General features: G+C 45.4%; 1 protein-coding gene across 2 annotated transcripts; it reads left to right on the forward strand.

Moving 5' to 3' along the window:
- Positions 1–10,544: 10,544 nt before the first annotated feature.
- FGF12 (fibroblast growth factor 12) lies at positions 10,545–113,726 on the forward strand. Of its 2 annotated transcripts, none has more exons than XM_086618170.1 (5): positions 10,545–10,743; positions 32,038–32,148; positions 40,194–40,297; positions 103,730–103,928; positions 113,608–113,726. In XM_086618170.1, the coding sequence occupies exons 1-5, from the start codon at positions 10,545–10,547 to the stop codon at positions 113,724–113,726; spliced, it is 732 nt and encodes a 243-aa protein (XP_086474296.1). The 2 variants fall into 2 exon arrangements, with proteins under 2 accessions (XP_086474296.1, XP_009978384.1); XM_009980082.2 differs by lacking the exon at positions 10,545–10,743 and adding an exon at positions 26,008–26,023.
- Positions 113,727–144,179: the final 30,453 nt, after the last annotated feature.

Here is a 144,179-nt window from a genome sequence, read left to right on the forward strand (position 1 = left end):
TGCTGGGTACCACAGGAGGAGCAGCTGATAACTGTCCCTGGGGTGGCGGGGAGGGAACTTTCCCAACTTTGCAGCCTTCTTTGTGAGAGTAGAGAGGGAAACTCGGGGGATCTTGTCCTCTCATCCTGAAGGACCTGGCTTTGTTCAAAAGGGAAGGCTTTATGACATGACTTTGATGGATGAGCAGGGTCCATTGCTTGTTTCTCCATGTCTGATAGAAAGCATTGCTCTCTCTGTTTATTTCTGCTGTTTTACCAGGGTAGTCTTTGGGCACTGAATTCAATCAATGACTTGTCTGTAGCAGGCTCCAACAGCCCTTTAACTGAATAATGTTTTTTTGTGTTACATGATGGAATAAGACCAAAGAGACACTAACTCTTTCCCTGAAGTGGGAAAAGAAACATGCATAGAAAGGGGGAGGACAGGTACGCATGGCCAGAGAGAAGGAAAGAAACCACGCTGTTCAGGAATTCCTTGTCCAAGATAGGAGCTGTAGAGAGGTTGTGAATAAAGGATTCAAGGAAACAGGGTTGCCCATGTCCAAAAAGCTATTATTGGAAAGCCCCAGAAGAGCCCTACAAAGTGGTTAGAGCAGCTATGGCAGCTTCTGCCTTAAGTACTTCTGGAATTCAGCAGTTTGAGGGCAGAAAAGGCCAAAACTGTAATTCGTGTCAGAGAGACATGTATGAGTGATACAGGCTGGGAGGCTGTGATGGATGCCTGTAGAAGGAGCAGCCAAACAATCTGCAGTGGTGCTTTTCTCCTTTGAAAAATGCCGCTTTGTCAAAACTGGGGAATAGTCATTTCAGAAGAGCCCATTGCACAGGGATTGAAGGACCCAGTTTCATGCCCCTGTTCTGCCTAATGCAAAAGCAGAGACTTGAGTCTTGGTCTTGAGAGTGGTGAGACCACCAGTTCTACCAAAGCAGTGTGCTTTCTTGCTCTCCTGGCATTTCGCAGCGAGATCTAAAAAGTCTCATTTTCATTCATTGTGGGGAAGAAACATAACTTTGAACCCAAGATTTTCTGCAAAGTGGATTTCTGTTTGTATTAGCTCTAATACTGTCTGACACCGAGTGAGTCTCAGAAGTCAGGCAGAAGGGACTATTTGTGATTGCGCAGTCTGGTTTCCTGCTTTGCTCAAGTCAGGACTGTACAGAACAAGCCCAGTAAGTCCTCTGTGACAGGCATATCGATGTGGCAAGAAGCTTCTAGATAAGTGGGATTTGGATTAGATGTTAGGAAGAGCCTTTCTCAGCTGAGGGTGGTGCAGAGCCGCATTCCCAAGGGAGCTGTGGGATTTCCACTGTTGCAGGTCCCTAAGCAGGGATCGGACCAACCTTGTCAGCAATGATGAAGATACTGCTGGCACGGTACAGGGGTGACCTCTCCAGGGTCCTTTGTACCTTGTGCGCTATGATATCAGCTCATCTATTTTCAAAAGAGGTTGGCTCTTAGGGTGAAATGATAGAGAATCCATCACAACTCTTGCTGTATCGTTCTCTTGATGAATTACCTTTGCTGTTAACAATAAACGTGAGCCTTGCCTTGACTCACAGCCTCCAGATCTCATTCTGACTTTGCTGGATTGAAAGAGCCCCTCCTTTCAAAAATGTTCTTACTTTTTTGAGAGGTGAGAGATTTATCAGCCAGGGCCAAGTCTTCTCTGTCATTCTCTTGGATACAGGGGATCTCAATCATTTTTCTTCTGTGGCCAGATTTTCAGCAACAGCAAACTATCAGTGGCCACAGTATTAACAAGCTAAATACAGCTGAGTACCAAGAGTATTTCACAGGGTGGCGTGTCATGTGAATCCCCTGTAGATGTGCTTATTACTGCAACAGAGAGACGGAACTGCTCGTGTCTCACTATACCTGTTTTCTTTATAGACCTCAGACACCCTTGGAGCTATGTTCTGATCCCTGCCACTTCTGAACTGTGGCAACCAGACTTTGTGACTTTTGTGATACTGGTGTTTGCTGCACTGGGTACAAATGTGACGGAGCATTTCTGCTTCTGCTCCCGATTGCTCCACACATGTACCTGTGGGCTTGGAATCTCTTAGCTGCTGTTCTGTGGAGAAAGCTCCTGTTCAGCTGTCTCTCTCTTATGGTTCCCAATTCCCAGAGTCACTGCTTTCTGGGGGGAAAAAAAGTGCCTAGTCTTGAAGTTATACAGACAGCACAATTTCTCCCCAGAGGTTTGATCTGGCTGCGTTAAAATGAAACTTGTTTCTATGAACTCAGTTTCCATGTCAGTTCAGTTCAGACTCTTCCCCAGACCTGCTGCGATCATTAATTACTACTGCATTAGTCTTTGGATCCTTGGCAAACTTAGATTTCCTTCCATGCAGGTATCTTCATCGGTGTCTGGATCGCAGCAGCTGTGACAGTCTGGGGAGAGAGGACATGGGATTTCATTTTACTGGGGAGACAGAAAAGTTGATTTATTGCCGGGGAGGGAAATAAATTACAATCCAAATAGCAAGAGGTGTGTTCAGAGGCTAGGGGTATGTGGAGCAAGTGATGTATTCAGCCAGATCCTTTTTACTTTAGGTCAGCAGGGGATAGGTAGTCTTCAAACCTTGTCCTAGCTGTGTGACAGCTGTAATCTCTTGTTTATGTTTAGTATTGGCTATGCCCTTGCAGTATGTGGGAGAAATAAGCAGGTTTGGTTAAATAAGATGCAGTCTGGATGCATGTAGCTTCTAGAGGTGTCCTGAGGGCAGGATTACTGTCCCAGCACTCCTCTTCTGCAGGGCTTGATGGCAGCGGGAGTGCCGGGTTTTGTTAGAGTCGCTGCATTTCCTGCGAGCGCTCTGAACCACAAGGAGCCTTTGCTGAGTGACAGAGCAACAGGCTGCTCCTCTGAAGCATTGCTCTTCTGACCCAGCAGGATCTGAGATATGACCTGGCTCAGGATGCGAGTGCCGGGCTTCTTATGGATTTGGAGGCTGCAGGAACGGACAAGTGGAGTTCAGGGTCAGGGAACTTTCCAAGGCCTCTTTAGGTCTGGCAGAATCCGTTACGTGCCATGCAGGTAGAGAGATGTATGGATCTGGAGGCAGTTTGTTATTTCTCCTTGACAGCTTCTCCTCCTGGCCTATGCCAGTGCAACACACATGGTGTCTCAAGGCTGATGTCTCCAATCTCTGAGCCTTGACTTGCTGTGGAGCAGACGGTCCCATGGCTCTGCTTGGAGGAATGCGATAGGGGAGTCGTTCTCCCTCCCTTCTCTTTATCGTTCTCAATCACATAATCGGGCTGGTTTGCCTCAACCAAGATCTAATCAGGAAGGATCTGTTTGACTTTCAGCAAAGTCAGATTGATGGAAACTTTAAATTGAAAGGCTTTTCCTGACACGCTTGAAAATGGTTCTGGTTGGAATCGGTGTCTGGCTGCACGGTTACAATGTGAGGAGGTTTCACAGCTTGAGCAGCTTTCCTTCCTCCCAGGGAGAGGAGAAAAGCGTGGGTGGTCCCTTAGACCTCCTGAGCTCAGGGGTTCGGAAGCCCTAGGCCTGAAACTGCACTGTGGGGTCACACTCCCCTCTCCACCCAGACCACATCACCTTCAAGCACGTGAGATGTAAAGCCAGACACAACCAGATTCCATGTCCATGGGAATTGGGCACCTCTTGCATTTTTGAAACTGTAGTCCAAAATGAGCTACAGGCCATCATCAAATAGGATTCAAAGAGAACGATGGGGATTGCTGACCTCTCCTAGGGAGGGGAATGTGGTAGGAGTTCATGAAAGTGCTGCTACCTGAGGTCTGAGGACTAGGTCTCTGCTTCAGACATAGAAGGGCATGATGTGTGGGTGTTCAGTCTCAGGCTCGCAACTGGGGTTGTTCTGTGGTGATTGTTTCACCTATTTCAGCCTCAAGCTCCTGCTCTGCATTAAAAGCACGAGGGATGTGGTCTTTTCCTCCTTCTTGCATGCTGTGAATGAAGATGTAAGAGCTGGGATGAAATCTCAAGTCCACGCTCTCCCTCCCTTTCCAGTTCCTTGCAGATCCTGTGGCTTAGGGCTATCGGATGAATGGCCATGGGTGGAAAAACTCCCTAAGGGGGGTGGATGGAGGAAATTTCTGGATGTTGGGAGAGGCCCAGTGAGAAGAGGAGGTGGAGTGAGGAAGGAACAGTGGCACCTGTCTGTCCTGTCTTTTCAATTCATCAGCTATAGCACAGGCAAGAAGATACTCGAGTTTTCTTTCAATATGCTTAGGTGGGTGCTTCTAAGCCTGGAGCAGCTGGTTGGCTGTGTGTCCCTTGCTCAGGAAGAGAGGGCTCTTAGCTCTGCCTTGCACAAGGTTATCTGCAAGTAGAGTACCGATCCTTTCATTGCTCCTTAATTGGAGACCCTTCAGCAAGGTCTCCTCCATGCGTTGCCCTAATGACTGAAGTGTCCTGTGGGAGCTGTCACTAGGCAGGTGTTTGCAGGCCCTTTCCCTTGGACTCCTACCACTAATGAAGACACAGCTGAAGTACGTAACTGCAAGGACAGCCATTTTTCGTGCCCTGATCCCATTGAGGAAGGATATGGCAGAATGGGTGATGACCAGGACTTTTGGGGTGGGGTGGTGACAGCAGCTTTGAGATGAGCCATCTTGAACAAGCCCCGGGTCTTGCTCTGGGATATGGAACAGGCACTGACCTGTCTGCAGGGAGGTCTCTCTTTGTATGTGGGAACAGGTTCAGATGGCCCCTGTTACTGCTCCATTTCAGGTTTCGTTGCAAGAAGATAACTTCTGCAGCAAGGCATAGGCAGCAGAATCAACCCTAGACAGTGTCCCTTCCTGCTATTCCCAGCAGGGACAGAACTGTGCCCAGAACCCAGGAGTCAAAGTCTATTCAGCCATACAGGAAACTTCTTGAAGAGAAACACATCGTGGCACTTTCATTCCTACACAGTCACAGTTGCCTTCAGTGAAGTGAAGCTTTCTTGGGTTCCCCTGCCTCCACCTGGTGTAGGCAACAAGTCACTGAGGAGAAATAAACCTACTGTTAAGTAGAAGTCCTCTCTTAAAAAGGAAAAAGCATATATAAACATGTAAAATCTGAGTAGGATTATTTCTTTTTCTGGACTCCAGTTGGTTTTGTTGTGTTGGTGCTGCTTGTGGCATGGTTTCGTTCTACAATCTGCATAACTGCTTACGTGCCACTGGCTTTAAGTCACAGACAAGCCCACCTTCCCCACAGGCTAGAGCTGGTTTTGAAGACATCGGGTAGGCTAATGAGTACTCCTCATGATGAGCTCCAAATTTTGTTTTAATTGAATCTCTGAAGCCAAAAAAAGGGGGTGAGGGGCCCATTAAATAAATTATTTTAATATAGCAATCAAGTGATGCAGGCTCTTCTGTGTTTATTAAAAGGCCTAGTCAGCTCAGAGCTCAGCTGTGTGAAAAAAGCCCAGAAATCCCATCAGTTTTCATACTCTGCTGCTGTTTTAGGGCCAGATCTCTCTCCCTGAACAGCATATTTTTAAGTGGCCGTGTGAATTCTTATGAGGCATCCAAACATAGATATAAAACCATGCATTGTAAACAGAATTACCCAGCACATAAAATGAGCAAAATGCTTTGAGGTCTTTTCTTTATCAAGTTACCCAGGCATGTTTTTTTTTTTAAAAAGTCCACCCACGCAGAGAGACTGGGGAATGCCAAAGCTGCATGAATTTTAATTATGCTAGGCATGCAACAAGGGGCTACCTTGTAAAGAATAAAGTTAATAAAACATGGATATGGGCTTAATTCTGCTTAATAGGCAGCCCTGGCAATGCACATTTTGGATGTAATTTACACAGTGTGGAAATCGGGTACAATTCTTAAGAGGTGTCTGCATGCAGACCTTCAGACTCAACGGTGCCTTCCTATTGGAAGAGATTTGTTGCTATGCTGCTGTAAAATGGTGAATTAGGCCATTCATAATTATTGGCCAGAGATGGATGTCTTTCTTTTCCCCATTCAACCACAGCAATACGCATATACCTTTTAAAGCGGTATTAAATTTAAATCTCTTCCTTAACTTTCATGCGTGCGTTTTCAGTAGCTATGCAGATAAAGCAGCAAACAAACCTGCGTACACTTCTATTTGTTGTTAGCTCTGTGTGTACAGAATTAGCAAAGCAGAGATATGCCTAATGACTGAATCTACAGAACATAGCCCATGGCTTTTGAAGACTCTATGAAAAATAAACAGGATATTCTGTTAGCAACCCTGCGGGAATTGTTGCACTTCGCTAAGGAAAGATGCCAATAACCTCCGTTTTGACCTAGATAGATCGTTCTGTTTAGGAAGGTAAGGGAATGCAATTCTAGATCTCTTCTCTGTTCAAACCACCAAAGCCCTGAAATTCAGCCAGGCCTTCTTTTTAAACCTCAGCACCGAGGACAGAAGAGTTTATTTATCAAGGGAACAAAACCTCGGAAATGACAGTGTCTTGACATGTTTATATTGGCCGCCTTCCATAGAGAATGCCTAATGCATAGGCTCCTGTACGCTTAGGGTGGGGATATATAGTAAGTGTTGTGAGTCTGATTCTCCAACAGCCATGGGGAGTCCGACCCTCTGCCTGCTCCTGCATGCAGGATGGGGCCCTTCTCCACAAACTGCAGGAGGAGCATTGACGTATCTCTCCAGCATGATCAGAACACTGTCTTGCTTGTTCATGTTATGAATCAGTGCTATTCTCTTCTTCCGTCTTCATAGTGCGCACTGTGCAGCTTTGCAGACTGGGACTGGAGGTGAGGAGGGAGCCCAGGAGAAAAGAGGGAGGGGAGAAAATTTGCCTGAATAATTACATAATATAGACATTACATTATCTTATATTAAATATAGATAGATAAATATGTAAAAAAAAAAGTGCCTTAAGGAAAAATGCCATATTGGCCCAGTTTGATCAAACAATTCACCTCTGTTGGTGGCAATGAGTAATGCAGCCCCTGGATTCATCAGGGGGTAGCTGGTATGGAACAGTGTAGGCTACACTACCCTCAAAGAGGAATAACTGATCCAGGTGAAAATGAGAGATGTTTTGAGCCTCGTTTACCCAAGTGGAAGTTGAAGGAGAAAACTTCCACTGGCAGAGACCAAAGCACACAAAGGCTTTTCTGTTTCACTTGGCAGCCCACCAAAGGTAACGTTTCACCTGCAAGAATGACAGTGCAGGAGCATGATGAGGCTGGCCTTCAATTCTCCAGCTCAAGACCACTCTGGGCTTGCTTGGTGTTGGTAAAAGCATGGGCTTTTCAGAAAATTTTGTGAAGTTGGAGCATGATCCAGAGTGGTGCAGAGCAGATGCACATGCTGATAATGTCACCAGGAGTTCATGGCACTGTGCCGGTGTTCAGAACCACATCCCACGGACTCCTTGGCCATCTATAAATACAGACAGACCTGCGTGTTAGCAAATGCATTATATTCAGTTTCGCAAGCTCTGCTTTAATTGAATTCCATCACTGCAGAAGCAGAGAGACCTGAGAGAAGCATTTCTTCTTAGAGTCGCAGCAGCTCTCTTTTCAGATCCACAAATCACCAGGACAAAAAATACTGTGACCAACTTTATCACTGACGAGGATCATTTTTAAGTACTGAGCTGCTGCTCCTAGTTTACAGCTACACAAGAAAACAAATTAGTCACATGGCAAAATAAATGAAACTTACCTAATATGGGGTGGGAGGGATAAAACAGCGTTCTTTCACCAGAGATTTGAAGACTACAGGCAAAAAGTATCTTTATATGTAGATGGAAAACCTCTTTCCTAAGATATCAGATTTGCTCACATCCTTTGAAGATGAAGCTTTGGATAATTCACTGCCAGTTCAGACAGTGATTCTCTGATTGCAAACAGCTTTCTTTAGGCCATGCCTGTACCTTGTACTGCAACGTTCTTTGATGTCAAGTGAAGTAATCCGGCAGAGAAAATTAAAATATGAAGCATTTTAGTTACAGGAAGGGGAAGAAAAATCTTTATTGATTGGGATAGTGAAACCTGCTCAAAAAAGTTGGCAGCAGTTAAAAAGAGATCAACAGCCAAACATTTCTATCTCCCTCCCCTGTTCTCTCCTGGAGAACCTGATTCCACCTCGTTTTGGCATACATAGGGATGAGGAGTGAAAATCAGGAAGCAATGCCAGAGTTTAGTTAATCTTTACGGACATGGTGAGTGGTTGTTTCAGTCGCCTTTTTTCCCCCCAATACCTTAAAATAGTTTAGAGCTCAAGTTCTCGCAACAAAGTAGCTACAAAGATTATTTTGCCGAAGTTGATAATTCCCACGGGATGTCACCAACTGGTTTAAAGTTCTCTCTTCAGCTGGGTACGTGCTTCACCCCTACACCTTCAGGACTGGATTAGTCTCATCCTGCCACTGGTACTTGCCAAAGCGTAGCTGGGGTGGGTCTCCTCTTGCCAGCCGACATCCCCTCTCCTTCCACCCTGACTGCTGTACGTTCCCACGTATCTTGCTCATCACCTCCTGCGCATACACTCGTTGGCTGTTCCTTTAACCTGAGGTCTGGAGAGCACGATTCTTACAGGAGCAGCAACAGCATTTACTTATCTGGATAACCAGAGATGTATATCTGCACATTAAAATTTGTTCGGTGCAGTTTCGTGGCTGGAGATACGAGAGAGCCCACCCAGCTCCTGCGGGTCGGCCGGAGCAGAGCACCCGCTGATAAACGGGTGGGCTGCCTTGGGACCGCTAGTACGGAGACAGCCTGGTAGTGCCCACCGCTGCAGTCGGCGGTCACGCTCCCCAGACCAGACGAGGTACCGACCCCGCCTCCCCCGGCAGCACAGCCCCTGGGGTGCCGGGGGCTGCCGCCTTGTCTGCTCGCACGGAGAAGCAGGGAAAGCCATGGAGATGCTCGGCTGCTGAGCCTGGGTGCTCGGGCACCTACGGCAACGGCCGAGGAGGTGGCCGGGGTGGCTGCGCAAGTCGCAGGCAGCTCCCTCGGAGAGGACGGACGGGGCTGCCGCTCCGGGGAAGCCCGGCTCCCCGCGGGGGTGCCGGGCCGGCCCGGGGGCTGCCCGGGCGAAGGGGCAGAGCCGCCGCGGAGCTGCAGTTGCCTCGCTCTGCCTGCGCGATTTTTCTCATCCAAACCTCGATCACGTAGGATTGCGTAGAGGAGGGCAAGCGGGAGCAGCTGCAATTCTCCCCGAGCCCGGAGCCCAGCTCCCGGCCGGCACCGACCCGCCCGGCCGCCGCGGGGCTGCGGGGCTCCCGCCGCCTTGGCAGCAGTCCCGCGCGGCGTGGGCGTCCGGGGGGGCTTCTCCGGCCCCTCCTTCCCCTCTCCTCCTCCCGCGTCGCTTCCCCCTCCCCGACCCCCGGGTTGCCGGGCCGGGCTGGAGAGGATGCGGGCGGGCGGCGGGCGCGGCTCAGCTCCTCCTCGCCCCGTCGCCGTCGGGCGGCACCGCGGAGCATCCTGAGCCCCGCACGGAGCAGCAGCAGCGGCGGCGGCAGCCGCACCCTCCCGCCCTCCTCCTCCACCTCCTCCCCGCCTCGCATCGCTCCTCCCGCCGCCGTCCCCGCCGCGGCAGCCGGGCCCGGGGCCGCCCCGGTGCCGAGCGCTCCGCGGCCTCCCGCCGGGTCGGACGATGTGGGTTGCTGTCGTCGGGAAGAGCCGCTGCCGGGGCAGAGTCGGCGAGCAGGGCTGGGGGAGCTGCGCCAGCCATGGCGCTGTGAGCCCGGAGCGCCGAGCTACGGCGATGTGAGCCCGCACCCGTGCCGGGGCGCCTCTTTTTTTTTTTTTTTTTTTTTTAAATTTAATTTTATCGTATCGCCTCTTTTTTGTTGGTTTGCTGGCCTGGTGCTTTTTCCTGTGGCTGCTTTTTCCTTCCCCTCTCGCCCTCTCTGCGAGCAGAGTGGGGAGGGGGGGGAAAGAGGAAGAGGAGGAGTGCAAACAGAAATGCAGCGCGGCTCGCCCTGAGCCCGGCCGCGGGAGCGGAGCGGAGCCGCGGGACGCGTCCATGTGCGCGCACTGCCGCGCCGCGCCTCGGAGCCACCGCGCTGGGGCCGGGGCTGCCCGCGGGCCGGGGGGGCTCTGACTCATCCCACGGCCCCTCGCTGGAGGGCGGCCGGCGGGAGGAAGCGCCACTGCCTGCGCCCGGGCGGAGCGGAGCGGCACCACGCCGTAGGGACCCGCGGATCCTCCGCGCCGCCCCCCCTCTCCTTGGACACAGCTGCCGCCGGCGGACCTTTGCAAGCGGGACAGCCGCCTCCCGGATTTACAAGGCGCGGGGACGCTGCCAGCCCGTCCGGGCGTCTCACCGACGGCCGCCCGCGCCGAGCTTTGCGCTCCCCGGGGACAGACCCATGGGCGGCGGGGTCCAGCGGCCAGCAATGGTTGTTAGCCCGGGCGCCCTGCTCCGCCTGGCCGGCTGAGCCCTCCCCGGCGCCTGGACTCGGGGCGTCAGCGCGTTAAGCGGGGCGTCCCTGTCCCCCGTCCCCGCGGGGCGCGGCGGCGGCTCGGCCCCAGCGCGCCCGGGCGGCGCCCCCCGAGCGGCGCGGAGCGGCGCGGGGGGCCCATGAGCGGCGATGGCAGCGGCTATCGCCAGCTCGTTGATCCGGCAGAAGCGGCAGGCGAGGGAGTCCAACAGCGACCGGGTGTCCGCCTCCAAGCGCCGCTCCAGCCCCAGCAAGGACGGGCGCTCCCTCTGCGAGAGGCACGTCCTGGGGGTCTTCAGCAAAGTGCGCTTCTGCAGCGGCAGGAAAAGGCCAGTGAGGAGGAGACCGGGTGAGTACGGCGGGCCGGGGCCGTGGGGACCCGCTCCGCTGGGTGGGGCAGACGCGGACCCGCCGGGATGGCCGCTCCGCCGGCCGGGGCTCTCCCGGCATCGCCGGGTGCCGTCTGGGGACAGGCTGGCTCCGCGCTCAACTTTTGCTTGGGTCCTGGCGGGTCTCCTTCCCCGGGCTGGTGGGGTGGGTGGGCACAGAGCCGCCGCCAGCATCCCTGCGCTGCTGTCCGAAGCGTGAGCAAAGCGAGTCCTTTGGCAGGGGAGACCCTGCGGCTTAATCCGTGCTAGTTTAACCCGGAATTGTATTTTTCCACCTCCTTTTAGATACGCTTTTTAAACAGTTTCCTCTTCTTTTCTGCATAGTGACAAGGAGATCGATAAACTGAGGATCAATTACAATTGTGGTCATTTGATAACTAGATCCATCAAGTGCTACTTCTTAGGCAGAGTTGCATAGGGAATTTCATTAGCTCAGAAAGCTTTCCAGATGGCAGCTGCACGGTTGTTGCACCTAACAGTGAGCTTGCAAGGACCTAGAAATGCATTTTGGGGTAGTCTTTCTTCCCTTTCTTTCCTTTTATCTCTGTGGGTCTGTGTGTGCGCGCTCAGTCTTGGTTCCTTGCGGAAAACTTCAGCCCTAGTGTACATGTTGCTCACGTTTCCAGGATGAAGTCCTACCAGCCGCAGTTCCAGTCCTGAGTCGTGTTTTGTGCTCTCAGCTGTCCTTGGCAGGCAGAGAGCTCAGTACCTGGCAAGAGCAGACCTTTCGTGATTTCTCAGTGAAATTATTATTTACTCTTCCCTTTATTTTTTCACTGGTATAAATCACCACTAAGGTAAGAAAACAGTGATTGGTTTGAGAAGCTGCTGTGAACATTTACTTTTCTCAGGTGTCTATTAGTATCATGGTTAACAAAGAGCAATACTTGTTTACTCATCTCTTTAGGATATACCATCAACCCATGTAATCGTCCCATTTTCCATGTATATTAATATTTTGTTTGTTGATTAGTCTCTTCATGAAGCCCCTTCTCTACATCTGAACTCTCTCAGTAATGACTCTACAGCAAGGTGTCAGAGCTGAGGGCTGTTCTTCTGGTCTGTAGATTGAGGTATGTGACCTGTACTCTAGAGAGGAACAAAAAGAAATAGGGGGAAAGGCTGTCACCATAGAAGGCCACTTACTGTTGTCAAAGAAGGGGAAAGAAGAATTACTCTGGATTGGTGTCAGTACATTCACAGGCTGTTGGGCTCAACTGTATTTATCTAGCAAAATGCTTGAAGACTTGCAGTGCATGGGTTAGGCTGTGAAAACCAGACTCTTTAGTGGTCTGTTTTAAAGCAGTTACCAAAAGAGGTAACCGAAATATAGCATGACTTGAAATATTTGAAGGGAAAACGTTGCCTTTTTTTTTTTTTTTTTTTGATTTGCACAAGTTAGGAGGAGTGGTAGCTTGCTGGGCCATCCTATGTATTAGTTAACCTGTGAGCTCAGACCAAAAGATGACTCTTGCCCAAAAAGTGTGGTCATTTTGTCTGAGGAATCAGTCTTTATAGGATCAAGAGTGGGAAATGGGAGTCTCATTAATGAAATCTTTTCCCATTCTTCTTCTCATCTCTATCTGCTATTGAATGAGGTCCCCCAAGGACTACGAGGGTGGGAAGTCTAGACCTTTACCCAGATTTCAAAATGCTTTGTCACATTAAAATTTGAGTGACTTATACAGCAGAGTGTGATTGGTGAGTCTATTGGTCCAGCTCCTAGCTGCCCAGGTCCAATTCTGCTTACTTTGGACTCGCTAAATGCCTGTGAAGAATGGATGAATTCTGAGAATTCCCTCAACTTGCATGGACGTTCATGCTGAGAAAGGTGTTCAATAACTTACAAACGAGAGTGATTTAAGAAAGACTTTTTATTGACTTAGAAGAAGGATCAGTGTTACTCAGCGCTGTAAAAATAGAGCCTCTTAGTCTTTAGAGCTGTCAGTCAATCACTTGTAACCAGTACTGCAGTCATTTTATAAAATTAAAGTAGAGGAATTAAGTTGCTTTAAAAAAAATCAAGTGTCCTTTGCTAGGCTATGGATTGTGTCTGCTTTAATTCCCGATGTCCATCTTTTAAATCAAGAGTTGTTTCAGTGGTACATCCTATTCCTGGACTCAGGTGTGCTGCTCAGAAAGCAGTGTGCCACTTGCTTTGCTGCTACTTGGATTGTTTATTCAGGGAGTGTATTGTGCCCAGATAACTTATTCATTGCAGAGTCCTTCTTCTGCATAGAAAATGACTTGCAAATGAATTGAAACTGGTTTAAAGAAATGTGCATACATTGTGCAGTGACCCTCAACCCCAGTGATTATGTGTACTTAATGATATGCTGGCTCAGTAGTTTGCAAGTCAGTGAAAGGAACGTGAGAAACATCCATGTTCCAAATCCCATTTGGAAACAATACAGTGCTAGGGAAACTATCTTTACCTTTTTAAACGTGACCTCATTTTATGGCCACGGGGAGTAACTGTCAAAATACTTCACATTTACAAAACGATTTTTATCTGTGTACTCAAGAAGCTTTACCAAGCAATGGGATTCTTTCGATTTACAGAAGGGAAGACTAAGGCACGGAGCAGTTGCCTGACACATAGACCTAATTCCTTATGCTCCTTCCAGCCAGTGGTGGAGCTGTAGTAACTTGCACCATTACAGAAATATAACTCTGATGGCGATTCATGTTCCCTTTGCTTTTGTAGAAGCAACCATGTGAGTTTACGTCAATTAAGTGTTTTTAATGTGTGACACAAACACTGCTGTAACTTAAACATTCAGTAAAGACGTGCATGAGCCAAGTTACTTTGCACTGGTTGGCACCTTGTGCTCCACTTCGCAGCCTGTGCGAAGTGAGAGTGAAATACTCCTGCTTTCGTATGGGAAGGGAGAATTCGCACCCAGTAGCAGCTCGCTCAGCAGTGGGCATGAGTAGTTGCAGATTTTGGCAAGCTATGGGGAACCAGGTCCATGCAGGAACATCTTGTATAATCCAGACTATCAGCTCCTGAGGGAAACAGGCTGCAGAAACATCTCATTTGTTGGGTTGTGATAGTGCCATGTTGTAAAGCGAGCACTTGTTTCGTCTGCCTTTTCGGCAGGCAAAGACAGCTCACTCACATGCACACTCTGTGTTCTTTCATATCTCTTGCATGTGTTTGGCTCCAGTCAGTTTAAGATAGGCCAAATAAGGACGCTGAGTGCTGTGGACTAAGATGAAAATTTGGACACATGGGCTTAATCCCTTTATTGTGAATTAATACAGGTTATTGGCCGCAATTGCGCAGGTGCCAAGCAAAACGTGTGTATGTTGGACAGCACTTGTACAATTACATGTATAAAATACAGCTAGAAAAGATTAAATTACATATTTTGCTCTGACCATAATAACTTGATAAAGGATTCAAAAGAAATCACAGTATGGTATGGCTTTTTAGTGCAGGCTCAAGAAATGGATCCTTAATCAGAGAACGATAGATCCAAGAGGTGAATGCAGAAGAATAGACAAACCAGCTCTGTCTGCAGGACTTCTCTGCCAACAAATGGTTGAACCAAGTAGTTGAATCCGCTTTACAGCTGATTTAAAGCATCCTTTCTTCGGCTGTTTTGTAACAGGCTGGAAGCCCTGTGCTGATGGGTCCAGCTTGTATGTGACAGCTGCGGCTGTTGCTTCACTGACTGTCTTTTCAGGTGGAGTTCAGCTTGGAGAACTGGGGTGGAGTTGGCCTTCCATCATGCCATGGCCACTGAATAGCAAAGCTGAGGAGTTTGGGGGCCTTGCATGAAGGGAAACAGGCTGGAGCATCAGGCCATGGTATCTATTGGAGTTGCTGATTGAAGTGAAGCCTACTGAAAGGGTGTCATTATTTGAGGAAATCTTATCTGAATTCAAGCAGCTTTGGGTCAGGTGATGCCAGGCACTGCGTAGAATTGTCTTCATCCCTTCAGGCATTGCTTCTGTGGATGAGTTCGCAGCTCAGAATGCAAAGCTCATTCTCAAACAGGTTTTCCACCCCAGGAAAAAGAAAAAAATTCTGCATTGTGTTCCCCCCCCCCCCCCCCATATATTTTCTGCTTCTCCGGGAAAGGATGCTTTTCCTTAAGGAGGTCTAAAGGCTTCTTCCAAAGTGAGGGAAATGGCTCACGCATAGAAAAAAAGCGATAACTTAGAACGCATTTTCCCTTTGCTGTATTTCTTGTTTTGAATAATAAATGGAGATTTGGAATTTAAAATATACGTATGTAGATGTTTTTGCAGCAGTATGAGTAAAATATAGGAGCAACTTTAGTTGAAGGACACAGAAGGACTTTGTTCGTTCGGAGATTCATTTAAAACATTTGAGAAGTCTGTCATCTCTTCAAGCTGTTAAATTCCCCAAGTCAAATGGTTATTTAACTCTCTGATTTCATGCAGGGTGAAAATGATGATTGAAACTCATGGTAAAAAGCACCTTTTTAGCTCCTTGTTAAATTTGTCATAGTCCTTGCCCGCTTTTACAGAGTGGCTTGTCTCAGAACAGCTGTAATATCTGCCTAACCTGTGGAATTCGGCCTGTCCATTGCTACAGCGTCCTGATGCCGGCTGTGTTATCTCAGCGCAGAGCTGCTGCCTACAGCAGGATTCAGGCTGGATCCCAGCACTTTTCCATAGCGTCTGTATGCATGAGTGGGTGTGCACACAGCCAAGGGGGGTCCATCACGTTCTTCTGCCTGCCCCTCTGCAGAATTTGGTGCTGTGCCCCATCTCTGAGGAGTGGCTAGGGGAAATGGACATCACTGGAAATCCTGACATGGCTTGGCCAACAAGAGCTGTTAGAAGTGATAGCTGAGATGAGGGCACATATGCCAAGCGTGAGCCTGGATAACATCAAGGGGAAGGGGCATAGCCTCAAGGGCGGGCGTCCTCCTTGTTTGGGGCAGTCTGCCATCGGTGCAGTAAGCTCCTTCTGCACCCGCCGCTGCTAATGAATGCCAAAATAATCATGAGAGGGGGGAAAAGGCTCCCTCCTGCTCATGAGAGCTCGGCAGATGGGTTTCATTTTATCAAATTGATCCCCGGGGGTGGTATCGCACATGCTCGTGACTTGCAGATGTGGTGACTGTCACGGTGTGTGTCTGTGCTCGGTTACTGGGGGGTGTGTGTGGGGGGTCAGATAGCAACCACAAGCTCTCAGTCTCAAGAATCTGGGGAAGAACTGCAGACTCCCAGTTTGTTCCAGAGCACGAAAAACTGAGCTGCCAGCCTGCTTCGCAACACGGCTTGCGGGTGAGCACGTCAGTCAGTAAGCCACTTCGTACTAGTTCTGGTCTGGATATAGTTGATGCCAAGAAAATCCGTGGAAGTCATCCAAGCTCCTAGAGGGATGGATATCTTCTCTCTCCATGGCCTCAGGGGTAGCTGTGCTTGTGGGAGCAGTGAAAATCATTAGCTAGCAGAGGAGGTTCACCATTAGAGCAATACAAATGATTGATTTCTCCGTCACTAGCCAAATGGAAAAGTCAGGGCGAAAAGAGGTTCATGAGTGATTATTTTCCCTTCCCATAAAATAAAAGATCCATATAAATCAGTTTATCATTGACTGATATAACTGGGTTTTTTTTTTTGGAAAAAAGGTACAATTTCATTTGAAGGAGTTTTATATGTGTATTTTTCTTTAACTTTTAGATATACTTCTAAATGAAATGTTGCTTTAAAATAAAAACCCAAAAGCTTGAGTTCCAAAAATACCAAAATGAAGACAAGATTTTCTTCCTTCCTTCCTTCCCTACATTGCTGAATTCAGCATGAATTTAGAATAATTTCAGTAGACCAGATACTGCATATTTTAACAGATATCTATTAAAAAAAAATTTTCAACAGCTTGACTTGGGCAGTGTGGAGAGCAGAGCTGCCACGGGAGCGGAAGAGACTGTTAAGAATCTCACTTTTATGAGAGACAAACATGGTCATGGGTCTCACTATGTTGAGGAGCAAGTACAAACTCACTTGGACTTGTCTTCCTTCTTTCCCTTCCTCAAATGGGCACACCATAAACTGCAAGATAGCATGGTGGCCAGGTAGATAGGCATTTATTCCATCCCTCTGGCATTCATTCTGTTTGATCCATCCCTCTGAACAGTCACGCGCACATTATTTCTGGGAGTTTCCTACTCCTGCACAGTTTGAAGCCAAGCTGTGATTTATTATTATTAAAATGAAGGCAAGAATTTTAACCAGCAAAATAGGTAGGAGATTGACATTGCTTTCGTATTTGCAAGCTCCACAGCTTGGCAGAAGGTGACCAAGAGTACAGAAGAGAGCAGGTCAGGGAAAGCAGCTCCAAAGGACTAACCTTTAAATACACATACATCTCCATATGCTCCGTGTGCTATGGCAGCATCATTGCCATGGCTGCATTATTGTTGTGCCTTAATCTTGGAAGTCCCTTGTGAAGTGACCTGTACCAAAATCACCTACTCTCTATCTGGGCTGCAGACACTGCAGTCTGTCAGGGAACAGTACCTTTATACTCTCTTCTCCTGTTTAATACTTGGTTCGTCTTTATTCCCTAGCTAACACAATATTCATCATATTAATACATTATCCTGTCTGAGTATAAAGCATACTACTGCATCTATTGTTTTACCTTTGCCCTGTTCTGGTATGTAGCAGAATCCTGAAATAACTCAGCCTTTCCAGAGGCTGGTTTTACTTTGCATCTCTATTAAAAGCCATGGACACACTTGGTGCCCTTCCCCCAGCAAACGCCACTAGCAGGGGCTCCTGGAATAAACAGTTGTCTAAGAGGGGTTTGTGCTTTGAGGGGAGTCAATGTGGACACTGAATTTTTGCAGCACGGTAGCAGGGCTGTAGGACTACAGCTTCTTGACAGTGCTGTCTCTGAAAATAGCAGCTACGACACATTTTTAAAATGGTGAGCCAGAAGGCAGCTTTCTAGAGAGCTGTGGAACACGACTGTGGTATTCACTGTTCAGGCTGGCCACTCCGGCTTTTCCAGCCCCCGTGCTGCAGCATAGACAAATAACTGTGTGCTTGTTCCAAGCACTGAACTGGGGCTCTCTGCAAACCTGATGGAGCTCATGTGGCTGCTGAGAAAATTGCTGGATGCACCCTGACACCTGTCATACACCTCTGCTGTCCTGTGCTTGTTCCAGGATGTCCTGGCTAAAGGTGACAGAGGCACAAAGCCACCAGCTTGGAGGCAGAGTGGTGGCCTGAGCCCTTTGTGTCCTCAGGGATGAGCTGCTGGCTGGTTCCTGGTGTGATGGGCAAGGCTGGCTCCATGCCACGGCTCTGGGCATTTCTGCTCTCTGCCCTTTCCCCATGATGCAGGCTGGACTGCGAGATGAGGGTTAATGCTGGAACCAGCATCATCATTGAATGGGGCTTCACAGCTCTGTTCCTGTGTCTGCTGTATGGCTTTGGGTTTGTCCTTTCCCCCAGCGTCACAGGGAGATGACTGTGCCGCTGTGCCTGGGGTCCCTCTAAGGAGATGCCGTACAGGGTTGTGCTGCTCCTGGCAGAGCTCTAAGTTTGGAGGAGTGTCAAGCTCTTATGCAGACCCTGGCATGGGTCAGGGCAAGGGGGGAGGTAGCAATAGGACCTCCTTTCTCTTCTCGGCAGCATGTGTATCTGTTGTACCTGAAGTCGTATGTGGGAGGAAGGGAGGATTTTATCCAAGGAACACCTTCAGAGCCTGACTTGCATCAGCGTCCCCTTCTCCTTCAGTGTTACCGAGCACAAGGATGAACTCTATGTTGCATGGTCCTTGGTACCATCATGTTCCCAAGGAGAAACGCTCAGCTGGGGACCCATGGCATTTCTCTGGCTGGAAGGTGGGCAGCTGTGGTGAACAGAGGGGAACGGTTATGCTGCCGCCGTCTTTCTTTATGGGGCCTTTTCAGTGCAATAGCTTGTGTTTGGAGTGCTTGGCTCCATTGATGGATGTCAGAAAAGGGGAGATGTGAAATGGCTGGTTGCCTCCAGTGACGAGGGCTGGATTTGAGGATGAAAATCCAGGGCTAGATACAGCTGCTACGGTGATAGAGAGCACAGAGCTTCTTCCCCATCCCACAGCAGCATCCATGGATTGTGCTGGGCAGAGCTCTCTCCCCATGGCACTCCTGTCTCAGCTTCCCTCCAGCCGCGTGCTCTGTTAAGGGGATGTTTACATCCAGTGGACAGCTACGTGCTGTGAGCTGGCAAAATATCCACAGAGAGGCAATATAATTCTGTTGCTCGTTCCTGTTTCCCAGCTAAAAGCTGATTGTTATCATGATAAAGATTAAAAAAAACCCCAAAACGGTCCTTTCTTGGAATATTTAAGCATTTTGGATTGAAATGAAGAAAGAAAAGAGCAAGGTCTCAGGGTTAATAGAACATGCTCACTTAATTGATATTTATCTAGAACAGCATAGTTTGGAGTCCCCTCCCCTGCTGGCTGCACAGATAGTTTCTTTGCTTAGCAGTTGCCACCCATATTGCCCGAACTGCCAAATAAATACATTTCCTTCATTTCTCAAAGCAAAACTGTTTGCAAAAGTTCAAGCAGTTTGGGACTGCTGCAAGTGAAGCCAGGCTGCATAGTCCACATCTTCCAGAAAATTGAAAAGCAGTAGAAATTAGCAAGAAGACCCAGTGGATTTAGCTTCCAGGGACCGGCTCAGGGTTGGGAAGCACACGGTGGTTACTGAAGGATGCTCCCCGGGGACCTGGGAGCCACTGGGCTGCAGGAGATGCAGGGATCACACATGAACTGGTGAGGGGCTTGGACCGTCCACCCACTCTCCAGCCTGTCCTTTCCCTGGCACAGCTCCTGCAATGGGATCCAGGTCTGAATTTCTGGCTGCACCTTCTGCTTCAGTTATTGATCTGTAGCTGTCCGTGTGGGCATCCTCTGGTGACCGACGCCATGCTCTGGGCATTTTCTGGGCGGAGGCTAAAGGGACTGGCAGAGCGTGCAGTGTGATCACCAGTTCTCTGCTGCTTTTTTGTACTTTGGTTTTATGCTCTTCTGTACAGGGTCTGCCTGCTGGATAATACACAGCATCGTTATTTAAAAATTTATAAGCATTCGTTTTGACTTTTATTTCATTTCCTTCTGTGCTACTCCTACCTTCTCTACTTCCCTCAACATTTCTTCCACTGTTTTTCTTTCTGTTTCTTCAAAAACACAGCTCTGCTTTCCGTTAAGTCAATCTTAGGTTTTAGAGCTAGAGCCTGATAGTGGCTCCTGAATGATTATAAACCACCAGGTGAAGTTTAAGAGCTCCTGAGCCCTCGGGTGGTGAGTGGCTCCTGGGCAGCTGGAGGAGCAGGAGCCGTGTTCAGAGACCGGTTGGAGAGGCAGATTTTCTGTTTTCGCTCTATCTGCAGTGTGTCATCCTGAGCGCAGGCATCCCTGGGGAGGGAGCTCACTGTTTACAGCTCTCTCCCGAGACGGCAACGGGGCAGCCGGTGAATCTGCCTGTCTCGCTGGAGTCCTTGGGGCTGCCCGACGTCAGAAATGAGGTGTTTGTAGTGAGATACAAACCATGAAACACCATCCTTATTTAAAACAGAGCTTTAGATGGAATGAGGTGGATGATGGCTTTCTTACACCGCAAGTGTCTTCATTAGGTTGAAGGAAATCTCTGGCTCAAGTGGAAAATTAAAGTCATCCTGCAGGTATAAAAAGGTGTATTTTCACAAAGCAAAAGGAAAGAAGAAAGAACTTTGAGTCACAAGGTGGGTTTTGGCCATTTTTAGCATGATCTTGCTCTTTGAAGTGTAATGTTGTTTCAAACCAGAGTGACACAAGCAGCACATTTTCTTTATGCGTTTGGGTGTTGTGTAAGATTTGTCAAAATTTAGTAACATCATAATTTTGGGTCAAAAAATGCTACAGGAAGGCTTAAGCTCCATTAGTGCCGTGAGCAGAGAAATTCTTATAATACAACCAACTGATTCAAGCTTTATTTTTCCACATCACAGGCTCATTACTGGTTAAATAAAGAAATAAAGAAATTTGGAAAAATGCTGAGGGAGTGCATGAGGAAGACTAGCAAAAGGGGATGTTATTGCCTGATGTTATTGAATGCTTGCAGAGCGGCACTGGGACCCAAATTTTACCCTGAGTTGCCATCCAGTGATTACCCAGGGCTCTTCTGCAGGCTGGTGTTGGTAGGACCCAGGTACCCTCCCCAGGACCGATAGCATCTTAAGTGATTAAGCGCCCAGCGCTTGTTGATATCATGTTCCATCCATTTTCTGTTTTAATGAATTTACTTTTCTAGGCGTGAGGAGTAGGGTGGAAGAATGATGTAGTCGTTTCCACAGTGCGTTTTGTTTATGTGAGGGACTTCTCGGTGTTTCTGCAGTATTTCAGGCCTGTTGGATTGATGGGGGAAGTGGAGACAGAATGTCATAAATCACAGCGCCAGGGCAGGCGTGAACAGCAGGGATGGCATCTGCTCTGCGCGTGTGAGGACTATTAGTGATCTGGTGCCTTGCGTGGGGCACTTCAAGGTGCAGGGAGCTGGGTCTCTGTCGTGGAGCCCTTCAATAAACTTGGGGTGCAGAGGTGTGGTAATGTCGCCAAGTTGCAGTCTCCTAGAAGCAAGGCTGAAGGGACCCCCAAGGTTGACTAGTCCAACTGCAGCCTTGCACTGATACCCGATGTACATTCCCTGGACAGATGCTTTTTAAAATATTTTTTACATCCTCCTGTGGAGCAAATTCTAGGTAGAAAGAATTTCCTAGTATTCAAACCAAATCTTTGTAGGAAACCAGGAATAATCTGCTTAATTGACAGTGAACAAGTTTTATATTGCATATTAGAGTCAACAAAACAAAACAAAATGGAGCCTTTCTAACCATACAAGCAGCAAAGTGCTGCCACAAGACTGCCCAGGATTTCTGACCCATCAAACAGCTCCTTAGGATGTGTCTGGGTGATGCATGGCCCTGTAGAAAACCCTCTCCCCCTCCATCCCTGTTTGTAGGGTGAGAGGTGCTGCAAGCGTGGGGCGAGGGCAGAGCTAGTTTTCCATTTCTCCCTCCTGCCAGCTCCAGGCAGCGAATCCCAGCAAGTGGCATCTCCAAGCACCATCCTCCGAGCCTGCCGTCCCACCATAGCATAGCTGTGGCCTCTTCTTCGCTGGTATGAGCTTTAAGCTCAATCATCCCTCCACCCAAAAAGCTCTGCAGGGTGGGAGGACCTGTTCGCTAAATCTTCGTGCAGCACCAGAGATCCCAGTGCTGACATGGGGAAGATGTGGGTTTTACTCCCTATGTTTGGCCTTTGCAGGTGCCCGCTCAGGAGCTGGCACAGCCCGTGGGGGCCGGGGAGAAGCCCCCATGAAGGGACACGCACTCAGTTGGTTCATGGAGTCATGTCTGCACCCAAATGAAATGCGCTCTGTGATTGTGGGCTCACACATAATATTTATGCTATCCTCTGTTTCACTCTGGGTGAATATGCTGTAATTTTGGCTAATTACACAATATGTCAGGAGTAATTGCAGGATCTTCCTCAAAATAAATAATATATCTTGTGTGCTCAGCTATCCATACTTATGAGCCTGCTTTAACCTTCAGTAGCCAAGGCATTGACTGTGCTGGAAAATGACGGCTTAGGAGCTTTAGCTACAACTTCTTTCCCATTAGACTTCTCACTTTTTTAACTCCCTTACCTGAAAAAGCTCACCCTGCATAAATTCTAGAACAGCCCTACATCTCTCCTTTGTGCTTTGCTTTCCTGTCAGGCTTTGGTTTTCTCCTCATCAGAGCTCAAGTCAGTAGAGGTGTAGAAGATTGCTCTTTAAAGGGAAATGTTTTGAAATTTTGACTGCTGGTAAAACACACTGGATCAGCAGAGCAACACAAACCATGTCCTGGGGGAGGCAAAGACAAACCCAGGAGTGTAGCTATATGAAGAATTGATTTTTTTAGTTCCCCGGTCTAATAAAAGAAGTTCATGGGGAGGAGGGGATTCAGATCCAATGCAATATTTCAGTCTACTTAAAATGGAACTTTGACTTTCATCTCCAACTCTTTTAACATCTTTTTTTTTTTTTCCATTAAATTTCCAAACAAAACATTGTCTTAAAAGAGAAAATCAAAACCTTTTACCCTTTTCAGATCTCCTTTTTTTTCCCCTACTAATGAGATGGAGTTTGTGTACAGCTTCAGCTGCTCCTGCTCTGGATTTTTTAACAAAATATACTGCTAGACAGAGGTAGTCATCGATTCACCCAGAGGCAGTCAGCAATTCTGTGACAAAATACCCAGTGGCAGTTAGGCCATCAGTCCTCTTCCACTTGCCGGCCCATTGCTTTCACCTGCAGTGGTCTTTGGGCACCTCTTTGGGCTCTGCAGCATTGGAGATGGCTGCTCATCCTTAGCTTGTGTGCAGGGACTGCTTGGAGTGGGTAGCTCATGTATCATGTACATTAGTTTGGCATTTACCTTCTAAGAAAACCCATTCAAGACTTTGGACCTCTTAGTCCTTGAGCCTTGGACCTTCAGTGGCTGACACGCAGGGTCAGGAGCTTGGAGAACCAGTGAGCTGCAGGGTGACTTCTCTAAGTCCTAACATCCATAAGCTCCTAGGAAAAGTGGGAGAGACACGTAGCAGTGGTCTTATATATCTCCTTTGCTCCTTACCTCGGACTGGTATTAATATCTGAGTAAAGCTGATTCCCTGGGTATGGGAGGACCTGCATAAACACCAGTGCTGTGCAACCACATCTTTTCCACCCACTCTACGAGTGAGAAATAAGTCTTCCCTGGAGGGTCTCATCTTTGTAAGAGCAAAGCAGGCGTAGTGCAGAGCTTTGCACGTCTGCTCCGTGGTGGAGGGTGCAGGCAGGCAGCTGTGCTCAGTGCTGGAGCACTAATTACTATTCCTCCTTGCAGGCATTGGCGCAGGAAAGGAAATCACTTCTCTGGATGCTCTTTTTGCCTACAAGGTGCCATTCTGCTCTAGTGACTCACTGACGGTGACAGCAGGTGATTGCTTTGATGGGTGCTGTCATCGGCTTGAGCCCATCATCCCTCTGAGTTAGGGAAATGTCATACTCGGAAGCTTGTCCTTCAAACGCAGAGGCCATCCCTGTCTGCACAGCCTGTTATTTCATGTAATGCATCCTGGAAACACCAGTTGTCTCTCTGTAGTTATTAGCCTGGGGTGGAGATTCTCGCTAGAGATCAGTAAACACACGAGTGTGCTGTGTGCTGTGCAGCCCTACTGTCCCAGAGTCATTTGCTTCTCAAAATAAATTCTCTGTAATTGGAGGGTGACACTAACCCTGTAATCACGTTGAACTGGAGCTGGGCAAGGCCTTTATTCTGCATCATCAGGAAAGGAGTTGGGATCAACTGTTTGGTGCCCCTAGAGTCACAGACCTCGGGAATAAATCTCTTATCATCAGTCAGTCAGTCTGTTTACATCTTTCCATCCCACTCACAGGCTGGGTGATGCGCCCATGTGTTAAGCTGAATGGCTGTATCCAAACTGAAGAGGTTCGTGGCAGCTTTGCAAGGTGGGGCTGGATGCCTGGCTTTGCTACAGAGCTTGAGCAGCTGCCACTGCCCACGGTGATGTGACCTCTGTGCTGGCAGCCTGAGGAGGTGCCCCAGTGCAAGTGCCCACCAGTGCCCTTTGCCTCCTTTGGCCCTGCAACACACGCATTCATTTGCCCTCTCCCTTCCTGTTCCTCGGGATGCTACAGGCTGCATAGCCCAGTGCCTCCAGCCACCCGCTTGTGGGCTTCCTCCAGGCAGAGCGCGTCCTTCTGCTCTGAACAATTTTGCTGAGTTTATCCACTGAAGCCATAGAAAACATTTTGTGGGACTGGGAAACGTCCTCCTTGCCTCTGCCTGTGTGCTTTTCTGTACTCAGTGGCTCTCGTGGGAGCTGAAAACGCTCAGCACTTTGCAGCAGGGTTTCCTACCTCTGCACCTGAGTGACACCGTTGAAGTGTCCTCCAGGATCCCTGCATATGGCTCAGGAGGCTTTGACCTGCTTCGTACATGACTCACTGCAGGCACAGACACCCGTGCACAGCAGCTGCTAAAGGCTCGTGCTCCACCGTAGTCACAGTTTGGAAGAGTTGGGCAAGGTGTTCGGCTGCGGGAAACACACCCCTGGTCTCCAAGGGCAGCAGCTCCTGTCGCAGCTGCCAGTGCTGTTATTCCTGAGCTTCCCAGTTTGGGTGGATTCAGTGAATCATGGTAGTGAGTTGAGCTATTAAACCTATGCCAACAGTGATGCATTTAATTGGAGACAGCCACTTACTTCGTCTTAATTCCAAACGTGCTGCAGAACTTAGCAGCTCCTGAACAGAAAAACCCCCCGATGTTTTTCTCCCACAGCTTTTCATCTTCTCTTTCTCCCTGAGTTCTGTGCTGATGCCTGTCACCATAGTAATCTGTGTGGAGCTCACTGATGCATTTTCGTGCTGAGTTAATACAAGCCATTATTAATACTGTACTTCCGAAGGAGGGATTTCGGTGCCCTTCTCTGTCTGCATGTGTTTGCAGTATTTGGCTTATCGAGTATTCTGGAACCCATCCTTTTCAGGGGAAGGGAACTGTAGTTTCTGCAGTGGCACTTTAAATGTGGAGTTAATCTAAGTAAAGTAGGAGCAGTTACACTCTGACTTGAACGCTGGTTTTGGTGTGTTAAGGATTTGAGTTGGGTGAGTCATAAATCAACCTCCCATTACGACAGCCGCAGCTTGAATGGGGGAAAATAAGAATAATGGAATGTGTAAATTCCAGGCTAAAATGTTTAATTGCAATAAACAAATATTTAAAGAACATTTAGGAGAAATATGCTCCTGAGATGTATTCCACGTCCCGTTTGCAGTCACATCCTCAGCAAAACTGTTGCACAGGCACACAGGAGAGTCAGCAGTATGCCCAGCCATGGTGCACATCAGGCCTGGGGATGCCTTTTCCCTTTGCCAGACCAATGTCCGTAGCAGGTACTGGAGGGGCTGTTTTGGGAGCCTGCCGCTGGCATCTCTGACAGCCCTGCTGTGCTAAGACCAGGAGAGATGTTGAGTCAGAGCATGTCCTGCTGCAGAAAAAGAGAGCAAACAAACGGGCAAGTCTCCTGTCAAAATTAAGCAGTACGTACCATCCTTCTACCTTGTTGCAGGTTGCTGAATATAAAATGTCTGCTTGCCACCAGAGCTGGCGGAGTCCTCTGTTCTTTGACAGCTCATTGCGAGGAGAACAGTAACCCCAAGAGCTTCAGAGTTTATGCCATGACCAGCAGCGAGTACTGCTGGCACCCAGCACAGTAACTTCTGGAGTGGTTTTAAAGGCAGTTCTGCACCAGCAGCCTCAAGTAGAGGCCTGCCTGCCAACCAGAGCATCGCCAGGAGTAGCAAGAATCCTTGGAGCCAGTGGTTCAAATCCCTGAAAGGTCACTAAGCCCTTCATCTTTTCAAAAGATCATTGAAAAGCAACCCCTCTGAGATCCCTACCGTTAACTCGGAGAGTTCAGGTTAAGGTGTGAGTAGGGTCTGGTTGAGTCCCTCTACATTTCCCAGCCCAAGGCAAAGCAAGGTCTGGCTTGCTGCAGCCTCAGATAATCATGTTGCCGTAATGACAGGTATTCTGTGAATTGCAAGAAACGAGGCTGTGGCAGACCGCCTTCTATGATGGAGTCTCAGCTGGAAATCAGTGTTATGCCCTATTCCTTGGTCATCCAGAGCACAAGGTTTGAATTGGATTGAGCCACCCTACAGCGCTTGATGGAGTATAGGGTTCCTCACCGTGAGGTTTATGCTACTGCATGTGGCCAGATCGTGTTTGTGCTGCTGCTTTGCTGATGGGAATAAGCAAGAGCTAATGTCCTCTGTGGGGCTTTGCTAAATGCAGCGCTGGTGCATAACCTCATAGGTCCTCTCTGCCTTCAGGGGAGTTATCCTGCTTGTGTGTTCTCCAGTTTCCAGCTGATGGGGTAAGCTCCATATTTACCTTAAATAGCAGAACTAAAAGAAAAAGTTGATAAAGAGCCAGTGATATTTCTGATAACCATTTCTGCCAGCGTCCCTGCCAGAGCTCTTGATCTTTTCCCCGTAGCACATAGTGAGTCTCTTCAGCAGTGCCTGTGGTTTGAGGGATGTGGCTCTGTAGGGCAGCTGATTTGGGCATGATCCCCTGGCCACCCGCGAGCATGTCCCTGGAGATCAAACAAAGCATGTGTGAGCACCCTGCACCTATCATGTCCTTGGCAAGCCATGGGAGAGGAAAAATCACTGTATAGCTGTGCAGGAAGCGCAGCAGCTGATCGTGAGCTGAGGTGACTTTAAGGCTCAGCAGCAGGACAGCTGAAATGAATAATGGCAGCATCACCTTACCATTTCAGTGGAGACAAGGAGATTAGCAATCAGATCATGATTTAGTTAGCCTCAGCTGTGTCAAAGGGCTCGGAAAGTTAAAGGCAGGGCAGGCAGAGCTAGTGAGTTTGGCCTGTGGAAAGTGGAGCAAGCAGGACGTCTTTCAGGGGATGTGTAGTGGGCTGAATGACTGCTCTAAGGAGGGTTATTGGCTGAGGACCATGTCTTCACCCTAGGGGAAAACCCCCAGCCTGCCAGATGGTGCAGAGCTATGGCTTGGCTCTTGGTGCCTCTTACTCTTATTAGTCTGTTCTGCACTGTGACTATGCTCCTTGGGGATGCTTCCTGGGGGTGATCTTCTCCTGTGTCTTCTGAGAGCATCACATTTGAAGGATTGGAGCTCAGGGCATCAACATAAGAAGAGGTTCTGCTGAGCTTTCTCTAGCACTCCCCAGCCCTGAACAGCTGTGCACGAGCAACCAGAACAGGATATTTAAAGTAAGCATCCTAAAGTATAATAGTATTTCTTATAAAGTAGGGGTAAAAATATCCCTTTGCAAATTGCATGGGAATCCTAATACTGTAGGATCTGCCCTGGGAATGCACTCTGTGTGGAAATCTCTTGTGTTTAGTTGGTGCTTTGGGATCAAGGCAATCATAACTTCTTTCTTAAATCTGTTCCGAAGTACTTGACTTTGTATTTAGGGAGTCCCTAAGTTGGTGTTGAAGTCTTGTCTGCGTTAGTTCAGTTTCATATCTGCAGGGAAAGATGCTCCTACGGCAAAATAGAAGAGTGTACAGAGGAGCCTGTGTGGGAGAAATAGGTTTACCCCAAGTGTGTTATGCAGTATTGCTCCTTTAAAAGCAAGAGGATGTGAGTCCCCCTTGCTGTACAAGAATGAGGTTAGAGAATAGGTTTGAGTTTGATTCCTGGAAAATTCTGTGAATTATAGAAAGAAAACACTCGTGGCAGGGCTTGTGCTTATCTGTGATGCGTGTTTTTTTTTTTTTCTTTTTCTGTGGTTTGCTTCCTCCTCTTACTGATTATATCCTGGAACAGTATCATTGAGAGAACTTTAGACAGATAAAAGTATCAAGGTTGTGGGGTTTTATTTTATTTTTTGTTCCCCCTCAGTGCTCCAATAAGCACCGGGAATATTGCCTGCTGGGAAGAGTTGTTCTCTTCCTTTTTTTTTAAATTTCAAAATGGTTAAAAGTTCTCAGTCTAGTTCATTGTCTTTCTGCCTTCTATTCTGGATTATCAGGGTGTCCCACCATCCTTAATTGACAAGGAGACCTGCTGACTTTGAGTTTTTTCTACAAACTGAGGTTTTCAGCATGATTACTGCAGCATAAGGGATAGCAGTGCTGGAAGACTGTGGTAAAATTGCTCCGTAGATGGAAAGAAGTGATGTTAAAAGATATGATGTGACAAAAGTAGGGAGTCTCTTAAAAGTCACGTGCAGAGTTTTGCCTCTGGGCTAGCAGGTAAAGTCCTGTCCTATGATTATACAATTCCCTCTTCAGGTAGTAACTGTAGTGAGCTTTGGGGAGAAAGATGGGTAAATCCTTATTAAAAGCTGCCTTCACCTAAAACTTTGTCTGTAGGCTTCCCAGTTGCGTTGTTTGCTGTATGAATGACGAATTCCAATATCCCACTTTATTCCCAGACATGAGAGGAAGTTCCCTGGTAGAAAGCAGCTCTTCTGCTGGCTGTTGTCACCAGTGTTGCTGTTTGTGTTTGAGCTAGTCCCTCTGCAATCAATGGGAAGATATGAGTGGCTTCAGGACCCCATGGACCTATGGATTTTTGGGATGCAAAGGGAGCCTGGTTCAGGTGTAGGCACGGCTGTACTTGGTGATATAAATCACCCATTGCCCAATCAACTCCTTAACCTTCCTGTGCTCTGTGTTAGAGGAGAGAACTCAATGCTGGCTGTGCGCATCTCTACACTACTGTTGTATTTAGTCCAGGTAGGCACCCAAAAGTGCAGCTGCTCTTCAGCGCTTCTCTCCTGTAGAAAGAGACCCAAGGAAATGCAGAAACCAGGGGAGGAAAGATCTATATGTCTCCAAAGTGCTTCTGACCCTTTGGTGTCTGGAGAAGGCATTCGTTCGCTGGTGCTGCTGCCTAAAGAAGCGTAGGGAGCTGGGATGCTCCTGCAGAAGAGGATCTGTGCAGTATGGAGAGACAGGAACGCTGCTGCTGTCAGACTGCGTTAGGGCTGGGAGGAATGTGGTGGGTTTGTGTATGGCTTAGAGTGCTCTGCCCCACTTCCCTTGAATTTTACTTTGAGTTTGGGCATGAGCCTCAAACTTCAGCAAAACCAGGTCAGATCAGAAAAAAAAAAGCATGTGTAAGACAAGATTTCTCCTCCAATCTGTCCCTAGGCAGGCATTGACTCCGAAAAGCCTGGAATTATGAAAAGGGCAGTTGTTAAAGCTTGAATCAGTCCTGACTGTGTGTGTATGTCAGATCAGTAACAAAAGAGGGATGCTGGGGCTGTACCCTGTGTCTGACTGTCATGACAGCTTCTGGTGGTGCAGCATTTGCATTTATAACATGGATGCAGGGGAACTCCAGGGGATCTTAGGTTCTGTGTGGCTAAAATCTAAAAATTACATGAAGCTACTAATGATGAGCAGATTTGCTCTATATTTCCCTCAATAGGCTATTTAGTAAAATTGGGAGAGGTTTTTATGTCCTTCCAAAGTCATTTGCATGATCGAAGCATATTTTGCACCCTGAAGAAGGAAAGGGCCATCTATCCTGGAGCCAAATCATCTTCCCAAGAAAGGGGAAAAGGTCAGAGTTGGTTTTTATCTCCACTCCTCTGATCCTTGAGGAGTTTTAAGACAAGATCTCCCCCTCTTCCCCACCACACAGAAAGCCTCAGGCTGCAGGAGCATCTTCTAAATGTTTCCTGCTGGGAGCTCTTCCATTTTGTGCAAAGTACTTAAACATTAAAATTTAACCAGGGTGTAAAAATGAGGCTAAGACGCATTCAGGGATTCAAACATAGGTCTCGCATCATATCAGAGAGCGCCCGTTAGTGCCTTTACTATTGTGGTATTAGATAAAAAGGAGGAAGGGGACAAGCTTGAGGAGGGTGGTGCAGTCATCTATGCCTGAGAATACAGCTTTTCATTTCCTCTAGCTTTGATGTGCTTGTTAGAAAAGCGAGTTAAATCGAGCTTCTGCGTTCAGCAAAATAGACACTTCATTTTGGTAAGAAGAAAGCAAAACATTTTGCTCAATCTAAATCTCAATTTGACATATTGGCTTGACTGACGTTAGCTCTTAGTAGATGGCCAGTACAATTGTACTTATTTACTGCTCAGAGTTGTCTTGCTGGGAGAAAGCCTGCCTGCAGCCTACAACACTTTGGTTGCTATGAAATCACTTTTTTTAAGGCAGCATAGAAACCAGCTGATACTGATTTATTCAGTGGTTTTTGTAGCTACGAAATAGGACCTGACTCTCCCCAGGCTGATGGAGGGGTTGCCGAAGCTGAAATCCTTTGCACCTGCAGCCTATCTGCATCCAAGGTCCCTGCTGGCTGGTTTTTTTTGGGGGTTGCCTGTGCAGAAGCTCAGGCTGCTGGTGCCATCCTCAGATGGAAGTTGTACATCATGGTGCAAAAATCGTTAGAGATGGGGGCTCCCAATGGAAACACTTAACACACAACATGACTGGAGTTATATAATGACTGTGGCTTATTAAGCAGCCTCACTAGAGGCATGAAAGGCAGGAGGCTGATGAGGCTTTGGTATGCTACACTGGAGTTTTTCCTGTCTATTGAGCCAGCAATAACTACGTCTTATTTATTTACTTTTGGTGGGTGATCACATAAAACTACAAACTCCTGTCCCACCAGGAAGTTCTCTGCCATCCAGCCAGTGTTTGCGTCTGTCCACGTGTAGCCAGCTGGCTTGCTTGCCAGAACTGATGCCTGTGACAAGCTTTAAGACTTTCATGATTAAAATTGAATTTGTTTTTGACCACTTAATTTGTGTTTGATCAGTTGGGTGGCAGGTAGACAGGCAGTAATGCTGCGAGACCTCTGTCATGTGAGTTCAAATTGTTTCTCCTTTTCAAGTATTTTCCTTTTCCTCTTCAGCACAGGTATAAAATGTTGCAGAGGCAATGGGGAAGCCCCTAGCCAGTCCATGGCTGACTTATGATGTACAGGGACTGGAAAGGACCTTGCTAGAGGCAAAGAGTGGTTCTCATCTACAAGAGTATGTGGCATGTGTTTTGGGAGGCAGGAACATGCAAGACTTTAAAATAGAGGCGTTTTAAGGTGCCCATAAATGCTTCAGAGGTCATTTTTGGAGGTGTCTTGCATCTGTTCCTTTCAGGATTTTGCTCGCCGAGTCCCACACAGTTGGACTGACACAGCCTGATTCAGCCCTCGGTTACTTTGGTTTTACACCATGATAAATACCATAGATTTTCACTGGCGTACAACTGGAACTGCGTGATAGTGAATCAACCATACAGAAAGTGAGGTCCTTGGCTTCACAGGCAGAATAAGAAACAATAAGCAAATTCTTTGCAACACTGCTAGCAAATATTCTTCTGAACGAGTGGCATATTTAGAATACATAAGCTGTCTAAAAACTTTCATTTGGTAGGTAACTTTCGGCGAAGTGATGTTCCATAAATCTGTTACTTTCTGCTGTACCAACTATGCATTGTGTTTTACCTGCTCATCTGATCTCCATTTTATTTGCCTGTACATCTCTCTTTCTATATATATGAACGTTTTACAGCCACGCTTGGAAGGAGTCAGAAAGCTGTCTCATTTGCCAAGCACTTCTACATTTACTCAGGACTTAATGGGGGCCAAGCAAATTGGGTCTCTAGCTACTTGCTGCATATTTGGTATATCTAATAATTATTTTTTTTTTCAGAACCCCAGCTGAAAGGAATTGTGACAAGGTTATTCAGCCAGCAGGAATACTTCCTGCAGATGCACCCAGATGGTACAATTGATGGGACCAAGGACGAAAACAGTGACTACAGTAAGAAAAATTAGCCTGTTTTGCAACCCAATTACAATCAAATACATCACCTAGTGGGTCTCACTTGTTCAGCTTTATTTTTGAAAAGATGAAATTAGGAAGAAGACAGCTGTTTTCTGCGCATTTTTTCCATCTATCCTTCCCCTTTAAATCTTTCCTGTATAATTTCATATGTTTCCTCTCTGATCTTCTTCTCTCCCACCCCGATTCTGTAACTGCCATCTGGGAGGGGTAGAGAATAAAACCCATGATTTGAATTGCTGCCAGAAGAGAAGAGAGATTATATTTATACACAGGCCACGTGGGTAAAGGATATGGGGAATTCTCCAAGAAGAAGAGGAGAGAATTGTTTTCACTATTTTATCCTGAAAAATCCAGCAAGAATCAGGAATTTCCAGACTGGAGAAAACCAACTGTTCACTAAAGTCTAGTGCTTTGAGGCTAGTGTCAAGGCCGAGGGTATCAAATGACCTTTCTGAAGGGAGCTGATCTTCCAAAACCCTCTTCAAAGGGGTTGAGTTCATACAGTCCAAAGGACAGCAAAGTGCTGCAGAGCCACGTAGGTTTAAAGGTGATGCTTGTGTGCAGTAGCCGTATTGGTTTAAACAAATGCAAAGCAGTAGCCAATATTTCTTTTGCAAAAGAAGTAGTTTTGTCAATACCAAAGCTCCTTGTAACTTGAAAAAAGGTGCAGGATATCTTCTACAGCATCTCTCCATTTCATAGGCCTCAGATTGATGCTTCTGAAAGGGCAGTGATAAGCTCAGATCCTTGGTGCCACAAACTGCATTAACAAAGTAGGACTCAAGTCTTGATTTGGGTCATTCTATGTTGGTTTGAAGCTCCCTGTGCCACTGTTGAAGGAACATTGTATCTAGCCTGTCCAGCATGATAGGTGTCTTCCCAGTCATTACTAGAGTGATCTGTGTGGTAGGATTGATGGAAGCAAACTTCCTGTACTTTGTGAAAGGTGTAACCTACTTAATTTGGGGACAAACCTTGTTCTAACTGAAAGAAGCTCCTAGCTGGATTGAAGGCATTGTTCTTTCAGGAAGGCAGAGCCCAGGCTGCAGGTGAGATGGGTCTGTAGTGGACATGGACATTGTCCTCTGAAGATCTGCTTGGACAAGTGTGCAGGTGGCTGCAGCCTCATGTCCGTGGTGCTTGCCCCATCCCCAGGAAGCTGGCAGGGTGCTGTGGTGGGAATGCTGTGTGCGATGGGGCTGCTCCGCTGCAGCCAGCTCAGGGCTGGGGTCTGTGTGCGGAGCAGTGCGTGAGAGAGGAGCTTTGAGAAGATGGCAGCTAAAATTGCAGGAGGCTGGCAAAGCCCATGTGAAATGACCCAAGGGGCTGCATTCACCATAAACTTGGCCTGTAGCAGATGCACGTACCAGGTTTTAGTCCCCTTTCTATATGCTGTTGCTGAACAAATGAAATACCACAAATTGCAATGACACAACTTCTAATTTGCATTGGAGCAGGAGAACCTGTGGCCCTTCCTCCACACACTTTTACTCCATGAGAGACCAAGCAGGTCTCTTCCTACAAGAAGAGTCTGGCCTTGTGATTGTCTCAGGCAGACACCAACACATGTGATGAGTTCTGTGGGCTTTAGTAGGTGAGTAATGACCCAGTGTTGGGTTGTATTAGCTGCTTTTTCTTGAAGAAAGAAGACATAGGGTGTTCTCAATCTGCAGAAAATCCTATTGGAGGCCTATTTGTCAACGACATGGGAAGAGCTGCTAGAGATGACAGGGATTCATTACCCTCATCTATCAGTGAGGACCGAACAACAAAGTAATGGGCTTAAATGGAAACAGAGATGAATTTAGGTAAATAGCAGAAGAGAATAAAGTGTAAGAGTTTTTCTGCAGTATTTCAGGCTGGCAGGGGAGACAAGGGAAGCTGCCACTGGCTGCACCTCGGTGGGTGCAGGGGAACCTCCTGAGTCCCCATGACTGAGGTTAGGCCCCAATTGCCCAAAGAGCTCTCATTTGCATATCCCATTAGAAGTGTTAGAGATCGGTTTGGCAAGATGCTGAGTACTTGGAGCCACTTCCACCCAGTCTTCTTAACTGGAAATAGTTGGGCTGAAGGGCACTTCAGTAGTGTAAATGTCTCTGGTGAGATGGCAGCCCTGCCTTGGCAGCTTGGTGGGACAGGAGGAGGCATCTAGCTGAAGTGTGCCAAACCACTTGCTCAAAGTCATGGGCTATGTTGGAAAGTTTAGGGAATTTTTTGAGAGAAGACTGAAGCCAAAGAATTCCACATCACCTGATCTCAGGGGATATCAAAAGAGGAAAAAAATCAAGCCTGAAAATATTTGGCTCCTAAAAATGGAATGAAGAATGTGCATTATTCAGTTTTGATTAACTTTTTACCACAGACTGTCCTTTAGAAATCTGCAGTTTAAGTCAACATTTTATATTATATGAAGCTTCCAGTTACAGCTTCAAAACAAAAATCACATTTTTGACTTTGGAAATACCTTAATAAAGCACACTGACTCTTTTTTCCTTTTCTGTTTCCAAACCTGTCAATTTTTGACCAGAAAAGTCAAAACTCATTGTCTAAGTGAACAGCTTATAGATTTACTTCACTGATATTTTCAGTTTTAAAGTATTTCTCCAGAAGATTCCTGACCAACCAGTCAGCAGTATGTGCAGTATTTCTGTGCAAGGGTAAAACTCATCAAAGACTGGATAAATAATTCTTCTCTGTCCCTGGAAAAGGGTTGGTTAACTCACATCCACTGACAGAGAAGGGCAATCCTGGCCACAGCAGGATCCTTCCCACCTTGGATGACCATCTATTTTCCATGCAGAAGCCATCTTAGCACAGCTAAATACATAGTGAACACTGTGTTCTATACATCAGCTCTGCATTCTGTAGCCACACACTGATTATTCAAATTAGCATTATGAAAGAAAACTGAATTTTCATGGAATATATAAGGTTGGTTTACTCTGGCAAAATAAATGTTTAAAATGAGGCACGACATGTCCCTCAGATATGTCTGATGCAATTAAAAGTTCTAATAAAAATCCAGTTATTTATATAAGAGGAACTGCTAATATTTAAGCAGTTTTTAAATTAATTATCTGGTGCCTGTTTTATGTGTGTTCTTGAGAGGCTGATGGCATTTATTTTCCACCTTCTCTCACTTAAAGAAAAAAAAAACACAGAAGCCAAGTTCTAATGGCATTTGAATGGGCATCCAGCCAGCTTCCTGCAAAATAGTGCTTGGGACATCTGTTCCTTATACCATGCAGTTGAAGGCGCGCCATCTTGATGTAAGCAAGAAGACGAATTCTCTGCCCACTTGCATTGGGATAGATGAAGAATTCTCTTTCAATCGGAGCACAGTTTCATGGTGTACAAGGCCTTGTTTGTGTTCTTAGCAATGTTATGTACTGTGAATTTGGGGCAGTATCTTTTCCTTCCAACTCCGGTGATCTCATATGGTCATCATTATTGCTTTTTCCTGGGCTGAGCAGGGAAATGCCCCTTCTTCAAGAGAGCAACTGGACTTCTTTGTTTGCCAATAGTCCTGCTGAACATCTGAAAAGCCTCAGCAAATGGACAGTACATAAAGGACAGGTCAACTGTTCCAACCAGGTGGAAACAGCCCGTCATATCTAGGATATTGTTTGGGGCTTTCCAGCCAGAAACACAAAAACATTAAGAGTGGGGAAACCTCTAGAGGTCTCCAGTCCAACATGCTACTTAGAGCTGGGTTATCTTCAGCTGCGCAGAGCCTTGTCTAGTTGTTTCAAATGTCTCCAGGAATGAGCTATTCATAACCTTTCTGGTTCCAGCACTGCACTGTTCTCATTGTGGATAATTTTCTTTATATCCAGTTGTAATTTCTTTCTGTGACTTTTGACTGGTGCATCTTGTCCTTCCATTGTGTTCCCCTGAGAAGTGTCTGTCTCTGGCTTTCCTTTCTTTGAGCTAAGTGAACCCAGTTCCCTCAGTTTCTTCTCTCATATGATGCACCACAGCCTCTTGATCATCTTAGCAGCCTTCCTCACTCCCCTCAGGATTCTCAACCTCCCCATCTTGTGGTGCATGGAGATTGCTGTTGTCTATTGTATCCTCCATTAGTTCTTCCTTATATGCAGCACAAATGTCCTGCTCTACAACATATCACATGGCATGAATTAGTTTATCTCTTCTGACTTACTACTGTTTAAATCAGCTGAGAATATGGACCACATCCTCTATATGGCATGTCTTCCATTTCTGTAAACAAGTCAGCCCAAACTCAGAGCCAAGTATGCATTCGGATTTTATAAACATGTTATGCAGCTGATAAACTGCTGTAACATAACAGTGAACAACATACTCATGACCAAAGGGTTTAGGACTGAAGCATGATAAAAGTAGTATCATCAATAAGCAGGGTCAAGTGTAAATCTGCTGATGGTTGAAAATGGTAATGTGTAGTGAAAGAAAATATGCAGAAATATTCAATGTCTTAATTTTTTTTGCTTCTGCCCATGAAGTGGAAGAGCATGTCCCTTCCCTGCTGTTACAGATGACATAGAAAATTTACTGTTTGCAGTGGAGAAAGAATTTTAAAATTCTTTGTTAAATTTTCTCTTTCATGTCAGGACACCCTGTGGCCAGTCCTACTCTACCATAGCTAGTCCTTTTTCTCATCTCTAAATCTGCTGTTTCATGTTAACCAGATTTTTTTTTTTTCTGATTAAAAAGAGACATCTTGCTTTCTAGGTTGGTTGAGAGTTTTTTCCTCCTATGTTTTTACAGTCATACAATAAAGCTTCTAAGCTTTGAAATCTGTTCCAAAACAAGATGAAATATTCATTTGGAAGCATGATAATAAAAGGCTTGGACATCTTCAAAGATATTTCTAAATTTGAGTGCAGGAACAGCTCTGAGCATTTACAGAGTTTTGATTGACCCAAGCTACTTTTTTAATAGAAACATTTTTAAGAGACACATTTACTTCCTAAAACTTCTTTGGCTGTCCATTACGTATGTCAGATGCATGACCTCCTGCTTGCCTGCCCGCTTGCTCCCCTGCTCTGCAGTATGTTGCAGGAGATGCTCTGCCATGCCTGAAAGCTGGAATTGTGGATATTCCTACCATGGTCTGCAGCAGGGTCCCAGGGAGTTTGGGAACTTGCAGCAGTCTTGCTACTGTGACCCAGAGCACAATAGGATTGTTCCTGTGCTCCCTTAGCACATATAGGTGAAAAGAAAAAGATTTGGAGTGGGTGCTTTCAAGTGAAACTTCTCACCCACCAATTCTGAGTGTTATCACCTCGCTGCCTAATGAACGCGTTGAGTGGTCTGTCAGAAGCTTTCTATGCAAGACAAATTGGCTGTAGGGAATGAATGATGATGCCCATTTTCTTTCATTATTAGCAGTAATATGCTCCATTTTTCAGTGGGGGGAAAAATTAGGGAAGGGGAATTGCTTATAAATAGACTTGTCAATTGCAGAGGGCTTTAGACCTTCATGGTAGTGAGAAAGTGATAGAAATGTAAGCTTGCCTCAGTTAGTGAGCTTTTCAACAGTAGAACGGTGCTATAACGCAGCTCTTTAATGCTGAGTAGCTGCACGGGGATATGTTTGTCTCATCTGAAGACAGTACCAGAGTAGCACCGTCCTTGACTCCAGTTGCTCACAGACCAGTACCCAGGCTGAACTTCATTTGCCATGTATATTTGTTGGCGTCCTCCCACGAGATCATGTACATTTAGGTGCTGGTTTTGTTGAGGCTTCAGCACACACTTTGATATTTTACTGAGTTGGGTGCTTAAAGGCGTGAAAAGGGGCTGGGGGTAGGATTCTTGTCACCAGACTTGGGGTGTGTCCCTTTTAGGCAACTCACTGAGAGGAGTTGTCCAGTCTTCCTTGGGAATTGAGTGAGGAAAAAAAGGCATTCATTTGCAAATGGATTTATTAATCCCCTTTTGGAGACAACCCTGAAGCCAGCTCAGCCAGGGTAACTGTTAGATCTCTTGAGCAAAGTGACTTTGTGTCCTGTGGTTTTTTCAGGTTTTACTTCTGAAAAGGTATTGACCTCTGGCCTTTAATTAAATCCACTAGGAGTTCAGGTTGAACATAACCAGTTTCCCATGATGTTTCACACACCCTTTGGGCTCTGCTTTTTCACTTAGAAATTGTACAACTTCTGGGACTTTAGTTCAGACTCTGTAGTCTGAACCACTGACTGCAAGGAAAGAATTGAGCCACAGTTTCAGTTCTTTTAATTTTTTTCCCCTCCTTTCTCTCCATGTTGACTGTAAGTGTTTTTTGCTTTGAAAAGGAATCAAAACACACTTCTGTCTTCTTCTCCTCTATGCAATAATTCACAGGCTGTACATGAGGGAGGTTCTTGGGAAGCGTCTTGTGGTTGAGTTAAATGCATGCATTACCTGGCACATACACATCTAACCAGTGTCCTTGGGGCAGGGGGCTGATGTTGGACTGGACTCTATTCCCTCTCGTCATACCAGGATTAACACTAGCCTGGCCTGAGGAGCCATAGAATTTTGAATAGGCCGTTTCAGCAAAACCTGCTTTTTATCCTTCAGGGCTAATGTTGAATCAGCAGAGGTCCATCCCTCAGGGAAGGAGAGGCTAGGAGATGGCACAGTGAGGCGGAGGACTGTTTCTTCTACAGTCATTATGTGAAGACCCCTCTGTGCTGTCCTTGCTCCCGTGTGATGTGCCAGGCATAAAACTTTGTAAATTATCTATAAAATGAATCAGCTAGAGGATGGTGTCCTTAAGTCAGCTGGAAAATGGGAATGCTTCACTGTGCGCTCTGTCTCTGTCTTTCCTCTGCCCGTTAACAGGTCTCCTCTGTGCTCATGTGAACATCCCAAAGCTCTCGAGAAGTTTTAAACAGGCTTTTGCAAATAAGTAACTGTGTTAAAAAGCTGTAAGAAGTGCTCCATGAGTGTGGGAGGGGCAATCTGACCTCATGACTAGGGAACCAGAAAAAATATTCATGTTTCAGGGCAGTTGTGCGGCAAGAGACGTTGAGTGAAGTATTTCCATTGCATTTGTGCTCCCATTTCTGCCCAACCCTGTGCCCATCTTCCCATAGCCTGAGCTCCCTGCAGCAGGGTCTAGTTAGGTCTTTGTAAGCTGAAGCATGAGAGGTCCTACAACATCTAGATGGTCTTATCCTATAACAGTGGAAACAAAAGCATGTTAATGCCTCAGTGCTTAGTCTATCCATGGTGACAGTCCTCTCCTCTTTGGGCTTGTTCTCTAAGAAACGTAGCGAAAGCTTGACCATATGTTCCTATGTGTGCTCACTGGAAAGGTCTTTCAATGAGATACAGGGTCTACTTGGAATCAAGTAATAAAGTAAGTAATTGGGAGGAAGTGATTGCAATGCTTTAACCAATAAGATTGCAGTAAAATTGAGCGTTGAAAGGTCTTGTCCTCTTCCATTCTATCTAGTGCTGCTTCTGAATGAGGAGCAATGCTCTGGTCCTGGAGCACAGCAGTATCTCTTCCTGAGTTTCTTCATTCCCTTGACAGCAGGGATCACAGGGGCGGACACACAGTCAATTTAATTTGGGTCCTTCTGGCTGTGGTCGCTGTCTGTGTGCTCTTTTAGCATATGGCAAATGCAAGAAAGTGTGACTAGGCTAAAAAGTGTTTCAGGGTGAACTAAACTTAGTTATTTTGTTGCGTTTGCCACGGGCAAAGACACCTACATGTGCAGTTACCACTGCTCAGCTGACCTTCGGAAAGCTGTTGAGATCCTGCACGTATGAGCTAGCCCTTGGCATTGCAAAGGCAGTGATCAGACTGATGGGTGTGTTAAGGCTTCTGGGAGGCAGCCAAATTCAGTACTTTTTAAAATTTGTTTTCAACATTGGCCCCACGGCTGCAGACCTTTCCTATAGCCGGAAGGAGGACTTTTGATTTTAGTTCAATATCTTTTGTAAGAGTCAGGACTGGGGTGGGCTGGCCCTGGGGCAAAAAGCAGCAGCGGCTGCGCAGGGTGATGTCTCTCTCCATAACCTTTGCTTTTCTTTTCCTTCCGCAGCCCTTTTCAATCTAATTCCTGTGGGTCTTCGTGTGGTGGCAATCCAAGGGGTGAAGGCAGGTCTGTATGTTGCCATGAACGCTGAGGGATATCTCTACAGCTCAGTAAGTACTTTGCACTGTTGGGGTCCTGGAATGGTTTGGTTTTGTAGGTGGGAGGGAAGAGATTGCATTGGGACTTGCAGCTTTTTTTGAAAATGGTCACGTATCAGCAAACCTTTAAAAGCAGGAATGGGGGAAGCTGCTGCAAGGCCATGCAATATTCACTTTAAAGTGTCTCCACGGAGATTCGTGGCAGTATTTCCTGACCTGTGAAGATACACTTTGTGTTCCTTTGAGTAGTTACTTAAGGTAGGTCACGTTGTAAAGGAGGCTGTGTGTTTGGCTGGTTATATTCTGGTTTCACATTTGTGAAATGGCATGGACTAAATGGAATTGCTTTTGAATCGTGCATGGATAGCTGATCATAGGTGGTGCCCCAATAGGTCATACTCTGCTTTTGGCTGCAGTGTAAATCCACAACATTGCACTGGCTTCATTAAAATGTTTCTGGACTATTCTGTTGGCAGAGTGCTTCAGCGATGCAGACTTTCCCTGTATTTGTGTGGTCTTTTTAATGCACATAAAAGATAAGTGCAGCATTTTTTACTGACTAATTCCCCTATAACTTTCTTAGATGGCATGAAAGGGCATGAGGTTATTCATAAGATTCTCATTTGAAGTAAGTAATTGATTTTCACAGTGAATAATTGATTCAGTGATTTATTAAATATGGCAGCCCTTTGCCAGAATTTTTTATGCTTCAAATAACTTTGCTCTAGTTCTACATAGTAAAAAGTGATAGTTAATAATACACTTCTCATTTCTGTGGTTATGATATCTTTAAAGTGTATAGCTGCGATTCTAATCTCATCTGCCTTTGTGTAAATTTACAGTGCAGTGATTCTGCTCTTGTCTAGGCGTTTACTTTGCTTTAAAAGTGTACATGAGATTGGAGATGGGACTGCTGAAAGGACAACAGTCCGAGTTGCTTCTACTCAGTGTTTTCTAACTCTTACCATCCGTCTTCATTCCTGGTCAATTTTAAAGGGCTCACATGGTTGGGATTTCCCCCTTTACTTTGGGAGGTAAGAAAGCTCTGTCTCCCCAGTGGCTCAAGGTATGAAACAGCAAGTGGATGTGTTAGTATGCCTGGCGAGATAGGTCTCAAAACTGGCTGCTTGTCAAGAAGAGACAGATCAATCTGGATCTCTGTGGATGCCAGACGCTTCCTGTTCTTTCATAGCCCAGTAAACATAAATGACTGCTGCTAAATAAATTACATTGGTTTACTAACAATGAAAACCACCTCTTTTTGTAAAGCTATCAGCGTCCTAAAGGTATTACCAAGCGTGGTGTGGTACTGTGTTATTGTGCATGCTTCCCTTTAGGCACATAGTCAGGGGGTCAGCGTTTTGCCCTGTGTTTGTGCAGTGCCTGGGTACAAAGGGGTCCTGGCGTGGCACTGAGGCTCCTTGTACCACCGGTGCCCCGTAAATTAGGACTGCAGGAAGGTGGTGTCTGTCACAGAGCCACGTTCAGCCTGGGTGGGTCTTTTTGGAGCAATGAAGGGTCAGTGTTTCCTGAACAAGTAGTGCAAGGGAGGGAAAGATGGGGCTCAGGCCGAAGAAATTGAGAGGTGGAAACATCGAATCATAGAGTGGTTTGGGTTGGAAGCGACCTCAAAGATCATCTAGTTCCAACCCCCCTGCCATGGACAGGGACACCTTCCACTAGACCAGGTTGCTCAAAGCCTCATCCAACCTGGCCTTGAACACTTCCAGGGATGGGGCATCCACAACTTCTCTGGGCAACCTGTTCCAGTGATTCACCACTCTCAGAGCAAACAATTTCTTCCTTAGATCTAATCAAAATCTACCCTCTTTCAGTTTAAAGCCATTGCCCCTTGACCTATCACTACATGCCCTTATAAAAAGTCCCACTCCAGCTTTCTTGTAGGCCTCCTTTAGGTACTAGAAGGTCTTGCTGGAGCCTTCTCTTCTCCAGGCTGAACAACCCCAACTTTCAGCTTGTCTTCACAGGAGAGGTGCTCCAGCCTTCTGACCATCTTCGTGGTCCTCCTCTGTACCCAATCCAACAGGTCTGTGTCCTTCTTATGTTGGAGGCCCCAGAGCTCAATGCATTACTGCAGGTGGGGTCTCACGAGAGCAGAGTAGACAGGGAGAATCACCTCCCTTGACCTGCTGGGTCACAGTTTTTTTAATGCAGGCCAGGATATGGTTGCCTTAACATGATATTTGGCAGCTGAGAGACTAGAGACGATGCAGAGGAAAAGGATCTCTTGGTAGCAGTAGTGGGATGATGCAAAGGGTAAAGGGTGGAAGAAACATACCAAGAGATGGTTGGCAGCAGGAGGATCACGTGTCCAGGAAATACATCTGCTAGTCCTATGAAGTGTCTTAAAAGGCACCAGATTGTACATATATTCAAATGAGGGTTTAATGGGGCCTGCTTATTCCCAGCGAGTGTGCCTGTCTTAAATAGGAAGGTTAATCAGGAAAAGCTAAAGATGCTCCATGATGGCCAGTGGTTAATGAAGTGGACTTCATTACATGTCATGGCTTAATGGCATTCAGCTCTGTCTGGACTAGTAAGAGTTAAACTCATTTCATCACCATGATCAAAGATTTCTGCTTGTGGTAAATAAATGCTTCTGGCCAAGCTCTACTCCAGGGAGATGAAACTTGCTGGGCCCTACTTTCTTTCTGTATTGACTTGTGGCTCTGTCTCACAGCTCTAAATCAACAAATTCACTGTGGTTTGGGGCAGACCCCAAGGCAAGAAAAAAGAAAAATTGTGGACAAAGCCTGTGAAGAGCAGGGAGTGTGGGTCAAGCCACTCATAGCATTAAAGACAAGGGATGAGACCAGGGTCCTGTAAGAGAACTAGATATGACTGAGAAGTGCTCAGTCTGTTCAAGCAGTCTCTTTTGGATGCTACAGCTTTCCTTGTGGAGCCAGGATCCCACTCCAAGCCAACATTTGGCATGGCTGTGTCAGTCTCAAAGACAGTGATGGGGAATTGTTTTGGCAGGACTTGACAATCTGTTCCTCTCCGGGGCGAGCAGGGCCTCAGGCTGTGCCACCTGAACCTGATGGCTGCCCACACCAAAGAACGTGTCGTCCCTGTTCCTTTGCTTAGCAGACCCTAAACTACAGCTTTGCTCTGTCTCAGGCTGGTTTCCTTTGGTGTTGTGCATGTACCTATTTTTTTTCACTAGCCTTTTCTGAGGGATTTCTGAAAAATGGGTCAATATTCCCCATAGATGCTGTTCACTCATGCAGATCCATTGATAAATGAACTTTTTCTGCTGCTTGGCTGCCTCCCCTGCTGTCTGTCGCAGGCCTAGCCTTACTAGGACTGCTTATAACATCCTCGATCCCATGACTGCTTTCAGATAAAATGCAACTGCCCAGGGAAACATGGGGGTTTTGTGTGTTTTACTCCTCTTGAGACCAGATTGTGGCTGTAACTGAACACATCACTGTGGGTTTGTTTTGTTTTTGTTTGGTGGTTGTTTTTTTCGGTGATATTTAATCTGTGTGCGTCAGCTGAGACCTTGGCTGACATCCTCTGCCCTGGATAAAAGCAGAGGCTATTATCAGCCTGGTCTTAGAGATGGTTTGTGCCAGCTCCTTCCGAGTTTGGGCCAATGGGCTCTTGAATGAATGGATTTAGAATATCAAGCCCTTGGAAAGAGTCTTCCTAGTGCCAATCGGCACAAAAGTAGGACTGAGTGGAGTCCTCTAAAGCCAAAACTTGGTGAGAAGGCTCTTTGGCGAAACATGCAAGACCTGTCTGTGTGCTCAGCCACATTGATAATTTTAGCAATTAGTTTCCTCATCTCTTCTGTTCAGTTAGAGATGGGTAGGGACAGTGTGGGGTTGGGTTGCTGGGTTGACGCCAGCCTTGGATCCCTAGCCAGCTTCAGAGGCCTAAATTCATTAGGGAAGCAGCTGCTTATGGCTTTTGTGCATTGTTTACTTACACTGAATACCTGATTTTTTTTTTTTTTCCCAGACTAGCTTATTGCTACCTCTGAGGTCTGCTGGGGAATTAGGTTCTTAGTAGGCAAGAAAATCAGGTCTTAGTCTGAGGCACCAGGTTTTGCAGACAGTAGGATGCAAAACTGTCTTCACAGCAAACTTGCAGAGTCATTGGTGTGCTCCCATTTGGGATTTCTTGTAATGCAGAGCAGTTGTAAATTCCCTGATGATGCATGAATTTTTTTATCAGCACCTGTTCTGGGGAGTGACATGACTCTCCTGAGGATCCACTGTTAGCATTTTATGCCAAAGTAGAAACATACAGAATGAATGAAGGGCAATGGGTATTCCTTGTACTGTCTTAGCACTTGGAAAGCTGGGACCAAAGGCTGGTTGTTGCAGAGGAGAAGGAAACACAGAATAAAGAGGTACGTCCTGCTTCAGTGAGTTTACAGCCTAATCGTAACGGGAGAAGACACAGAACATGCTCTCCTGTCTCTGTCTGGAGTTAATAGTTCCACCACAAAATTAATTCCTACTTCTGTATAACCTTTCTCGGTGAAGTTTCTCTCCTCGGTGCCCAGCCTTCTCTTCGTTACCCCTGCTGCAACTCACAGGAGTGTGGGGAAGGGAGCACCTGCGAAGTGTTTTGCCTGAGAGGCAAACCTGATTCTGCTGGAGCAGATGCTCATCATGAGGCTGTTAAGCCTTCACAGGCCCACCCAGTCACTCCAAGTACGCTGGAATTGTAGCTCTCCATGTGATATGTATAATTCAGTGGCATTACAGCTGGGATTGGTTTTGCCCCAAGTGCATAACACTTCTCCTCTAAAATGTACTGCTCTCAGATATTCCTTATTGTTTAACGCAGAGTTCTAATTATTTTTGAAATGGCAAATGTGGTACATAATTTATTGGAAAGACTGAGAAAACCCTAGCAGAGATACAGAATACAGAGGGAAAAAAAATGGGTCGCTTACGAGAGCTCAGTATGATTTTACAGTATAAACCTGTGAGTTTGAAATGCTGAAATTAGAGCTTGAATCACTTCAAAGATTCCTGCTAATAAGGGAATGATTATGCATAATAAAAAAAATACTAAACAACATTGAAAAAAAACAAGTCACGTTAAGAGCTCAGTGTGTCTTTGCATTTTCTTTTTCTCTGCCTTTTTTTTCTGCTTAATCATTTTGCATAATAAACATGTCTTGCATGATAACAAACAAGCATCTGTGAAGCATGTATATTAACTATTTTTTTTTTAATCTGCTTCGAATGCTATAACTATTTTGCTACAGCTCCTGTAGGGTTGCTGCACTCTTATTTACATCATTTCAAGGTCAGGGGCTGGAATCAGTAATGCTGCATTCTGTCCTGTAATAGGCTTGGGGTGTTAAACCTGCTCCTGCCAATGCCATATCTTTAATTCCTATGTGACCTCCCGTGCTGCTACTTGGTTCGGTCAGAAGTACAGGTGGGTCAGACAGGTACCCTGCACATCTCCCTTTTGCAAACTCTTCAGGCAAGCAGCCTTGCTGGGGGGATTCCCTGGTTTACATGCCTCATTAGGGAGCCAGGTCAGTGGAGAGAGAAAAGTCTCCAAAGGCAAAGCACAGCAGGAGCCCAATGGAAAGTGCTTTTAATTTCCCTCCAGAGTACCTGCTCTTCTTCCCTGGCTGTTTAAAGGGCCTTGCTGAATGAAGGTGTTAACTGGGAGATGAAAACTCCTCCTGTCCCCTGGCTTAATTATATATACGGAGGGAACAAAATGGATGCTCGGGAAGCAGCTGTGCTGAGGAGAGCCATCCCCTGGGAGCAGATTCCTGCCTTTCATCGAATGTTCCTAAAATACAGCTCATGGCGGGCACCCTGCCATGCCACCCTTGTAGCATGGAGACTTGTACACATGGCTGTCAACAGCAAAGTGATGCCTTTTCCCTCGGTGAGGTGCTGCCACCTGCGTTGCCCTACTTGTCTCTCAGGAGCTCTTCAAGAGCGCAGCTTTCCTTTCACCCCAGAAAAGTAAGCTTCCCCATCCCGTGTGTGACTGGTGCAAGTCAAGCAGGACCAGTGCTGGCCCACACTGGCTCAGTGGTTCTTCAAGCTTTTGTAAGAGGTAGAAATGGGTATGGCCTCACTTGGCAGGACCGTCTGGACAGTGCAATAGTGTGACACTTTTGGAGCAGGTTTCCTATTTGGCATTGTGTTGAGGGACCTGTATTCCCTGGTATTTCCTAGCACAGCACCGCAGCAGGGCTCATACGAGGAGGGTGCTGCTCTGCACCTTTGTATCGACATCTGGAACGAGTTAGGTCAGATGTAGCTTTCGCTTATTCAAGCAAGAGACATTTGAGGACAAAATCAGTAACAGCAGGACCTAATCCTGTTTTCCTAGCTGGCTGTTCCTTGTCTTATATGATAGTGCAGATTATAAAGAGTAAGTGTGCTTCAATAAGAAGTGCCTTCTCTTAACCTTGGTTGCGCAGGGTATTTAGGAGTGTGCTGTGTTCCCTGGAGGAGCAGGGATGGGACGTTTGCCTTTGAGCAGTGGTCTGTCAGTGTTGGGATGCATTATGATCTTTTGCTGAAATTTCATTTTGTAAGAAAATCAGGGAAGAATGCTACAGTGGTGCTGACTCATATCATTTTGACACTTGCCCAAAGAAGCGTTATAGATTCCCATTTTGAAAGAACTTTGGAGTGTTTTATATTGCTTTACCATTTCTAATAAAATAGAACAAAATGTTTAGATTTTGGTTGAGCGTTTTGATCCCACATGATTTCCTTGAAGTGTGGAAGGGAGAGGAGGGTAAAACACCGGTGGGGAGGAGTTGTGTTAAATCGTAAGGAAGGCAGGAGTAGAAATCACAGAGATGAATCCGTTGTAGTTGCTGTCTTCCACTCAGCATTCCTTCTGCTGGTTTCCTCGAGGCCAGCCTCTGATAAGCAGATAGTCAAAGTCTTTGGAGCAGGTACTAAGCAGCAGTAGCATTGCATAGAGCTTGCCCATTTCTCTCCTGTGCACTGCCCGTGATCAAGTAACCACTGTAGGGAAAACGATGAGGTTGAAGCAGAACAGTCGATGGCAATACAATGTTTGAGATGGATTTTGGAAGGACACTCTAGGAAATGTCTAGATATGAGGATGGGACAGTGTGCAGGAAAGGCCCTAGTTAGCAGAAATGACGTGCAAGTGGAGCACTTGTCCCAGCAGACAAGAACCAAAAGCTGACTGTCACAATGCTGCTCTGGAGTGGCAGTCACAGACCAGGTCCCTTTCATGCCTTCCCTTTGCATCCTGGTGGCCGGAGGATGCCCGAGTGGCCAGTAACTGAGCTCCTCTCTCCTCACCCTGGGCTAATATTGTGCTTTTCCTCAAACTCTCCAGCCTACTTTGTTTTTAATGCAATTTATCCAGTGTCTGTTTTGTGCATAAATAGTGCTATTATCTGTTTTCCACAAGTGAAACCTAGACAAAGCTCCAGGATATCAAAGGGACAGTGGGACTATTATTAACATTTTATTCTGTAGTGGAGGGAGGACAAATATTGTCCTTCCTGGGTCCAGGACTCTGTTTGATAGGAAAAGAAACGAGGAAGGTTTTGGGTGAGGACATGTTTGGCTGAGGTCAGGTGCGTGTTAATGAAGTGATTCAGATTGCCTTTCTGATAGCACCAAACTCAAATATAGAACGGATAAAACCAGTGAATGGTGTGCCGTTGCCAAACAGTGACTAATGGCTCTGGAGACGAAAGCGGGAGATACAACAGTCATAGGCTAAGATACCCAAAAAAAAGCCTTACTGGCTGTGTGCATATAATTATAACTGGGAGCCAAATGATAGAAAACTTAAAACGGGGAACATTGTTGGACTGTAATGCTGTTTCCCAGGGGAAAGGGAGAGATGTTCAAAATACCTGGGCTATTTTAAGCCAGAGTGGCTGAATCAGTGGGGTATGTAGTGTGCTGTAGTGAAGAGGCCTGGATGGGAGCCTGGACCATCCCTGCTTTGCTGTGAAAGGATACTGTCCTGACTAAGCACTTGGAAAGCAAAAATAATCTTCTTGAAGCCTCTGAATCATGGGAGCTGGGTTCAGATCCCTTAGTTATTGGTTCCCATGAGTCCCAAGATGCAGGGCTGGCTTCTGGCACCTGCAGTTACGTGGCATGATGTCTCATAGGAGCCTCCTGGAATTGGTAGAGTAAATGTGCTTGGCAGGAGTTACGAACTTGGCTGTGGGGCTGAAATGTGCGTGTACAAACTCTTGTTCAGCAAAGTGCTGAAATCGCACCTTGGCGCTTTGCTGAATTCGTGCTCCCTGGTCTCCCCCTCGCAGGGACACGGGTGCTGGGGATTACCAGCCACACTCAGTTGCCTCTTCTGGCATCTTTTCTGGAAGAGCTGCTCCTTACTGCAAGGAAAGCTCTAAGTCTACCCAACTTCTCTCGCCATAAATTCATTTGCGAAGCCGCGAGCAGGGTGGAAGCGATCTGTTCGTGCTCCTGGCAGCTGGTCGCTGCTGCGATGTGTTGCATGCCGACAGTGCGCTCGGCTCCGCGGAGCGCGTGGGATGGCCGGTGGGCTTCTGCCAAGGAGCCTGCGATCTGTGCGTGAGCAGGCAGCGCAGAGGGGCACCTTGCCAGCAGCACTGCTCGAAGGCGTCCCGGCAGCGGCTCCAGACCCTTGCCAGGTCCTCCTGAACCATGCCTGGTCTTCTGTAGGTGCTGGCTGAGGCTGAGCCCAGTCCTGGCCCCGTGGCAGTGGGCTGGAGGGCAGCCGAAGAGCAGTGTGCATCGGAGGCAGAGCCCGTCCTTCCCCACCCACTGCGTCCGCTGACACAGGGACTGACTTTGTTTTAAAAATATACCTGGCCCTCATGGAAGGCTGAAAATGTCAGCCCTGAGGGGGAAGGGCTAAGTTTTTTTATATCTGCTGGTTGGTTATTACTGAGGTATTTAATTATATTATCCAACTTGTAAATTTTGAGTGAAGGAACTGGGTAGAATCTGGACTTAAAATAGCTCTTGAAAAATATTCAACTTTAAGACCTTTCTTTTTTTAACTTGTTAATTTCTTCTCTGGAATGGTACAGGAGGCTCTAGGATGGGGCCTATGCAGTTTTGAGATGCTACCACCCAATGCCATGGGGACAGGCAGGTTCTTCAGGGATCCTCAGCAGAATGAGGACCCGATGGTGTTGTCAGTATGATCAAAACTTTGTTTTAACCCAGACTTTCTGCAGAGCAGGTCGGCTTAATGAACATTCAAAACCCTCTGCAGAGCAGGTCAGTTCAACCAAGGGCTTAGACCCCCAGCAGATTTAGGCCTGTGGTCTCCTCTACAGCTTTTGCTTGATTAAAAAGATTTTGAAAATAATGGTAGTAAAGTCATAGCCTCTTCTGTGTTGTGAAGAGGAGGAGGAAGTCCTCACTTCGCTGGAGGCTGAGCCCAGATGAGGTTATTCAGAGCAGAGTTTGGACTTGTGGGCTGACCCTTAATTTCTAAGCTGAAATGAAAGTTCCTCTGCTGCACTAGCAGTCGTATGTAAACTTGTCATAGGACTAGAAACCCAAGTAGTCGAGGTTGGAGTGGTACCCATTAGTCCCTTTATGGTGTATCATCCACCTTTCTGCCTGTTACTAGGTTACACGCTTGATCTTTTGTGGCCGATTTCAGTTGTTTACCATTTTACTGTTCTTCCATTACACTTTCCAATGGTTTCTACTGCTTGCCTTGTTGCTGCCTTCCTTTTTCCTTTTCCTTTACCACTTTTCATTAATATTAATATCAGTGGGTTTCAGACAACATGCCCAAACCAAACAATTGATCTCGGTGGGTGGACGCTATGTAGATTTATGCCTGTGGTCTCCCCTACAGCTTCTGCTTGATTAAAAAGGGGACCTTCGTCCCTGCTGATGTGCTACAGATAGCGTTGTTTGTTGTGTGGAGGTGGCTACTCTTCTGTGGAAAAGCCTGACAAGCCCTGAAACTTTTAAATGAAGTTAATTTTCCCTCTCTGAAATTGATAAATCCCTTGCAGGCACACACGAGTCACAGGTTAATTTGGTGGCTTGACATCTCAGCCATCAAGAAGGCAGTAAAGACTATGAGGGTGTCCTCCCACTTCTGCCATATCAATGACATGCAAGGTGCAGAGGAGCTGTGCTTGGGGAGCAATGATAGGCTTTCATGCAGCTCTTTTTTTATAAGCTGAATCCCAGAAAGTTGAAAGTATTTTAATATTTATAACATGCTCTCTAATTCCCCAAATACACACCTATACACGAGCCCCATGCTAAAAGCTTTCTGAAATGTGAACACCCTCTTGATGTAAATAAGACATGGCATGGAGATGGTAAGTCTTCCTATCTCCTCACCACTTTCCTCCTGAGAAGACCAAAGGATTGACTTCTCTTTATAAGAAGCTTCCTTGGTCAGCTCCTCTGAAGGCTGCACATCAAATGCATTATTGATAACAGCACTTGGGAGTTACATGCACACATGCACATGTTACAGACTCACAGATGCTGTCTGGAGCACTGCAAAGGAATTACTGCAGCTGAACAAAGATTGACTGCTTCTCTCTAAAACCTCTGAGATAGAAATCTGCATGAATCTCCTGCATAGCCTTTTCCCTTCCACCACTAAATCATCGTGAGCATGAAATGGAAGAGAGGAAAATAGAACCTCAGGGATTTTGAACAAGGCTGTTCGGTGAGGAGGCACTGAGAAAGATAACATCCAACTTTATAGGCACGTGCAAAGTGAGATGAGGAGCAAGATTCTGACATTCCCACAAGCACAGTGGCTGAGCTGGGCTATTGCTTCTCCCAGCAGGAAGCTCTCCAAAGCAAGCAGAGGTCAAGAAGGGCAGTTCTTGGTATCCCTGCTGCAGGATTCAAAGCCCGTGCACTCGTGCCAGACATTGTGTGCGCTTTAAAGTGACTGTTTCCTGCTTGTGGTGGGTTGAGGAGTCAGCATGTTGTCCCATATTGCTCACAGTTGGTTCATGCGCACTGGAAGGAGGTTGCCCCATTCCTTCTGACACTTGATAACTACTGTTGGTGGAGCGGAGGCAGCTAATAGGTTTTGAGTTTTGGACTGTACTCAGTGCCAATGAGAACCACCACCATCTGCAATTGGGAGATACTGTTTCCTGCAGCCCTCTCTCTTCTGTACTGCGCCTGTTCCCATGCCAGGTAGATGGCTGCAGAGAGGCCCTTGCTTTCCAGTAGGGCAGAGCAGACTGGTTGGAGGAAGGACCTTTGTGAGGGACCCAGCCAGATCAGAAGGGTGCTGTGCAGGTATACAATCAGCCCAGTCCAGCTGGGATCCGTAACAATGGGTTTTGCATTCCTAGTTCTTAGAAGAAAAGAGCTCACAGCTGTTCTACTGTGATAGATAGATAGTTGTCCAAAGCAAATTCCACCTTCTTGCACCTCTTACTGCTGCTGTGGGCATTTTGGCTGGCCAAAACCCTTCCTTTTCTTCCCTGCCTCTCCGGGCATGCTCTAGGAGTGGTAGCTGACCAGCACTGGCTGTGGTGACTTGAGTGATGCTCTTTGTCTTAGCTGTTGCCTGCCAATCTGCACAGAGGCTTAGCAGGATCTTATCTATAGGGGATGTCTATGGATGCCCTGCAGATACCTGGTTTGATAGGAAGGCATCTAAAATGCCACTGCTGTCCAGTATTTCTCGTCTTGTCCGGGAACTGATATGCCCTTTTTCTGGCTTAGCGTGGAAAAAACTTGGAGACCTTGTGTAGAGACTTCCCTTCCTCCTCCTTTTCCCAGTCCTGGAGCACAATTCAGTGCTCTGCTTTAGCAAGCACTCTGGAGGCCTTGAAGGCAAAGGCAGACATGGTGCCTCTAGCTGAAGAAAGTGGAGGATCACTGCAGGAGTCACATATATGAGCTTTTTTTTTAGGGGGAGAAAAATATAAAGCACCTCTAAGAGCAGATCGCAACTTGACCAACCTTGTCATGATGCTCATGGTCCTGAGCACTTGAGATTGTTTCTAGTTTAAATCCCGTCACTTGGTTTATGATTTACATTTACTGCCTGCAGCAGAATTTCCCCTTGGATACCAAGGAATCCCACCGTACATTGTGGTGAGCAGAAGAGGAATGGAGCAAAGGGAAGAACTCTAGAAGTACTTGAGGGTGAAATCGGAAGCAGGGTAGTCTGGTGGTAGTCTGCCAGTATTGGCAGGGAGGAGTGAGAGCTCGTGCTGAACACCAACTCGCAATGGGAGTCCAGGTTAGAGAGGTGCTGTGCCATTTCAGTCTCTGATGGGAGTGCCACACAAATGCTGTCAGTACAATGCAGCCTGTAGCTCTCACATCTCTAGTAGATATAGACCTGTTAAAACATATTTTTTTTTGCCTAAAGCTGCATCCCACAATTGGTCTTCAGGGACGTGCTGGTCTGAGGGCGTCTGGGTCATCTGGATCATTGGCAGTGGGAGGAATTAACTTGGCTGGGCTGCAGAAGCCAGTGGTGCGAGCCCCAAAGAGAATGTTGTCACTCACCTGTGAGGTGCTCCTGGGCTCTCCTGTGCTTTCAGATAATTTTCCACTTATGCTGGGAAGCTTCATCACACAGTTAAGGAAACTGAGCATAGAGGAGGGATGCGACATGCCCAAAGTCATGTGTGAAGACTGGATTAGGCCTTGTGTTCTTCCTGATCTTAATTCTTTGCCTTAATCACAAGCATTCTTTTGTATCACTGTGATTATTCGGGGAACTAGTGCATCATCAGCAGCACAACATGTTTGTGTACTATCTTGTGTCTGAGCAAATCAGTTTGCTTTGAAAGCTGCGTACTGTGTAGGTGGGGTTTGCTTCTCCCTCTCTGTTTTCCCGTTTCACTTATTTTCTGACTCCTCAGCATTTATGTCCCTAGCAATCTTCTTTGAGGATAATGGGAGCAGGCAAAAGAACCACAGGAGAGTCGTACTCTGCCAGCCATCTTCCCTTGCACATCTTAATACCATATGTCAAGTGCAGTTGCTCAGCGCTCCACAGATATCTCTTTTTCAGCCGTCCAAGGAGCTGGGGCTGTTTATGGTGTTGGCTTCACAAGATGGCAGGTAGAGAATTGGAAACAGCTCCTGAGAAGCTCAGGATTGCAGCAGTGCTCTGGAAAGAAGCCCTTGTAATGTGCTGATGTCCCCAGGAGCTGAACAGCCAAGGTCTTGCAAGAAAACCATTTGCAGTAACAAAATCAGGCATGGATTTCCGGACAATTTAAAGCCATGCTTTCAGAGGTGTTGGGCACCCAGTATGTCCTCTTCCTCTCGCTGAGATGAATGTAAGGGTGGCCCCTGTGGGTCCGTTTAACTCAATATCCAGCTCCAGTAGGTGCCACTCTCAGTGACAGATAGGAAAAACCAGTAACAGAGATGGTAGCTTAGCGAGCTATGTGACCACTGAGAAAACATCTCCTTAGGCTGTGCAGAAATACCTGTTTTTTCAGAGCTGTGTTGGGTGCCAGAAACCACTCGGGTGGATTGCTGGGCAGCCTGTCCAGCATTGACCGTGCTTCAGCAGTGCTTTCTAGCCCTGGTATGATGCTATGCACTGTGTCTTCCACTTTCCAGGGCATCTTGTGCTATCCAGGCATGGCCGAGGACTTAATGAGAGCTGTGGGCCAAACTCTATGCTGGTGGTTTTGCGTGGAGGTGGACTGAGTGTGATTCAACAGAAAATGTTGTTCCATAGGTTTTTTTCTTAGTGGTGGAAGCATGGCTGTAAAGTATCACTTAGCAAGGCAACAGTGGAAGGAACAGTAAAATTTCTGTCATATTGAGGAATATTTCAGTTTCTTATGTCTCTGGCACTGGGTTATATCTAGAGTAAACCAGTTGATGGTCATGTAATGAGAAAACTGAGATGAGTGTATTTCCCACAGCATATCAGAGACTGTGATCTGCTTGGTCATTTGGGCAAAGTCCAGTGAATGTGTGCATGCTCATACTACTACTCATAGGAAACCAGTTCCTTCCTGAGGCATAAGAATATGAATTTTCAATGAATTTTCTTTGTTAATAGTGTTTTAGGATTTTAGTGAATAAACAGTAATCTCTTAGAAATAGTGCCTGTTTTGGGAATTGGAAATCATAATGTCTTTCTGTGAAGTCATAGCAAGACCTGCTTTTCTATCAGAAAGCTCAAAAGGTGGTTTCCAGAAAAGGGAGAGAATTATCCACTTTGTTACACAAGAAAACAGAGGTGTAGAAAAGGGAAAGGTTCCTCTTGGTCACACTTCTCTGGTTTGTAACTCCTCAGCTGCAAAAGCAGGGAAAGCTCCCAGATTCCTGTAGCCTCAGGTTCTTACATGACATTGGCTAATTTTAAGTTGTTTTTCGAATTTTTCTGCACACCTATGAAAATATTGGCCGCTGGATTCCACGTGTGAATGTCTTAAACTTTTTACTTTGCAACCACCTCTATTTTTGTAAGGAGCTCTGAGAGATGATTTATTAAAATATTTTAATTACAGTTTCTTACATCTCCAGGAGTTTCTTGCAAAGAAGTTCCTTGTGAAAGTTTATTATTCAAATTTGGAAGAATGGCATGAAATCAATTTCCTCCTTCAAAACTACCTTTTTTCACCTACTCTATTTGCTTATCGCTCTCTGCCTTGCTAGGATTATTCTAATCAGATTTCACATATAGAAAAATAATAACATAAAAATAATTCTCCTCTTTCAAGTATTTGGGAGGCTTAAGTAAATTAAGACATTGATCAGATTCTGCTCACTGTTGCAACTGTGAATACAATGGAGGGTACCTGGTGTGGCTGGGGAAAGAATTGTGCCTGCTGTGTGTCTTTTATCTTCGGAGAGAGGACAGAAGGGAGAGTTGAAACCAGCCTCGTCCCTGGGGTTGTTTGGAAACCTGTGCTTCTGGGTAGCAGCTGGCATGTAGACCTGCAAGGCGTGTGGACACAGCCCAAACCAACGGGGGCAAACGGCAGAGAAGAGATGCTCGCGTGGCTGCGGGTTGCGCTGCGGGAAGCTGCTCTAGTGACCAGGCCTGCCAGGCTGGTGCTTCGCCACCACCTCTTTCACTGAGCTGTTTCAAAGGGGAACCAAATGTCCGAATTGCTCGAGTGGTTTTGCAAATCTGTCCTCAGCCTAATGCACCAAAGTAACAGCCTGCAGCAAGGCCAGCACAGCTCCTCTGCATACAGCTTATTTCTGATTTGGCAGCTGTTTGAGAACCTTATTTGCTGCATGTCAAGACTGATAGCGCTCCTATGGGGGCTCTGACCTTGACCATCCTTTCATTCTTCCTCAGTAAGCTTGTTACAAGCTCCTAAATCATCATCAGGGTTTTGCCATGAACTGAAATGAAAGTGTCTTTCTGTAAATACTGCCCCAAGGAGGTAAATTCACCTTTCAGTATGAGGTCTAGACTTGTGGACATGGGTGGAGGAAGGCCACTCTGATACTGATTCTGGCTCCTTGTGTTACGATCTTTGTATGTATTACAAAGTGTTTCTACTGAGTTTGACAGAATAATATACCTGTATTCTATAGGTGAGATCTTCTTGATAGTGGCTGAAAGATGAATGTGGATTTGTGTTTATACTCAGCCAGGAAAAAGACAGGCTCCTGACAGCAGTAGTTATTTTGGATGTCCCAGGCACATGAAAGTTTGCTTTAGTAATAACACAGGCCTACAGTGAAAATGTGTGTGAGGGGGGAAAGGTTAAGTGTCCCTCTTTGCAAACAGAAGGCAATTCTTATATTTAGGGTGCTAGTAGAGCAGTTTGTAGGGTTCAGCTCCCTGCTCTGCCACAAATCCCTTGCCTTGACTGCAGGATTCAATTCATTTGCCTAAACCTAGATGTTCATCTCCCTCTGCAATGTGCCAGCATGCCCTGCCTGGCTATCAGAAGACCATGGATCTCCCTTAGGTCCTGTATCCCCCCGCCAGCCTTGTGCATGTCTTGCGTGCCCCAGGACATCTTAGATGGCACTAGAAACTTATGTTTAGGTAACTAGATCAAGCCCTTAATTTTCTCTGCCTCAGCTGCTCATCTATATGGTGGAGATAAGATTTCTTTCCTATTCCCACAGAGACAGTGTGGAGATAAGTGTGTTGGTGATTGACATGCACTCGGATGCTGTGTTGAGGGCACTGTGTAAGAACTTGAACAGATAAGAGAGTGACTACATGACAGCATGAGGTTTTTTTGCTTTGTTTTTTACCTCAAAAGATTTTCTCCTTCACGTGTCCTTTTCCTATCAGGATGTTAGTGCTGTGCAGGAGAGATGAGCTCACATGAGCCTTTCACACCTGAAGCCTTCCCGGGTTGACATTGCTCCAGATCTAGCTGCGTTTCTTTCTGTGTCCAGCCATCCTGGCCCTGTTTGACCTAGTTGTCCCATGTTACTCAACCAATGAAGTGTGCATATGCCTCGGCAGCATTTGGAGGCAGCTTCCGTTTGGGATATCTTTATTACTCGTTTAAAAAAAAAGAAAAGGCAAAAGGAGGCTCTTGGTTTTCAAGTCTGCCAAGATGGAATGGTGCAGGGAAGTAGGGAAATCACTGTTGACTTCAAAATGGAATAAATTGACCTGGCACCACCTGAGAGAATAAACCCAGAACCTAGCTATCTTATTTTTCAGCTAAATCACTGTTCTGGCACCTAGTTACTTCATTGCCAGTGGTGCTGTAAATACTTGGAGCTCCCTGTGGTTTCAGCAGGATTTCAAAGTAATCACCATCCCTGCAGTTCTTTCCCCTTTTATTTACAGACTTCAAAAGCTCAGATTTATGCTCATCATTTAGGATTCTGTTTCCTGACATCCATTTGGAGACTGTCCGAAAGAAATTTTCTATAGGCAAGAGATCTTTTCAAAGTTTCCTCTAAGGGAACTGAATACTGGAAGTCTCTGGGACATGAGAGATCAAACTAGCATAGGCACTTTAGATAGTCACAGCTATAGACCCCACTGAAATCTAGGGCAGGCTATTTAGGTCATCTCCTTCCTCAGGTCTCCTCTGAAAAAATCAAACCATTGTTCTCTGCAGCAGAGGACTCCCATACGCAGCGGGACAGGTGGGTGCACTGGGGTCAGCAAGAGGAAGCTGTGAAGACCTCTGTGCTCTGGAGCACAAGCTTTAGCCACACAACTCTCAGATGAAACTGAGTGACTATGTACACTTTTCCAAAGACCCTGTGAGAGAGTCTGCAGCATGCACTTTTTAGGTTATTACGTCCTTTTGTTTATCTTCACTTTCACAGTGTCCCCTTTCTCTGTGCCTGCAGTCATCAATCATATGTTCAAATACTTTGATATAATCTCCTCCCAGTAGGGTCGCTTCAAATTGTGAAATTCTTTGTGATTAACAGTTTCTCAGTTTCTGTGAAGAATGCATTGATGTAATTATCAACAATGTATTTCACCTCCTGCAGCTCCTGAACATCAAGTCATTGAAATATCCAGAGAGTGAACAAAGGCCGCCTGAGTATATTTGTAAGTCACTGGTGTTCCATGGTTTCTCCATTCACTTTTATCCTTTGGGTTTTTACTGAAAATGCTCATTAAGAGAAGGGCATGGTGGCCATTGATGCAGTTCCTCCCATACATTGCTAGCAGTTGGAGTCAGGAGCCCTTCGTATCCACCTGATTTTTGCTGGATGTTTTTCTGGCCAGTTCAGTGGCCTTATACGGTAACTAAATCATCAAGGACAAGAGCACATCCTTAATTCAACAGGAAAACTCTTGTGTTTCCAGTTACTCCTCTTCTCAAGTACTTGGCTGAACTGAGAAACTGTTTTCCCCCAGAAGATCCTGGGGGACTAGTTTTTGTTTTAGGCTTCAGGGCACCTCTCGTACCCTGCAAAACTTGGCAGCATCCATCTGGTGAAAATATCCCTCCCTGCATCTTTCTAACTCATCTATCTGTAGGAGCCATCTGTCTGTCTAATCTTCCCAAACCCTAACGGATGGCTGTGCTTAAGGGTTTGACCATCCAAATAGACTCCTTTAATGATGAAACCAACGATGCAATGATTGCTAGTGCATGGTGAGCACTGTCCAGGCTTCCTACAGCTGCTTGCTTACTTTCACCACCCAAATCTGCAGTGTAATTTTTAAAATTAACGTCCCAATTGCCCGTAATCTCGTGATTATAATGCAAATATTGACCACTTTTTCTTTGAAAATTTGTGGAGGAAGGAAGGAGGAATGCCTCAGCAGAACTACCTTGTCAGCTATACGAAGCTAAATCCACATTCACGAGGACAAAGATGAATTTACGTACTTAGAATGGGTAATTACATACCAACAAACACAGTGTGCATGCTAGGTAGATAAATTATAATACTCTGAGGCTGTTGTGATGATAATGTTGAGGGGACAAACCAGATTTACATATTTGAAAAAGTGAGCTTACATACGCTTCTTGTTAATTTAGATAAATCAGCTCATGTATTAGCCTAATACATGGTGGAAACAATAGTCTGACTCCTCAAATATATATATATTCAGAGAAAAATATTTAGAAACAATTCTTTCAGTAAATAGGGGGATTATCCACAAATCCAATAAAAATCTGCCGTTTTTATTTCCCCTGTTACAGTATTTTCTGTCTTGAAAGCATTTGAAATGATGCTATTCCCTGATTAGATACTTTTTTAGAATTCGCTATCAGCCATTTTCCTATTATTTTTTTTTAGCCTTTTCTCGCTTCTAGGTAATAAAAGCCATTGAATAGTTCTTTTGTGTGTGATTGTGGAGTCAGCAGAAAATAACTGTCCGGACTGCAAAGGAGAACTTATTTAACCTGGTCTTTAGATTACAGTGAGTAAATGAGAAGGAGAAATGTGTTCCTGGATGTTTTCAGCCTTCAACAATTCAATAACTGTGCCCTTTTCAGCCTCAACTGACTGAAATATACACTCCTCTGAAAGTTCTGCCATTAAATTATTTTCATGTTTGGGTTTTTTTTTTAAAAGATCTTTGTTGCCCAGAACAAGGGCATCTCAGTAACTTTGTCAGTCTGTCCCTTTTCTGCTTAGGACGCATCCCATCACCTTTGGTGTTGGAATACCTGCAGATTTCTTTGAGAACGTAGTTGCAAGACAGAAAGTGTGATTGCTTGCTGGGGAAAGCGAGCTGTGAGACCTCCGTCAAACTTGGTTGAATCACTTTTACCTGGAGCGATATTTTAATGAAGTAACTGGGACGGGACCGGAGGGTTTTCGTCTGTCTTTTAAGGAGGATGGTGTATGCTGAGTGACTGCTTGTACCCTCACAGCACTTTGAAAGGTGCCTGGGAAGTTTCATGTGATGTGACAGAGCGGAGTAAATAAGAGACTAGATGTAGGCACACAGTTAGGCAAAGCAGGTCCTAGAGTCAGTGAAAGTGTCATATATGTTTGTGTGCAGGAAGGAGAAAGAGAAGGAGAAAGGTTCAAGCTGAGAGGTGAGACAGGAAACACAGCTGCACTGAGAGTTTCAGAGGAGAGTGAGCCTCATTCCCTGAGTATCCCTGCCAACGTTTTCCAGGAGAATGTTAGCAAGTTTAAAACAGAGAAAGAGAATATTCTTCACATGGTAAGTGATGGCTGTTAAGGATACGACAGATTGCTGGAGATTCAGGGCTGGAGGCCGTATTCCTGCACTCTTCACTAGTACATCCAGTACCTGTCCCTGCCAGCAGCAAAGTGCTGATCTAGATGGGCTTCAGTAGAAGGGAACCTGTGTTCAAGAGGGTCTAGGAGCAAAGGGATGGAAAAGGATGCCCTGAATGAACTTTTACCTTTCTATCCCTTCCAAGTACCCCTCAAAACCAGTGATGGGGTATCAGCCAAGCTGTCTGTGACAAGAGGGCTCGTGGCTGGACCCCTTTGGAAGCAGGACAGCAGAGTTAGAGGTAGTTTGTGCAAGTTCCCCAGCGACATGGGGGATGTTTGTGGAAGACCTGAGCATTTACTTAGAATCATCATGAAAATTCATCTGTCTCCTGCCTTAACTATTGGACTCTTCTTCCTCTCTAGCTCATCATATTTCATACAGCCTTTTCTCTCAGCTTCAGGTACACTGAAGACATTAGCCCGCAGCCCTGGGAAACAATAGGGTAAACTTTTTTGGCAGACATGGATTTTTCAGCTGGCTCCAAGGCTGGAGGCAGTGGGCACAAACCAAAACCAAAACGTGGGATGTTCTGTCTGAACATCAGGAAACGCTTTTTTACTGTGAGGGTGACTGAGCACAGGAACATGTTGCCCAGGGAGGTTGTGGAGTTTCCCTCCTTGGAGAGATTACCTCCAGCTTTGATTTCTGGCTTCCCCAGTAAGCTTTAGTTGTCTTTGCAGAGTATTCTGGAGATGTTTCATAAGATTCAGCTGAAGTGGCTTTTTGGCTATGGAGGCTAACCAAGGCCTACAGAATAGAATAAAGCTATGGAATGTCTTTAGATGGCTTTAAAGTGCAAATGCAAATGTGTTGCCAAGATTAGACCCAGTGAAACAAATGCAGCAGCAGAGCAACCTGCTGCAATAAGCTAATGCATAAATATCCTATCAGAAAGGTTCAGAGCCATCTGCAAACACCACTAAAACTTACCGGGGAAGCCAGAAATCAAAAAGAGAGGTAATAATCAGTCTTCAATGTCTCAGAAGTACACAGGCCTCTTTCCACATTATGCTACATGAATGTCTTTTGTATTGCAGTATCAGCCTTTAGGTGATAAAAAAAGAGGGAGGCACAGCAGTTTTAATAGGGAGCTCAGATACATACTGGAGCTATTAACTTGCTGAAAGTCCTGGTTGTTTTGGAGGAGCAATCTGGTTACCATTAAAAAACAACAATTAAAAAAAACTCCCTCCTCAAAAAATTTTGCATGTTTGCATTTGTGCTAATAGTTTCCTTTTTCTGCTCCATAACAAGCCTTTTTTCCAAGTGGTGAGAAAAAAGTGACAGGAAGGACACTTTGACAGGGAACGGTAGAGAAGACTTGGGTGGGAGAAAGTGGATGGTGGAAGAGATTTGTTATGTGATGCAAACCCTATCACCTTCCTCTCTGTCCAACTCAATACCACCCTAATAAATCTCCACCTCTTGTCTAGTGTCCACATCCAGGCCGTATCATTAGTTCTTGGTGACAATTGCTATTAGTCATTATTGCCAGTATTAAAATTCAGTCTAAACAGACTGGCTGGGGTGGGAGAGACCAGTCTCGCTGTCTGTGTAAGAAATGTTTGCTGACAGCGATGCGTGGTCTAGGAATTGGTACAGTTGACTGTTGCCTGATGCTATCCACGCTGCATTTGCATGTCTTGGACAGTACTTGCTGTTCTTGTATTACCAAGTTTTAATGAATAGCATGTTGGTACGTGTGTCACGTCCCTTAGTGTGCACCAGCCCTCCTCGCGGACACTCCAGAAGCTCTGAGATGATCCTGCAATCGTAGGCAATAAAAATGTTGCCGCTTAATTTGCACTTTCATTTCAGAATGAGAAGATAACGTTCCCAATGATCTGCCTTTAAAGGGAGCTCATTTGTTGCTATTACTCAGCGAAAATCCAGGGAGATTATCTTGTGCAGTTTGGAAACTGCAGTGTCAATTAAAAGGTCTCCAGAAACCATCTGTGAGTTTTTATTACAATTTGAGATTTGTTCCCACTGATTCCTGTAGTAGGGAGAGAGCAGGGGTTACACGCTGATGCCTGGTAATTGCTTCTGCATTTGTGTATCGATCACTGTGGGCACATTCACAGCAGAAGTTATTAAGGTCAGTAGTGCTGTCTTTCTATTTTCCCTCTACGGCGTTTTCGCCCAGTCACCCAAGTTCTCCCAGTAAAGATGTTTCCTGCCATTACGTTTCTGACATTTCTGCGACTGTGAGTTTATTCAGCAAAATTCCTCCAGACGTGCTGTCGTGGATTGTTCCCAAGCCACAATCCGACAGGACAGAAGGTGCCTGAGTTAACTTCAGCAGTAAAATTATACAACAGAAGGCGTTATTACAAGTGGATCTTTAATCCAAAAATCCTCCTTTATGAGTCAGAGATTGGAAGGAATTCAGAGAAGGGCAACAGAAACAGTTACGGGGCTGAGGGTTGGGTTAGAGGGGGTGTGTTAAGAGAGAGAAAGGTATCAGCATTTGATAAGGGAGAAAATTGAGCGTGTAATGTGCTGTACTGACTAAGAATGGGGATATTTTCAGGAAACCAGCAATGAACAAAAACCATCGAAAGACTTGCATAGGAAGTTCCAACCTAGTGATGGAAGTGCACCAGTTTGTGATTTTTAGCTCTGCAAAATGGAGGCTTCCAAGTGTGTAGTGAATATAGATACAGGTATATGATTTAAATCACTGTCTTTGCGCTGCCAGGGATGTGCTCTTTGACTTGGCCCATAACGAAGGGTCGGAAGGACAGGGATTACTAGTACCTCACTTTTGATACCTGTGTGCAAGGAGCATTTTTGTTCCAAGGGAAGAAAAATCCCTCTCATTTGCAAAGGATAACAAGTAATTTGGGAACTGAAGAAAGCTTTTCTTTTCCAATGAGTGTGTGTTAATTAACTGTCTGTCTCACAAATGAACTATTAGTAGGTGCTTAAGTAAAATGCCCTGAAGCTGCCACTTTGCTTCTTAAACCATCTTCTCTGGAAGAAGATGTTGGGATCTGCTGTGAAGCCCAGTCACAGAACTGAGGAGAGACTGCAGCAATCCTCCTGCAAGAAGGATGCTGGCAGCGTTTCCGTCCTAGCTCTGTTAGATCTCTTGGCAGCTTTTCATTTTAGTGATGACAGCATTCTCTTTAACCCACCTTTTATACCTGTTGGGTTTTCCTGGAAGCACTTTCTCTGGTTTGCATTGCATATATTCTAGGCTGCTAGATTTTGGACTCATTGTGCATGTCTAGTATAGGTGCATCTGATCTTAAACACTACTAGCTAAAGGCATGTTTAGGCTTCTGGCTCTGAGGTGATGCTGATGTTTTCCTAGCTTGTTAGCCATCATCCTGGCTTTTGGCTGTGGGACTCCAGCATGGCAGGGAGAGAAACGTGGCTGTTTTCCTTTTGCTCTATGTGTGGCTGAAGGTCGCGAGCGTTTCCTTGTGTCGGCTCTGGGTGCTGTCTGCCTGGCCTCCGTTTGTGATTTTGCATTAGGATTTTTTGCTCTCCTCCTCAGTTACTGCCTGGTATTTACCTTCAGAGCTGTCTCTGTCAGTGACAGGGGGGTTGGAACTAGATGATCTTTAAGGTCTCTTACAACCTAAACCATTCTATGATTCTTTTCCTGTGAAAGCATCGTGGTCACTGAGGCAGTGGGGACTGCTCTGCAAACATGCCCTGCTTCCCTTTGGGGGACCGGGCTTCTCTGTTTAGGGCATGTGGGAAACCTGAGGAAGGCAGCAGGGATGTGGGCAAGGATTTGTCCCAGCTTGTCAGCTACCCATCAGAACAGATGCGAGCAGTGTGTGTTTCAGTCTGATGCCTTGGCGTCTTCTTTCTTCATCTCCCTGGGAAGGCGGAAAGGACAACCCCAGCTCTATTTTCACCAGGGGAAAGTGAGAATTACTCACTGCAGCACTGCACAAGTCAGTCTGGTTTTATATTGTTGTGATCGAAGTGGGCTCATAGTAACAACGGGAGAAGGGAAGTCCGAATTGCTTTGCTTCCAGCGTAAGTTCATATATTCCAGGCCGTGCTGTGAAGCGGGCATCCATGCCCTGAGCCTCAGAGCAGATTTCCATTGGCAGCAGGAGCAGACAGGGATTTCTGGCACGCAGCCCGGGTGGGCACCTCTCCCTCTGCTCCTCGCAGGACTGTTTGGTTCCCAGCGTTCGCAACCGAAGGCACCAGTAATACTTCTGCATACAGGACTTTGCTAGAGCACAATGGCCTGCACAATGTAATTATTTTAATTGGAATTAACAGCGAAAATACTTCCCTCTTATGGTACAAATAAGCAGGATATGGATTGTCAGATTTTTTTCAAATGAGCTCTGCTGAAAGCAGAGGTGCAGAGATATGTAGTCAGCCTGCTTTAATGAGATTTGGCTGTAATTTTGTAATGAAATTATTTTAGGTTAAACTCCGTCACACACAAAAAAGTGTTTCATTGTATTAAGGCATATTTGAGACTCACAAATCTCATTCATATTATTAGTGAGATAAAAATTATCAGAAATTATGTCATTTTGAGAGATTTTCGTTCTCCAAATAGATGTTGGAGAACAAATATGGCTACTAAAGCTGGGCCCAGATATACCAGGATGTGATAATTCATTAATTTCTTTTCCAAAGAGTTATTCAACTAAGAAGCAGCAATGCAGATTTGCAAAATACTGAGTTTATTATAGAAGACTTAGACATAAAAGCGACCTTCATCTGAGAGATCGTGAGTTGTTTCAATTTAGATTAAATGGAAGGCTAAACATTCAACTGTAACTAAGATTTATTATTTCATAAAAGTCAAGGAAACTAGTTATAGAGACAAACTAGGCTGTAGAGCTCAGGACTTGAATGCAAAAGTGGCTTGGATTTTTTTTTTCCTCTGTGAGAGAGAAAAAACCTGTAGAATTAATATATCAGTCAAAGGAAAAATCTGATAGAGAAAGACACTTAGTGTAATAGATTTAAAAAAAAAAAAATAAAAACAAGAAAGCTAAAAAAGAGATAATTGCTGCAGGCAGGAAGTCCACAAAAATGCAAAATGTGATTCAGCAAAGCAAGCTATTGCTCTCTGGTCAGAAAGCATGGGGGAGAAATGAGAATTACAAATATGAAGAGGAGTTAGATTGGGGTGGGGGGAAGAGAAAGCGAGAGGAAAAAGGAAAAAAAAACAACACAAAAACAAATAGTAAAATGCTGTTTAGCCGTTAAAACCAAAGAAAGGAGGGAGAAGTGGACCTTATCTGCTGTGAGGAGCCAGCAGAGATTGAAGGTGATTCAAAGGGATCACAAAATATGTGAACAGAAGGAATTGTGCTCTTTGTCGCTTAGCAGGGGGAGGGTGTTGCCAGAGAGGATGGAGAAAGCAAATATCTAGAAAGAAGAATGAAGCAACTGCATCTAAGGAAGAGACAGTGCCCCAGGCTGCTGAAGGATCTAACATACCAAATTGCAGGGCTATTGACATACTGTTTTATGAAGGCTATGTGGAAATGGACTTCACACTCAGAAATACAGAGGTTTTATTTAAGAATCAGCAAAATAAGCATTGTGGGCATATACAGGCTTATCATTCTCAAGTCAATGTTACCAGGAAGGGAAGAATCATTTAAAATAATGGAGATAATGAAATAAAATGTAACCTGCGTTTAATAAAGGTAGATTGTGCAGATTACTCTGTTACTGGTCGTTTTAAAATAAGTGATTTTCTAGATAGGGGATTTCAGTAAAGAGGTTACTGTTGTATCACACGTGTTATTAGTTCAGTTGTGAGGAAGAGGATTAGCAGAAGAGAGGATTGCAGAGGGAGTGAAGATTCTCGCAGGTTGTGCTGCAAGGGTGTGTCTGGCCTGGCTGCTAAGCTGCTGAAGTTTGGGTGAGGGAAACACATGGTGAAGCTGGATCTGGGAGATACTGTTACTGCAATGAGCAGCTGGAATACTGCATAGGAGGAACAGGGTAATTCTGGAGCACTGGAGCTATAGAAACATCAGTTACACAAAAGTTGTTGTATTAAGTGGATACTAGAGAATTTGGCCTAGTAATAAGAATTTGCACTCTGAGTTTATAAGTTTGCTGGAAACAACAGCTTAAACCTTGGCGGTATTAATTACAGCGGGGAACTGCGAACAATTAGTGAAATGCAACTCAGACAATGCCAAATGACCGTGCAAGTGGGAATAGGCATAGATTACCCATAGAGAGCTAAGGGCATACTGGAATGCTAAAGACACCATCACGGAGACCCAGTCTAACTTGTGCATGCACTTCTGATTAATTGTATTAAAAAAGATTGAGCAGAGCAAATTCAGAGTAGGTCTTTTCATGTGATCTGCATTCAACTGATTTCTTTAGTCTCCAGTAAAATGGAAGATGAAAATGCATTATAATTACTGTATAAATTAACACCAGGGGGTAAATACCAGCAATGTTTATACTGAAGGCCAAAGCTGGCTCAAGAACAAATGGTCACTGCCTGGCAGTGAATCCAATCCAATAACTCATTTAAAAGTGAAACTTGATGGACTTCTGCAGGGAATGATGAGATATTGCCAGGAACTGGACAGTGTGAACCAGGATGGTACTTTCTCTCTAGTAATTTTCCTCTGTCTCGGAACAGGCATTTTTTATAGCTAAAAGTCCAATTATGGTGAGACTGTTCTTTTAAATTGAAGTAATTTATAAACAGCATTGAGGAGCAAATTATAAATGGTGAAAGCCCTGTAAGTATTGCTTTGGAAAATTGCAGAAGTGCTTGTAGATGCACCTTTGCAGGATGCTGCCTGTGAATTGGAACACACAAAAGGAAGGAAGTTATAAAACTTGGGTCACGGTGCTACCACAGAACGTTGCAATGTAAGCCTGTGTAAATGACCAAAGTTGTTTTCCTGTCGTTAAACATACGTACCACTGAGAGACTTTTCCCAGCCGTGCCCCAGCTGTCTCCATTGTCCAGGATGCGCCTGGGTGCCCAGCAAGTGCCCGTTGTGCTTATGGCACAGCCTTTGCCAAGAGCGGTGGCCAGCAGTCTCAGTCCATCAGCCACGTCCACAGCTATGGGAAAGGGCTTGTAAATCCTTCCTCAGTCTGCCATGTGGGAGAGTGTTCTTCTGGTTAGGTGAAGGCAGAGTGGAGTCCCATGGCATGCTGGGCTGCTCTCTCCTGCCTGAACCCAACCCATGTGTTACAGCTCCTCAGCAAGAAACCTGCAGGACCTCATACATGTGCCAGACCTTTTATTTGTATAGTGTCACAGACTTAAAAGGGGAGATGATCTTGGCTGGGAGCTGTGCTGGTGATTCTACCTGAACGCTATTTTAGAAAACTGTTAATTTTTCCCATATCTAAACAAAGCTAATCACCTGCTCATCTCTTTGCATCTTCTGTGGTTCCCTTGCTCTTTGCTGAGAGATACAGATGTTTATGATGTTTTCATCTCACTTGTGGCTCGGTGATTAATATTCTGCAAGTTGCTAAGCTTATGAATACCAGCAATTTCCTGCTCTACTTAAGGTACTTAAGTCAGCGTGGTTTGTTTTTCTTCCTCTTGGTAATATCCACCTGGTGAGTTAATTGTGTAGGAAAGCAGTGAGTGAAGACAGAAAATTCAGAAAACACGACATCAAGCTCAGCTAGGAGTATTCTGCGGTTCAGACCTACGTGTGTTAGGGAAGGGAGTGTGTAAGAGGCTGGATAGCAAAGTTTGCTGTGTCAGAGGAAGCTGTTTCTGGTGATATTCCCTTGGTACAGTCATGAATCCTGAGCAGGAGTGGTGTGCTCTGTCCTGGGCTGTCCTGGTTTGACTGCAGGGAGAGGCAAGCCATGCATGGATTGTGCTCTTTCTCCCCAGAAGCTTGTATAAGGGCTGGATGTCTTTCTTGAAGGTGAATAGATATAAATATTAATTTAAAAAATTTGCTGCCTTCTTTCTCAGGCTCTAGTGGCCATTTTGAGAATAGATGGGAATTCAGACTTCGTTAATTTATGAGACTTGATTAAAACAAAAATGCTGGAGGAGAAGCATGTGGCAGTGTTCGCTTCTTGTTGGGTAACTTATTATCAGGGTAAGGTAGACCCTTGTCTGCTGAGACCAATGAGACTTGCATTTCCAAGCAGATGATGTGAAACAGCAGCAGTTGGGAGTGCTGGAATCACTGCTTTGATTGCACACTTCCACTTGGTGTAAATAAATATCTAGTGGATCGGGGTTTTGAACAAAGTCCTCAGGACTTGAGGAGGAGTGGTGTAAACCACCAGGCAGTATGGCATGCTGAGGCTGGGTTGTTTTGGTGTCTCCTGGGTGAAGTGTTCCAGTTCATGGAAAACATCGGTGGTTGGACTAAGAGAGTCAGTGGTCCTCCCTTTCAGCCCAGCCTCGCTTTCTGCCTGATCTGGTTTCTTTCTTCCTAGTTGTCTCCTTATTAATTCTTCCTTCGTCTTACCCTCTGAAATTGGATAATCTCAGTAGCTCCCTTTATTGATCCCTGCCCAGTCAGTCCCAGTTTATCTCTTGCCTTCCTCATTTTCCCACATTTCCCTTTGTCTCTCCTCATTGCTGGTCCAACTTTCTCTCATTTGTATTCAAATTGGCCAACTCCTCCATTTTGTGAGGATCCAGCAGAGAAGATAGATGAAAAGAAATCTCTCTGCTGTCAATTCAGAGCAGTCTTGGCAAAGCCTGTAACCATCCAGAATTGAAATTGCCAGAAATTTGTTCACTGGAATGCATTCAGTTTGGACAGAATCAGTAGGAAATAACAGCTCTTGAACTATAGCACATCTCCCCTGTACTCATGTGTGAACTGCTCATTTTCACAGATCATCAGCTTAGCTAAAGCTTGAGCGAATAGTCTTACTCTGAAGGATGAGGATGAGGGATGTTTCTGCAAGAAAACTTCACCAGAATTAACATGTTTTTTCTTACTTTTTTTCCTGGGAATGTATGAGCTGTCATGGCCGAAAGTTTCCAGGTGAATTCATCTTGAAACAGTTGAAACTATCAGTCAAACAGTTAAAACTTGGCAAAGTTATAAGCATCTGAAAAGAGGGGGTTATCATGGGATTTGTCAAGACAACCTTAATAATAGTTTCACCTGCAACAGCAAAATTTAGTAATGCAATGTAGTTCTGAGGCATCAGCACTGCACGGATGAACAGCATTAGATAAATGGGACCTAAGAGAGTGCAGAACACCAGTACACCGGCACTTACGGCTGTGGCTCTGCTTTTATATTTGTAAAGGTTTTGAGCGTAATAGGAAAGTGGAAAACAGCTTGTTACTCCCAAAGTGCGAGCGTAGCAAACCTCACGCTGCGGGTAGTCCCCAGCACTCTGTCACTCCTCAGACTCTTCACCTGTTCTAGATTTTCACCTCGTGGCTCAGGTTTGAGGGAGATTTGTGGCGGTGCCAAACTGATGGATCGCCATCCCGTTTTCTGAAGTGCCCTCCCTGACAACACGGGCTGTGCCAGCAAATCTAACTGAATCCAGGATAGCAACTCCGGGTCATTTATCAATTCAGTATGAGGCTTGCAAGGTAGAATTTCTAACTTCTCCCAGTGTCAGTACCAAGAGTACAAGATATCCATCCCCAGCAGGTTTCCTCCTTGTGTACCTCTCTCCTCTGCTCAAGTGTAATGAACAGATTAATCCTGGAGCCCGTGTGTCAGTTTAGCCTATCTTTGCTGAATAGACGGAAGAGAAAAAGTGTGGGACAAATGGAGTATGTGCCTCCTAGTCGTGCTCCCCCTCTCTTGCTAGCTTTCTTGACAGTTTGTTTTGTTGTCCTTGATCTGTCCTGTTACAGATAACATTGACTTGAATACGAGTTTGGTTTCTGCGTTCCAACAGGGTGCATCTAAAAACATGAAAGTGGAGAAGTGAAGATGACTCTAGCAAACAAAAAGGATTTTATGAGTTTTCACCAGCTGGGGAGCTGCCTGGGGCTGTAGGGAGGACGTTTGAGACTCTTCTGCAGATTTGCCAAGTCCAGTTTCTGCTTATGAGCTGGACTAAGACAGACCTGCTCTGTGGACTATTCAGTGCCATGTAGCAAGATACTATGAAAGCACTTTGAGCTTTAAGGTGTTCTCTAACCACTAGAGATCAGGATGAGACCAAGCGTAGGATACTTCCCTTTCTGATTGCTGTCAGAGACCTTGGACCCGGCTGGCTCCTGTGTTTTCCAAAATGTTCTTCAAGGAGGAGATTCCGTGAGTCACCTCAGTCATGGTGATGAACCGAGCCCACATGAAAGTGTTGGAAGCGCTTTGCTGTGCCATTAGCTTATGACTTTCTTCTTGCTGCAGGGAGCCAGTGTTGCAGTGGGATAACATTAGTGGGAAACACAAAGTTGTCTCCACTTGCAGTCATTTAATGGGCTGAATTGTGCCGTGCAGTTCAGAGAGATCAGCCCAGGCTCTCCTTCAGCCCATCTCCTCTCTAGAAACATTGCTGCCTAGACAACCGGACGGCTTCTGCATATGTCTGATAGTTTGAGCAGGCAGGCAGTTGTCATGGTTATGGGTGCTGCATAAGAACCAAAATAGATGTATAGAAAGACGGTGATAGAAGTTGGCGCAGATCTTGTCATTTCTGTACGTGAGCTGACAGGATGTGGCATGGAGGAACCACCTATGTCCTGGCTCCCTCCTGCTCCTTCAGAGACAGGAGTAGCCACATGGTTGGCCTTGACAGCTGCAGACAGCAAAAGAAGCTGAGCTGTCTGAAAAAGAAGTCATCTAAGTGAAGATTTTTGGGGAGAAAATAGACAAGTGAAGATGTTAATTGGTTAAAAAAAACATATTTCTAAATTTCACATTTTAGATTGCAGGGAATGAAAGATATCAGTGTCTGGGAGTGTCAAACTTTCTGTTTCCTTCAGTTCAACTAAAGAAGAAGAGAAATTCTTCTCGCTCTTGGAGGGAAATATCAAGACATAACACTTGCCTTTCCTCCTCTCAAACTGGTTGCCAAATGCTGCTTGTTTTTAGCAATATCTTTTTTACTGTTTCTCAAAATCACAAAACACTTCTGTGGGCTTTTCCATACAAATGTGTCAAAACTCAAAGGCGTGGGGAGTTTCACTGAAGACACAGTGAACTGCTCCTCAGTGGATGGGTCCTTCAGGTGGCTAGCGAGGGCAGAGGGGAAGCAGAGCACCTCCGTGGCTTCTGCTGCCAAGGTCCATCAAGCCCCTGGAGAATCCAGCCCAGCCTGTACAGCTGCACCACTTTGTGAATCATGTGTAAACCACTGCGGACTGTGAATCTCAGTCATGAGCCACTGAGAACTACTGGGCAGGGTGGTTCGTTTGTCTTTGCAGCAGGCAGGTAGGTAAGCAGTCGAGAAGTTGCATGAATCTGTCTTCTCTGGGTTTGCAATGGTATCTGGAGGGCAAGGGAAGTCAGAAGATGGAAAGCAAAGGCACTGGGAGGAGGTGGTGGAGGGCTTTAGTCAAAGGTGGTGCAGGGTTCTAGACAGAGCCTTGGCTGAACTCTGCACCCAGGTCCTCACAGGGTCCCAAACAACAAGAATTTTGGTTGAATTCAGGTTGCCGGCATCAAGTCCTGCACTATCATGCCTTACTCTCATGCTTTTCCTCTGCCCTCTTTTTGCTATAAAGCGTAAAACTGCCTGGACATTTCCTTTTACCCATGGTGCTCCCATGGGATAAAGGGTAAAAGCAGAGGGGTTATTCAGAATGGTTTTTAACCCAGTTCTCCCTTTTGAAAGCCTTTTATAGTACGGTTTTAAATTGGTTTAAGGAGAGAGCCTGAATGTGATGTTAGTTAACATGATGGGATAATCAAGTCACTTTGATTTCTCCCCAGGCAAACCTCTCTGCAGTCTATTAAAATGAAATATGATGCCACTGCCATTTCCCTCAGCTGTAGTCAAGGAGGTATTTGTTTTAATTCAGCACCAGATTGCCCCACAGGCTCCGATTTCTACTATCCATATTGACATTTGCAATTTATTGCCCTTTTACAATACACACTAAAAGGATGTTGTATTTGCCAGGCTGGCTTTTGAGAACTTCATCTCTGAATCAGTCGGTATAGAATACAGTGAAATTGTTCTCTGTCTGTCGTTAATGTACTGTGTCACACAGTATTAACACAGGCTCCATTCGTTTTTCAGGCAGCCTTGGGTTTAGCAAGGGGCACAAATAGAATATAGTATATTCATAGAATATAGTGCTATTATCCTGGGTATGATAAAAACAGAGACACCCTCTTGTCTCTGCCTGTAGAAATGTTCAACATGTTTCTGACGAGGTGACACTTTGCCTTCGAAAATAAATGACCTGAGAAGGTACGAGGAACCAGACCATAGATGATAGTACGTGTTACTGTCGTGTTTCATCCAGCAGGGATGCTTTTCATTAAAAGGTGTATAATTTATGAGGCATGTTGGGACGAAAGATGCTGCAAAAGTGCAAAACCCTAATATAAACTCTCGGTTTAAGCAAGCCCGTGAGAACTTGAACTATCTGAAGGTTACAGGCACCAATGCCACGTGAAGCCATGCTCAGCGTAATCTGCAGGTCAGAGTAGGCGTTGCAGGCAACTACTTCCACTCTTTCATCTAATACATTTTCTAGTTGGCAAATCTGAGTTTCATAGAACTAGAGTTTTTCAAAGGAAGAATGACAAATTGATGAGATGTTATAATTTTTAAATTAGATGAATTGAAACAAAAAATTCATTTTGGCATTGATATGTCATAACATTATGATTTGATTGAAAATGTCCTTTCTGCTGTGACTGATTCCACTTTCACTTCTCTCCTGATTTTTATTTTTTTTTTGGACTGGTTAATACATCAATGTCTTGTCCTGCTTTGAACCAAGAATGTTCCAGACATTTCCAAAAAAAGAAACATTTCCTAGCCAGGCTGCTGGTTCACGCCCACTGTCATGTACATGTTTGTTGAGCCAGTGACGTGAGGCCCTGCAGCCTCTGCTGTGTTATATTCTGGTGGTTACATAGCTCACCATTTTGTTTCTTCTGGAGAGGAAAATGGTGGTAAAATTTGGCCCCACCGTATTCTTGGGACCAAAGTATTATTGCAACTAAATCTTGTGCAGCATTTTATATTTCTTAAGCGAAAGATTGTATTTCTGAAGTAAAGTGAAAGAAAGATAAAAGTAAGATTGCTGGATGGAAAAAGAGCTGTTAAACTAATTCAAATCAGATTCCTTTGGGACATGGCTGAGGATTTATAGCTGGATCTCATTTTGTCTCGGTTTGTTTAGGATACCTTAGTGAAGCATCGAGGAGATGCATAAAACCCCTTCATCTTTCCTATCCATCTTCTCTTATTCTTGCCCATCTCAAAGGCTTGGCTTGTTGGAAAAATACAATAAAAGACTAATTGCAAAGAATGAGGAATTTTAATGACTGCATTTACATATTGAGAATTTAGTCTAAAATCAATATTAGACTGTCAGAAAGGAGAATTAGCTGAATGTTTTTCTGGGTTTTCATGTCAAGGAAATGTAAGATTAAGCAATGCAGTTTGGAATACTCTTTGAGATTACTTTCCTCTTCCTTCCCGAGCAGCTCATCCTCATTCATTTCAAGACTCCTTTTTTTTTCCCCCTATGAAAATTCAAGTATGAAGGGAACTTTTAATGTTTTCTTTGTAATTGTGTCAAAAAGCTGGCCAATTTTATCTGCAGATCCAGTTGTCAGATGGTGTCAGGAAGGGATAATGCTTGTGTACTGAGAGCCTGAAGTCAAAGCTCAGGAGGAAACACTGAAAAACATATTGACCGTTTCGGAGGAGCAAGATTGTCTTCCCTAGATGTGGCCATTGCTGGTGCCTAAAGAGGCAAATAGACACATCCTGAAGACTGCCTCAATAAAACACTTTCAGTTCTTCTTTCATCACCCTGTGAGCAGTACCTGGCTTAAGTTTTCAAGCAGGGCACTAGTGAAGTGACGGACTGGTTTGCAAAATGTTATACATTATTTTAAATTATCATTCTTTATTGCAAAAGCTGTTGCAATAGACTTTTCTCTCATCAGCATGGTGCTCTGTCCTCCTCCAGAGTAAAACCAAGTGTCAGAATGAAGTGCTGTTTCAGCTGCAGGACACTTGTTATGTCCTAACATGGTGGGCTGGTCATGCCTTTTGCATGCAGCAAGCCTCGGCGAGGGCCTACACCATGCTGTCGGTCCATCTTGTTGAGCCTGGAGGGCAGCCAGCTCCCCTCCTTGCCTTGGTGCAGGATAAACTGTAGTTCGGGTCCTATGGCTCTTTGTGCCATGTGTAAAATGCCATACATGCTAATGCCACTGCCTAAATAACAAGAAATTCCTGTAATTTCCATAGAGGTCAGCAGGGAAGTGAAAGCTGAGATTTTGGAGAATGCAAATGCCATTTAAAGAGTTGCCATTCCATTATGGTGCTATTGATCTAGTCGAAACTGAGAGAGGTGTTGTGGTTGTGCAGAGCTGTCACTGTACAGAACTTGTATAGTCTTTATTTGTGGAATGTGAGCACGGACCCAGATGCTGAACCCCCAGATTTCTGCAGCACTTTGGGCCAACTGTGCAACGCCTGTTTTTGGGGGTCCCTCTTGCAGCCACCAATGAAGTTCTGTCGATTTGAGATGGACAATGTTGATTTAGATTCATCATGCATTTCAAGAATATTTTCCAGTCATGATGCACTCTGGGCTAGTTTTGAATTATCCAAGCTTAAAGACATAAAGAAAACAAAAAGTGTCTTAAGCTCAAAGATATTTATTTAGTTGTACATCAAGAAGAATAGTTTTTCGTCCTGCGTTAAAATTTCTCCTGATACATACATAATGAAGCTTAGCAAAACAAAACAGTATCTCTTTTCATGTGCTCTAAGGCTGATTCATCACTGACATGAACATTGTTCCCCTTCCTGTCTAGGGAGGAGATGGCTCAGTCTTTGATCTTTGGAGTAACTGGGGATGTAAGAGCCCTCAGAAGTCCATAATCTCTCTTTTTTTCAACCTTATCTGCATTGAGAGAAAGGTCCTGCAGGTTTTTCTTTATCAAACTGCCTGTTAAGCTTGATCAAAGGTTTTGATTTCTGTCCTTGTTCTTCTAGAGATCCTCCTTCTCTGCGGTGGATCTACATGTATCCGCACACAGGTGTTGGTGTTCCATGTCAGGATGAAAATTGGCATATGTAAAGTCTTCAAGAATGATAACCACAAATCTAAGAAGAGTCAGCTGGTTTCCCTTATGATCTCCTGACCTGGCCTATAACTTCTATGGTTGATGGAGGCTATGGTTTACCCCCTAACCACCATAGTGGTTTAGCCAGGCAGAAACAAATAAGACATCTAGAAACAGGACCGTGACTTATCTCAAAGTTGGGAATACGGGCATAGGCGCTTCAGTATCATCTTTGATGAGGCATCAAGGTGTCCTAGGAACAAATGGTGGAGAAGGGTATATTCCGTGTTCCTCACGTCTGCTCTTCTACAATTACAAATAACTATGTCATTGACTTTTATTAGATACAGATTCACAGAATATCCACCCTGAGTCCCACTAACGCTCTCTAAGAAGATCAAACTTAAAGGATGTGATAGGAAATGCCAAAGGCCACAATAACAGTGTTAATTTTATGACTACAGAGGATAGAAATGAGACATCGCATTCAAACTTTGCATAAAGAAATGATATTTTTATATAAATGCAAACCAAAGCTCAGAACATTTTGACCGAATATTATTTAGTGGCTCTTGTTCTCTCCCAAACAGGATGTTCCCAACACTAGACAGATCCTTTATCTGAAAGAATATATCCATCAGAGAATCCACTTGCCAGCCTCTTCTGTTCATAAAAATATATAATTCCTCAGTCATCATTCAAACACGTACTATTACATTGATTTCCTTATCTGTAGCTGATGAAAGTGGTTCCATTCAGGATAAATTTGAGAGGAGAAACAAGGACAGGCATGTGGAGGGGAACAGAACTGGGTTTATATAGTGAGCTGTAAACCACGTTAATGCCCAGAATTTTCTCACAATACAGCTAAACTACGTTTATGTGGACCAAAATGATGCTAATAGTTTAGTTAATTAAACTATTGCCAGCCTCCTTTTGTTATAATACCTATTAATCCCTAATGCTAAAATAGCTGAATGTACCCACACACTGCAAACAGCTTTATGAATTGTGAACTAATTAACCCTCTACCCACCCTGTATAGCTAGAGAGAAATTATTGCTTCATCTGTTTTATATAACCCATGTTCTGAGTCCTGGTCCTCTGCACTGTCAGTGGACAGGACACCATTCATTACCTGTTGCTGACAGGTTTTATGAAGAGAACATGAAAGCATAAGTAAAATTGGCATGTTTTGTGCTGGGAAAGCCTTTTAATAAGTATTTCCAGCAGCTGTTTGATAGGTGGAAAAAAAATAAGGAAGAGTAACCAAAAATATCTTCTTAACTAACAGTCTGTGTTGAAGAGGAGCTGTGTCATACATGGGGACTATCCTTTGGACTAGCTGATGTCCAGCGGTTGCTCTGGTAGTCAGAGCCCTTTTTGTCTCTGTTTTTCTTGCCTCGTCTTCCACGCAGTAGGTCAGGTTGAGCCTTTGCCTAGAGCATCCCTACTATCTGACATCTCCTTGTGTGGGCTCTTCCTGCCTGTCATTGAGCTGCTTTCCAGACTTCAATGAGCAAAGTGATAAGGGGTGGCTGGAAAATCATTCTGTTCCGTGGAGCTCTCGGTGCCACACAAGCATGAGAACTTGGGAACAGTTTGGGGAGAGCAGATGAGATCAGAGTGCCCGCTCTCTGCTGGAGCACCCAAACCCGGGGAGAACACGGAGATGCAGATCCACACTTCAGACCTTCCACTGGAGCTCGGTGCAGGCACAGATACTTTGATTTCAATGAAACAGTTCTCAGTGGAAGAAGTTGCTTTTAAGCTTTGGGGTTTTTTTAGGCAACACTATACTTTGCTTATTTGTTATTCATTAGGTCCGCGGAACAACAGCCTGAGAAAATGAGGTGTGCATGTACTCTGGAGAACCCAAAGTCAATCATACAACCCCCTTTCTTGGGCAGGCAGGGCAGGCTGTAGTCGTGGTGGAGATGAGAACGGGAGGGTGGGTGCATGGCTGTGGAGTGTGCTCTGGGGGGCTTGCCAGGTGCGACCTCCCTCCTGGACAAGTTAATCCAGCCTTGCTGTCTCGAAACTGGGGAGCTGCCCCTCGGCCTGTCCTCACCAGCAGATGGGAAAGACTGAGAAGGAAGGGAGGATCCTCCTTGGAAAGCCCCAGTGCAACGTGGGGAGAGGGGAGGGTTTAAGACACTGGGAAGGAACAAGGTGCCCTGCCAGGACATGTGGGTGTTCTCCTGGGAGGATCTGGGAAGATCGTCCATAGATGATGACCAGCCACGTGTGCCATTGTGGTTCTCAAACTCTTGCTATCAGCTCTCAGACAGGGGAGATCACAGCCAGTTCATTTGATGTTTGAATCAAATGAGGCTACTTTTAATAAAGCAAATCCAGGGAGCGTTGCTGTCCCCGTTCTGCTACTGCTGCTGCCTGTGGAGTTGTTGTCAAGGTTGTTCTTAGTAAGTGACAGGCTGCCTTGGCAGGATTTTCATGCACATCAAACGTGCTGCTCGAGGTTAATCCAGCTGTCCCGCTCCCACTCGGGAGGGATGGGGGGGAACTCATCAGGCAGAGGCTCGTGTTTTGTGGGATCGGAGCCACCCTGCAGTGGGGATGTCCACGTGGAGCCATGGAAGTCACAGTCCCGTGGACACAAATGGAAGGTCTAATGGGGTGGTAACTTTTCTTTGCTTTTTTTTTTTTTTTTTAACTTGCAGCTGCGATGTGTCAGGGCAGACCTGCCAGTGTCATTTTCTGTCCTTGGTCAGTATGTGACAGTTTTTATGATGGCCCTTTATAGGCCACATTATCTTCCCTTGTATTACTTAAAAATCCATTACCTTTTTATGCATCAGTTCAATCTCCTTTTCTGCAATGAACTGCTTTGTGGTAGGACATGGAGGTTCAAAAATGCTGCGGCTGTGGGTTTCACTTCCCCAGGAGCTGAATTGATGCAATGACTTTTTATTTAAGCCAATCTTTAAATTTTGAGGCTACAGAGGAAATTTTCCTTGAGGCAAGTTACGCTATTACAGCCATGGTGGGAGCACTTGCACGCTCTCTGAAGCAGCTTGTGCTGCTCAGAGAGGGGATGTTTTATTAGACACCCCATGGTTGGATCTGATGTGGCAACTCCTACATATAGTAAGAGAACTTGCGTGCAAAAAATAAAATCTGTGACTGGAGTTGTCTGTGTCTAATACAGACATTAGCTGGGACTCACTGATGGCAAATAAAAATGGGGAAATACAGTCTGAAGAAGTCCTTGATGGTTTTGACAGTTTGTGCCCCTTTAGACATGAAAAAGATTTTCTAGTCTGTCAGGATCAATATTGAGCTGAGCTCTGCACAACCAGTCGCACTGTCGTTCATTAGCACAGCACTCAGGGGCAGTGATTTGAAATTACCATGCCACTAGATTTTTGCTAGTATTTTTTCCTTCCTGCCCTGCCTTTGGTTCAGTAACTGGTATCCTCGGGGTTTCAGCAGAGCCCAAATATTAGTTGTGGGTAATGGTAAAAATCATCAAAAGCTCAAAGGGCATGTTTGTCCCTCTGTTCTGCCCTGACAGTCAGTGTCTGGCATTAGACACTGTTGTTCCAGCTGAGGACAGAGACTGCTGGAGGATGAGAAACAGGATCCCTGCTCTCCTCTCTGAGGGCAGGGCCCTTGGATTGCAGCTCTACGGTTTTACGTTTAATAATATAATTTACCTGCTATTTAAGTCTGCAAGACTTACGCTGAACAGAGGCATCGTACTATGTATTTGCCTGCGCAAACACGTATTTTCAGGCACTTACAATGAAATTTTAGTGTTAAAGTTTAATCATTTCATTGAACTTACAGCCCTCATGACTAGTAGACAACTGCCGCTGTGTGAGTGCATATGTAGCACGTGTGTGTATCCAGATATGTTTCCCTGGCTTGCACGGAGCCTGTCCACTTGTATGCCACTGAACAGTGAGGGTTCCTGTTACTGAGAATTAAATTACGTTTCAGAATAAGCGGCAGTGGAACGGTCCCCAGCACCCTGTGAAGCGGTAGCATGCATAATTAAAAACCAAACTGCTTGTGTGAAGTAAACAAATAGAGCGTTATCTTGTCAGCTTCCTCCTTTGCCTTTTTATTTTTTGTTATTGTATGTCAGCCCTTGCTTTGGAGTTTGCAAAACTCAGTCATTTGTGGTGCCTCTCATATCGTTAGTATGGCAAATGCAGCAAGAATCGACTTTCTTGTGATGATAAAAAAACAAAGCACAGCAACTGCCAGACTTGATCAGCCCTGTATTCCCATCTCATCCTGTAGCTTATCTGTTCAGAGCAGACAAAAAAAAAACCTCTCTAGCAGATAAGATTGAGATAATCTGCCAGCCCTACCCTATTTGTGTGCTGTCAGGTTGTTTAGCTCTCCATTGTGCTCCTTGGCCCAGTTATTTGCACTGAATGGATGGCAGCTTGCTCCCAAGCTCTTTTTTTGGAGTGAGCCATCCAATTCCATGGGGCTGTATGAGAGTAGTGACTGTTCCCCCAGAGGCAGTACAGAGGAGAGTGCAGGCCAGGTTTGGTTTCTTCTAGTCCTTTTGCAGTCCTCCAGAGTTATCTTGGCTGGTCTTATATCCTCTTACATCCCCAAGCTATAACCCAGGGCAGGCAACCTTGGTCCCATGCTCTAAAACCATCACTGCTGGGCTTCACTGCGACTCTCTCATTATTTCACGGACTTTGACCTGAAGAAACATGCAGCAAATACTGATGGTGTGACAGAGCCACAGGAGCACCTTGTACAGCCCAGACCTGTGGGCCAGGGGCTGTGCAGACATGGCATGTGCCTTTGCAGGGGGTTGCCACGGCAATTTGAACACGAACCCATCTCTACAGATCTGGGTGGACTGGGTACCTGTAGCATCCTGCCTGTTGCCTAGGCTTGAACACTCACACAGATTTCTCTTACACAGCTCTCAAGAACATGACATTGCTCTCCTCTCTCCAGTCCTTCTCCTCACCACATGTTTGTCTTCAGCCCTGGAAAAAGGTGAAACTTGAGCCCAGGAGAGAGAAAAGTGCCAATGGAGGAATCTTAGGTGCTGGGTGGGGAGAATCCAAACTGATGAGCGTTCCAGCATGTCCCCTAAAATTGCTCAGAATCTCACGGAAATTTCTCTTATCCTGAAAATCAATAAAAGCCAATTAACTAGAGGTTAGAAAGGGTCCTTGCTGATAAGCCAAATAGACACTTGGCTTCTTCTATTCACCTGCCAGGCTCATTAACAAAATCTGAACCGGTTCCAGGGACCTGTTTGCTGCTTCCCCTCGGGGCTTGCCCTTCCTCTCAGCTCTCATAGTCCACCTCTGTCAAACCGAGCTTTTTGGGCAAATCACTTAGCTAGGCGACTTTCAAACCTTCTCTCAAAGGAGAGCTAGGTTGGGAAGATTAACTGAAGATGGGTTAGGGGGAAAAAAAAAAAGAGAAAGCAAGGGCACGGAGAGGCGGTTCCAAGGGGAAATAGTTATTAAGCAGCTGGAGAATACAGCAGAGAAAGTTCTGTATAAAGAATTAGCTGCATGGAAGTCCGTCCACATTTTATAGACTTACCTTGATTTTTTCACACTCCAGTGCCATTATTAACTGCCTGAACCCATATTTCTGAACAGAAAAGATTTATGTATCTAAAAAGCATATAAGTTTGAAAAACCCAGGTCTTACTCTGCTCTTGGTCCCATTGCATCTACGCAGTGACTGCAGTCAGGATGCAGGGTTGACGAGCTCTGCTTGCTTCTTCCAGAACTGTGATCTTGCATTAGTATAAAGCACATGAGATGCCACAGCAGATCATTTCAAACCAATGCAACTGCCCTTTTAGGCAGAGCAGCTAACTGACCTAACAGACAAAAGGGAAGGAATGGAGATGCGATGCCCTATGATATTACTAAGCCTTTTGAGAACTCTCCACAAGGAACTGCTATCTGGGCAAAAGGTGAGCTGGATTAAATTAATGTAAAGTGGGAGGACACATAATTGCAAAAATTACTTTCAGTGCATAGCAGTGTGTTGCAGTTAAATGGGTAACAGACTCTGAGGAGTCCTGAGCAGTTTGTCATGAGTTTGGTTCAAGCCAATGTTTTCATTAACGACGCATGTGATAGGAGACCATACTCCTAGGAAAATGTGTGGGTTGGGCCAAATTGGGATTCACTTTGAAGGATATAGTCAGAATTCAAGTATCTCTTTGATACATTGGAGAAGTAGTCCAAAATCAATACAGTAGAATTCAGTAAAGATTAGTTTCTCGTGAGTTATGCTCTAGAAAGAAAACTTAAGTGTACAGATAGAGAATGAAAAATATTGAAACAACAACGCTGCAGGAAAGAAACAGGAACTTACAGTGGACCACAAATTGAACATGAGTCAAGATTGCATGGGAAGCTTATTAAAAAGGCTCCTTTCGTTATGGCTCTGAATGGCTGCCATTGGGAAGGGGTTGTTATTCTGCTCCTCAGGTGAAGGACTGGAGCCAGTTCTGGGCACTGTGCTTAAGAAAACTGCAGGAATACTGGAAAGGAAGAAGGCAAGGAGGGAAAAAAGAGGTCCAGAGGAAAACAGTAAGGTTTAGAGGGAAAAATACAAAATACTGTGAGGATGGAGTGCATTTATTTTGTTTTTTTTTTCTTAAAAGAGAGAGGGTCAGGTATGGCACAGAGGCATGAAGGATGACAGACAGGCATGAGAGCAGCATTCACAGACACATAAATTGTTCTTAGGATGTTTGTGAGTAATACTTCTGTGTGACCATTATAGGAATGGCAAAAAACAACAGATTTAACTCTCAGCAACAAAGAAAAGAAGAGCTTCAGTAGTGAGGGGAGCACTGGACCAAGTAGTTAGGGATATTGCGCACGTTTAAGACCATGGTAGGCAAATGCCTGTAAGGATTGGTTTTGGTATATTTACTCCTGCCTCAGAGCAGATAGACAGATTTGAGGTCTCTAGAGATACCTCCTGGCCCTGAAGTCAGTGATTTATATGATAGCAGTATTTTCACATTAAAATGGTGCTTGACTGCTTGAGTGTCTTCTAAGCAAAGATGTTTGGAATCCTATTCTGTCCTTATCTGTACATCTGCAGTCACTGAATTAATTTCTGTATGTGCATAGCAGGCTGTAGGCACAGGCACGTTGCTGACCTAGGATGATGGGCTGTAGACAGTCTGTGTACTTTAACTCTATTCAATTCCTCTTCTTCCACTTTTTGAGACCTGTTTGATTACCAATGGCATTACAGGTCGTTGAGCGCTGTTAATAACCCTAGCTAATCACAGAAGCACGTTTCCCCTTGAAAGAGTTCAAACAGTGAGAGTGAGCACAGCCAAGTTTAATGCTTCCACTGCGGAGCTGATGTGCTCCTGGCCCTGGCTGCCGGGCTGCGCTGCAGGGCCGTCAGGACCAGGCAAAAGCAATCTGCACGTGCTTAGTGCCTCTGAGAGATGGCTGTCCTGTAGTCTGTTTGGTTGCTCAGATGAGGCTGAAAATTTTCATAGTGTTTTGGACCAGCATAATAATTGTGATCCAGTTTTGCACACAGAAATTTGTTTACTGTATATTTTTTGTTGCATTAGCATTCAAGCCTCGTCCCGCATCCTGTTATTATTAATGAGCCCTGTGTATGTAACATATCATAACCACTCATACGTCTTTAATAGCACTAACAGTTTGGTTACTTACAGATCATCGTCTTCTACCTGATGTACATTACAACAGATTTCCAATAGTATTTGGATGTGGAAAGATGCTTACAGAAGCTTTGTGGGGTTTACAGATGTGCTTAAATGACTTAGGTGCCTGATTCCCTTTGATGCTTAGTGGGAACTAGGTGCCAAAGCTGTTTCATAGCCTTAGTAAGTAAGCAAACTGTATGTCAAAACTGCTAAATATCTGCCTTGGGAGATGGGCATCCAAGCATGTACTGTACTCTGCTACAGTCTGTCTGTGACAGTAATTAAAGTAGGAAAGACTGATGCTTTTAGGTCTAAAAATCCAGGGCCAGATTTGCACTTGTGGCCATCCACTGTGATATTACATATACAGATCTGAAGCCATTAAACCTGGCACTTATTACTGAGCTGGTGACAAAATTCAAGGAACCACTCAAAATCAATTAACTTTAATGCCAAGGGCCTCTGACCCTCAAACTTGGAACCACATCTGGCACAGAGAATGGCATGGATTGGTTCCAGGCCAAACTTAGAACGGTATGAGCTGCTCTGCAAAGTAGCTGTGGAGCAAAGGAAAGGAAAATATTATGTAAAAAATGAGGTGATTAATATTCATGCAGGTGCTAAAGAGTGACATTTTGATTCCCTAACACCAGTATTAGCATTTTGCTTTTTGTCAGCAAACCTGAATTGATTTTTGGCTCAGTTTTGCCCTTTGAGGTAAATCCATGGTAATAAAGTTATACTTTCACAGCTTACTGAGTGTGCATGCATGCAATAGAAAAAGGTGTTTGTTTCGATGTAAAATCAGGGTCTGTATAAAAAGTAATGTAGCAAGGAACCTTTTAGTAATAGCCATTTCTGTTAGCCACTGGTTTGTAATTTCTTAGTAGCTGGATAGCCCGAGGCCAGGAACATGCAGAATAAAGTAAAGTTCATCTTCCCAAATTCAGATGGAAACTTGAAGAGGTAGAGGGACCCTGGAAGGCGGCTGGAAGGACCAGCGGGATGCTTGGACAGGCAGCACCGGGCCCCGATACAGCTCCATCCTGCAGGAAAAGCCAGCTGCAGGGGCTGAGCCTGGAGCGGGGCTGTCACAGCACAGAGGTCCCCAGAGTAATCACTTGGGAGCCACAGTTGTGAGAGGTTATTTGCCCTGCTGTTGAGGTTATTTGTCTCGGTTTAAAGAGCTGCACGGTGAAAATATCGTTATTGGCAAAAGACCTCAGAAGAACGAGTATCTTGCAGTGCAGTTGAGCGTTCACTGCCTGCTGATCAGTTGCGGGACCTTTACGCTCTGATTAGAAGCTGAGCGTGACACTTTTTGTTTTCAGAAACTCCCAATTTAAATTAATCAAGCACAGGAGCACACTCTGGCTGGCAGGACACTCAGGAAATCAGCTGGGAGCTGGGGTGATATCTCCAGCTCTTATCTTATTTCACTCTTATTGCCATTGCCTGGTGACTCTTGATTTGAAAAATATTGGCTTAGCAGAAATGGGCTTGTCACCTGTCCAAATAGCCAGTCTCTGATATTCTGAATATCTAAAGGATTTTCACTAGGCGTGACTGAAGGGTTCATCAATAATATAGAAATAGCATTTAAAATACAGAGGAAAGCTTTGTCAAGGGATCTTCAAGGTCAGGGGAGATCAGAAAAGTTTTACCCAGCTGTGGGTAGTGTCTTTGTCTTCTTGGAAGGCATAGAAAATTGCAATTAATGTTATACCAGTATTGACAGAACAGCAGGGAAACCCTGCTGTCAGCCACAGCGTATCCCCTCCCTGGCAGAAGTAGAAACACTCCAAGAACAGCCTCTGGTGTCTTCAACTAACGCCAAAGTGGTTACAGCTTCGCGTAGGCACCATCGGACCAAGGTGAACTTTTAGAATCCGATCAGGTCCTTGATACTTGCTTCCAAGATGGAGACAGTGCTTGTCAGTGGTTTTTCCAGTCTCCACAACATCAATAGAATATTCAGACTTTGGGAATCATTGCCCTAAGTACTCCCTTACTCACAGGAAGGATGACTGACATCAAAAATTCCCCAGACAGCCTGGTCCCTGGTTTTTGTGCCCCCCAGATGATGAGGAGACACACACACTGCGATGAAATCCTTGCAGGCAGACCAAGCTGCAACACCACGTTCATTCCCTCAACGAGTGTATGAATTGGGACAAAATCAAACCTAAAAAGCACAAACCGTGTAACCCGCTGGCACCAAACTTGCTGTCTGTGCAGAGAGCCTCTATTAAAAATGTGCCTTTGTCCCAGAGCTGTCAGGTCCCCTGCTTTGTCACAGAGCCACCCTGGTGTGACGGGACATGGAAGTTGTGGCTTTGTGAGCCACACTCCTTCCTCTGTCACCCTTTCCATCCATACCAGTCCCTGCCCAGATTATTTTTTAACGGTTTTTTTTTAAAGATTTTTTTTTGTGTGGCACATGGCTGTATCAGTTTTAATAAAGAGAGGACAGATGGGAAACAAGGACCTGAATGCAACTGCTGGACCCTGAGCTGGGTTAGGAGTTTGCTTTCTCTTGCTTTCTCTCAGCAGTGATGATGTTGACGTCTCTGAGGCCAAGGTCTAGTCTCAATGTGGTCGTCCTGGGAAGACTGTTGTTTGGGTAAGGTGGGAATCAATGATGAAGAGTTACTGAAATTCTCTCTGGTGACCTGCTCTTAAATACAGGGGTAAAAAGACGAGACAAGATTCCTCTGTCTGCCTGCAGTGGTCCAGGCACGTTTTGCATATCTGTTACTGTATTTTTAGGCTAAAAACGTGATGGGCCCAGTAGCTAGGGAGGAGGATTGTATGAAAGCAATTTCCTACTAAGAATAAAAAAAAACGCATCTGCTTCTCCCTGTGTGCAGATGCTGTGGGGTAGTGGATATAAGTCCACACTGCCAAACCAGTGAGATTATCTTCTAGGGGAAGAGGGGTTTGAAGTTGCTTTGTGTTTCAATTTCTGATTGTCTTTCCCATGTGAGCATGGGGCTGCGCACAGCGCGTCCCAGCCCTAGGGGTGCCAGCAGTGCATGCTGCAGAGCAGAGCAGCCAGGCCACGGCACGGGAGCTCTGCTCCCCTGTACTTCCATTTTCTCCTAAGGGTGCTGACAGCCTCCTTGCATGGGGGCCGTTATGTGCAGAGCCCGTTCAGCCCCGGCGATGCACTCAGAGTCTGAGTGTCTGAGCACAGTTACTCCTGACCATCAATCACTGCACGCTGCCTCTAACTCTTTCCTTCCTTGGAAACAGCTTTTTCATGGAAATTAACCTGTTTGGCCATAGACTCTTGCTGTTGCCATTTGGATTATTTTCAACAGAGCAAGTTGACAGCAACAGCAATGAACTGTCATGTGTTTGGGCAGGAGCCACGTCTCTGCACCACTTACCAGCTGATGCGAGGGTTGTGCATTGTGTGGAGGAGTTGGGGGGTAGACCCGGGGGTTCCTGGCTGCAGAAGTGCAGCAGCTGGACAGAACACTCCTTTTCCACACTAAAATTTCCCCCAGGCAAAAGCAGAGAGGTTTGGCCGTCGCTTAGCTTTCATCCAGGGTAGGAAATCTCCAGAAATCCCACATGAGCAGCCGCTGCACTTGTGTAGGTGGCACAATAGATACGAGTCAGCCTGGTGTATCTGAAACACAGCATGTGTTCAACTCATCCAGCCTTTTATGCAGCACCTCTACAGTATTGATGCACTAGGACATGCTGAATATATGTTTGCTGCATACATCTGTATTTCCCGCAGGGGAGTGACGGGAATGGATAGGCGTTGGCAGAGTGCGGCAAGGGTTCGCATGTCCCGCAGATGGGAGAGATGGATTCGCTGCGGGGCCACCCTGCTTCCCTGCCACTGGGTGAGGGCTGTGGGGAGGATTCCCCAGGAGGATCCCTGCTGGTTCTCAGGGTCGTTTGAGAAGTGCAGAACCTGCATATCTGCTTCTTCAGAGGCTCTTTCCCAAATTCCTCCCGATAGAACTGAGGGGAGGTGATGAGGGCTGCTTATGTACCAAGGACTGCATGTGTGAGAGTAAGGAGGGGATGGGAAACTGCTTTGCCATCCCATGATGGGAGCGAGATGCCCTCTTAGCCCAGGCTGGACCCAGTTCACAGCTCCTAGCTCCGATGTCATCCCATATGATGAGGCTGCCAGCCGAGGAGCCTCTGTCTGTCACCATTCTGTGCCACGATGCAGGATTGCAGCAGAGAGAGGGCAATAGATGTGCTGAAATCAGTTGCATGAAACTTATTTCACATGGGCAGCACTTGGAGATGACTGCCAGGGCTGAGGCTGTCTGTGTTGGGACAAGACGTTGACTGTGACATTGGTCCTGTTATTTTCTTGCTCCATCATGCCAGCAAAGTTTCCCATGGGACAACGACATGTCCCTTTCTCCTTATACTTAAAAAACCCTTTTCTTGTCTCACGTTTCTGTATGATGAAAGTGGCTAAGGAGAAGTTGCTTCTTGCAGTCGATTGAAGTTGAAATGGAAGGGGCTTTGTGTCTAAATGTTTATAGAGTATGACATAATGTGTGTGACTTGTGCCTGAAGTACCTGGCAGAGCAGCTGAATTTCTGAATGATCTCATTTGTCTGAAACTGTGGCTCAGGAATGAAAGCTTGCTGTGGTGAAATAAAGTCCCAGGGAATGAAGAATCATAGAATGGTTTGTGTTGGAAGGGATATTAAAGATCATCTAGTCCCAACCCCCCTGCCATAGGCAGAGATACCTTCTACTAGACCAGGTTGCTCAAAGCCTCATCCAATCTGGCCTTGGACACTTCCAGGGATGGGGCATCCACAGCTTCTCCAGGCAAAGAAGGAGGAATCAGAAGTGGCAAAAAGATAATGTAAGTTATGAATTGAAGGAAGGGGAAGAAGTTGGTATGATGTGGCATTGCCCATATTGTGAGACTGAAGTAACAAGTTGTTTGGGGATTTTAGAGCAAACTGGTATTCTGGAAAGCATGGGAGAGAGCACATCCCTTTCCTGGTCCAAACAGCCCTGAGAAGAAACACCCTGCAGGGTCATCCCTGAAAGGGCTATTGTCAGCTGTTATGAAGATGAAATCACTGTGCTTCCCTGCTGTCTCCAGCGCATTTCTCCTGAAAGTGCAGTCGGTGCAGTTGTTCTGCCTGACCTGTGAATGCCAACGCATCTCCCTGGTGCCCTGTCCCCAAGTGCACACTTCTCGCTTTCAAACAGCTTCTGGAGCTGCGGGATTGCCTGACACACCTCAGGTGTCCCCGGCTGCTCCGTGGTCCTCAGATTCTCATAAATTGTTTTAAAATTCATAAATGAGTTTTTATAAGGGTTCCCCTTATAAACACTCCTAAGTATCCAGCCATAAATTTTCCTAACCCTACAATATTCTAGTCACTGTCTGCACAGATTCATCTTTTGTCCCAGCATTGCATAGGGATGCGGAGCAGCTAATACAGGGGGAATTTGCTTTATGACTGATTCATGCTGGGATGACCCTCATCCCATTCAGTTCAAAATCAACAGTAAGAAACAACACAATTAGAACTGGGGCAATAAGAGGCCCTTGAAGTGCAGTGGCCATCTCGAATTGCCTGTCATCGCTTTCTCTGCTTTGTGTCTTCACATGGAGCCCAGGGATGTGGCAGCACCTCATCTCGGGGCCATTTGAGGGACCGCAGCCTAGAGGGATTATGCTGGCGAAGCTGTGAGCTGCATCCGGCTCCGTTTTGCCTTTTGATCACTGGGAGCTGCATGTGTCAAAGTGCAGCAGCAAGAATGACAGTGCTCTTCGTTCTTTTGCCTACAGGGACAACAGCCCACTGCTTGGAGCACATGGTGTTCAGGAGCTTACCACATTGATTAAGGGAAGGCATATCAGGCTTTGACAAGTTACACTGGAGGCTGAACATTGTCAGCTGTAGAGTACATGCTAGCACATACGCTGCATACATAAAAAGCTATTTATCTTTGCAAAGGGAGAAGCTGCTGCTGACGATAGGGAATTCATTTCCATGGACCTTTGGGGGCTTTTTGATGTGTGTGTGCTCGGCATCACTGCCGAACGACTTTATGTTTCGCAGGCATTGATGGTACTACTGCTAGAGTCAGAAAACACAGGCCACAGCAGTGTTGTGCCTCAGTGCTGGGGCTCCTGGGCTCAAAAGGTGCTGTAGAGTGGAGCTTTCCTTCAGACTGGATGTAAAGGGCAACGTTTGTGGCTGCAGTGGATCCTGCTCTACCTGGCGTGGCAGTGCCTTCCCATACTGGCCTGAATGGGGCAGAGAAAAGCTTTTACACTGAAAGCATTGGGCTGGGATTCAGAAAGTCCAGGTTCTGACTCTGACACAGCCTTTCCAAGAATCTTATGCAACTGGCCTTGTTTCTCTGTGTCCTTTACCTCCCCACCATGGTGGGACTTTGTCCATCCCTTGTAGGACCCTTGTGTGAGTGAGGTAGCTGAAAATACTCAGTTGCTCTGCTGATAGGCACCATCCGGTTCCCTGAAGGGGCAAACCTCCACCCTTACTTGTGGCATTAGGGGATTTATCCTGATTCTGTCCCACCAAGCTGCCTGTGTGAATCTGGCATGACACAGCCAAGCATTACAATGATCAAAACTGTGTTTAGCAATTTATTTTCTCCCTAAAACGTCACATTCTCTTTTGCTGTTTCCTCCTACCCACCCCAAAACCTAATGCAATGTGAATTCTCTGCGGGCTGAGGTCTGACAGGGGCGCAGCCTCCTCCAAGACAGGCAGCCAAGTGTAGTCCTGGACCTGCTCTTCCAGGCTGAGCCCCATCAGGAAACCTCCCTCCCGTCACGTTCCCCTGAAGCCTCTCCTGGCTCACACCCCTCTTGCCTGTCCTTGGGGAGCTACGTCAGCTCCCGTGCCCTGCTCTGAACGCACAATGCCTGCCACGCTTGTGCATTTCCATGGGAAGCTGGATGCTTTCCCTGAGCACCAGGGCACTGCTGCCGGATCCGCAGGTGTGAGCTCCCCATCGCTGGGAGCAAGGAGGAGCTCTCACTACAGGTTTGCCCCGGTTTTACACCTTTCCTTAGGCTCTGCTACTGGCCACTGCCAGACTGCTGTCTGGCTCAGTACACCTCTTCTTAAGTCAGCTTTAATAAGCGTGTTTGAAGCAGAGATGGAGAAGTCGGTATCCTCAGGAATGCTGTCCCATCACACAGCATGCCTGTCGTGAGCGTATGTCTGGCGTCGGGATGAAGCCCACAGTGCTGGCTGTGAGGCTGCGGTACGGAGAAGGTTGCCAGCTGCCTGCGAAAAGCAGCTGATGGATCAGCGTTGCCAGCGGACATTGTCCCCTGCATCATGGCCAGTAATTGGTACATGGGGCTGCACTGTCCTTTTATAATAATCGCTTCTTTTATCACCCTCTTCAAAGGTGGCTTTGCATACAAGACCAAGTGCAAAACCATAGCTCATTACTTGATTGCATAATTACATTCTGCTACAGTGTAATTTGGTTATGGAGGTAATTAAATGGATCAAGGTCAGCAGTAGGGCTCAGGATGCAAGTGGGGGGAAAAAGGGCTTTTTATTGCAGAATACCACCTTGTTGGCATCTGTTTGCAGCTCGGGTTAGCTTTTTGTGACCCTGCTGCTTGTTCCTCTGGCCTCACAGGCAGGATGTCATGCTTTTCACATGGCGCTTCACATGGTCATGAGGTGGCCAGCAGCAGCACCATGATGGGCTGGCTGGTGGCGTGTAGGCAGTCGGTTCTTTTGAAGAGCCCACTTGCCTTCCTTGCAGAGCCTTTCCACAGGAGTCCCTCAAGACCTCTGAACCTCACACCTGTGTCACTGGAGGCTTTGGGCTAGGTTTTGGCTGGAAAGCAGGAAATTTGTAGCTCTTGGAGCAGCTGGCTTCCAAACGAGCTTTGTAGTATGAGTTGTGGCGGAAAGAAATCAGAGGTTTATAAATGGAGCTTTGTTGAGAACTCGTGTTGTGCTATAGCAAGGACTGGATCAAATAATTCAGGGAGCCTCTTCCACATTGCACCCTCTCTGTCCTGCTGTGTCGGAGCATGGGCTGTGCTGCACCACAGCACCTGCTTCCTGGATATGGACAGTACTGGGTGCGCAGACTGGTTTTTCCCCATTCACAAAATGGGGGAAAGAAGGAACAAAAGCCTTTAGAGTATGTCAAGACTCGTAAAAACGAATGTCCATCCCTCAGAACAGTAACTGAAAGTAAGTCATGCAACAAAGTTTATGAGAGTTGAGGTCTTCAGAACAACCTAGTCTTTCTTCTGGCTTCCAGAGCCTGATATTAATAATTAATTTAATGGCTATTAATGTGAATGTTGCTGATTTTGAATCTCCGTTCCTACCGTATTAAACCCTACAGCCAGCTCTGCCCTTAAGGAACATTCTTTCTGCGAGGGCTTTGTATCCATGCAAATGCTATCTGCACTCTCTGAAGAGGCTTGAGCTAAAAAATGGCTTTTGAAAATGTGTAGCGCCAGGATTATCACGCCTCGGTTTTTATCAGGTTTACGCTAATGAAAAAAACAAAAGAACAAAACCCAAGACTTTTCAATATCAAAGTTAAATTTAGAAAGCAGACTTTTTAAAGCATCCTTGTCAGTTGAAAGCTTATTTTTTTTATGACCAGCTTAAAAAGCAAAATCTCAGCTCTCATTATTTTTCTTTTGTGCCTCACATGCCTCATATTTTTTTACTGCTCTCTTCTAAGTCTAATGATCCCCATGGTGCTCTTACCTTCTGTGTGTTCCTCCAAGTACACAGGCTTGTTGCATGTATTTCTGTGTATATTAGCAGCATGCTGACATGCTTTGGTTAGGTCAGTAGAGATATAGTAGTGTCAAACTAGTAAATAAAGTCCAGTGATTTTATAAGCATTCTCCCACTTGCCTGATTGAATTTCTGCTTCACAGGTTTTCACCTTCTGAATGCTTTTGTGTTGTGAAATACACCGGCAGTCATTCATGGCTACACTGTTCATTGCCCTGTGTGACAGATTTGGAGATTTGGACAGAGTGGGATGCTGTGTGCCTGTTGCTGACCCCGATACCATAGGCTTTAGGGGCAGAAGTGATTGTTCAGGTCTATTAGTATTAATACATCATCAGACAACAGAGTTTTGCTAAATCGTTCTGCTTGCATGAAGTCCCTGCCTTTGATTGAGTTAGATCAGACACTTTGGGACACGTTATCTGTGTGTCTTTTTCTCCAAGCACCAGAAGTTATGTTCCCACAGGACTTCTAATCTTCTCCTTTGTTTCCCTTGTTATGAAAGTGATCATATCCATTTTAATTGAAACATTGTGAATCAGTGTTTATGCCTTGAACAGAATGTGTAGTGGAGCTTTAGTGATTCTTAGAGGATCCAATCCTGCTCTTGTTGCTGCACTAATGATTCAGGACTTAGCATTGATGAAAACATATGAAAACTATGAAATATTGTGGATAGTGAGAAAGGACTGTTAGCCCATGAGCAAGTGGTTTCTCTTTTGTGGATTATTTTTTTTTTTTTTTTTTGGTTCTTTTTTTTTTTTCCTCCCCCTTTTCTGGACTAGCATAGAAGAAAGCAGTAATGACACGTTCCTTCTTCAAGTGATATAGTCAGGACATCTCTGAGGTTTCCTTCCCCCTCCCAATGTGTTTGTTACAGTAGATGAATATGATTTCTTTAAAATTTATTGTGCTAAGTAAAGTGTTTCAGACCTCTGAAGGACCCAGCTGTGATATGTAGTCAACTCCATGCTTTCTGCAAGCAAGGTACTGAGATTCAAATAGGCAGGTTTAACAACTGACGTTTTCTGTTGTTATTGCTAATGTGGCTGTTTTTCTTTGTGGATGTTGGTGGAAAGTGCCTTTTGGAAGGCTTCCTGTTGCTGTACCCAGTGTGACTGTGAGGCATTTCGGATCATAAAGGAACACTTTGACGTGCAGACTCCACATGTCAGGAGAAGACCTTGTGTACAGCCACAACCCAGGTTACAGCATCCTGCTCACATCCCTGTTTTCCAGTGTGTGATTAGATCAGAGTGCACAGGGGCTCCAGCTGCTTTTAAGGATCACCAATGTGCAGCAGGTCGCTGACATTTCACATCCATCACATGCCTGCTTTATTATACCCCATTGCAGTAACCCAGCTATCCCAGCCATCTCTGGGATTAGGGTTTTAGTTCAGACCAGGAGCGCGCTTTTGGAGCAAGTCCTCCCTTCACCCTCACGTACAGCTCTTTGGTTTGCACCACAGAGTGGTCTTAGGCTGTGCAAACTGGATTCCTTTTGGATGAAGCTTAACTGAAGGGTGCCCTCCAGGAGTGCCCCTAAAGTGCCAGATGTTCAGGCAGTGGGATCAGGTGGCAGCTAGACCGGATTGAAGCCATCCTGAAATGTGTATAATGCGGGCGTCTGGCCCTTACCACCAACCGTTTCACTCTGTGCATTTGGTCCTGCATTGAAGAGACAGCCTCTGCAAAACAAAATCGGATGTGTACAGATCTGATTGTAAACCCTGGATCTCACTGAGACTGCATGCTGCAATAAGTAGCTACAAATAGGAAATAGCAATTTTTAACTCTGGGTTACTTTGTTGATGTATTTTGGGTCATATAATTTAAAGACAGTTACAGTCTTCCGTATACTAGTAACACAATAAAATGGTCTCCTGCTTTACTGTGCATTGTGCCAAATAGAATTAGTGTATTATATTACTCTTTCTAGAGTGACTGTATTATCTTAGATTGGAAGTTGCAGTCATTAGTTGGCTTCTGAACAGGATCAGATGCCAAAGCTAATCTGAGTTCTCTAGCAAAGTGTGCAACAGAGTGAAAAATTTCACTGTAGCCACTATTGCAAAATCCCTGATGATATACTTCCATCTGTCTGATTCCTGGGAAGCAAAGCATCAGCTACGATGGGTCACTTGGCTGCATACACTGGAACAGTCAGATCTATGCTGTGACATAGTTCAGGTCGATTCAAAATGTTTGTGCATTGTCCATGGGTTATTTCACTTCAAAAGGAAACTAACAGAAACAAAGCAAGTCAGGCTGTCAGTGCATAAGTACAGTGGAAATCCATTCAAGGTATAAATAAGCTCAGTCTTCTCCGTAAAGTTGTTTCAGGCTGTGAGATTTGTCAGCTCTTTCAGGCCAGGCTATGCAGAAGTACTGTGGTCAATGTGTGCATGGGACTTCTGTCACAGCAAAGTTGGCTGATTTTCTGAATTCCCAGAGAATAAATTAACAAAGGGCTGCCTGAGCTTCATGCCAAATGCTTTCTTTCTCCTTTCTTTGTCTCTCAAAAATGTTCTGAGGAGCTGGAGGCTCATTCATTCCTCAGGCTGAATATCTGTCTGTTGTATTCAACCAAAGACAGACCCTTCATACACAATGAGCAATTGAAAGAATATTAGATGGGATGCTAGCCCAAAGTGTCTGGCTCAAGGACATGGAGTGTGGAGGAATCAGGACCAGCAGAGGAGCCTGCTCTCAGGAATTAAAATCTGATGCTTTAGATATATGACAGGCGTTCACCAACAAACTCTCCGCTGGCAGTAAATGATGCTCAGGACCAACAGAAACGTGCTTGCAGCCTGTCTTCACAATCTGCCTTTGTAGCAGGTACCCGCCTTGACTGGTGACTGGGATGATAGTCCAAGAGGTTTGAAGTGTTGGGCATATGGTTTGCTTGGCTGTGGTACAGCAGCCCCCAGCAGAGGTGAGGCAGACACCTCGGGGTCACCCTGGCAGATATTAAGGTAGCACCATTGGGACCCAGGCTTTGAGGCACAGATCTCAATGGGTTCCCTTTGGTTCTCCCAGTGGGCAGCAGAGCTGGCTTTCATCCAAGAATATGCCATGAACCTTTCCTTTTCTCTGTGTAGGTGCTGCAGCAATGGGTATGAGGAGGAGGGAAAAGCCACATAAATTGTCACACTTCATAACATTCATCTGGGTTGTAAGATCCTGCCTGTCCAACACCAGCTCACCCCAGCCTCAGTGGATGCTTTAGACCACAGGGCTTGCTGCTAATTGCCCAGTTGTAGCCACCTTGTCAGTAAGCTGTCAAAATATTAATACTCTAGCAGCACTTAATTTCCGGATAGAAGTTTTAGCAGCAAAGGAATTGAATTTCCAGCTCTGGTCATGACAGCTCTGAAATTGGTTTAATGCAGGAGAGATCGTTCCAGCACTAGGAAAGATAGGGAGAGTGTCGGAGATGGTGTATTTCCACCGAGTCTTTGCAGTTTGAGTTTAAGAGTCAAAGCACAGAGGCTATCTCAGTACATCAGCAGCTTATGGCTGTAATAGGCCTGGTGAGCTCCTTGGCAACTCCTCTTATCTTCTGCCTACGTGACGTGTTACTTCGAAAAACATAGAAAATTGGGCTAAAGCCATTTTCTTTCTTCAGACCCGCGCTCCGTGCCCAGCTCTGTGCCACTGGGTAAGAACAAGCCTGGTTTTGTCTGTGTGATAAAACACCAACCGCTGGAGACTCTGCCTTATAAGGACTGGGACTCACTCACAGACCCTTTCTCCTTGACGTTGTTATAACTGCGTTATTCCACTCATATCAGAAAGAGAGGGCTTTTGTCTAAGAAACTGAACTGAAACTTGGGGTAAATAAGTTTCTCTACTAACTCGGACACCTCTTGTTTTACCGAACACCTGGCAAGCTGGTTGGTCTTTCAGTGCTCAAGATCTCAGCACAAAAATGTAGAAAATAAGTCTTCCCTCTACTCTTGTCATGGTGATGGCATTTTTATTAAATGCCCAAGGCATTCATACTCTGGTTTGAGCCTTTGAGAGTAATTTTAATATAAATAATAGTATGTTAAATCTAATATTGACTGCTAATTTTACACTAAGAGGTTTCTTTTGACTATCAGAAGAATATAGTGTCATGTTTATAAATGCATAATCATTATTTTAGTTTATACATTGTTTTTATTAGCATCAACTGTAATAAAAATAGTAATATTGCAAAAGTAACAAAAGGCCACAAATCAATTTATTGTGCCCTGTGTGCAGGCTGAAATTGAGACCAAGAAACTCTCTCTGGCCCCACAGAAAGATCACAGGTTCAAAGCATCCCATCTGGCTGTGTTTCTAGGATTCTTAGATTATTATTTTTCTTCATAGTTATTTCAGGCTTTAGCAGATGAGGCAGTACAAAGCTAATTTAGGAAATCTGTTTTTCTTGTATGCAACTGACATATCTTCATCTTGTCCCATCTTGTCTCATGATCGTTATCTCTGAATGCAAAGCTGTATTTCTGGATACTGTTTTGGAGTAAGCAGAGTTGATGACATTGTTACCAATTTCAGACACTTTGTCAGAAAAACGGAATGTAGAGAAGACAATGGATGAGTTGGGATTCCCAGGTTAGAAGTTATCCTGAGGTTTCACCAGATCCCCCAGCTGCCAGGAATGCAATACCAGAGACAATGCTGTCAGAAAATCCCCTTCGTAGGAAGCAGTTGCTTTCCTAGAAGAGTGGTGCTGCATTGGATGGGCTAAGTGTCATGTGAATGAGCTATGCTGCCATCACTACTCCAGTTCATAACAGCTCCAAATTTTAAAAGGCTTTAAAATTTCAGCTTGAAATAAGATCCAAAATTAAAGAATACATCAATCAAAATCCAAATATACCTTATATTTTATAAAGAAAGGATGAAAGTTTATTCCATCCAACCATGAATTCAAAGTTGAGGTCCATCATTAAGAAAAACTGAAGCAAAAGACAGAATGTGTCACTTGCTCTGTGTGCCCCATCAGTGAGTTGCTCGATGCGCAGCCTTCCCCAGATAACACTGGGCACCGAGCTGCACAGCCGTTGATACCCTGATCTTACTCCTGGAGACTGTTCTCACACCCAGCCTACCCAGGCTCTCCAGGGAGGTATGGAAGTGCACGGCCCGACTTGAAGATTCGTCTTGAGTTATGTTCTTGTCAGCACTCATTAAGTTGAAAGCTGTGTTCCTATCAGGATTGCATGAGCCAAAGGCCAATGCAGTGAATTTGGGCATTTTTGTCTTTATGAAGTACTTCATAAAAATGTGCCTGCATGGTGGACAGACAATGCACAAAAGGTGCTTTAAGACAGTTTGCGTCCACATATAAGGATCTGCAGTTTAATTACAGAGCACTTGATTTTTTGGTCTGTCTAGGAATATTGGGTCAGCTCACAAGACATAGCAGGCTTGCACTCCAGCTCTTTCTTGGGTGTTTTAAAATGAAGCCAACTGAACAAATACGTACTTTGAGCACAGAGTTCCCACAAAGGTGTGGGCAAGTAGCCCTCTAGTTATATTTTTCAGAAGCAGTAAGTTAGATTGCTTGCTAATGCTGCTTCTCAGCTCCCAGAGCTGGAGACCAGCTCTGCATGGATGGTGATCGATTTGAAAATGTGCTGCCTTCAACCCACAGATGGTCCAGGTGGAGTCAGAATACTTGCAGATACCATATTGTCTCATCAAGTGAATCTGCTCTGCAGCAAGGCTGTACACTCCCATGTAGCAGCTTGTTATTTTAAAATGTATCTGCTCTCTCCTACTTCTAAAAGGCCACCAAGACGAGTTGTCACCAATCTCTTATGGAGCTAGAAGGGGGAGGAAAATTGGAGTGTGAACAGTAGAATATCACCTGCCATCTGGACAAAGATGTGATGAGATGTAAAGTTTGGATTCACATTTGTGGTTCTTGATCACATGCCAAGAGAGAGCTCAGCTACAATTATTTTAAAGCATTTCCAGACAGATGCAACCCTAGGTCATGGAAGAAGCTACGCTGAGGCAGGAGGACTCTGAACTCGATCGTGGCCTGTGGGAATGCCGCTGTGGTCTGCATAGAGCTTATCCTATGAACAGGACCTACACGGTTCAATACTTGTCCTGGGAATAAAAGTATGCCCGGATCAAGTGCTATGGTATGACATTTGTGGTGACAAATTCTTAGATATTCTAAGGCATGTTTAATCTCTGAATATCCACAAGTTTAAATGGGAGTTGGACATCTGCATTTCTTCTGGGAGCCCAGCAGTCTTCAAGAATCCGATGTCTTTGTTTATCCAAACAGGTCTATGTGCATTGATACCGACGCTGAACTTCTCGGTGCTGCTGGCATCAGAGGGCTGTTGATTAAACAGTTTTCTGGCTGAGGTAGTCAGTGGGGAGTGCAGAATGGGCTTTACTGGGTAAAGCGCACCATAAAGCAGATGCTCTTCTGCAATGCCGTGCTTTCCCCTGGGATGGAGCAGCCCTTATACAGACATAGTGAATGCAATCCAGTCGTTCCGTGGTCTGCCTCCACAACCACGATGAAATGCCACTGCTGATAGCTCGGATGATGTTTATGATTCCTACTTAATATGTTTTAAATGACTTGATGAGCTCTAAGTATTAACACTAACATCACTAAGTATCCCGAACCAGATTCTCTGGGAGGGAAGCCTTCCTGTGCTATAGACTTTGGTGCTGTTTAGTGCTTTCACCCATCTGAAGATCTGGCTCAGTAATTGTGCAGAACATAAAAGAGAAACCCGTAAGTGCTGTAAACAAAGGAAAACTGTTACTCTGGGATTGTGTTAGTTAGATATTTCAACACTGATAATTAACATCCCTTTCCTAAAACATGGCACAAACTACTTGTGGAATGGGCTTTTTCTTTTATTGCTGCTAGTTTCAGTGACTAAATTTATTAAGTCATTAGGTTTGCGTATGGATGTGTATATTTGCTAGTCTCCTTTGGGTTATAATAAAAAGAGATCTTGAGGAACAAAAAAAAAGAGATCTGTATTTATCTGGCAATTTTGAGAATGTTTGGAGGGAAATGGCAGGCAGTACAAACAAGTGGCCCAGCCCAGGGGGACACTGGGTGAGCAGCTGGGTTTGGGTACAGCAGCTAGTGCCAGCCTTCCTTCTGGCTTCCTTCCTGTCCCTGAGCATTGCACAGACAAACCTGTCACCATTTCTGCCACGGTCTGGGGACTTCAGGGACTTCTGTGCCAGTCAGAGCTTGGTCTAAGCAAACAAGGGAGAAAATCACTCGCCCTCGTGATTGGTACCCAGGAGCGCTCTGCTGTTGCTTACGGGGAACCTGGCTGAGGATGCTCAGGGTGCCAGTGGCAGTGATGCTCCCAGCCTGACATGAGCAGGGGCTGGCACTGCTCTCTCTTGCTCAGAGCAGCACCAGGGCTGTTCCGCTGCCCTAGCAGCGCTGTGCCTGCACCGAGGCTGTGACACCATTGGATCAGCATTTTTTTGAAGGAGCTGAGACATCCGAGGGTGGCAGTGCATCCCCTGAATATCCTGCAGCCTCACATCCACAGGTTTGAGCACGATGCTTCTCCACTGACATCTGTGGAGCTTCTCTAGCTTTACGGAAGTGCAAAGAGGAGTCCAATCAAACTTACTATGTTCAAGGCCAAGAGGCTGGGTTAGATTTACCTGACCACGGCAGGTGAAAGCTGGGGCAGATTAGAAAAAAAAAAAATCTGTCGTCTCACAAATCACCACCAGCCTGTGCTGCAGAGGTCAGGGCAGATGGAGCCAGGCATTCCAAACACCTCCCTGAAGGACCAGACTGGCCCAGGTGATGCAGAAATTGGCTTGTGCCTACCAGTCACGTCCACGTTTCCATCTACAGGTGGCAAGAGACACTGCTGGGATCAAGGATAAATGAAGCATCTTGTTTTTCTAAACCAGAAATAGCTTTTGGGGCCATGCATGGCGTACCTTATACCCTCCCTGAGCAGGTCTAGCACATTGAATCCCCCTCAAATGGCAGCTGCATCCATTTAGCTCCCTTCTTTGATTCCAAGTGTCATTGAATGTGGTCTCCCTAATTTTCTATGATAGCTATCATTTTATTTTTTTCCAGGTTGTGCAATTTCCAATAAAATTAGAGTTAGCACAAGCCAGACCTATGTTTGTTTTTCAAAGCAAATCTAATTGCTCTTCTTACTGTAATTGCCTTTTGTTCAAAGGATTGGATTGAGATACAGAAAACAAGTTGCAGGCAGATGCTAATGATTTTGTATGTAAATTGCTAACATTTCTTTTACAAATAGTTCATGCAGGTTTTTAGTTTAACAATTAAAAGATCTGCTTTTTCAAACCACTTTCAGTAATATCTATAGACATTTAACGAAATACCTCAGGCTCTAAATCTCCAAATAGGAAAAACATAAATGTATTTATTTACTTTGTATACAAAAATAGTTTAGTCAAAGACACATCTTTCACATGAAGATAAAAACAGACAAATTTCCTTTTTTCTCTAAATCACAAGCACGCTTTTTAATGAGGAGAACTGGTGAGTTTTCTGAGTGAGCTGAGTTCATGACGGTGCTGACAGGGGACTGGGAGCTCTATGAAGTTTGTACAGAAAATAGAGTCACGATTTATTTCTTTGTTTAAAGACTGACAAAACACCAGTGATTAAAAGATGAAGCCATCTGTCCTCTCACTGTCTTGTAGCTGGTCATGCTATTTCTATCAAGGAGAGAGTTGGGAAAAAAAATGAGTAGGGTTTGTTACACGCCTGTTTCAAAAGGTCTCTGCACCAAGTGAGAGAGTGAAATGGGTGCACTTGACCCATACCATTCCCTCTGGAGGAGGATGTCCCTACATCCCGTCAGCAGCACACGGGGGACACAGCCCGAGGATCCCTTTGCTGTTTATACCCACTCTGTATCTGTGGGATGAAGAGAAAGTATTGGACTCCAGGTCTGCTCATCAATCGCATTTCATCAACAGTGGATTCATCTTAAAAAAACAAAACAAACAAAAAAGCTTGCATACCCCAGAGGTCTGGCCAATAGATGAGTGATTTTCCAAAAGTACTTTCAGTTATCTCAGATTTCAGTCTGTGCAGCAGTGGCCGCTAAGAACCGCTTCATTAGCGTGAAGCCTGTTACGCTCACCTGCACTTTCCTTTCTTCCCAGCTCTTCTCAGCCCAAGACAACTGAAACAGCAGTTCCCACCTGATTTGACGTAATTGCCACAATTAATTTTGACAGTAAAGCTTGTAGAGAGGTTTTTGTTATTGGTAGCCCCAAAGCCATTAGCAAGAGGCACATGCAGAAACTAAGTGACATGATGTAGCTGAAGGCTTGATGTTGGCCATCAAGAAGATGTCAATGAAGAAAAATGTAAGGGTTTGCACATTAAACAGATTGAGAGGACAGTCCAAATATCCCCAGGCGGTGCTTGGGAGAGTGGCCTGTGTCCTGCTTGTCTGTGTCATCTTCTTTCTGCTCAACTGGCTTTTCCTTCTCCATCTATTTGTTCTTTGTGTCACATCTACATGTGGTAGTGCCTGTACCAAAGATTCCTGGTGCTCTAACCTGTGAAGACCCTGCGGCGTGTCAATTCGATGGTAGGATGAATTGCGTCCCGGTGCGTGTTTGTCCCCACGTGGCACAGTGGGACACTAGCTGTTGCTGATGAGGTGATACACATAAGAAGGAGGATATTAATAATAACGAATAAAAATGGCACTATTTAACTAGAACTTAGCTGTCAAATCTGTGGGTTTTCTAGACTGCCAAATGGACAGAGCTGGGATGTTTCTTGGTGGTGTTGCCATGGTTAGTGTCCTGAAGTGCTATTTCAGCTGAATTGTGGGGGATGAGGAATCAACCAGCCAACTCTCAAAAACAATGGCACAGTTTTGTTTACTTGTGGGGGAGCTTAAACATTTAAAGGAAATCTCTGTTTTTTCTTTATTTTTCTTAAATCTTCATTAGGTTGGTATCTTTAAATACATTTGTTTAAAATAATATAATTTTACTGCTTTATTGGTACGAGTGGATATACAATACAGCATCCACTTTTATGAACTACTGCTGTATGTCGTAAAATATTCTACTGTGGTAATTTTAAAATAGATATTTATCTTAAAACTTGCTTTTTGATAACTTTTAAATCTAGATGTGTTTTGTTTCTGAAACAACATTTTTCAAAATGCATCAACTTTTATATTTCTTCTTCATTGAAGATAAAAGATAGTCTTTGTTCCACACTGAAATTAAAACAGACATTGAAAATCCAGATCTCTCATGCACAGTAAGTTCCATGTTTCGGTCAAGTTGGTAGCTATCTTTCACAGCCTATTGGCTTTTTGGTCCCCTTAAAGGGAATTTTCTTGATAAGTTTTCATTGATGGAGGAACAAAGGCATGGGAAAAGGGATTGAGTTGTCTGGTTTGGTTTTGGAGATGCTCTCCATCGTGAGGCTGACTGCCTGGTTGAGCCTGATACCCAGGAAAGTCCGGGAGATGGGAAGTTTGCAGCCACTGCAGACTTCCTGTTTCCTAGTTGAGCTGCATCTTCTGAGTCAAGACAAAGCCTGAAGATAAAGAGCAGATTTAAGGAGTGCTTAAACACTGATCTTCTGGGAAGCTACTTCAAACACTGTTTTATAGTGCTCTAAGTCATCTAGATCTCTCTTAAACTTGTTTCACTCTCTCAAAAATATTTATTTCTCCAGCAAGGAAGACTCCCTCAGACAGGGCAAAATGACCCATTGGGCTGACGGTGGTTTTATCTGTGTGGCGCTAATGATTGATGCAAACTTCACGTGTGCAGCATGGCTCCGCGCTTTCTGCTGTGCTTTATCTTCTGCGGCTTCAAGCCTGCCTGGCTCTGTAGGTCTGTTGCTCGCTGGATTTATTGTCAGACCAGCAACACTTTATATAACCCTCAAAGCGCTTGGGAACCCATACCTGAGTGTTGCTGAATGTTCAAAATGTTCTCTCTTAAATGAGGTCTGCAGTAAGTATGTGGCATTACTCCAGATGCTTTGCTCAGATGTCGGTCATGGGTTTTCCATTAGCAAGGTAGGAGAAACTCCCGAAAACTTCTAAGTGGCAAAGGCTTGGGAGAGAGCATCATTCACCTGTAGCAGCACCTGCCTTCACTCACAGGGCTCTGAGATGCCTTGTCTGGGTCCTACAAGAAGGGATTTTGTTGTTAAAACAGTTCTTCAGAAAAGGCGTATTCATTGTGGCTTGAGATTTTCTTGCAAGAATGTCATAGTTTTAAGAAACCCAGTGAGTGAATTTGTTTGGCCAGGATGAATTTTCTGCTCAAAATCAAAGTCTGGGAAAAAACTCACCAACAACCATATCTGACTCAGTTAAGGTTTGGGAGCCCACTGCCACCGAGTCCCCTGGCCAGCCAGCTCTTTTAGAAGAGATAGAATATTTCGCTTTTGTTAAAATCTTACTGGGACATGACAAGTTTTGGTCCGTAGCGGAGTGTAGTTTCCTCCTTGAGACTTTCTGCAAAGCTACGCAAGTGGCAAAGGCCCAGCCAGCCCCGGCTCAGGGGGTGTCCCGGGCCTGTCAGTTCCTCGGCAGGTGTGGGACCAGTTCTTAGTACATGAAGAAATACTCGTGTCAGAAATCTTTAAAATTACTTCTTTCTCTTTACTGAAAGATTTCCAGGCTTTGTGCCAGCATTTCCTCCCATCGCTTTTGAGAATAAATAGTTTACTTGCTTTTGTATTCCCATTTCTCCAAATCCACTAAACGCCCCTGATAAACCGCCTTTACCCATAAGAATTTGAAGAAGCCTCAGTGTTATAGACAACGACCATTGCACATTTCTTGCCCATCACGGGGATGGTAAGAGCAAAGCCAGGGAAGGCATTGGGAGCAGCAGAAGAGCAGCAAGGCTGGCTCTTTGCTTTTCAGCTCTCTTTTTTTCTTCTTGCTTAGTATTTCAGTGTAAATCCTGGCAAATTCCTGATTTTTCCTGCACGTTTTTCATGCCTGTTCACTGTAGGCTGTTTTGCAAACCACGAAGGAGAGCCTTTTCTTTCCGTGGGGAGTTTTCTAGATGTGTGTTATTGCTGGGAGCTGGTATTGCTGATGCCTGTTGTTTTCCATTGTTAAACTAACTGCAATGCGTGACCGTCGTGTATCGCTCAGTGATGCCTAATTTAGGAGATCAGTGATTAATTCCTTCCATTGCTTTTTCTTCTCTCTCTCTCACTGCAGGATGTTTTCACACCAGAGTGCAAATTTAAGGAATCTGTCTTTGAAAACTACTATGTTATTTACTCTTCCACGCTGTACCGGCAGCAAGAATCTGGCCGAGCGTGGTTCCTGGGACTCAATAAAGAAGGTCAAATTATGAAGGGGAACCGAGTGAAAAAAACCAAACCCTCATCACATTTTGTACCCAAACCCATTGAAGGTATGGAATCTGCCCGCTCCCTCCGTCAGTGGGGTGTGGGGAGGGGGAGTTTGCATCTGCAGATTTGGGGCTTCCTGGGTGGGAGTGTTAGACTACAAGACCAGAAAGCAAGGACAATTATGTGTAATATTTAAAAAAGGTGCTGGGCTGCACTGTTGGCATTTCATCTGCTTTCCTTCCCACATAATAAACTTTGCACATCATCTCAAGGGGATTTCTCAGCCTTGGGGTGCTGAAGGATGACTTTAAAAGCCAAGCAACATGAGAAGTTACTGGGAAGGGAAAGCAGCCCTCGAGCCGACAGCAGTTCAGAAGGAACCCAATCCAGCAGTGACCATAACATTGGGTTCTCTGTGAGGATTTTCCCATCATTCAGTGGGTTTCCAGTCCCACGTAGAGTCAGTAGAGACAGGATTTATCTCACCTGATTTTAGACTCCGATGCTCTGTTTATAGTAACAGAAGAGAAATGGGTCCTACCAGCACAGCTGTGGATCTACTTTATATATCTACCCTAAGATGACTTAATTCTGTTTTTTCTCATATGTAAAGACATCTTGTTAGTCCCTGGGGGACAGAGAAACTTTATTGTAGGTGTCCAAAGTTAGGTGAGATGCTGTCACGCCATATGTCTTCATCACAGCATGAGGCTTCAGTGAAAGTCATAAAGTTGAAGTTCTGCCTTCCTGCTGCTGGCTGGGCACTCCTGACATGTGCCACAGGCTCGTGCCAGGGCATTTTGCTTTTTATGGGCTGGCCTCTGGCAAACGGAAAGACGCAGTGTGATGAGCCTAGTACTTAACAGATACTAACTCGACTCTGGAAACAAGGAGACCTCTTTTTTCCTGTTGCTTGGAAAAAGCACTACTTTTCAATACCCGAACTAGGTATACATTTCTGACCCCATCTTGGACCTGCCAGTGGCCACCTCAGGGAAACAGCAGCTTGGAGCTGGCCTCAGCTCCTCTCACTGCCCCACATTGGGTGTGGGGTCAGGGCTGGACACGTGGAGAGAAGGAATGAACTGATGCTTTCTTGACAGGTACCACTCACAAGAGGTGGAGGCCACAGCGAAGTCCGTGCACTAGTCACTCTTTTAACTGCTTCCTGGCTAAGGTGTAGAGGCAAACGAGCGTGCGTGTGTGAGTGAAAGGCCGGTTCAGGAAGGCAGGCTGAGATCAGCTGTTGAACCACTGAAGCAATGGCATGATGAGAGAAATTCAGCTCAGAGTATCTGTGGCCTTTGCACAGGAGATGGAGATATTGGAAGAGCAGAGAACGGCCTGAAGCCTCTTGCCCTATGCTTATTTTCAGCAGCTTTTCTGCAGCTGGGAGTCTGTTCTTGTTTATCTGAGGCATTAGTGGGATTGGTGCCCTAAGCCCTTGTTGAGTTTTGCTAAGGAACAGGGTCTGCTTCAGGCATGGGGTCAGTCACCAGCTTCTCTTCTGCCGCCTCCTCTCCTGCCTTGCCTCAGAGGAAAGTCTTTCGCAAGCACTAGCTTTCACAGTTGCGTTTCCAGCTCCTTCTGGTATTTCTTTGCTGCTTGGCTGGATGTTGGCACTGATCAGTGAGTTCCTTTGAATCCAGGCTTTTCTGATGTAGCGTGCGTGGCGTCTGCTGAATGGCTTGATAGTTGTCTTCTGCACACACTAAACTAGACCATTCCTGTGGTTCTCCTCGTGGAAAGTCTTGCCCTAATAGAGGTGCCTGACCCACAGCGGAGTTCTCATTGCAGCAAATGCCGCCCTGGCTTTCATTTTGACGAACCCAGCCCAACCCGAGAGCTTCCCCTTCCTGCGGTTGCATCCTCCCACGCTTGCTTCAATCACAGCTGTCACATAACCTCCCGAGCGAGTGAGCGCTTTGCAAGTTGGCAGCCAAATTAAGGGCTCCTCCACCCCTTCCCTCCTCCACATGCTTTGCAGTCAGCCTCTCTGAGTGCTGCTGCATCAAAGAGCTGGCAGTCGCCCAAGCCGAGGCACGTGTCAGCCTCCCAAAGCATTCAGCTGTCTGGGACTGTGACTCCAGACGGAGGACTCTGTTCCCAAGCCTGAGATTCATTGTAGGTAGCAGAGGCTTGTGGGGAGGGTTGGAGTAAAACGCACTCAGCTGCATGTGACTTCTCTGTGCTGCATCCATCAAAGTCTCCGCGAGCAGAGCTTGCAAGCAGAGATGTTACAGAAAAGGGGCAATTTCTTCCCTGTTTTAACAGCTTCTTTCTCTTTGTCATGGCTCTAAGGAAGTATTCAAAGCATTCCCTGTGTATTTCTATGTCCCTTCTGCTAAATGCTGTGGCATGCTCCAGCATGTGGGCTTTGCTGCTTATTCAGGCCAGTACTTTTCAGCTTCCATCTGCAGTAACATGCCCAGGTTTCCTTTTGCTTCAGTACCACCACGGGCATTAGCCCTGGCACATGATGGCTGGCACAGTGATGGATGCAAGGAGGAATCTGGTCCCCTAGGAAGAAGAGGTGTTACATACATTGCTAGGAATCACTTCACCCACCACTTCAATAGCAATTATCTCTTGAGATGAAACTTCCCAGTTGTTTGCCGTGTGCAGAAAAATTATGCAGGGAGCGTTCACAGAGAAAGGAAACACAAAAAATCCCAGATTGCTCCCAGAGCTCATTTGGCTCCCGTTGCTTCATACTCCTTTCATAATTCAGAAGTCCTCTCCTCAAAGTTGCAAATGGGCAATAAGCTAATAAATAAATATGAAATATCCTCCCAGATAATTTCTAAGGGCTACATATAAGACCAGGCTGGATGAGGCTTTGAGCAACCTGATCTAGTGGAAGGTGTCCCTGCCCATGACAGGGGGGTTGGAACTAGATGATCTTTAAGGTCTCTTCCAACTCAAACCATTCATTCTGTGATTCTATGATATGTGTACATGTGCATACGTATACAGTGGTATCTGTGTGTGTACGTATGTGTGTTATCTATGGCTTTTAGCGGCTACAGCTTTATGCCATCCTAATCCTACAGAATGTTTTGACTCCAGTAGGTGGTCAGGATGCTGGAAGTGTTCTGTGCAAAACTCACGGGATACCAACTGGAAAAGTTTTGGCTTTTGGTTGGCAGGAGGGTTTTTTTAGTTTAGTGTAGGTAGGATTTGTTTGTTTTTGGAAATAGCATTAAGCTTAATCAATATAAAAGCACAGAAAACTTAGTAAGTAATAACAGGGGAAACGTTACGTTCCTCTCCCATCTGTGCACAGGCAAAGCCAAGGCAAACAGCCTCGCAGGCAGCAGTTAATGTACTGTGTGATGCCAGTTTTGGTTAAAAACACACATACACAACACATTTCTTTTGATATTTTTATTTCTGATCACTGATCGTTCAAGCTAAATGAGCCCTTAAAGTGCAGACATATAGATTGAACCAGACTGCACAAGAAATTAGCTTGAGTATAATTGTCACTTGGACACCAAGCAATCTTTTAAAGCAATTTCAGTCTCTTTAAGTGTCTGTAGTGATTAGTGCTGGACAAACACTACCTTCCAGGGCACCTCTTCTTCTTTTAAATATCCGAACCCATCTCAAACAATGGAGGACTTTTCCAGTCGCTTAAGCGAGAATTTTGTCAGATGCTTATCATGGATGTGCTCTGTTATTTACATTTCCTTCTCCTTGAAGACATCATTTCCAGTTTGCTCTCCTAAAAGAGCTACTTTTCATAGAATCATAGAATGGTTAGGGTTGGAAGGGACCTCAAAGATCATCTAGTTCCAACCCCCCTGCCATGGACAGGGAAACCCTTGGCCTTGTTGATACTTCATGAGGTTCTCACAGGCCCACCTCCCCAGCCTGTTGAGGTCCCTCTGGATGGCATTCCTTCCCTCCAGCGTGTCCACAACACCACACAATTTGGTGTCATCTGCAAACTTGCTGAGGGTGCACTCAATGCCACTGTCCATGTCACCAACAAAGATCTTAAATAGCACTGGCCCCAGTACTGACCCCTGAAAAACACCACTCGTCACTGGCCTCCACTTGGACATTGAACCGTTGACCACAACTCTTTGAGTGCGACCATCCAGCCAATTCCTTATCCATCGAGTGGTCCATCCATCAAAACCATGTCTTTCCAGTTTAGAGACAAGGATGTCGTGTGGGACAGTATCAAATGCTTTGGATAAGTCCAGGTAGACGGTGTCAGTTGCTCTTCCCCTATCCATCAATGCTGTAACCTCATCATAGAAGGCCACCAAATTAGTCAGGCAGGATTTGCCCTTAGTGAAGCCATGTTGGCTGTCACCAATCACCACCTTATTTTCTATGTGCCTTAGCATAGTCGCCAGGAGGATCTGCTCCATGATCTTGCTGGGCACAGAGGTGAGACTGACTGACCTGTAGTTCCCTGGGTCTTCTTTTTTTCCCTTTTTAAAAATGGGGGCTGTGTTTCCCCTTTTCCAGTCATTGGGAACTTCACCAGATTGCCACGACTTCTGAAATATGATGGATAATGGCTTAGCAACTTCATCCGCCAGTTCCCTCGAGACCCGTGGATGCACCTCATCAGGTCCCATGGACTTGTCCACCTTCAGGTTCTTTAGATAGTCTCGAACCTGATCTTCTCCTACAGTGGGAGGTTCTTCATTCTCCCAGTCCCTGCCTTTGCCTTCTGTGACTTGGGCTGTGCAGCTTCATCTCTCACCTGGCCCAAGCCAGAACGCATTTGAAGTGGCAAATCTGGCCACATAAAGCAGAAGACTACTCATCCTCAGTCTGAGTCAGCAGAGCTGCCCCTACTCCAAACTCGTAGTGCTTCAGCCCTCATGATGTGAACACATCTCAGATATGAAGGTGACCTGTTAATGACTAGTCTGATCCATTTACTACCACCGATGAATATCCATCTGGAAGGAACGGCAGCGAAGTGTTTCCCAGTGTGTTTTACCAGGGAGGCAACATCCCAGTTTTGTTAAAGCAGAGTCCTCAGATGTTGCAAAGAAGTACAAGACACTGTTGAGTAGGAAGAGGCGATAAGCCTAGTGAAAATACTTGGGAGGTATCACCTTAATCCACAAAGCATCCTAAAAAGTGTTCTTTAAAAAAAAACCAAACAAACCCCACACTCTTTATCAGTCTTTGTTAACACTTTTGGGTCTGTCTTTCAAGTGAGGAGGCTTTGGTAAGTTCTTAGTACCTCATTCACTCACTTGTTCATCTATCAAACTCCTTATCATCTTATTAGATGGCAAATGCAATGTATTTTAACCATGCTTTTGCTTGGCTTTTTATCATCCTGTTCTGCGTTTCTTACCTGAACAAACTGTGATTCCATCTGGTAGCATCCTGCACGTTTAGCTGCCAAATAGACGGCGAGCTCCAACGCCCTGAAACGCATCAGCTGGGATCGCGTTTAGAACACAGTAATTAGAGGCAGAAAACGAGGGTGCATAATCACTCGCTCCCTCCTGCCCCTGGCTGCTGCTCAGATAATTAATTCTCTCCATCGAAGCGTTAGCTAATGCAGCCTCTGCTGCAGATACCGACACCCCAAGCTGTGGCAGCCATCAAGGGCAGGAGCCCATCTCCTGGGCTGCCAGCCAGGGGCTGTGTGCCCAGCCCTGCCCAGACACCGATCTGGGCTGCCGTCGGGGCGCTGGCCGTCCTGCTGGGCTAACGACCTGCTGCCTGATAAACCTCAACTTGGGAAAAATTGCGTTCCTCCTAACTCGCTAGGGTCTGGGGCAGGGAAGGCCAGGAGGGAAGCTGGATGGATGAGATATGTCTAAGGTCCTTTAATAATCTTGTCACTTTATTCTAGAGAAGGGAAATGGAGTTTGTTGCATCCCCTGAACCTCCTCAGCTGGCAGAGATGCTGAGTGAGAAGTGCTAGGATCAGGACACAAAACGGTGCGTGCTTCCTAATCTCAGGCAGTCCCTGATGCCTGGGGAAGCTGCAGAGGGTGATCTGGGTTTTGCTGTGTGGGTGGTGTGCCAGTGCCTGGCATGCAGAAGTGAGGCTGGGATCCTGCGCCGGCACATAGGCGAGAGATTGAGCTGTTCCTGGGTGACAGGCAGCCCCCTCCATGCTTTGCCCTTCGGGAAGGATACTTCCCACCACCCCCTTCCCCCTTGCTTGTACGCCCAGGCTCCTTCCTGCCTAATCAGTAAGTTGTTTCTTTGTGCAAAGTTGTTTCCTTGTGCACGAGAATGGCAGGCACTGCCGGGAAGCCGGGAACCAAAAGCCTCAAGAACCAGACGAAAGCCTCAAGAACCAGACGTGGCCACAGCTCCCCTCCCACTCGGCCCCTTCCATTTATGCCTGTGGCTCTTCAGCAGATCAAGCCAACAGCATTTTTCAATTAAAGGATGAATATCGATGTGTTGATTAGAATCTGGGACAGAGAAGCTGATTATCTGATTGAAGCTCCAAAGCATCAGCTTGGTTTCTAGACGTTAAGGGTTGTATTTGGCTGGGTGGGTAGGTGTGGGTGGGTGGGAGAAGCAAGGCAAAGCAGGGAGGGGTCTCTTGCCCTAGCCAAATTGTTCATCCTTCCAAAGCCACCTTGTGCTGTGTGCACCACCTCCCAAGCATCTGGGCATGCTGACTGTCACGCTGCTGCTAGTTTGCCTTGATGCAGGTGACAGGGGCAGTGTGTCCACACACACACACAGACCTGTCAGTGAGTGCTGCTGGTCCTGAACCACAAAGATGTACTTTAGAGCTGGGAAGATCCGAGCACTCACCGCAGTCCATTTGCAAACACTCCCCTCCCCAGTCCATGACTAACGTCTCTGCGCATGAGTCACGCTCGAGCTTCCTCAGTACGAGGAATAGCAAAGTTCAGTCCAAGAGCCTGTCGCACAGCATGTCACACTGTCCTTAACCCCCCACGTGTGCGGCTGTGCACACACGCACCCGTGTGTCCCTCCGCTCACACATCTGTGTGTCGCAGTGCAGGCGGGTTGGCAGACACAGCTTAGCTCACACACGAGCCTCTTGTGCAGGAGGATATCCAGGCACTGTCTTGTGCACAATGCCATATAAATACTGTCTACCCTGATACTGTAGGTGTATCTAAATACTGAAAATACACTTGTCCTATGCTGCTGCCAGTTTTCTGGCATGGCCTGCCTGGTACAGAGGCTTTGATAGCTCTGTCTGACGAGCAGTGTGAGCAACCTCCAGCCGTGCCCCATGTCAGTACTGGTATCATGCACTAGACTGGAAGATAAACTTATAACTCCTGTCCTATTTTCTTGCTAGGTACAGGGTTTCCTTAATTTTTAGCTGCAAACGTTGTTTACTTCTGTAGCCTGATTTATATTCATTACTCTCTGGGCCTTGTTAGCAGCTTGACGTTTTCGCCCAAAGGCCGTGGTGAGAGGCAGGGAGCTGAAGAAAGGCTGTGGTGCTGTGGCTGTGGGCTTTGCTCAGGCTCAGCCTTTGTGCTTAAGCATCTGCTCCAGCCCAATGGGTTATTGGGGACGGACGCAGCTTAAGGTGAGCTTAGTACATGCAGCTGCCTCAAGGGAAGAGCTCACAAGGTCCCTCTACCTCTAGCTTGGGACCAGAGAGGTCAGGGTGTAGATAACACTGCACTTAAGGCAGAACTTTGTGTATGGGACATCAGGGGCACTGGGGCAATGCCGGCACAAATACCCAACTCTACAGGGTAAACATCATGTCAGAAAATAAGGTTGATCACAGAAGTGATCCTCAGCGTTCATTAAAAGGCTCTGCAACTCAGGCCAAGCAATCACAGGAGCACAGGTTTTCCTAAGTTGTTAACCTTTTCATACTGTTCTTTAAGATTTTGTTAGGTGCTTTGCCACACACAACACAAGAGGCAAATTCATCTTCGCCAGGTTGTTGGGTGACACTCACCAAGGTACAAGGGGCAGCTCAGCCGCTGAAAGGGGGCACAAGGTCCCTTTTCCTTCTATTGCCACCTTGCTACACGTTTTTTTTGCAGCATTCAGACAGCACCGATAGTCTGGGCAGCTGACGGGCAGTCCTGGCATTGCACATCCTGGCATTGCACATCCTGGCCCAGACCCATGGGACAAGTCATTCATTTTCTTTTTTTGCTCATTTTCATCAAAAAATGGCTCCGGTAGCAATAACAGTTGGCAGAGCAGCACTTGCCTTGCAGCCACACTGGGAGGCCCAGCTAGTGTCTCTGTTTAAACTGCTTTGAAGGCCTTGCATGAAAAATGCTTTATGAGAAAAGTAATATTTTTTCACTGCTCATATATTCAATGCAATATCCCTCCTATTAATACACAGTTGACTGCATTTTATCTCTGTCCTGTATTGTTGCGAACTGCTATAACTGTTTATCTAGCTAGGAGTAAAATGCAGAGCAATAATGTCATTTGCAGCCTTCCTCAAATTGCCAGGATTTATTTGCAAATCAAGGGAGGTTATAAATATAAGCACTTACATTGCCTTTTTATTCATGGGGTATTTTTTTCATTTCTTCAGATAATTTTTTAAATTTTGTTCTCGTTGATTGCCTGGAACCAAAACCCAATGGACTCTGTCCCTTGTGTTTGAGCTCTGTGCCATTGTCTGTGACGTGACAGCTTTACAAAATGAAGCAGTACACAATCATTTTGTTCTGTTCTAATTTTTTGCAAAGATCCAGGCATGATATTTGCAGTCTAGACCTCAAGTTCTCAACTCCAATATGCCTGCCCTTGAGATGCCTCAGTATTTCACTCACATCTACACCCCACCACGTTTGCAATGAGCTCATCAGAGATGCTCCTTTTGGAGTGAGCTGCTGAGCCACTCCATGTGGGCCCTTGCACTGGCACACCTCACACGGCACAAGGACAGCCATTAGTACTTAGTCTCCGTGGTGAGCTGGATAAATGCTTCAGGCTGCACAGGACATGGGGATGTGCCATGCGTTGGGCAGACGTTGCCTTCTCAGGCTGTCTAGGCTCCAGCAAGTACGTTTTTATAGGGCACACTTTGCTTAGCCAGGGTCTGGAGAGAAGGTGCCCTCCATCCACCCTGTTCTCAGGTGCTGCCAGGTGACCACACAGAGCTAGGATGGCTCCTGGCTTGCTGTCGCTTAATTCATCCCTGTGTGTCTGCCCATGGCCTTGGCCGTGGCTGTCTTGATTTGCAGGGATTAAAAACAAGAAGTGCTGAGAGCAGAGCTCTTGGCTGAAGGAGCCAAATGGGCTTGAGTCACCACTTCCAGATCCAAAGCTTAACACCCAGAAGGCTTGGATGGCTCAGATGCAAGCATGGGTTTGATTCAAGACTCACAAGGGCTTCTTGTTGGAGGTTAAGGACTGGAGACTGGGTAATTCTTGGACCTGTTATTAGGTGATAAACAGCATCTCGAGATAATACACAGTGCTGTGAAGTGGAATGTTTATTTTTTATACATTAATATAACATGAAAAAAACAGTAAAGCACAGAAAACCTAGAAAGACTTATCTGTGAGAAATCCCCCATTTCTATCTGTGCCTTTGGAAGGATCCAGAAACTGGAGAGGGATCTGACTGGCAGTGAGGGCAGGTAACAGATCCTGCTTGGTAACAGAATCTACTACTGGGTCACTGAGGTTTCCGTAAGCGTGTGTGTGTGTTTTTGTACTGGGGCTGGAATTTCAGCCTCATATGCAAAGAAATAATTCATTATGGTCACTAATATCTGTGACTTCAAGGCTGTTAATGGGTGTCTTTTCTGTTTGCAGTGTGCATGTACAGAGAGCCATCGCTGCATGAAATTGGAGAAAAACAAGGACGCTCGAGAAAAAGTTCAGGGACACCAACCATGAATGGAGGCAAAGTTGTTAACCAAGACTCGACATAGCTGATAAATACCCTCCCTTCTTCCAACTTCTCCCCTCCCACCCACCTACCCACCCCACCTGGCGAAACCACACTGAGATGACGACAACTGAGCAAGGCAGGACCTACCGGTAGTGGCTAGGAGTCTGAACTCCAGAATCTTTGTGTAGGACGAGGAAATCGAACCCCAGATCCTGCCTGTTGCAACGTTTTAAAAAACAAAACCAACAACAACAACAAAAAAAAAAAAAGTGAAGAAAAAAATGTTTTAAATCAGGACTCCATTAACATTTTCAAAAGCAAACTGTTTGCTCTGTGATCAAAGGGGGAAAAAATTCTCATCTCTGCATAATAATAATAACAACAACTAATAAATATAATAATAATAAAGATGTTACCTTTAAAAATAAAACAAAGCTTTTGGAAAATTGAACTTAGCATATGATGTGCGAGAAACACGTGGGAAACACAGCCTGGGACCGTGATTTCTGTCTTATACTTTCACCTCACGTTCACACCACTGTTTTTTCCATTCCTGCTTCCCTGGGGATGGATGGGATTTTTCACAAAGCAGGAAAGGTAGGGATGGATTATGACTGTGTTTGCTCTGCTATCAATAAAATATGGCCTGTCCGAATTAGGAGTCTGACAGTTATGGACAACAAACTAGCTACTCTGTATTCAGCTTTTTCTATCTACATTCAAACACTCTGTAGTTATTTGTCGCTAGTGTCACTGTGTGAGTATGTTTGACCCGAGTCTGGCATTTTATGCCTTTTTATCATAATTATTTGTATTTATAGGCTTGTTTTACTGTATTAGTTGCCAGGGGAATTTCAGAAATGGGTTTTCAGGTCTCACAGGACAAAGTAATCATATTTATTAGGGACGAGTTAGAAGATAAAGGGAAGGAGGGATGGCTGCTTGTTTTAAAATATGAAATGGAGCAAGAAATGCTGCTGAAATCCTTGCTGTCAGATGGAAATGAGGAGTGTGCCATGCGAGGAGGTGGCAGGGATTTCAGTGATGGGAAGAGGGATGTGGGGAGGGAGTAGGTGTGGTGTGCAGATGAGGGGGCAGCTGCAAGGGAGTGTGAGTGGTTGTGGATGTCCAGCTGTGCCAGGGCAAGGAGATGCTGCCAGTTCCATCTAGCAGCCGGACTCTCCCCATGTGTTAAGGCTTCACACACATCTCATTTCACACATGGTTAAAGCCGAGACTACAAAACCCTCTAATCCAAAGCCTTACTGCCACCAAGCCCATTATGGAATGAGAACCCCCGAGATGTTGCAGCAACCTGGGTATGGGTACGTGTCTTGTGAGTGCCAGGTCTGCAGATGCTGGAAAAGTGCTTCAGAGGTAACGAATTCACAGGTGGATGATGGGCAAAGGCAAGGAAGAGGGTGATGGGGTGAGAGATGCTTGGCATTGAGCCCACCTGCAGCAAGTAGGGCATTAGTGGGGATTTGCAAGGCTCTCCCTCTGGTGCTTTCTCTCCCTTTAGTTTTGGGGTCAGCGGTGAACCACCCACCCTCACTCCCATGGGTGGTACCGAAATGGGGCAATACAAGCAGATGCCCTCTCTCTGCCCACACACATTAACTTGGATCTCTGACCTCTTTCGGCACCCAGGGCCTGCAGGCAGGAGCAGCAAGTCATCGAGGTGACACATTGCTGTTACAAAATCAGGCGCTGACCCAGCTGAGGCACTGAAGTTTTTGCTGCTCAGGCTGTGGTTATAGCTGCTGTGGGAGGTGAAAAGCAAAATGAATAAGCAAATGCTCAAGGGCCTGGAGAGGGGTAATGGGTCAGAACTGCTCATTATAAACGGGGAAACAGCCTAAAGCCTTGCTGTTACAAGCTGGGTGGGAGTGTTTGTGTCATTCATAAGTTATGGGCATACATGAAATACTAAACACGATCTTAATTCTTGAGGCTTCTTTGCTGTCACAGCCGATGCCTCAGCCGTCCACTGGCTATGCTCTGCGAAGCTGCTGTGGCCGGCTGTGATGCTCCCCGAGAAGTGGCTGCTGACCTGGGCACCTCTAGCCCATGGCACGCACCGGCACCGGTGTGCGGCAGGGCTCGGTGAGCTGCTCCGTACAGGCACAGAGCAAGCAGGGAAAGCTAAGGAGAAAGCCAAATTTCAAGGTTATGGAAGACTCCCAGGATCAGCGTGAAGGAATGAATTTCAAGCATGTCCTTTTGTGTTTTGAAAAGCTGAAACCTTGAAATAAAGAGCCTCTTACTATGGCTGTGCTGCCTAATGCTGCACCTGCAGGCAGCCGCTCCGTGCTATAGGGACACACAGGGCATTGATGCCCACGTGCCAGCAGCAAGCACCAACAAGTTTTATCTGGGGCTGCCAGTGGAGTCACAGTGACTTGCTCCTGACCTCTTCAGAGCCTCCAGTTCCACAACACTGGGGCAAGGTCAGTAATATGTGTTCAGCTTGGGAACAGACACCCAGCCCCATCTGATACAATCCATTGCCTACATTTCAGCTCCCTCACAAACTAGAGAGCACCCCAAATTAAGAGATGAGAGGGCTGCTTACTCACGGAAGACATACATGCAAAGAAATGGAATCTCGAGACCAATGTGTTGAGCCAGCAGGTCTCTGAACTAACCGAGCCACTAAACATTCAGGCCATGGTTTAGGCACTAAGCCATGGCCTTTCTCACTTGTCGTCCTGGAGGAAAGTTCCAGCACCTACTGCAGAAGAGAGCATCCATGGCACGCCTTGGTACCACAAGCCCAGCCATGGGCAACTTGCCAAAGTCACTGATGTCATCTAGAGTGGGTCCAGCATGAGCAATCAAAAATTGCTGTGACCATGTGTGCAGAACACCCTTTGCCTATGGCCCAAGAAAACCATGGGCAACAGCAGATCCAGTCCTGCCATGTGCTTATTTTTCCATTACATGTCTCACTTATCACTTCCCATGCTAGGCTTTTGCCTTGATAATTTTTCTTTGGCCAAATCATTGCAAGAGTCCCTGGAAATGCCACATTCAGGCCTAAATGTCAAAATAACGTGCTCCTTTGGTCCACTGAGTTTGAGCTAGTCACCTTCAAACAACACTCATTGACCTGGCCTGTAATGAGAGCTAATTAATCCCGCTCACACCCAGGCTCTGCTCTACCTCAGAGCAGATCTTCTGCCATGTGTTGTAAGTGCTGGCATTCCTTGCTGCCTGCTTAGCCCTGGCAAACCGTGAGCCACATATGGTGGCATAAACCATGAGAAAACCCTCCCACACACCTTTCCTAATACTGTGACTTCTTGACCTCTAAGCAAGCTGCAAAAATCAGCTCATGGTGTAACGCACTGACATCAGGATAGTCCAAAAGCCAGTGAGGCTGCACAGCCCAGATCTACAGTGTCCACCTGCACCAGCTCCTGGTTGAGAGCTGCTCAGCTCCAGGTGTCCCAACACCCTCCAGATGCCTGGGATAGCCCAGGGAGATGAACAGCTTACAGGTACCACACAGGGCTTCATGCAGGTTTTTTTTGTAAACTAACTCAAGTGCCTTGCAAGCTTTCTCCCAAGCTATATCTCAAGAAGGTGCTGTGGGTTTTGTTGATTATCCATCTGCCACTTCCCAATCTGCAGGGAAAAGAGGAGTCCACCAAGATTTTTCCCGCTTTGAGGTTCTTACAGAGTTTTCATTGCTTCTCTCAGTGTCAAAGTCCTGATGTGTGACGTTCCTTTTGTGTCTTTCTTTAGGCACACATGCCACAACCTTTCAGGGAACTTTGTGAACTCAGTTTAACATTGTAGTGACTACAATCCTTGTCTAGCCTGCAGGTGATACTAGCAGGACAAATTCACTTCCTAGCTGTGTTGGCATGGCATTGGGCAAACATCTAGCGTGCAAAATGGCCAAGAGAACTAAATGATTAAAAAGAAGAATCTCTCCTAGCCCATGGTAACTGTTAACTTTGCTATGTCTGCAGCAAACCTTTGCCCTTTGAATAACAGGTGCTGCTATGGAAGAACTTGGACATTAGAAGTCCATCAACAGAAAACATCTCACAGCACAGAAATATGGGTATGTTTAAAGTGTTCATTTTGTTTCACCCTGGTTTGGTTTTTACTTGTGATGTTGGCACTGTTCTGGCAGTGCACGCTATGCAGCACAGCTCCTCTCACCTGTGCATCACGGGCAAAACCTAATAACATGGCTCCAGTTTCGACCATCAGAAATTTACTAGGAAAAGAAATGCAGAAAAAGATACCAGCATGACAAGCATGCCATTCTGTGCCAGCAAATTATGCCACAAGTGTCAGCACTGGCATGTGACAATGTGCTATAAAGCGAAGCCGACACTCAACAAAGCCATTTATGAAAGTCGTCTGTCAACAACATTTTTTTGTTTGCTCTCAGATAGGGTCTGACTGATGGAGCCCCACGCAATCCTTCAAGCTGTCACGGGCCTCACTTTACACCTTTACATCTTAAACTGCACTGATTGTGCACCATGTGTTACCACCCCAGAAAGACATCATTGTCACACTCTTTGAGCAAAGCTAAAGCAAGTGGTGGTGTAAGCGCTCCAGACTGATTAGAGGTAGCAGGAAATGGAGTGTGCCATCCTTCCTGGTTTCATGCCAGCAAAACTGCAGCATATATGTATGGTAGACATGAAAAAAACCTGTCTTTTTAAGGACTACAGTTCCTGAAAAAAGATGATTCAGAAATACCATTAGTTACAGCAAACGAAACCAACCTTTGCTAATGGACATGCACTAAAATACATGCCCAACGCTAGACCTCTATTAACTGTGGCATAGCTTAGCTCTGGTCCTAAACAGCTGAGCTCAGTCTGTGTGTCACTTTTGTCACTTTGCATCAAGGGGTGGGGGGAAGACAAGAAAAGACAAAAGTGAGTCTTCAGGGCCAGATTCCTCTCCCAAAACTGGAATAAAAATCTTTTGTTGCTGCTATGGGATGACCCACTGCAAGCACCTATGAGTAACATCAAAAGAAACACCACTGCACTTCCTCAGTGAAGCAGAGAGGTTTCCATGGCATTCACATCTTCCCTCTCCCACTGCCAATGCTTCAGCCTTCAGAGTGGTTGAAAGCTGTTTCCATGGAGTAAAAGGCAGTCAAGCTTACATCCTCCTCACCAACATGGAGTAAAACTTAGCTGCTCTGCTTTGACTGCTGATCAACCATCAGAGTGTCAATCAATTTCCCCATTTCCTTCTCAGACATCTCTATTAAGGACCAAAAAACCACCCCATAGCCAGGCTGATAACACTTTTAGCATCACGTTTAAGCGTATCGACATCTCAGACCTGCTCAAACCTTTGTGGCCACAAAGTTAAAGCTAAGTAACTACCATTTCCGGACAGAGCATTTCTTTTCATGATACTTGCATAACTCACTGCTGCACGCACAGAAAGCTGGACATCTTCCCAGCCCGCCTCCCTCTTGGACTTCAGGCACCTTCTCTTTGACAAAGGAGATCTAGGTCAGGGTTGTTCCAGGGCTCATTTCACCACTGCAAACACTGTGGGTTGTTGCTACGGTGCAAGGAGCTCGCACAGGCTCCAGAGCATTCCCGTCTGAGGCAACCGGAGGATCAGTGCAGAAAGATTCGACCTTTTATGGACTTCTGGAAAGGACAAGAAATCTGGTCAAACTGCTGCTTGGAAAGAGAAAAGTGGGGGTTATTTTATTCAAACCACACTCTGGTGAAGGCACGGGGATAATTCATCTTTGGGAAATACCATTAATATTTACTGAGCAATACAAATGAATCTGGGCTCTCCAAAAAAGAAAAAAAAAAGGCATTACTAATTATTAGAAAAAAAAAGGCGTCTGAGTATGGGATCTGAGGAGAAGCAGAGGATAACCCTCCCAAGAGTCAATTAAGAATGGGTTATATATTGTTCCATTTTCCATGCTCATTACAATCACTGCCCCAATAATAGCTGCACGCTGTGACTTTTTCTATTCTACTACGATTTTCCCCATGGGAACTAAATATCTCAGTTTAAATACTGAGCATAGCTGGTAGAACAAGGCAGTATGCTTCTGCTGTGCTAACCTTGTGTGTAATCTACCTCTTAGGTAGCTGGTTACTACCCTTCTTTCTCATTGCTTGATACAAAAACAAAGGGGCAGCACAGGGGAGGAGGAAAATATTGGTCAGTCAAATTAAACGATATTGTGAAGGTCAAAGCATGTCAGACTTACTTTGTGAGTTACAAAGTATGTCAGTCTTTCAGAAATTAAGACTTTGGTGAATTTGAATTCTTTGAGCTCTGAGAAAAATTGCAAGGAGAAAAGCAATCAGTGGCTCTATCTTAGCGTCAGTCCCTAAACTAGGACTTTGGTGACATTTAAGTCTCTGTATCCAGCTCCTGGCTTGGCTCCTGCGTGTGGTGATGCTTTCCTTTCTTAGGGGTGAGAGTTTCCCTGGCAGCTTGTCCTTTCTGAGTCCTTGGGGCATTCTGGTCCGAACAAGGCAGAGCAGTTTCTGTTTGGGCAGCAGTGGGATCCCAAGCCAAGTACCCTGCTCAGCCTTACAGCTGATGGCCCAACCCAGAGGGGCTCCTCACAGAGTCCTCTCCAGAGCACCACACATCTCCTCCAGATGTGCCAGGAAAGACAAGAAAAAGAGGCTCAATGTCCTGGACAATTCTGCTTCCAAGGACCCTGATTTGTGCAGGCCCTGTAGTGAGAATCCCAAAATCTGAGACACAGCAATGTCAGCCCTCCCGTTATGCTGTTCCTAGTCTATGTCTATGGTGCTGGAAGTCTCCAACTGTCAGCAACCAGCCCTGCCACAGGGGTGTCATGAGGACCACAATGTTTCGTCTTACGAAGTGGTCTGATCGTATGGTAACGGGACCCTGCAAAGGCAAAGAGCTTCCGATTCGACTGTGCCTCGAAGGGGTCACTTACACGCTGTGATTCTGACACTGCCTCTTATTAATTTTGTTTTCCAACTTGCTGCACAAGCTGGCAAGTGAAATAGTTCCACTCAATTCACTGTTAAACAAAGAGGCAAGCCAGTGCATAGAGCACAAGCTTTGCTTGACATTAACTCAATTTGAAGATCAAAAAGAGGTGTGTTTAGCTTTGCATTATCTTAATTTTTAATTTCCACTATTTTCTATGCTTCCTGCTATCAGACAGAACAGAAAGCAGAACTAATAGGGAGCAACACACTGGGACAACATTGACTTCTGGTGTGAAAGCAAGAAACATTATCTCACAAATAGAGGGATAACTCTGGTGATTCACAGCTCAGTTGCATACCTACAAAAGTTCCTCTGGGATTCAGATGGGTAGTTTTCACACGAGTATGTAATGAACTTTCACGAGGTCACATTTAGGGCACTGCAAGGCTTGCCCTTCACCAGCAAGTTCAAGTGATTCTCCTAGCAGGGTCAACGGGCTGCAATGTAGGACCTGAATTTGAATTCAAACTGTGCAGCCAGTGTGTGTAACTAGAGCTTCCCAGGGAAAGCTCCCTATGGGGATTCAGAGACCTAAATTTGCCATGGAAGAGGGTCTAGTTCAAATCCACCGTCTTTGGATTGCCTTTTCCATATTTTTCCCTATGAAACCAACCCAACTTTTAAATCCTATACTTGCCTCTCTTTTCTTGAATCTCCAAATACAAACACTGGACTATTTCAGAATTATATTCCACCTGTAGAATCACACAGGCCTTTTATAGAGTGGTAGCACTTAAAACAAGAAAAAGTTAAGTATCAGATGTAACTGGTTGCCAAGGAGCAATGATAACCTAGCTCTAGACACGCCCAAACCCTGGAGTCCACATCTATGTAGAAATTTAAGTTTATTACAGCTTGAGCCCACCTATTATTAATTCAGTAAAACCATTTTTCTGTTCAGAAATACATTCCTTGGGAGAAGCTTCTGCAAACACATCAGCAGGTGATTGCTTCAGAGAGAGATCAAATGGATGCACTCCTAAGAGTCAAAGTTGGGGGTACTCTGAAACGAAAGACAAGCTTATCAATGAAGTGAAATCCTTTGAAAGGAGGCAGCATGACAGGCTGAGAGAGTTGGGGCTGTTCAGCCTGGAGAAGAGAAGGCTCCAGGGTGATCCTATTGCAGCCTTTCAGTACTTAAAGGGGGCCTACAGGAAAGCTGGAGAGGGACTTTTTACAAGCGTATGTAGTGATAGGACAAGGGGCAATGGATTTAAATAGAAAGAGGGCAGATTTAGATTGGATACAAGAAAGAAATTTTTCACTCTGAGGGTAGTGGCTGGAACAGGTTGCCCAGAGAAGTTGTAGATGCCCCATCCTTGGAAGTGTTAAAGGCCAGGTTGGATGAGGCTTTGGGCAACCTGGTGTAGTAGAGGGTTTCCCTGCCCATGGCAGAGGCGTTGGAACTAGATGATCTTTGAGGTCCTTTCCAACCCAAACCATTCTATGATTCTATGAACCAGTTCCAGGTGAAGGCTTTATTTTTTCTTTGTAAAATGATTGCCTGCTCCTACAGATCTGCAGGAATAAATTTTAAGTCATGGCAGTCTGTTTTAAAACATCTGGAAAACAAACAAACAAACAAACAAAAAAGCCCCATCAGTTCCATACTGATGCCCACCTGGATTTTGCTTTGTTTTGGAAACTTTAAGGAGTTGAGAATCAAACTCGTCCTCAGGACAATTCCAATGAAATCAATGTGCAACCCTGGGAGTTAATCTGGCCCAAGTCTCATTTTCTCTTTAACTGCAAGAGCCAAGGTCATTTTCCCATCTGGATTTCGCAGATGCTTCTGCACATATTGATGAGTTATGCCTTTTATCAAACCTTTACCATCATTTTCAGGGCTAGAAAATGATTGCACAGTGTCAGGGGATCACAGGAAACAATATGAAGTCCCTTGGTGTTAAAACCCAGACATTACGTTTGCTATGTGCCACTTTTCTTGTGCCCTCCAAAGCCACATACAATATCTTTCCACAGGGCAGTGCAGGACTTTGTCTCCAAAATCTCTCCCTTAATACCAGATGACACCACTCATCCTCTGTCTTAAGGGAAGCTTCTCTTTTCCACATCTGTAGGATTTTATCTAACAGTATGACCAGCATTTGTCTGCTGTTTGAAGATCTGAGAAGGACTAACTGTTAAGCATAACTTTTCTCTTTGGAGGGATAGTGTGTCTGTTTGTCTACCTATGCCTATAGCCTTGTTCCCCTCACCTGCTCAGTAATACCCCTTGTACTAGTACATGTGATGTCTGGATGAATCTGACCCTGCAAGAACCTCTGATGACAGCAGATGGGTCCAAAAATAAGGCAAGGATTGGCTGCAGACACACATTTCTTAATGAGGTGGTCTGTGCCAGACGTGCTGACCAGAGCTCCACCTGACACATCCAGCAGTACCTATACCATCAGGGTGAAGAAGACATGCCATTCAAACACAGCAGTGACTGTAAGTCAATATATTGGAGAGAAAGGCTCCACAAAAACAATTCCTGCCTCTAAGCAGACTGCACAAGACTATCTTGTGCAACCTCTTTTACCTTAGGCTTAGTATGAGCACGTCACCTCCTCAGTCTATAGACTAGGGTGCTAAAACACCCAGATGTCAGTTACAAAGTAGTAACACTGGGAAATTTGTGGTTTGTGATATTTTAATATCCTGAGCAGAGGATTATTTCCTGTTTAGTGTGCTTTAAAATGTTGTCCTTCTGTGCAATTGATAGCTTTACTGCTCCTGGACAGAATAACAAACAGTTGCACTGTTAAAATGAAAGAGATCCTTTGGATCATCTCAGGGCAGCATCCTGGCAGTCTTGGAGCCATGGAGACTTGTGGAAAGCATGAGTGGTTGTGGGGCAGATTTTCCAGCTGATGTAGACACTTGCAGCTGCTTAGAGTTCATGTAAAAAAGATCTTGTCTCAGGTTATTAAGGGCAGAAAGGGCAGCTGTAAATCAGAGTTTTACCTCTTGTATAACAGAGACTAGTGACTTACAACCAGAAGCTGTGGATGAGCTTGACCAGAGGTACCCAGCTGGGAGATGGAAACACTGCTCCAGTTTGCTGGCATTTCACATGCCAATATTGTATTTCCATGATGCAGCAGAGAGTTCATCCAGAGGCTGGAGACCAGGTAATCAGATTCTGTAAGTGTTTACTTCTTGATTGTTTATTCAGAACGATCACATCAAAATCCCAGTGGAGGCACTGAGAGACTCTTGCTGACTTTTTGGGTCTGAATTAGACCTGAAGCGTTCAGAGTTTTAATTTGCACGATTGGAATTTGGTACTGATGATTCCAAAGGTCTGTATCAATTATGAGCTCCCTTTGAAGTAATGTGTTCATCACACATCTATTCTTGCCTGAGGGTAACCTCTTATGACCTGTTCCAAAGAGCTGTTCTGCCTGGATTGACACTTCGCCAGAAGACCTATGAACTAGGATCACCTACTAACCTCCTTCCATGCAAAAATGGTTTCTTGGCCCAAGTGAAGGAAAGCATGGAGGATGGCAGCTCAAGAGAGTTGGGAGCAGTTGAGGCAGAGCTGTAGAAAGGTCTCCCAACAGCTTTGTGTGAAGTTTCAGCTAATCTTGCCTGGTGCCTCTCTTCTGTTTCCCCTTTAGGACAGGACAACACAGGCCTCCTCCCTCCCTTTCTCCTGTGCCCCCATTCCCCTCCAGCAATACCTGAATGCCACCTTTTGCAGGAGGTGCTAGGTCCCTGCAGTGCACAGCGGAGCTGAGAAACAGCCCACGTTGGTGAATTCTGGGGTAAAACCTTTCTGGGTCCAGCTCTAAACAGGCCAAATAAAGATGTGAGCCCTGTAGCTGGCAACCCCTGCTATGTATAAAAGTAGCAAAAAGAACCATCTGTCAATGTTTGGACATATCAGATGTGGAGCCAAAACTGGTTATGTTGTCTGTTGACCACTTTATAATGAAGATCTTTTACCTAGTCTATAGAAGACTGAAAATCTAGGTAATAGTTTTTGGTGTAAGAATATTCTTCCAAAGAGAAAAAATACAGTCTCTGATTTGTATTCCTCTGACTTGAAATCATTCATTTTAAATGACTGTTTGTTCTGCTAATTTAGAATCCGGGCAGGCATGGAAACAATTTATTTTGGTTTGTGAAAGGAGCCGAGCTTGAGTTTGTTAAGGGCATATGTGCTCTGTTGCTTTGGGATGCAATGCAACTCTCTGCTAGAATAAGATTTCTTAAGCGGCAGGAGGTCCATAGCGAGGTCTGTGATGATACCTTCAGGGAGAGACCTGTCCTTCATCTTCTGCAGGCTTTGGAGCAGACCCAGTGATAGCTGCATTGATACGGCTTGCCTTCGAGGAGCAGCCCCACACACCCTTTGTGGAAGGTGTGAGGGTGGGATTCAGCCCTACAGCTCACCCACAGCACCTCAGGGCACCTGGTGAGGTGACAGGCTGTGACTAAAAGCATATGGTCATGGTCCCCTGTCTGCCACAGCACATGGAATGTGTACACAGTACCACGTGCCCTAAATGCTTTGGCCAGAGGCAATGGCCCAGGAGTGGAGATTGCTTTGTCCTCTCCCTCCCTGACATTGGCACAGCACCGGAGTCCCACCAGCTGCTGGGATGTCACACTGTCCGCCCACCCTTCCTCAAACAGAAGCATCAGTTGGTGTCCAGACAGAGGCTTCTCACTGCAGGCTGCTCCCTGCATGCTCAGGGTCTAGGATGAAGCCAGAGGCTCTTTGCAGCATTCCTCCCACCTTCCACCTTCCTCATTAACCTGCCTGACGAAGGTAGATTGAACGTCAGATCTGTTGCATCTCACCTTGTCTCCTCTACCTGAGTTATTTTCTAACAGTCGCTGAATGTACTAAACCTTTTTCAGATGGCCAAAGTGACTCTCACAGCCATCCCTACGTGACGAAACCCAAACAATGGATTAATGTTCACACAGGAGCCCAGTCTGACATGGATCTTCTGGCTGAACTCCTCAAATAGGGACCATTTGTCTCCAAACTCCAAGGTGAGCCCTCTTCCCTGCTGCAATGGAGAAGTCCTTGTGCTTCTTACAGCCTCATTAGAAACTTACAGTCTTGCTACTGGAAACATGGAAACTAGTTTAAAAAGCCAGCTTGTGCAGAGGCAGATAAAACGGGATTTTGACATCTCTAACAATGTTACTATCCAAGTAAATAAATTATCAGCATTCACTTAAAATTACTTTTGTTATACTTGTGCCTGCCTCACAGTGAATTTCCTAAGATGGAGTTCTGATGCCTCTTAATTTTATTTTCCCTAACGTCTAAGCAAAACCCATTTTTTCGAAAAATGCTCGTTATTATTTGTAGCAGAAAAATAATTGGTATTGAACAAAAGCCGGATAATATTGTCTTTGGTGATATGCTGAGCAATGACTTGGACTACAGCAACGTTACATGAAGTGAGGATTTGTTTAAATAGCTTTCACTCTGGTTTGCCACTAAACCTCAGTAATAGCACATTAAATACATGTATTTCAGTACCCCAGCACAGATATTTTGTTCTGTAACTCGGAATGTTTCATCTTACTGCTCTGAGGATTCTTGCCAGTTGGCAGCTTTGCACGTGTGCTACATTGCTAAATTTTTAGCATTTACCCACTTATCTGGTTTGACACAGCATGCTTGCATGAGGCAGAGGGATTTGGGCCTGGGAATAAGGGCACTGCACGTCCAGGGTTATAGACACTTAAATTGGCACTCTATAGCCAGATAGCACGGCAACGGGCCCCTTGCAATTAAACTGATAAACGGCAAAATATGTTAGAAGTTGGATGAATTGAAACCACAGCCACCTGACAGCAGAACGATTTGCAAGAGAGAGCGCGCTGTCCGGAAGAGCCCAAAGCAAAACCTGCCTGATTTACTGCAGACAGCTCGGTCCCCTTTGAAACCAAAGAGCGAATTCATGCCATATCTGTGCACCAGCCACCCATGGGTCTGAAGTGGGGTTTGGTCCAGAACCAGCAAAGAGTTTCCGTATCTTGGATTCAGCTAAACTGGCGTGGCAATTAGCTGCTGCCAGGCCAGGGCTGGGGCTGTCCCTCCTGCTCATGCCACCTCTCGTCTGACCCCAGCTCAGAGATACTTCAAAGTACTGAATTAAAAGAAAATTATTTGCTGGTTTAGCCCCTGAATGAGGTCACCCCAGGGGCAGCCAAAAGCCAGCGCTAGGACAAGGGACAGGGTGGGAGCACGTGGCCAACAGTGAGGATGACAGCTGGCAGCAGGTCTGCTGCTGTGGGGAGCAGACAGCCTTTCCATCATCTCATCCATAGCATCAGGATGGATGTCCTCAGCATCTGCTGTCCTCACCGCAGACGGAGCAGTCAGCACAGGAGACTGTGGAAGATTTCTAGCCACTGTCAGATTACCAAGAGACTCCTAGTCCTAGGCTGGCTTTTGCTCTGAACCAGAGAATTGCCCTTCTCCGTTGCCTAATATCAGAAATGAAAATTAACAACAACCCATGAACACAAGCACATTAAAGCTATGCAGCCACTATGTATACACAGAGACAGAGTCATCTCACCACAGATGGCTGCTCTGAGTATTTCTAGCACTAACTAACCCAAAAAGAGACAGCTGGGACCACGTCTGACTCCTAGATCCCCCAGCCATGTGTCCACAAGTAGTATGCAGAGAGAAACGCATGACAGCCCTCCTGGTCTTCGTGACAGCAAGTGAACCATCTAAACTTCGTAGCAGCATTGTGCCAAGCTGCCAGCTGTGTTCAGCTCTGTTCTGGGTGCACCAGGGGCCCTGTTCCAACCATGCCCGTCCTGCCAGGTTGGTGTCAGAGCAGGCAGCAAGTCTGGTTGGGAGAGTGGTTTTCTGAGTATCCAATGCAGGCAGCACAGACTCAGCTGTCTTCCTGGAGAGAAAAATTGGCTTCTAGAGTCCCTTGCAAAAATAAATAAATAAATCTCTATTAAAAAATGGGGGGTGCTTGTAGCCAAAATTTCACATTTTGCAGTATTTCAGAGAGGTCTAGTCTTTGTTCCGAACTGAAACTCCAGCCTAGCTGGCACAAGTCCCACGGGCTTCAGGGCAGCTATGATTTCATTCTCTAACTTACGCTGCTGAAAGCACTGGCTTATGAAAGGTGAATAGCTTCTAAGAAATGGGCTAGAGCCACACCTGGCCTTCCTTATCACCGTTTCCCAGGGCTTTTAGCGCTAGTGGCAAGCGACTAGCTAGTAAGGAAAAGCATCCACAGTAAAAGCAGAGTCACAAGGACTGCTTGAGGCAAAAGCTCCAGCCCATCTCCTAGGATAGCCCTGTCTGGAGTGCACGATAACATCACAGTAAGACTGCCCATAATCATAGAATGGCATAGGCTGGAAGGGACCTCAGAGATCGTCTAACCCAACCTCCCTGTCATGGACAGGGACGCCTCTCAACTAGACCAGGCTACTCAAGGCTCTGTCCAACTTGGCCTTGAACACCTCCAGGGAGGGGGCATCCACAACTTCTCTGGGCAATTTATTCCAAAGTCTTACCACCCTCATACTGAAGAATTTCTTCCTAGGAAGAAATTAGAAGAAATCTTCCTAAGAAGAAATAAGAAGCTTTACAGGAAAGGAGTTGAACTACAACCTCTTCTACTGAGCTCTTCCCCTTTGTGATAATCCAAGATAGTGAGTTTCAAAGGATTATTTACCCTCCATGCAAAGCAGTCTTGCCGTTGCTCCCCATGGTAAATAACAGCATATTAATGACATCAAATGAAATAGCAGCAGTTCTTCCATTGTTTCAAGCACCTGAGCTGTACAAGGGAAAAAAACGTTCCTAACAAATCTGTTGTTCTGAATCTGCCCAACCTGCAAGGGTTTGAATACTGGAATAAATAATAAATATCACCTGGCTCGGAGAGTCTGCTTCCTCCAGCAGCACCAGGTCTGCTCCTCCTCACTCCCCACCCACTCCTGGGGGACTGATTTGATCTAGGGCTCGCTGTGTTGGCTCCAGACCAAAGCAAGCTTGGCTTTATTCCCAGAGCTCCCTCTGCTTCCCAATGCTGTGCACCTCAGCTCTCTTCTCTGAGCCTCAGTCTCCCCATCTGTAACAAAAGAGCGAATCGTTGGGCTCTTTTGGAAAACTCCAGGTAAGAAATGCAACAGTAGAGAGAGGGAAGAACTGGGACTAGCCAAACTGCTGCTCTATGTGCAAAGGCTGGGACTCGAGACAATGAGATCTGGGCTCCAGCTACCTCCAGCTCTGGTTTTGGAAGCAAACGCCCTCGTTGCTGAGAATGCGCAAATCTAAATCTCCTTTCTCCTGCCATCCCGACCGTTTTTCTATGGTGCCTGTGAAAATTAGAATTTTGTCATTTGAAAACAAAAATGCTTAGCTGGCAAGAAAGACTCCATAAAGAAGGCAATGGAAGCTGTCACATCTGTACTGTCTGAACACCATCTGTCTCCCAAGTTTACTCTGAAAGAAAGCAAATCTCATCATCTAGTTCTATTGCTATATATCAGTAAAATGCTTAGCAGTGGCACTTGGAGAAGGAATGAACACATTTCAATTAGACAATGGCATCATAAAGCACCAGCTCAGTAAATAAAAACCTGGAGGTTAACATTTGTAAAGATTAAGCAGTCTGTTAAGCAAAGTTTACCATGGCATGTTAGGGTTTTTGTAATACATAGTTATGTATGTGTAGCATCCAAAACAGGTTCCTTAGCTTACTTTTCAGAGTGTTATTTTTGTTTTAAGTGTATGTTACTGCCTCTCAAGAGTTACCTGAGATCCAGAAACTGGTTTGGAGCTGTACACACCTGCAGAAACAGCTGTATCTCTTTTGGTAGAGAAAGGAAGGACAGCAGTGATGGAGAGGGAAAGCAGAATGACAGAATGGTTTGGGTTGGAAGAGACCTTTAAAGATCAAAAAGGCAAATCTTATCTTTGCTTAAGGGGCTGGTGACAAATGCTGGAAACAGAAGATAACTGCTGCAAGTGGGCTAGCTCCCATCCAGAAAAATCTAATTTCCAGGTTAGATGGTACTGAATGCTGGGATAACATCTTGCTGAGAGCCCTGAAAGATAAGCATCACCACTAATTTCCAAGACTCTGCAACCACTATGGTTATGAGGTTATAACTTACTGCTTTCCCCTCTGTAAATCTCAAAATAGCCTCACAGATGTGCCTCACAGTCTGGGAAGGATGGAGTGGCAACTGTATCCACTGCAAGCCTAAGCTGAGAGGAGGATCCACTGTTTCTTGGCTGGTTTAGCAGACAGCCTTTGCATCCAAAGCTGAGTAAACCTGGGCAGGCTTCAATTTCTTCCAAACTCAGATAAATGTGTTTTTATTAAGATAAGGCAGTACAAATACTTAAGAAAGGCTGCTCCTGCAGTGTGCTCCTGGGGCAGCAGGTCCCTGTGCACACAGGCAGGTCTCACAGTGCTTTTCAGAGAAGTAGTGTCCTCTGCCAGCTGCGAGAAGTGGCTGCTCAAAGCTGCCATCACCGTGACCCCTCGTTGACTTTACGAACAAGAAACGGGACAGAATTTGTTCAAAGCACCTTGTGAATTTTCAGTGTGAAAGCCACCAGGCATATTCTCACTGCAGTGAATTTGGCCTCACAAACAGCCCAAACCATTGCTCCCATCTTATAGATAGGGAAACGAGCCTCAGACCAACACAGCCTGTGATCATGTGGCTTCCACCACACTCCAGTAACAACTACACCAGATCCACTGGATACGAGTACTCCAAATTGCTGCTGAAACCTGCTGGCTGCCGAAACGGCCCTGCGCTCCAGCACGCTCACTCCTGTGCTGCCAATTCTCCTTACTTGTCACTTTTTTCTCCCTGCTTCAGCATCATTTTTCCCCTGCACATGAGCTGGGAGATTATCTCAATTGTTCCAGCTGTTGTGCTACACCGCACTCAACACAATGAAAGCTAACAAAGCACACTTCGCTACCTCCATTGTCATCTGGCACTGAAAGCTGAAGATCCTAAATGAACAGTGCTTAAGCCGATGTCATACTCGAGGGAGTTCAGCAGGGAAGGCGGGGGGAGGAAGGAAATAAAGCTGTGGATTTTTCACAGCTGGGCTTTTTATTATTATTAGAAAACTTCAGAGAAGTATTGATAAGACAGGACGATGCTGTGATTCTGGGGGTGTATCAGTCTTGATATCTTTTTGAAATGCAGCCTTCTTAGACAAATATCCCCAGGAATACCTCAAATTATCAATGCAGATTTACCTGGGACTGTGCTCATACAAGGTACTGGATAGCCCTGCTAATTTATCCACTTATGCTGATATAGGCAAGATGCAGTCTTCCACTTTAAACATGATTAAAACGGTGGCATCTTCAAGGTATCCATCTGAAAAAAAAAAAAAAAAAAGAAAAGAAAAAGAGAGAAAAGGCTAAAGTAGAGGCCACATTATACGTATTTCCAGCTCATTTCCCTAAGCAGAGAACTTCAGACTCTCCAGTACCAGAAGTCCATTTGCTCACCCTGCTCCACCCAAGCTTGCAGCAGTCAGTGCACAAAGGTGCTTGTAGTGGGAAGGAAGAACGGAACAATTTGCCCAAGGGCTGGTAGAGAGGGGAATGATCTGGTTCCTAATCCAGTGCTCAAATGGTGAGAACAAACACTGGTTAAGCAGGAGCAGCAGCTGAAGACATTCTCTGCACTGGGACTTGCCCTAGCCCTGCGTATCTAACTGGACATACCTCTGAGAGCCTCTGCCAGTGTGTTACAGTGTGTGGTCCCAATTCACTTCTACCTTTTCGGCTGCTAAGTCTTGTTGCAAAACACCTGAGAATACACCACATGCCAATGAAATGGAACTCCCTTCCCATGGTTGTTTTTCAGGTGTGGTTGAGGTCCACATCACACCAGCTGAGAGCAGCTCTCTAAGTGAGACACTCTAAAAGGCTGGCACCTTGGAGACCCTAGGGCCATCTCCAAGGACTAAGAGCAACCATTTCCAAAACACAAATGATCAAAATTCTTCACATCATGACCTTACTCTTATAAACTTCTGAGACATTTAGTCCCTTTTAAAAATTAATGGTGATATTCCCAGATCCTCTCCCAGATGCTGGAAAGGCCAGAAACTTTGCAAGTTTTTATGTGATGCCATTTCAGCAGGCTGAGAAGCATTCCTTGGCTTCAGCAAGTAAAAGCAAACTCTTCTCCATTATCATCCTCTAGTATTGCACTCAACCACATCATTCCAGGGACATTCAGAGCTTCATGGCAAGCATGGAGTACTCTCCAAAACCTAGGCTCAAGTTGTCCTGAATGAAAGAAGGGACCCACTATGTGTTGTAGAGCTATGGCACACAACTGAAGAGGCCAATCTCCATCTCATACAGAGCAGCATTAAACACATACAGAGCAAGTTTGGTGGAAAATTCATACACCCCTCCGTAAGACATCATGCAAAGGTGATACCCGCCATGCACATGCAGAGCTCTCTAACACCCAGTACCTGAAGCGTTAACACAGCACAGCAGAAACGAGGTAATCTCTAAAATGAGGACAGCGCTCCAAGAATGGATCGATTCAGGGTTGCCCTTCAGTTCCCAGTTGCTGACAGACAGCAAATTGATCACCGTGTGGTTTGAATTTCTCTCCTGACAGTTCAAGCAGGCAAGGGCCAGGAGCTCTGTAAATGCATAATCTGTGCCTGGCACTCGCTCGCTACCTACTAAACCACGATAAAATCTTTGGAGCAAGCTGTTTCTCCTCCAGTTGGTTAACATTTGTATCCAGCTGAACTCCTGGGGTGATAAGTACGGCAGACTTCCTCCTCTGAGGCAGGTAAGTAAAACATACTGTAAAGAAAAGTACAGGGTATTGGCACATCTCTACCAAAGGGGATGTCAGCAGCTGAGCGCCACAGTCCCCATGAACGCGAGGAACGAGATGGGTATTTTTTCCAGGGAGCTTCTGCTCTCTCTCTGCCTTCCTCACCAGTAACCGATTGTACTTTTTGTTCCTTCCCCCTGGCTTGGTGTGCACAGAGCCATACACTGACACAGGCCACCGCAGCAGCTTTGCTAATTCTCAAAGTGCCACCTACAGTTTGTGTGAGTGCATCTGTAGGCAGAAATGGAGACATCCTATAAATGTGTATGTATATATACATATATGAGTACTGAGACATGATCAAACTAGCCCGTAGCTCACACATAAAAGGACAGAAATAAGTCTGGAGATGGTTCTGTTGTGGGAGCAGGTCCTCTGCCTTCAGGGGAACCAGGTGCTGAGCACACAAACTCTGCAGGAGCACAAGCCTTGCAGGGAATGAAATAGGGTCATTCTGGCTGCACCTCATATACTTTACGAGCAGTCCCTAACTCAGAAGAAATGCCACAAGCACAGAAAAGGGATCTGGTACCTATTTTCTTCCTTGATCAAATACACCAGTGGATCCAGCAGTACCAGCTCCCCAGAGGTGCCACGAAAACGCTGGTTAAGTGGGAGTGAGTGCTAGAGCAGAGCCATGCAGCAGCTTCAATAGTTACAGTGATTTAGCAATCACCACCACCATCTCCCTCCCACCCCTCCAGCAAAAAGGCCCTTCGTGGTGGAGAAGCTTTTTTTAAACAGTTGGGAAGGCAAATAGGGCAAAAGAAATGAATGCAACAGCTGAGAGGCTTGGGGCTTAGTCAGAGCTGGCTTCCTACTGCTTGCTTGCTGTCTGTCTTCACTTATTTTCAAGGGAAAATGTCCATATCTATAGAATATATAGAAGGTTTAAAAAAACCCAAACTTATTCCCTGTTCCCTCTGTATGACTGAAATAATAATAATAAAAAAGGTTTGTTTTTTTTTTAAATTCATTTTCTTGCAGAGATATTTTGAAAGAAATAAAAGACGACTTCACTGGTCATATGTTGTCCTATAGCAGTCAAATTAGCTGGGGAGTTTACAAAAGCCATCCCTAGATGCAAACAATGGCCAAATACTCTCAGGTAGAGGCTTTCCTTGGAGATTTGCCTCCCTCATCCGGGTATTTCTACAGGTCTGTGCAATGGCTTTGTCTTTTCCCCAGGGTTTCATCCAGCCCATGGAAGGCTGTGGTGAACTGACATCAGGGGATTGCACTGACCAGATTTCAATCAGTGTATGTGCAGACTGTGAACAAGCCCCCCATGTTTGCTGAAGAGCTTGATCCTGGCAGGAAGAAACACCCTCAGGCTTGAGCAGAAGTTTGTAGGAGAAGACCCTGGAGAGGCTTGATGGCTCTGCTCTGCAGCTACTCATCCTTTCTGCTCCTTGCTCCAATCAACCCAACAACACGCTCTGTTTGGACATGGGTACACTTGAAAATGGTTATTTACAATGGTTTCACTCAGATTGACAAGAAAACAGGAGCACAGAATGGTTTTTAAATGCACCCTGTGGCTAAAAGCCTGAAAGCAGCTGGCCTCCAGCCAGACTATGAGAATGAACAATGATATTTTGGGGCAGAAGCAGCGGTGAACCCAGCTTCTTCCTGTTATTATTTGACTTTAAAAAATGTACTTAAATTGAGAGGTTGTTAACTAATTGAATGTCTTTCAGTTTGACTCTTAGCTTTAGCTCTATATACTAGATGTACAGACAGCACATTCCCAATATCCCCTTCAGTCATCAATCATTCCTTTCACCCATCTGTTTGTTTCTTTTTTTTTCCTCTTTTTTTAAAATGTATTCTTGCTGTAAGTTTAAGCTTTTTGTGGGAAAGTGGAGATGGAAGAAACTTTTCTTCCTTTCTGTTAATGAGAAACACTTTTATTCTGCATGTTAACTGATTTCTTGGCTTCTGAAGAAGTAAACAAAATGTTAAAAAGTCCAAATCAAAGAAGAAATTTGAAGTTGTCCTGACTTCTTGTTTCTTTTACAAATCTGCCATCAACCACTTCAGATTTTAATTTCTCTTCCAAAACAGCAAGCAAGAAAATAATTTACCAATTCTTCAAAACTCCCACAGAAACAGGAAAAACATTCCCACTTAACCATCTGGACAACTACTGTGTCTGCTCCAGCTCATGATTGTTGGGGTTCAGACCAGCTCCATCCCGCAGCTGATGGGACCACACTGACTGCTCCAGCTGGAGGTCTGGGTCCCACAAGGCCGGTGGCTGCGGCGTCATGCCACTTGTCCTGTGCCATCCCATGCCAACAAAGGACAAAGTGTCACTAAAGGCTGATCCAACACCATCAGGAATGGCATGGAAGGTTCCTTCAGGGTGGGCCTGGCAGGGTTTGGAGTCAGGTAAGCAGTTAAATGGCTGCTTCTGGGATAGGCTCTCAGCACTTTCGAACAATACAAGAATAACTAAACAGGCTGTCGTGGTGTAACCTCAGCTGGTAACCGAACACTCGGCAGCTGCTCGCTCTCCCCTGACGCTGGGGGATGGGGGAGAGAATTGAAGGGGTAAAGGGAAGGAGACTCGTGGGTTCAGATAAGAACAATTTAATAACTGAAATAAAAGAAAATTAAAAGTAATAATTATAAAAATAACAAAAATAATAAAAATAATAATAGAATGTACAAATGAGTGATGCACAGCGCAGTTGCTCACTAGCCACTGACCAATGCCCAGCCCATCCCTGGCTAGCCATTCTGGAGGAGAGAAATCCTGAAACCACAATCCTGGAAGAGAGAAAGTGAACTTCCCAGCCAACCTTCATCCATATACTGAGCATGATGTTGCACAATATGGAATATCCCATTGGCTGATATGAACCTCAACATAAATCCTAAGCCATGAATTGTGGGTCCATTGCTCTGGCTATGCTCCCTCCCAGCTTGTCATGCACCTGCACACTGGCAAAACATGAGAAGTTGAAAAGTTCTTGATTTCTTAGCAACACTTAAAAACATCAGTATGTTATCAACATTTTTCTCATACCAAATCCCACACTAAATCCAAAACACAGCGCTATTCTAGCTACTAAGAAAATTAACTCTATCCCAGCTGGAACCAGGACAAAGGTCTTTGATTCTGTGAATTTTTTAATCTGCAGGAGGTCACTTATCTGGGACATCTTTGCCAGGCACATTACTCTCCTGATCTTTTTCTGCTAGAAAGAGACATTTGGTGGGGGTAGAGAGAAGGAAATAGAGAACGCAAAAGGAAAATTTGACCAGATTACTCCTACTTTTTGAAAACCCAAAATACAAGGGTGTACAGGTGAGCTGGCTAGATGGGGGTTTAAATCCCAGCTGTAGGTAGAGTCACCCAGCAACATTCTTATTTGTACCTTTCCTTCTTCCTTCCATCTGCTTCTGTTAATTTGCAGCCTCGCAGTCATCCACTGGGTCGACACAGGTCCCAGAGAAATGGGGGAGCTGTTGATCAGGGAATTGGCTGGGGATGGTCCTGCAGACTCACAGCCACGTGCTTGTCTCAAGGAACCTGCTGTTGTTTCAGAAGCTAAGCCAGCCCATCTTGGGGCAGATGAAGACAAACTTGTAGCTGAAGGTCCTCGTATTTAACCACAAACGGGTGGGGAGAATTTGCTCACTTGTTGGAAAACATGGCTTTGGCAATCATGCTGCAGTCCTGAACCCTTCTGCTGAAGCCTGTGCCTTGTTTCAAGCAAGTCTGTTGGAGTGGTAGAAGACAGGAGAGAGAGGCAGTTCCTATTGATTTTCTGAAAACAAGTATCTGGGTACAAGAGACCACAAAAGCCCTTCAAACAGGAGACAGACTGCAGAGGTGTCTAAAATGGGACACTGAGACACACACACTAAGCTCCAACAAGACAAAAAGCCAGAGTTGGATCTTTTTTTCTTAGAGATCACAGTCAGCCAGCCATGAGAAACAAGCCCATAGGAAATTAGACTTAATTAATTGCAGCTCTCACACCGGGACTCCTAATGTGTTACTCTTTATGATAAGGGCTGAGACACCCCAGCAAAAGAGCAAATTTAGTGGGTAAGAAGGTAGGCTGAGGCTCAGGAGTAAGGTATGGGACCATTGCAACCAACTTGATCGAAAGGAAAAGAGTGGTCCAGTGGCTTCCTTTAGCAGAGGTTAGTCTCTCGATCTGCCTTACTCATGGAAATGGCACTCTGCACGCCTACATCCAAGCAGCTGGCAGGATCGAGACCTTCTCCCCTGCCTTGTAACACACTCACCGAGCATGCCCGGGGGAGCTGTGCAGGTAAACAGTATGTGAGGAGAAGAGTGCAAGACTGTATGCACAGAGGGAGAAGAAAGGAGAACATGAGAAACCAGACATCTAACAAAGAAAGAGGAAAAATGATCAGGCAAAGCAGTGAGATAAGAGAGAGTTGTTATTAGAGGCAAGAAGTGAAAAGAGGCAAATTAAACACTGGTTCAAATCAGAGTAAAAATAGCACAGGAGAAAAAAGAAAAAGAAAACACCTGAAAAGAAGCAAAATTGACATTTCTCAGGAGGTGCTATCGCATTTGCACATCTGCTCAGCCAGCTCTGCAGGGGAGCGCACCCTGAAATTAACTGCATGCAGCGGAGTGTCCCAGGGAACAGCCCTGGCTGTAGCCCACCCTGCCCAGCATTCATGTGCTCCTGATGGACCAAGTGAGATTACAAACCTGGAGACTGTTGCTGGGTCACTGCACTTGGTTATTTGCATCAACATTGAACAGTCACCACAAAAAGACTTAGCTTTTCGGCTTCTTTTTGAGACACCCACATCTCCCCTCATCCACACAAGAAGAGGGGATCTGGGCCACTGGAGGTAAATCCAGCTATAAGCAAATGTTAAATCCAGATATACAGTTACTTGGTTCAGAATTCTTCACAGAGCAGTGTCAAGCAGAAGCGTCTCTATTAAGATATCTTGGAAAGTTAAGACAGACTCAAGGTCCGTGTATTTACTTTTGATTTGCATCCTGGTCACAAAATTAAGGCTAGGAAAGAGAACAAGATAAAAACTTCATCTTGGGACATGACCTCCCAGCTCTGCCCCACGTCTAGCTCCATTCCCCCACATTAATCCCTGGGGACAGCAAATAAAACTGAAAGTAAAGCAGAAATTTATGTGTAAGTAAGAACTATATGACACGGGGTGCAAATCAATGAAAATGCACCACTGCAAAACTCACAGCTGATCAGTTGCATCTTGGGTTGTCTCTCTAGTCCCTTCCCAAAGAGGCATGCTGAAATCAGCCAGGCTGCTAATGAAAGACAGGGGTGACGGCTATTGGTGCTGCCCAAAACGCCTTGGAATTCTCTGATGTGTCCAGAGAGATGAGTTGTCATTGCTCCAGACCAGTCAGCATCTGCTACAGGGGTCAAAATGGGTGGGAGGAGAGCAGCCTCAGGGCAGGCAATGCAAGGCAGCAGCCAGGGAGCGGGCTGGGAAGAGGACCTAAGGTGACTCCTTCCTTTGACTCCAGAGAGAAATGAAGAACAGAAGAGGGTCTTATTTCTGCTTCCCAGCACACACCAGCATAAAGGCAAAGCAAGTTCAGTGCCAAAGGGGCAGATCATTTTCACCCCTGAGCTGCTGGTGCCACCACTGCAGCACTGGGAGCCTCACTGGGAGCCGTGCTGAGTGAGGCTGGATGCCTCTTTCCAAAACCTTGTGCTTTCCTTTAAGAATGCTGTCCTGGTTTCAGCTGGGACAGAGTCAGTTTTTCTTTTTAGCAGCTAGAAGAGCTCTATGTTTGGGATTAAGTATGGAATTTGTTACGGGGAGAATATTGATAACATACTGATGTTTATAGTTGGGTGTGAAACATCAAGGACTTTTCGGCTTCCCATGTTTTGCCAGTGTGCAGGAGCACAACAGGCTGTTGTGGAGGACAGCTGGGACAAAGGGCCCACAACTCCCCTTATGATTTGAATTTAGACTTAGGACTGAAGGTCAGATTGGCCAATGGAATATTCCATATCATGTTATGTCATGCCCAGTATATAGGTGAGGGTTGACTGGGAAGTCTGGAATTCTCTTCTGAGGACTCTCTCAGAGTGTTAGTCTCTCAGAGTTCTCTCTCTTTATTCATTCAGGCCTCTTGCTCCTTTGGGATTGCAGTGTCAGGACTTATGTGTTTTGGAATTGTTTGCCAGGCCAGGCCAGGCATTGGTCACTGAGCAGTGAGCAATTATACTGTGCATCACTTGTTTGTATATGTTAGTAACAACATACATATTCATATATTATTATTTTATCACTATTACTTTTAATTTTATATTATTATTATTAATTCTTATTTCAACCCACAAGTCTCCTTCCCTTTTCCCCTTTAATTCTCTTCCTCATTCCCTGGGGGTGGGGAGGTTGAGCGAGCGTCTGGGTGGCGTTTAGTTGCCAACCAGGTTAAACCACAACAAGTACCCTCTTTGTCTCTCTTCCCTCCTGCCCTCTCTACTATCGTTTCTCACCATGATCCCTTTCGATCCCTCAGAAGCAGCTTTGAAATGAAACCTGAGGGGATGCTTTGGCTTTGTCTTTATCCTGGTTGCATAAATTCAAAAGCAAGTGTCACCTATACACATCCCAGGCATGCAGCTGGGACTGCTGGGACCTCTGGCTGACATAAGACATCCTTTAGCGTAAGGCACCGAAACGGTAACAGTGAGTCACAGCTCCATGCCTGTGTGCCTGCCCTACTCAATCCTCATCCCCACAGGGTTACTCTGATGGGCAGGAACGTCTCTAAGGGTTCAAGAAAGCTGTTGTGCTCCCTTTTCTGCCTCTGGCATTCCTGCCTGACCTTTGCTGTAGTTCAGCTCCCTCTCTGCAAAATCAGGATTACAGAACCACTCTACCCCAAGACAGCAAGAGTTACAAGAATAAATGCATTAAGAGTTGTATTAGGCACAAGAGTAATGAGAGATGGGATGAATATGAAAGATTACTGCACATTTGATTTCTAACTTTACCTCCTAGACCAGACTGAGTAATCTGACTTTGATCCTCAAAGTTCTGCTCACATGAACAGCCTCCAGAGGGTCAGAGAGGTCCAGCACAGCGACAGACAAGCCAGCCTCCTCTCAACACTCTTCTTGGGACCCATGTGGAAAGACCAGCCTCTGGCTACACTTTGGTTCTCCTGTCGCTTCACTTAGAGCACTTCCCCACGTTTCCAGATGTCCACACTCTCAGTGAGCTGAAGATCTGAGCAGAATGAAATATCAAAACAAAGCCCTACAACACATATTTAGATACAGTCATAAAAATACAGTGCTTGCTTTGATGGTACATTAACCTGACAATTTCCAGGTGTAAATACATGCTACTGCAGTTGATCTTAGGTGAATCCAAACGTTAGTGCACCAGCTCTTTGCTTTAACATGACCATAGATCTTTGAGAAAAAGAGAAGTTGTGTTTGCCTGTGCGACTGATGAGTGAATTAGATATTTACACAGGATATGGAAACATCTACTAAACATTTTTGTGTCATGGTTTTATAGCTATGGGCTTCTTAAAGAATGTTTTACTCCACACCCATCTTCCTCCCCTCCCTCCATCCCAGGCTGTGTCGCTGCTTTTCTTCGCGAGCGCGGTGACGCCGTATTTACGGATTCAGCTAACAGTTACGGAAGGTCGAGCTGACCTTGCCGTGCACAGGCTGTCTGGGTAGGGAGCCCACTGGGGCCCCTACACATCTGGCTAACACAGCCTCCCCGCCTGGTAAGCCTGCTACTTGCTGGAGTTAATATTCACACCCACTCTTTGCAGGGGTTGCAAATACTCCAGGAACAATTAACCTGCCACAAATGCTTGTTTCATCATTTTTAATCCAAGGTGTTGACAGGAAAAATTACGTTTTTTCCTCCTTGGCTTGGAATAAGAAGAAGTGAAGTCTACAGATTTACCGATGAAATGCTTCCTAAAAGAAATTCTCAAACAATGAGCCCTCTAAATAGTCTCTCTTCACCCTCTGGTTTTCATGCAGTGAGAAATGTAAATTTCCCGTGACTTATACCTGCTTTTGTGAGGGAAATGCCCTTTTAAAACATGCCAGTGCCTACTGACTGATGCAGCTGCCTTGCACTTAGAAAGAAACAGTTAAAAGAAATATATTAAGTCTCATGACAGAGCCAGACCTGCTGTCTTGATTCCTTTGAGTCAATCAGCACATTGTTGCTGCTGTAAATCGAAGGCAATTCTGCAGTACACCACCATTTTATTAAGCAGGTACTACCCTGCAAAGGTAAATGCACGTGCATATTAACTATAAGAATTTATTCAAAGTTCATAACCTCCCAATGTTTTGTTTATAGTCTAAATATTCAAACACATTATTTTAACTGACATATCTTCTATAAGTGAAGTGCCAAAGATATATATGTATAAACATATACTATAGATGTGTAGATACATCATGCATATATATTCATTTCACTACATAAGATGGTGGAATCATTGTTATATCTCATGTAAGGCTGGATGCTGCTTTCTGTAGATCATGGTGACAACCTGTGTTGGAAAACTACAGGATATTAGCCTTGGATACTCTGAATACATTCTCTCTTTTTTGAGGAGCTCAAGAAAGCAACTTGTATTCAACTTAAAACTGTTTCTCAAGAAATATGCACATTCTGAATAATGTGTAAGTAAAGGCTGTGAAGCAGAGGAAATAAATGTGCCAAAGAAAAGACTGGAGAGCACCCTGAGAAAATTTATGTTGTTAATTACCAGATAGAAACAAAATATTAGTGTATTTTATTATCACTGTAGGCTTCAATGTTGTATCGACAATGAAACAAGGCTTACAATTGCAGAAGGTTTCTTCTACAAACCTGTAGCTTACTACGAATTTCTAGACTGTGGTTCTTGCTAGGAAAAAGGACACTCAGCAGCAGAAGCATGGCTTTACTGAAAAGCCAGAGCATGGCTGAGACACCTTTTCTGATTTAGGATTCCAAGTGTTTTCAAAAACTAGGTCCAACCCAGATGCATCTCTCACTTTTCTATATTACAGGCGTGTGAATGCATTACTTGAAGCTGCAGAATGCACACTCTGAGCATCAGGAACCATAGAAATGCCTTGCAAAACCCAGCAGCAAGCACGAGATGCCTTACCCACAGCAAAAGTGGGATCAACTGCTTCTTTCTTGACACAACAGCACAATCCACATTCTATGTGAACTGGGAGCTTTATCATCTATCAGATCCTTAGGTATTGACGAACAGAAATAAACACAGCTATAGAAATACTGTGATCAAGAGATGGCTCTCAGAACACCTTTCACTGGATAAAGCAGTAAAGTTCAACGATACAAGCCAAAGGCTTATGGCACAAGGAATTGAGCGTGGGTATTTGCCAATTTCACCATCAGTCAGTGCCTCAGGTGCTGCGCTGATTCCTTATACCTATCACAGGAAGCACCTTGAATGCTGAAAACAGTGGGAGCTGAGCTAACAATAAATCTTTGTTACAGAGGCTGTGTAAGGCGATTGGCAAGTTTATAAGTACTGACGCTTACATGTACGTGGTCTGTGCAACTGCACTGGGTGTGCACATAACCAGAGAATTCCGTGCTACAGGTTTATATAGACATATATACGTTATATAAACACATAGACCCAAAAGATGTATTTTTCAATATAACCCACGGCCATTCCATACGACCTAGATAATTCAAGGGCAGGAAAGCTACATAACATAGTATCTTTGCTGATAACAAAGCAATAATCCCCTTTCTGTGGGGAAATGACAGGTTTGAAATTGCCTTGTGTTCCCAGGCTTTAAACTTGGCAGCATGTCGGTTCTTGTAAATTTTTCACTCCAGAAGAGTCTGGCTATCCATTATTAGCAGCTAATTCACTGTCAAGCATGTGGGCAACAACATTTGGACACAAGCGGTGAAGCACCAGCTGTTAGCCTGCTGCAACTGCCCACGTGTTAAAGATCGGGAGATTTTCTGACATAGGAATTTATTTCATGTATCATGGTCACTCTTCTGGTGAGAACAGTTATTCAAACAAAGTCCAGGCTTTGCAGAGAATCTCTCTTCCCTGTCTAAGGCAAAGTCCCACTGTCCCCTGTCCCACAGACAGATGGAGAGGATGTTATTTTACAGTAAGAAAAACATGATCAGAGGAGAAATGTGAGTTCTTAAAGTTCACGCCAGCCAGAATTGGTTAAAAATACGTGTGTCTGCTACCTAGGCAATCTTCCCTGACAGCCAACTTGAAGGGGGCATTTGGTTGACATTAATTTCTGATAAACGTATAGTTCAATTCTTCCATAATGCTGTCTTTTTTTTAAAAAAAACAATTAATTATCAGTAATGAACAATTAAAAGCATCTCCCTTAACTAATTAGCAGCATTAACACTCTCAAGCTGTTCACCAGGAGGATCCAAAGACCCTCATGTCTTCTGGTCTGGGCCTGGATATTTTGCATCATATTCCCATTAACTCATGAGGATTTTCTACGACCTGTGTCCTCAGTAAGTCAAGACTGTCTCAGCTCTTGACGACATATGTTTGTCACAGCCAATGTATTATTCTGCCACAAAGCCATATCTGGATAGGCACATGACATAACAGCACTTAGCACCAAAACTCGCCACCACCACAAGTCCTCAGTCCTATGGGCTACGTCATCTCCCACCCCTTTGCAGAGCAGTTCAGCGGGCATAATATTAGATCTTTACCTATGCCTGAGTGACACAGAGAAAAGAAAAATCTTTCCAGAGTAGAGAGAGAAAGACAAATTATTCTGAATATTTTCCAAGAGCAGGAGGGATAGTTTGAAAAGAGGTTTTGATAGCACAGTGAAGCAAAGGAAGGGGGCAAGAAGGAATATGTCCTAAAATATTTTTTTTTCTGGGTTGTCTGCCCTCTAGGAAATAACGGACTGAAGTTGCACCGGGAACTCAGCTCAGACTGCAAGGGAAGAAGTCATGGAGTGAGCGAGGTTGGCTTGAAGAGAGATTAGAAACCACATGGTGTTGGCAGCAGTGCTGTAAAGGAGAGGTGGAAATCCCATCCCAGATTTGACACTTGGGGAACTGCAAAACTGTGCGTGGAACAGAAATCAGGCAGCTCTTCAAAAACAGATTGGGAAATCCAGCAAAGATACAAGCTGTGCTGGTGGTTGCTTATAAAGATAGGACCTTGGAGAAGGCGGCTGCTAGCGTTTGTGTTGCTGGGGAGTGCGCCGAAAGCATTGCACTGTGCTCAGACTATTTACATGGTGATTTTCCTGGCTTCAGGAAGTGTTCAGGCTGTCTCTCTGAGAAGACAATTTTGTATTTATAAGGCTTTATGAACTTGCAAAATCTCTCAGAAATTCTGATCTGTGCATAATTTCCCATGCTTTTCTTCAAGTGCTTTGCCTCTCCATAAAAATGTGTTATTAACTTTCAAAATCTTACCACATGACTGTTAAATTCAGGGGAGGCTTCAGAGCATTGAGACTAAATGTTGGAAACTAGTCTGTTGGAACTGAGGGAAGAAAATGTTCTGGGAAACAAGAGAGGGCAGGAGGACTGTAATCATTGTGCCTATGAAGAAAAGAAAGTTGAAATTATTTAACAAAGC

Source organism: Tauraco erythrolophus, chromosome 11, assembly GCF_009769465.1.
Source record: "Tauraco erythrolophus isolate bTauEry1 chromosome 11, bTauEry1.pri, whole genome shotgun sequence".
Lineage (NCBI taxonomy): Eukaryota > Metazoa > Chordata > Aves > Musophagiformes > Musophagidae > Tauraco > Tauraco erythrolophus.

Excerpts from the sequence above, each read along its gene's own strand:
- FGF12 (XM_086618170.1), top strand. The coding sequence starts at position 10,545 with ATGGCAGCGGCTATCGCCAGCTCGTTGATCCGGCAGAAGCGGCAGGCG. Across the intron at positions 10,744-32,037 it reads GCCAGTGAGGAGGAGACCGG|AACCCCAGCTGAAAGGAATT; the intron begins GTGAGTACGGCG and ends TTTTTTTTTCAG. Across the intron at positions 32,149-40,193 it reads GGACGAAAACAGTGACTACA|CCCTTTTCAATCTAATTCCT; the intron begins GTAAGAAAAATT and ends TTCCTTCCGCAG.